Source organism: Pelodiscus sinensis, chromosome 17 (genome assembly GCF_049634645.1).
Source record: "Pelodiscus sinensis isolate JC-2024 chromosome 17, ASM4963464v1, whole genome shotgun sequence".
Lineage (NCBI taxonomy): Eukaryota > Metazoa > Chordata > Testudines > Trionychidae > Pelodiscus > Pelodiscus sinensis.
In genome coordinates, this window is record NC_134727.1 from 16,410,074 (window position 1) to 16,553,940 (window position 143,867).

Consider the following 143,867-nt stretch of genomic DNA (forward strand, 5'->3'; position numbering starts at 1 on the left):
TGTTGCATATGCTCGGTATCTGAAAATCAGGCTCAGGCTGTCACAAGCTGGGCATCAAAAATGAAAGCACTAGCATTTGGATGCCCCTGGCCTCTCTGAACATGACTGGTTTCTAATAAAACTCACTAGTCCAAGGCCCTGTCTCTGCATGCCCCAAAGCTAGGCTGCTTGTCAGAAACAGAGATTTGGGTCTCTGGGATGGCTGGGGGGGGGACACATCTGTCTGGAGCAGGGACCAGACAAGTAAACGTGCTCTTGTTGAAAAGCCCCGTGCCCTTGGCCCCATGTCTACCCTGGCCAATCAGGTTGGCCTTGTCAAGTGACTTTGAAAGCCCTTTGGTAATTTTGAGAGTCCCCTGGCCCTTTAAGGATGGAGGAGGGGGAACAGGCGAAGGAGGACTGGAGGCGGGCATGCGCCCTTTCTTTCCGCCCTTCCGCTTGGATTCCGAATAGGGTTGTGCGCATGTGCAATTGCGGAAGCTGACAGGAAGGTTGAGCTGGTGGCTGCGTGAAAAGTCGAGCTAGTCATTGACTTTGATTTAACGCCTACGCATGCGCGTTGGCTCAACGTCCTCGCCTGCCCCCTCATCTTGCACATGCGCGTTTTGTGTTCTGTAGAACATGCACAGTAGCTACCCCGCCCCGTTCCCAGAGTGCCCTGCGCGGTGAAGAAGCGGCGGCCGCAGAGTGGAGGCATTTTGTGTCCGTGTTAGCAGCAGTGCGATATACAAGATGGCGGCGGCTGCTGAGTGAAGCAATAGGGGCGGCCGGGATCCGGCGGTGCCACCTGCGCTCGGACCCTCAAAGCCTCGCGGTGCCGCCTCCGTGTCTCTGGAGCGGGCAGCGAGTGTAGTGGCGCCCGGCCGGGGAGTGGGGCAGAGCCGCGGAGGAGGACGCCCGCCGCAGGGGCCCGGCCTAAGCTGAGCGGCGGGGACCACATTCCTCCTCCGCTGCCGACTCCCCGCCTCCGCCCGGGCGGCGCAGAGGCCCCCTAACCTCCTTGTTCCAGCGCGGCACCCCCCACCCCGCTTTTCTCCCGCGCCGGGAGGGCCGCGAGCCGCCCCTCACTATGGCGAGCAGCAGCGGCTCCAAGGCCGAGTTCATCGTCGGGGGTAAATACAAGCTGGTGCGGAAGATCGGGTCGGGCTCGTTCGGGGACATCTATCTGGCCATCAACATCACCAACGGGGAGGTAAGGGCGCCACGTAGCCCCTTCAGGGAGTCCCCGCCCTGGGGCACCTACTAGTGACCCCCCTCCCTGGAGGGGAGGATGAGCCCAGAGCCCTGCAGTCGGTTTCACCAAGAGATTGGGCGATGAGCCTATCGCTGGGGTGGTTAGTCCGCTACGAGACGGAGGCGTCCCTTCTCGGGAGAGACTCCTGGAGATAGCGCATCGACTCGGGGCTCCGTTTACCTGGGGGATGGGTGGTAGACGTAGGAATCTCTCTCTCTCCTCCCCCCCCCCCCCCGAAATAAGGGACCTGACCCTTGCTATCAGTAGCGTAAGGTTCGACTTTCCCCTCTTAGTCATCTGTTCCTTTCCCCTTTGAGGGGGCATGTACTTACCCGGCTCTCAACATCATCAATGATGAGGGAAACAAAAGGACCCTCCAACTCTTTGGTTCTCTTCTTTTTCCTCTCTCCCACCTCACATTTTTTCCTAGTCATGAAGAAACAATTCATCTCGATTAGTCATGTGGATCTGAAGACTAAACTTCTCTCTAGTAGTCCTATTGCCTTTCCAAGATGGATATTTGCACATATGGCACCATTTGGATTTTATTTGCAGAGCTTGTTACTCCTCCATGTTATGGATACTGAGCTAGTGTTCAGAGCTCTAGAAAATGTTCCCACATTTCCAAAATTTACTGACACACAGCTCTGAGGGGGAATGGAGTGCTGTGTCCTAAGCCCTGTGCTTGGTGGATGCTCTGATCCCTGTTCCCTCTCACTGCAGGAAGTGGCGGTGAAGTTGGAGTCTCAGAAGGCCAGGCATCCTCAGCTGCTGTATGAGAGCAAACTGTACAAGATTCTCCAAGGGGGAGTTGGCATCCCACATATAAGGTAAGAGCCAAACAGGCTCTGGGACATGAGTATGGACTCTTACCCTTTGCATCAGTTTGTGATGGGGCAACCTGGTTAGAGAAGGGGTGAATGTTTTTACTCAGGATCGATTTGGGAGATGGAAAGTGTGCCTCTAATAGAATTGTCAGGATCTCTAACCCAGCCTTCCCAATTCCCCCCTCTTAGTCCTGTAGGTTTCAGCCCTTTGTGCAGCAATCCCAGAGGAGGGGGAATTCCCTCCGGACTTGTGATTGGGAATGTAGGTTGGATTCGGAGGGGGCGGGGAGACAGCATTGGAAATGGCTGCTCTCTTTTGTTGTGTTTTTGTTCCAACATGTCTTCCTTCTCTGCTCAGAAAATGGCGGATGGACATGACTAACCCTTCCCCCATCTTCTGTTAGGACATGGGACATGCTCTGGCATATGCAGGCTTCCTTCTAGCACAGTTGTGTGTTGGGAAGGCTCAGGTCTGCAGAGAACCTTCGGGGCAGTGAAATGGCAGCCCCTTTTTGTTGCCCACAACAGATGCGTCACTGAGTCCTCTAGAGATACAATGCCAAGATTATTTCTCCCCCTCCCATTTGCTTGTTATGCAGCTTCCTTGTTTCAGGCTGGTTGTGAAAATTTGTTCTAATATATCAGGAGAGGTTTAGTCAGAACTATTTTTAGTTTTCTTAATAGCAAAGCATACTTAAGAACTAGTAATATAATCCAATGTTGGTGAGATACATGAGTGAGCAAGAATAAAAAAAAGTGAGTTCTACTTAAATTTCAATTAACTAGCTTTACACAGACTTTTTCCAATAATTGTCATTTTTAAGCGCCTTTATTAGAAGTTTATTTTCCTTAATATCTTCAGTGTGTCAAATGTGAAGAAAATCAAAGCAAAGTTATTGGATTCAATGGCTACATAAATGGAATTTAGTACTAGAGATAGTCAGGACTGGAAAGATTTAGATTATCAGCAAATATTGATAAACATCAATTTCATAGTGTACACAAACCAGTGAAAAAAATATTTCTATCGATAATAGACACTTATAAATAGGCAAAGAAAGAAAAATGCAGCTTGACAATTTAGTTTGATTTTAAGGATATTTATATTGTACAGGCAGTCCCCGGGTTACGTACAAGATAGGGACTGTAGGTTTGTTCTTAAGTTGAATTTGTATGTAAGTCGGAACTGGTACATATTGTAGGGGAAACTCTAGCCAAACATTTCTCCAGAGCTCAGTTTTATTCTCCCACACCTCACTTCCCTCAGTCCTTTATTCTCAAGCTGAGGTGTCTGCTGAGAAAAGCTGCTCCACGTCTCCCTGGTCTGCTGGGGGGGGGGGGGGGGGCGCTAGCTTCATGTCTCCCTGGTCTGCTGGGGGGGCGAAGGGGGGGGGGCGCTAGCTTCACGTCTCCCTGGTCTGCTGGGGGGGCGAAGGGGGGGCGCTAGCTTCACGTCTCCCTGGTCTGCTGGGGGGAAGCAGCTTGTGCGGGGTTTCCTCACCCCGTTTGTAAGTAGAGATCCGATGTAAGTCGGATCCATGTAACCCGGGGACTGCCTGTATATATTTTGACATGAGTTATGGTTTTAATAACTTTGAAGCTTTAACTCAAAATCATTTGTCACTAAATTGCCAACATTTCCTGCAACTGGTAAATGTTTAAATAGATAAAATGCCCTTGAAATTTTAGCTTGCTAAATATGGAAAATGTTTAAAAATCAATATTAGCTATATTTTGTGTAAAAAAAAAAAAAAAAATAACAAAAACCTCTAAACATAGCTATACTACGTGCTTAGCACTCCTCTTTCCCTTGTTTTATTTGTGTGTGTAACACCACAGATTTTTGTAAGGACATTGTGGCTGGCCTCTATTGTTAGACGTGTTCTGTAAATCTTTTTGAATACTAATTAGTGTAATACTTTCCATGACTTAAAAAGGATATTTGATCCCATAGTTATGAGGAGTAATATTTACTGCACCTGTGCTATAACTATATAAACTTAAGGCTGTTGTCCTGTATACCTATAAGAATGGCCATACTGGGTCAGACCAAAGATCCGTCTAGCCCAGTATCCTGTCTCCTGACAGTGGCCAATATCTGATGCCCCAGAGGGAGGGAACACAGCAAGTAATCCTCATATGATCCCTCTCCTGTCACCCATTCCAGGCAGAGGCTAGGGACACCATTCCTACCTATGCAAGCTAATATCCATTGATGGACCTAACCTCTATGAATCTCTCTAGCTCTTTTATGAAACCTGTTTAAAGTGCTAATCTTCACCATATCCTCTGGCAAGGAGTTCCACAGGTTGACTGTGTGCTGAGTGAAGAGAAACTTCCTTTTGTTTATTTTAAACCTGCTGCCTATTAATTTCGTTTGACCCCTAGTTCTTATATTGTGGGAATAAGTAAGCAACTTTTCCTTATTCACTTTTTCCACACCAGTCATGATTTTATAGATCTCTATCATATCCCCTCTTAGTCTCTTCTTTTCTAAGATGAAAAGTCCCAGTCTTTTTAATCTCTCTTCATATGAGACCTGTTCCAAACCCCTAATAATTTTTGTTGACCTTTTCAGAACTTTTTCCAATGCCATTATATATTTTTTGAGATGAGGCAACCATATCTGTCTGCAGTATTCCAGATGTGGGTGTATCATGGTTTTAAATAGTGTCAATAAGATATTCTGTCTTACTCTCTCTCCCTCTTTTAATGATTTCTAACATTCTATTTGCTTTTTTGGCTGCTGCTACACATTGAGTGGATGTCTCCAGAGAACTAGCCACAATGAGTCCAAGAGCTCTCTCTTGAGTAGTGCATAAATTAGTCCCTATCGTATTGTATGTATAGTTGGGATTATTTTTCCAATGTGCATTACTTTACATTTATCACAATTAAATTTCATTTGCCATTTACCCTTTGCAAAATCAATATAGCCTTATATATGAAGCAAAAACCTCCCAATTTTTAGTGAGAAACCAGAGTTGCATGGTCTTCTGTAATTCTATAGAATATGCAATTGCAGGATCCTCATCAGTTTTAAAAATGAAAGCCTTCTGTTGAAGAAATTGAATATTTACATCTTCAGAATTGTAGAAAAATATTAGAGATTTTGTAGGAAAACGTAAATTGTTATTTAAGTGAAAAACATTCTTCTTATGCTACCAGCAAGTTAACTTAATATCCTTTTCATGTAGCAAAAGTGAATTGCAGTTCAAAGAGATCCTTAGGCTTGATCAGTAATGAACTACATGTTACTGTTTTTTTTAAGATGAGATGCTAAAAGTGAAATTATAGTCTTGGCTATAACTTACCTACTATTTGAAAATAAGATTGATATACATGAAGAAAATCTTGTTTTTAATATCTTATATTTTTTCTTTGACAATATTTTATTTATCCCATTTCACTTTGTGTGAAACTTCAGCAATTTCCTCTTCATTGTAAATGCTTTTCCCCACTCAACAATAGGGGAATGAACAACTGTTTTAAAGAACAGGAAATGATGGGTAATATCACAAAAATTGGTTTGGAAATTTGGCAGCTGACACAGATCTGAAACTGCTCAACTCACTTTTAAAAAAATTGAAGATAGTTTAGGTTGAGCAATCCCTTAGGTAATGTGAATTAAACAGTCTGGTCAATTTCACTTTCAGGTTCTCACAGCACTAGTGCTACCATGCCATGTTTTGCAAAAATGCTGCCCTTGAGAACATCTGCCCTAATTAGAAGTCTTTTCACAGCACTTCTGTTGGAGGTGATTGGGGATTCTTTAACATTAGAGAGGGTCAATAACAATCTGTACCAGGGTGGGTTTGATTTAAAAGTGTATAAAACCTACATAAAATTACATTCTTGTTGGTTGTTATAACATATGTATTCACAACTCACAGATTTAGGTTTCATTTTTAGAAGGTACACACTATACATTTTTAAGCAGTGATTTATTTTGAAAATTTTTCAGATTAGTTTTACAGCGATATCAGAAATAAATAATCATTCAGTTATTTCATTTACCAAAGGTAATTGAAGCACATAGTTCACCTCCCAATGACTTCATAAAAATCTCCAATTCAACAGGTTAATCAAACAGACTTTTAAATTGTTTTAGTTAAATAAAATGTTAGATATTTTGAATATCTTTTCGTCAACAGTAAATATATTCAACAAAACAAGCATATGAATTTAACTTAGTTAAACATTCAAGCTTTTGAAAATAAAATTTATTTTCTTAATTGTTTTAAACTAAAATAGCTAAATGAAATTAAAAAAAAAATTGACTGTCAGCCAAGTCAACATGAGACTTAATATATATTGGCTTCTATTCATTGAATTTTTTTGAAACTTTGCACTTTGAGAGAAATAAAGGATTGACTGAGTACACAAATTTGCAGAGGGACTATAGGGTTGAGGTCAGTCAGTTGGTCTGTCTGTCTAAAACATTTTTGCTGTTAACAAGCATGTTATCTCTGGAGACACACATCCACAGTTTTAGAACTTCAAAACTAAACATCTCTAGTATCATCCATAGTATCATCCAGACTAAGCACTGAGTAGACAAAAAGATTAACTTAAATCTATACGTTTGCCTCTGGAACACCATAAGAGTGGGTCCCTAATCCATGAACTATTGGAACTCTTTTACAAAACTTTTATTAAACATTACGTGAACTAGAATTTATAATCCCTATTCCATGATATCTTTGAGCTGTGATGTATCTTAATTAAAACTATTTTTACATAGGCTTTTTCCTCAAATGATATTTTATTAAAAAAAATTGGATTTTTAATTTTTTTTTAAATCATTGATTTTTATCCACTCTGATCTGTAAAGTACTTGTCCACAACCATTAAGCACAATGAAATTTGATTCAGGTTAAATACTTGTGGTGTTCTGAATGAAGATGAAATACATGATAGATAATGTGTTGTGTTTGTAACTGGAATACCCATGAAGGATATGTACATTATTCAAAGAATTCATCTGACTCTGATCTTGTTGCTGTTCATACAGTGTCCATATTGTGCTTGGTTTTCCAAGAGGTCTCATTAAACACGCGTGATCAGGTACTCTTTAAGTGCACTCCTGTCTGAAGAAAGTGACTTTCATATTTAGTTGTACACCAGGTCAGTACAATGACATGTATAATCTGAGTTGTGCTCTGCTGGATGAGATTATAAAGGAAAATTATTTTAAGTCAGGAAAGTGTAAACTGTTAAAACCTTGAAGCTGCACTGTGTTAAATCATAGAAGGCAGTATAGTCCAGTATATAAGGCAGTTGACAGGGAACTGAAAGCTGATTCTTGGCTTTGCCACTGGGCTTGTTCTGTAACCTTGGAAAAGTCACTTCATCTTTCTGTACTACTGTTTTCCCCCTCGGTAAAGCCAAGGTAATGCATTACAAAAGACTGCAACATCCAGTTGTACAAACCGGGGAAAAACCAGAGAAGAGCCACAAACTATTAAAGGTTTAGAAAGCAGAATCTATAAGAGAACATTGGAAAAAAAACATTGTTACATCTGGAGAAGAGAAGATGAATGAGGGACATCAGGCTTTGAGTATGTAGTAGGTTGGTACAAAGAGCAGGACAATAGTTCTCCTTATCCACTTAGGACAGGACAACAAATGAGTTTAAATTGCAGCAAGAGGCTTAGGTTAGACTTTGGGAAAACTTCCGTACTGTAAAAGGTAGTTATTTGCTAGAAAAAATTATATAGGGAGGGATGTGGAATCTCTATCAGTTGGATCATTTTAAGAGCAGGTTGGTGAAACACTTGTCAGGAATTGTCTAGATAATACTTGGTCCTTGGTGCGGGGGACTGAACTGTCCCTTATGGACCTTGATTTCTAGGGTTCAGTGTTGAGGCCTGTTAAAGATTAATAAAGCCTTTGTTATGCTGTTATCTATACAAGAAATACAATTGTAAGCTTGAGTTACTAAGAAAAAAACATGCAGGCCAACTTCTGAAAAACTTGTTGGACATTCTTAGACTTAGCTTACGCTAGAAAAATAAGTTCATTTAAATTAGGTCAGTTGCGGGAAGGGAAATTCACATCAGGGAGAGGCATCATTAAGCTAACCTAATTCCATGTGTAGATTAGTGTTAAGTTAATGGAAAAGTTCTGTCAATCTAGCTACCTACTGGGAGGTGGACTTCCTATGTTGATTGTAGAACCCTTCTTGTTGCTGTATCTTAAGTATAGATATAGCCTACATATCAAAGAATTGTTGTTACTATAATTTTGCAGTAGGAGGAAGTCTGTTAAAGATTAAATTCTCTTGTCCCTTAGATGCAAGCACAGAAATTTGCTTAACTACATCCATTAAAACTAAGATGACTCTACATGATCTTAAATATGTTAGATAAATTATAAAAAAAAAACCCCCAAACAAACCCAAAACACCCCTACATGCATTCATAATGCATAAAGAAGCAAAAGGGCAAAATCCAGTTTAAAATAAATTTTTGACTTCAATGTCAGAGATGAGGGAGCTGAGAGTGCATGAATCCTCGGACTTCTCGAAAAACAGGGCAGGTTAGAGACATTGCTTTCCTTATGTTTAAGATAAAAAATATTAAAACAGTCACACTTGGGCATGGACGGTTTTGCTTTATGGTGTATAAGAAATCTTGAAAGACACAGCTGCTATTCTATACTGCTACCCTGCAACTGTTTCAAATTATTAAGAATTTGAAAGTAGTTCTGAGTACAAGGAACAATATAAATGCACTCATTGGTAGTTGTTTAAGCAGTGTCGTGTGGTTTTGGTATGAACGTTTATTGTGCAACCTGAATTTCATGTTTGGTTGACAGAAGGAACTTGAATGAGGATTACATTTCTTTAACTCATTGTGTCTTAAGGCAGCTCTGATGGACTGAGTGAGAAGTCCACGCTCTTCTGGCAGTGATGGGTACCCATCTCTAGTAAGTGGGTGGCATGAGTGACCATGTTTGGTCTCAGTGGGCCACAAGATTGTCATAACCAAGACTGTCTCCCAATACAGGCAGTCCCTGGGTTACGTACAAGATAGGGACCGTAGGCTTGCTCTTAAGTTGAATTTGTATGTAAGTCGAAACTGGCGTCCAGATTCAGCCGCTGTTGAAACTGACCAGCAACGGCTGAATCGGACATGCCTGGGGCAGAGCAGCTGGGGTGCTGCTGCGTTGGTCCAGTAGCGCTGCTCCTCGGTGCTGTGGGACCAACCCGGCAGCCCCCGAGCTGCTCTACCCCAGGCGTCGGCGAGAAAAGCCTGGTGTGCCCCCCTCCCCCTTCCCCGCCCCCCCCCCCCCCCCCAGCAGACCAGGGAGACGCTTCTCCCTGGTCTGCTGGCGGGAAGCGTCCCCCGCGCCGCCAGAGGCAGCAACAGTGGGGGAGGCACCCCGCACTAGCGGGGGGGGGCCCCCCGTTCGTAACTAGGAATCTGACTTAAGTCGGACTGACGTAACCCGGGGGCTGCCTGTATGTAGTTTTGCTAACTGCTTGGAATTTGCAGGGTGTGCCAGTGAACTGTAGCAGCGCTTTAGGTGCAGAAGAAACACATGGCTTTTACAGTCAGTGTTGTGTGCAATGAGCACCTAAGTTCCCAGTGAGCTGTGTAGCTTCCTATTAAGACCCACACAAGGTTGCATGGCTGCAACAGGGAGAGAGGTCTCTCCCCAGTGCCTGGCCTGAATCTTCCAAGGGCAGTGAGGAGACACCTCTCCTGACTGGCCCCAGCAAGGAGCTGCCACAAGAGGTTAGGAAGCAGCCAGTGCAGTAGGTCTGACCGGCTCTTAGTTCGGGAGACCATTGAACTCCATGAGCTGCCTATATCCTGTGGGCAAGAGCAGTGCACTTTTGGTAGCACAGAGCCTTCCAGGAGCCAGACCTATTGGCTGCTTCTGGGACACAGGATGGGTGCTTCAGGGCAGGCAGGCACCAGGAAGCCTGCTTTAGCGTCACTGATTAGGAAACTACCCAGCTAATCCTGACATCCAACCCCTTGCCCCACCTTGAGTCCTCCCAATCCCGAGTCCCATTCTGCACCCCAAGATCCTCATTCTCAGCCCCAGCCCAAGTCTATATCCCCACACCATTTCCCGCACCCCAACCCTCAGGCCTTAGTCCCTCCCCAAACCTGGAGCCCCCTCTTGTATTCTGACTCTCTCAGCCCAAGCCAGACCCTTCTTATCGCTGTATCCCAAGTCCTCTCCCAGTCAAACCTGTTTGCCCCACTCCTGCCATGTCAATTTTATGTCCACTAATATGAAACTGGTTTGTCTCACATCTTCACATTGGTGCACATAACAAAACTGATTCCACTCAGGGCTTGGAAAAATTAAGAGGGGACACTGATCAGCACACACCGCACTTCACGGGCCTTTGCTTCACATGCATGTGACTTCATTAATACCTATAGGAAAAAACTAGGCAAATGGAAGCCAGCAGAATTTGGCATGTGCGTAGTAGTAAACAAAATGTCTTGAAGACAATGCACACAATGCCAATGGGGCGCAGGTTGCCCTCCGTTGTTCTACAGCATCATGTCAGTCCCCTTCTTATACTGGCGGTGCATTTTCAGATGCTACTTGTTTAATTGATCACATTATTTTGGGGTACTTGCATTTGTACCGGATTCCTTGGTTTGGTTGGCTGTATATTTGGCTGATGGCTTGTCCTGAACTTTATTTCTTGTATTAATTTATTGTGACTTAAAAAGTATTTAAAAATGTACCCCCTGCGTACTTTAAATAGGTGGTAGAGATTTTTTTTTTAAATAGGTTTCAGTAGAGATTTTTCTTGAGGATTAATTGTTCGTATTTGTTGCTAGTATCTGGCAATGTTTGGAATGGGTAATGTATCTTCTCCTTGGCTACAGCTGGATCATGTGTAATATATTAAATGTTGCATTTATTTACTGAGGGCAGGGCTAAGGCTGTACCTACATGAGGAAGTCATTGCTCTTGTGTATACAAAGGCCAGTAGCATGCATGTTGCTAGGTGATAAATAATAGTACTAAAAATTTTGTAAACATAGTGCTAAAAGTATTGGTTCTTAAATTTCAAGGCTACTATAAATATATGTATTGTGTATCTTAACTTTCCTTCCATCAGGCTTAATTTTAAAATCGATTGTATATTCTACAAATGTCGAGTCACATTTATGCCAATTTTCTATTCATATTCCTTTTCAATTCCTTTCTGCAAGGGGAGTGTAAGGAGAAGGTAGAAGCTTCATACTGCTTCCCACCATCTTCATGGAAAGCTAGTTCTAGAAAATAGTTATTAACATGTCACCTACAAGGTTTAGAGTACTACAAGGTTTAGAGTACTTTGCCCATGTTCTCACAGTAGGTGTCTTGGTACACCACTGAGCAGATGAGGCTGACTAAATTGACATTTGAATTGATTCATAAGTAAATCACACCATTGTTTGGAGCTATTCAAATTTAATATTTAGCATAGGTCTTTCCTAACTCAAAATGAGTAAAACCTACTCTAGCATTAAGCCTTAAGAATGCAATATTTGTAGTGATATAAAGGACCTTCTAAATTTATTCAAAATTCAATTTTTTAAAAAATAACTTATGATAAAGCACCCTTCAAACAATGTCCTGAAACATCTTAAAAGTCCCTTAAAAATGTTCAGGGGTCTCTTGGCTTTTCTGTTCATTAGTATATCTTTTAATAATGGACTATCCAAGGAAATGGTGAAGCTGAGCTACATAAAGTGCTGTCAAATGCACAAAATAAATTGAAAACATAGGTACTTTATAGTAATCCTAGGGTTTTGTTAGTAAGTTTTTAGATTTCTTTTTCAAGTGCATGTCCCTTTAAGCAGTGTTTGATACAAGTTAAATCTTTTAATTGGTGAGGATGCAATCTCATTTTCGAACTGCTTATTTGAGATCATAAGGTGGGGATTATAAAACAGGTCTGCTAGCCAGCTGCTAATGAGACCTGGAGAGGGCACAACTGTAACTTCCATTGGCAGGGCTTTAGAAAAAGTCCTGTGTGTGTACGTGTGTACACGTATGTGTACCGTTGGAATGAGGGAGGGTCCTGTCAATGGATTCGACTTAATGTTTGTAGGTATGTTGGACTTCACCGCCACTGCTTTTCCCTTCTAACTAGGGATGTAAGCAATTAGTCGATTATAGAAAGTCGACTAGTGTTTCACACCCCCATCGGAGAGAGGCAGCGTGCATGGGGGAGCAGGAACCGGTGCTGGGGAGGTGGGGAAAGCTGTATTAAAAGCCGGTTTCCCCCACACCATGTCTGTGGGGTGCAGTGAAGGCAGAGGGCAGCAGGAAAACAGTCCCGTTTGAGACAGTCCGACTGCTGCTCCTCTTGCTTTGAAATGAGGAAATGCCTGCAGTAGCTCTTGTACATTTCAGAAGGAGAGGCACAGTGGGGATAGAGAGTGCCCCTCCCCCTTATCGACTAATCGAGTAGTCAATGGAAATTCCATTGATAGAAATTTAACATTCCTACTTCTAATGACTGGTGCTGTTCTTCCTGTGGCAGAGCCCTTTGGTTGACAGGGAGGATAGCCTAGCTCTTGAATAGGGATAGCCTCAGTCTTTTCCAGATCTTCTCCTGTACTTGGCTCTGTGTTCCTCTCCTCATGGCTTTACCCAGCAGATGCACAAGAGCCGTCAGTCTTGTCAGTTTCAATACATGTGGCATCCTGTATGCAGTAATGAAATTCTTTGTCAATTTGTATCCTGTTTGGGAAAGCTGAGCAACACTGAGTAGGGGAGGTGGCAGTAGAAGTAATCTGAAGATTTGAGATGAAAGCACTCTGAGTTGCTTCTTTATCTTGGAGGATTACCTTTGCAACCAAAAAGGCAGGAAGGCTAAATTTCTATAGAAATGTATGTAGAAGCAGTTTACTAGTGTAGATGTTTTGCTTTAAGCAATTGGTAAAATAGCAAGTCAATCACTTGAAAGTGCATATATGGTAAAAGAGTTCTGGTCATGCTAGGTTGTATGCCATTTATGGAATAGAATTGCATTGCACTGCAAGTTGGACCTCACAAAACTGAGGCTCCCTGGTCCAGCAACATCCGTGGTCCTGCCAGATCATGGATATTGTCGGACAGGAAGTCCTGGCTGGGAGCCCCAGTGGGAAGAGGACTGGTGGCTCCGAGCCCAGCAGGGCTGGGGTTGGAACAAGGGCCCTGGCATTCCCCAGCAGCATAGCGGGGGAGGTGGGTTGGGGGACCTCCGTGGGTTGGACAGATTTCCTTGTTGAGGGTGCCAGACCAGAGAGGTCAAACCTGTAGTATACTTATATATTAGTTTGAAACAGTCTTTCTCTTAGCGGTACAGAAGTCACAATATATTTATAGTAACACTTTAACTTTCTCATAGAAAGTGTTTAGTTGCCACCTGCGTTCTGCTACAAAGACCTTTTACATCTGCACTTGAAAGGGAATCCTCTGAACTGTCATTCATGTTAAAATTCGACACTCTCCGGGAAGGAATGAACAAATGCTCAAACTATCTTATCCATTACCAAGATAGCTTCCCCAATTATCACCTCTAATACCATTAGCGCACAGACATCCCACTCTCCCCACCTCTAATATCATCAATTCACAGACACTTACCTTCCTTTCCCCCCCCCCCCCCCCCCCCCGCATCCCCCTCCTGTTCTGAAATGTGATTTGTCCTTTTCATATGTGTTCATTTTTTTTAATTGTATCCTTTGGTATATATGGTTGTGACTATTTTCTTCCACTATTTGATCTGAGGAAGTGGGTCTGGCCCACGAAAGCTCATCATCTAATAAACCATCTTGTTAGTCTTTAAAGTGCTACATTGTCCTGCATTTTGCTTTAGTTGCCACTTAATTTAGTTCTTGGGTGGCCTATTTTATTCCTAATGTTGCTACGATGAGTGACATTTGTTAAATACTTCACTTGACTGTACCAGTTATGCCGTGTTATTTATTTGTATTATTTATTCTTACTTGATCAGCAATTTGTATTATTTATTCTTTCTTGATCGTGGAAGAGAACATATAAGTCAATATGAAAAAGCTAACATTTGTAAATTGTGAAATACTTAGGCAGTTCAGATTCAAAGTATCTTATGGTGACAACCTCTATTTGTGCACAATATTATCTCTGCCTCTGGAAGGAGTTGAATTAGCAAGTATAAAGAAAGCAAATAAATTACGTCTTGGTGCATAGGCATACCTATTTGTTATGAAATTTTTCTTCATCTTTAATAGTTGAAAGGTGACTGCTACAATGAAACTATTTGAAACAATGATAATAATAAGGGACCACTTGCTTAGTGCCAATCAAAATAATTGTAGGCTAGAGTGGTACAGGGTACTGATAAACGTAGGAAACTAATTAAAATGTGTCTAATGTCCCGGGTAGAGGTATGAAATCCATATGCTTAAGTGTCAAATTCATCACTTAATATTTTCAAGTGGACAGTTTAGTTAGACATAGTCTGAGATAAAACATTTCTGTTTGAGTAACGTAGAGCTAAAGCTGTAATGGTAAGGTAAAACTTCAGTTGACTTAATAATTTACAACTTGCACACCTTTTCCTATATTTCCTCATGCACCTCAGATGCACAGGTGTGCTAAAGATTCCTAACATGGCTACTTCAGTTTTATTGTGTTTAGTAACAGGATGTACTCTAATGATAGCTACAAAGTATTTTTTATATTTCTTTGAGATTTTTCCTTTGAAAATGAGTCTTGTCAATGTTTATTTTAAGTTTGGTGTCCCAGTTAAGGTCAGATCTGTATGTCTGAAAACACATATTGGTATTTATCTGAAGAAATAATGACTTTTTTCCTGCTACTTGAGGTTATGTGAATGCTGTTTATACTTGCCTTGTGTACTAATTCCTGATTCAGAATAAAGTTCTTAACTTATTTTTCCACAAAACAGCAGCTATTTTAAATAGTTAGAATTACACCATGCTCTGAAATCAGGCTTGGAATCTCACTGGCTGTTGGTCTAGCATAGAAATTTAGTGGTTTAATCTATTTCTGCGCCTAACCATGAATTTCTTCCTTCTCCCTCGTTATATACTCTAGTCAGTCCTTCTTAAAGTAGACAGTACATCAACCTTGTATGAGGAAGTAATGTTTGGCTTTGATTTCTGTGTTAATAAACCTGCTATTGTGACAATCTGCTTTCTTCAACTATCGTAAATATTGTTAGTGGCCATTCTCTTTTAACGGGCATTCACTGACATCACATTTTCAACATTGAAAAGCTCTAAAATGTATATTCAATTTAAAAGTTGTTCCTGTCTAGCGGACTATATCTTGGTGAAACTAAGTACAGTAACTATGCACCTAATGCTGTGGTGTCAATGTTTTTATTTGCTTTCTTCAAGGTTAGTCATTAAAGGAAAAAAAAACTAGGCTTTGCTGAATAAACACTCGGGCCAAGTCACATGACTCACCTATTTGCCCTTATGGGCTCTGCAAACCAAATAGTTTCTCACCATAGTATTGCATGACTTAGTTCCCCAGCATAGTGACACTGATGCTGAAACACAGGAGATTACAAACAAGTTTTCCAAACCTATTGATGTTACCTTGCTTTATTACAGTAAAAATGTGCTACTACTCATACAACTAGAAGGTTTGTATATTTTTTCCAAATTGTAGACTTCCAAACTAAAAAAACAAACTTGAGGCTATTGATGCATTTTATTTTAGTGAGTTCAGCTTAACAAATAAAGAAATATTCAGCCCATTGGAAAGCATGACTGCATACTGTACAGTTGAAAATCTGCCTGCACCCTAACTGACCCCAGCTCTATTTGTGGGCATAAAATTCATAAGGTAAGGTTACGTCACAACCGAAACTGGAAACTCAGAAATTGGAAACTGAGCTGGGGACCAGACATTTGGGGGAGATGGGGAGAGTGTAATTTTGGAATTGACCGTACATGTTGATTCCAAAAATTAAAGCTTTGTAACTGTTAAATTGTATGTGATGTTAGTGTAAATACATTTACAGCAAACTGAGTTCTCAAGCCACATTTTTCTTACTTTGCCTGTCAACTTTGATTATCATTCAAAATATATTTTTATTGGTTCATGTGTACATAGTGAGTCATGTTTGACATTTACAGATTAAAAATCAGACCCTTCTAAGACTACTTACAAATCCTTAACCATGACCTGAAATTAAATATCTTGCGTTCTGAGCTAAACTGTCATTTCACAATCAAGAAACTTCAAGTGAATTCTGAACTTTTTTGCACTATAGTATGTTTGCCATTAATTTTGCAACCTCCTGAGGTATGACCAATGTCATAGTATGATAAAAAGTGAACATGTTTGTGTGTTAGTGAGCAAGGATGAGTGAACATCTGCTGTGTGGAAAACCAGAATGTGCACATAAACGAATTTTTTTTCTTGTGACCTAAAAATTTGGAGTGAGTAATCTCTGAGGAGGTTATATAACATGAATTTTTACGTGCTTTAAAAGATAGAAAATATATATAAGTCCTTCTTACTAGTGTATAACTTGAGTCTGGAAGATCGTGCATCTTAGAACATACTAACTTCTTAACTTTATTCCTCTTAAAAATTTTGCATTGCCTTTACATTTTGGATGTGTGGGAGTTTTGATGCTGCTTAATACAGGCAGCAAGTGAGGGGTGAGGTAGGAGAGGAGGAGGTGCTTCAAAGCAGCAGCACTGCATGGAGTCTGGGGCCACGTAGTGCTACCGCTTTGATACACCACAGGGAGCATGGACTGCTGGCTCTGTGCTCCTTGCATCGCTTTTGCTTTTGCAGTGTAGCAATAGCCATGAGGCTGTTGCCACACTCCAGAGGCAGAAGCACCTTTATTGCCTGATAAATTAATGGGGGTTAGGTCCATCAATACTTATCTAGTTCTCTTTTGAATCCTGGTAAAGTCCTGGTCTTCACAACATCCTTTGGCAAGGAGTTCCCCAGGTTGAATGTGGCTGTGTGAAGAAAAACTTCCTTTTGTTTTAAATCAGCAAACAAACCTTGACCTTCCAGGTTTACAGTGGCCTCAAACTTTATGTTTTGGCGAAAATTAGGAGAGTATTTATTTCTGCCAGCTGCTGTGGAGGCTAGCCTGTGAGAGAAATCCATATACAGGCAGTCCCCGGGTTACGTACAAGATAGGGACTGTAGGTTTGTTCTTAAGTTGAATCTGTATGTAAGTCGGAACTGGTGTCCAGATTCAGCCGCTGCTGAAACTGACCGCCAGTTCTGACTTACATACAGATTCAACTTAAGAACCCCAGGCGTCCCCAAGTCAGCTGCTGCTGAAACTGATCAGCGCTGATTCCAGGAAGCCCGGGGCAGAGCAACTCTGCCTCGGGCTTCCTGTAGTCAGCGCTGGTCAGTTTCAGCAGTGGCTGAATCAGGACCTGGTCCAGTAGTGCCCAGAGAGGGCGCTGCAGGACCAATCGGCAGCGCCCCAGCTGCTCTGCCCCAGGGTCCAAAAAAAAAGCCTGGTCTGCTGGGCGGGGGGGGGGGGGCACTAGCCCTCTCCCCCCCCCCCCCCCCAGCAGACCAGGGACACCAGGAGCAGAGCCGCAGTGGCAGCGTGGTGCTGCGCCTCTGAGGCTTTGCTCTGGCAAAGTCTCAGAGGCGCGGGACCCCCCCGCGGCTGCGGCTTCAGTCCTGGTGCCTGTGGTCTGCTCGGTCCCCAGCAGACCACAGGCACCGGGATTCAAGCGGTAGCAGCGGCGGGTTCCCGCGCTTCTGAGGCTTTGCTCTGGCAAAGCCTCAGAAGCGCGGGAACCCGCCCGGTGCCCCTGGTCTGCTGGAGACGGTCTCCAGCAGACCAGGGGCACCCGAGCAGCTTACGAATGGGGCTTTTTCCCCCGGAGCTCGCAGGTAGCAATCCGCTACCTCGACCTCCGGGGCGAGAGAGCCCCGTTCGTAAGTGCGGATCCGACATAAGTCGGGGACTGCCTGTATATGTAGATCTGGGGCCTGTTTGTGGCCAGAGAGCCTAATGTATTAAGAAAAAGGGCCTGCCACTCTTTCTAGTAAAAATCTAATTTTCTCATAACACAAATGGCAATGCTGATTTTAAGTCTGAGTAATATTGTCCTTTTATATGCCAGCTAATGTTCGTTAAATCAATATGGAAGTATAAAATAAACTAGACTACTTGCCAGATCTTTTTACATAAGTATGTTTTCAAAGGGCTTACATGTGAGAGCCAAGTTCTACGTTCCTTAACGTTAGTTACCAATAGTAGCATCTGTCAGACCTTGAATGGACAAGATCTAAGTTAATTTTTTTTTAATCCAGGTCTTTGTGGAAATGTTATAGGAAAATGGAGCAGTTGAGCAAAGGCAAATGATGAATGACAAAGGAGATATGAAACAACACTTTTCAAATAACTGATTAAGTGAATAAACAGGAATTATTTTGGGCATGTAACAGTTTAAGTCTACATCTATAGTACAGCCAAGATCAAAAGAGTGGAGATTGATGCATCAACGATCAATTTAGCAGGTCTAGTGAAGACCAACCAGGTCAACTGCAGATTGCTCTCCAGTTGACCCCTGCAAACTTACGTTATGTTGATGGGAGGGAGAGGGGGCGGTTCACCTGTTGATCCCACATGATGTAGACACTTCAGTAACTCAACCTAAGGTGCATTATGCACGTAGCTGGAGTTGTGTATCTTAGGTTGATTTACTGCGGTATAGTGTAGACCTACCCTAATAAATTGAAGAGGTGGTAAAATAATACAGCAGTTTCCATCATAAATGGCTCTTAAGCCATTGCACAACAAGCTTTGCTTTAGGATGTGTGATGCTAAATATTAAAAGCCTGTTAAAAACCTTTGATAAATACTGAAATCTTTTATTTTAGAATTGGGTATGAGAGGGTTTAGTTCAGGGGTGGGCAATAATTTTTTGGCGGGTGCCACTTAAAAAATTTCTGAAGTAGCACTGGGCAGTTCCGGAAGGGGCGGGCCCTTGAGTAGAAGTGGTGGGATCAGGATACTTCTGGGTTTTCCACACCCAGAACATGATTGGTCTGGGGATGGGGAAACACCTTTGCCTGCCTGCTTTTCCCCACTCCCCCACTAGGTGCCCATGCCCCTGGCTGGGAGGAGATGTCTCATGCTCACCCAGGCCAATCAGGGCCTGGGGCTGGGGGAGCATGCAAAGTTTCCTTGCTCTGCCCCCACCCTGCATGGCAATTAAAAGTGCTCCGCAGTCCTGGCAGGATGAGAGGAGGCTTTGCGTGCTCCCCTGTCCATAGGCCAATGAGGGCCTGAGGGTGGTGGAGCACACAGTCTTCTCTGGCTTTGCCAGGAGTGCATGGCACTTCTAAGTGCCACATGCTCCTCACAGGGTGGGGTCAGAGCAGAGGAAACTTTGTGTGCTCCTCCACCCCCAGGCTGAGTGGTCCTGAACTAGGGAATTTGCTGGACTAGGGAAGGTCAATTTGGTAGGGGCTCTTTTTTTCCCCAGGGAGCTCCACTACCACCAGGGCTCTGCTCTCCCCACAGTGCTGCTGCCCGGGGCTCATCTACTGCCTGGTGTCTTTGTGTTTCCCCCAGCACCCTGCTGCCACCTGGGGCTTTGCACTGCACTAAGCAGCTATGCTGCTGGTGGACTCATCAACCAGCCCTGTTGTGGTCTCTCCCCCCCGCCTCCCTGGAGTTGGATGCTCCACTGACCTGCTCTGCTGCTACAGGCAGGGGAGAGGGGCGGAAGGGGGAGGCTTTGTGCTCCTCCCCGTGGCTCTGCACTCACCTCTCCTATGGCCCCAGTGGGTGTGCTTCTGCCCTCCTGGCAGTGACAGACTCTGCTACCACTCTCCTCCCCCTGACCAGTGACTCTGTTGCCCCTGGTGCTCCATTTAAATAAAAAATGGCTGAAATTAGTACTTAGTTTCTACACTTGAAGTAAACCTAAGCACTTTGTGAAAAACATTTGGGCAGAAGTGAAATGGAGCTATTATAGTGAATCATCTGTTCATAGAATGTAGGTTGGTTGGTTGACTGGAGGGATTTAAATGCCTTTTAAAGAAGTTAGGAAACAAGTTCTATGCAAGATCTGCCCAAATGCTTGATCCCTCTAAATATACATCCCTTATTTCTTAAGCAATTAAGCAGGTTTTTAGTGCGAACTAGTCCATTAGCTCCATTGTTAGTGTGTTTATTTCCTGTGTTAAGTTTTATAATAAAAATGTAGGGCTTAGAAGGGATCTTGAAGTCATCTAATACAGCCCTCCTGTGCGGAGTCAGGACCAAGTACACCTATATCAGAGTTCTCAACTTTTGTTTTAATCCCCTGCTCCCACTCTCTCACACCTTACCATACATTTCTTACACCTAAAATTGTTTGAATGAGTGACACTGCATACTGGTGCTTTGCCCTATATCCCTTACGTTTATTAGGGATTGACCAATTGATGTTTCACCGGTTAAGCGATAATCCTCACCATTGGTTAAGTTTAACCGGTGGAGGCTTGAGCAGCTCCCCACCTGGTGCGGGTAGGGGGCTGCTCCAGCCCATTGAGGGATCCGCTGCATAGAGATGTTAAATCCCATTTAATTAACTAACTGCTCAAACCTATTATTTAACTGGCCCCTGCCTACAGCAGGCCAGGGCACCCTTGTAAGTAGGGTGCTCTGGCATCCCAGTTGGAACAGCCTTCGCCTGTGGGGTGCCTGGGCCCTCTGTGAACATGGGTTGCTCCAGATGACCATGGCAGGTGGGGAGCTGCTCCAGCCTCCACCAGTTTATCTTAATCAGTAAGTGTTGCCTGTGGTGGAGGAGAGAGCCAGCTAGGTACCCTGCCAGGTATCCCTTTAATCAGCTAACCAGTTAAACAATATGCTTAACTAGTTTACCAATTAAATGGGATTTTACATCCATAACACTTACTAAAGTTACTGAATTATTAGAAGGCTTGTCATATATCCTAAAAGTTGGACCCCATCCCCAGGTGAAGATGATCTGTTCTCCACCATCCCTGACACATTTGTCTAATTTGTATTTAAACAAATCTCATCACTGTGGGCTTTAAAAAATGTTTGGATTGCAGGATGAGATGTATTTTCAGTATGCTTCACTGCTATTTGACATCAAAAGAATGTGGACTATGAAATTCTGGGTTATATTCTAGGTTTTGAAGTATTCTCGATTGGCTTCTGACACTTCTGCCCTAACACATCCAGCTTGTCTCTGCCTCTTCTCCTCACCTCCCTCCCAGCTCCTCATCCTTCTCCATTCTAGTCAAATTGTTCCTCCTCCTCTTGCCTAGCTGCAGTCAGAGAAAATGGGAAATTCAGTTCCCAATGCATGTTGCAACAGTGGCTCCTACCAGATGTAAAGAACAATAGCCGGAAAGTCTGCTCTGCTCCTGTGCCGTTGGACTGGAGCATACCCATTGAAGAGAATCTTTGGAGAATGTAGTTCCAAAACTGTAGGTGCTGAGATTCAAAAGCTTATAACTTGGCCAAATTTTAGATACTTATAACTTCACTGAAATTTAACTTACTATGGACTTACTATGGACAGTGTTGGATAACTTTTGACTCTTTTAGATTGTATAAGTAGCAATATCTATAATGAAAACAATTCCCTTTTTGAAAAGGAAACTGAAACCTAAAAGGTAAACAGCTTCTTACAGTTGTTTTAATTATTTTATTTGTATTTGTCTTGATTTATTTTATTTGTAAAGGCCAACAATCAGTGGATTGTTTCTAGTAAGTGTTTTTGGAGGCTAATGACAATGGAAGTTAGCATATATGAAGTAGGAATGTGAAGGACTAGTCGCTCCCTGTCACCTACTCTTCAAAGGCGGAGGCGTCCTATTGATTAATCGAATAGTTGATGCAAAATGCATCAACTGTTCAATTAGTCAGTTACCCCATACTAAACATCCTTAATCTGAAGGTCAACATTCTGCACTGTTTTCTGGAAATTGGTGGCAGAAAGACCAAAATGGATCTGATATAGTTAGGGCCTAAACAAAATGAATATTATAAAAGAAACGGATCATCACCACTAATCTACATCAAAGTAAATTATCCTCACAAAACCCTCCATGTCTAGTGGTAGCCAAGGCTTGCTTATAAATACTAAACACTTTGTAAAACTGCCTAGTTAATTGGATTTTTACATAAGCAATGGGTTTGTGCCTCAACAATCTTAAATTTTTTAAGTGGGAAGACATAGTATTACTTGGCTTCCTATTAGAATTTAAATATTAACTGGTTACCTCTTTGTTAATACTGCAGATTGTTTGGTAATTTAGACATATCTGCTTCATTGCAGGTGGTATGGTCAAGAGAAGGATTACAATGTTCTAGTTATGGATCTTCTGGGACCCAGCCTTGAAGACCTCTTCAACTTCTGTTCCCGCAGGTTCACAATGAAAACAGTACTTATGTTAGCAGACCAGGTATGTAAAATTTAAATTCACATTGTAAAGATACTTAGGATGAAGCGATACTGCTCTTCCTAAATAGGTTAGATTATGTGCTGCTCAGTATTCCATAAGATCAAGTGAATGAATATTTGACCCACACAGAAACAAAAAGGAACTGTGATAGTGGCAGGTTTGTGGTAGTCAAACCTAAGATTAGTATTGCAGAGAACTAAGAATGCAACACAAATATTAGTATTCTACCCATGCTAATGTTAATCTTATACAGTTATGCTCTTATCTGTAAGTAAAATAAAGTTAAGTATTTGTAACCGTAAAAAGCATTTGTCAAAAATTTGGGTCAGTTTAAGTGAAGCATTAATAGGCTTCAGCCAAGCATATTGTTGGCAGGCTGTACACAGACTTTTCTGTCAAGCCCTGCTACTACATATCAAATTATATCTGCTACATCCTTCTTTGAACTGAATGGTTTGGGGATGACTGCTGTCCTTTAGGCACAAGCATGAATGCCAAACCTTTCTCTTAATTCAGCTCTCTGGAGCTGAGCTTTTACTGTAATGGTTAGTATCTTAGACATGGCTAGCTTTTCTTTGCTCACCTCTATATTTAGGCATAAAATGTTTTGTAATAGAATTTGGTTGACACTTAAATTAGAACCACTACGTTGCTTGGGCTGTGACAGATTTGGTGCCCTGAGTGCCAGGGGTTAGATGGCCCTAAATATAAGTGAAAATTATCTGAGATTATCCAACTGATGTTAGTAGCAGCTGTCACTTTGCCAAATGGTCATGAAATCCCAGGTGGTTAGCCAAGGAGCTTAGAACCTTTGAGTGGAGATAGGTGTCAATTGTCCTTGTTTTCAGCTGCTTTTAGTCACTGATGCTCATTTTTCAGAGGGAGAGCCCTTTTTTTGACTGCTGTGGTAACAGCATCTTTAATTGTAAAAAGGAAAGGTTATTTCCTAAATAGTTAGGTTTTGATTCCTTGAGAACATGAGGAATGCCTTTAAATGCATGACTGGTTAGGATTTAGAATTTTTTAGTACAAAAAAAAATCTAACAGTTCTGTGGCATGTTAGAGACTAACAAATGTATTGAGGACTGCTTGGGGGAGGGAGGGAGGGAAGAGGGTGGTGGTGGTGTGGGTTTTTTGTGGGTTTTTTTTTTTTTTTTTTTTTTTTGGAGGGGTGTCTTTTACAATTAGACTAACAAGGCTACACCTCAGAAACTTTAGTATAGTAAGTTTAAAGATGGCCATTGGGATACATTCCACTAACTCCTGGTCTGCACTTAAAACTTGAATTAACATAGCTGTGGCACTTGGTGTGAAATCCACACGCCCGAGCATAATAGCTATGTTAACCTAACCCTCTAGGGTAGGTGCAGAGCTAGGTTGATGAAAGCACGCTTCCTTTGGCATAGCTTCCATTGCTTGAGATGTGCCGTACAGCAATGGGGGAAAAACCCCTACCATTCCTGTAGGTTGTTTCTGCATATAGGTTATACTAGCATAGTAATGACATTGTATCTAAAACCCAGTGATCCCTGTAGCATAGACCTTGCCTAATGCTCTAGTAGTATTGCCCAACAAATGGCAATAACCAGAATGTTACATCTCAGATGCCTTTTAGCCAAACTGTTACTGTAATTAGGAACCAGCTCATTATCAGGAAAAGGTTTCTAAAACAGTCTGTTTGCTTTAGGTTTTTAAATGAGTGAACAAATCAATTATGAATATTACTTGTGCTACTTAGAGTGAAACATTTGAGACTTTTACCTGTACTTTCGGTCAGATTATCTTCAGTTTGTTGCCTCACTTGATAAATCTACTTTGTGAGTACTTCTTAAAGTGTATTTGTGTTAAGTACAGTTTGTAACTCATTCCTGAGGAAAATTAACTAAAACACTGTACTTTTTTTCTAATATTTGGATCTGTAGCTTTTTCTGATGCTAAATTCTGATTAAATGTTCTTGTATTTACAGATGATCAGTAGAATTGAATATGTGCATACAAAGAATTTTATACACAGAGACATTAAACCAGATAACTTCCTAATGGGTATCGGGCGTCACTGTAATAAGGTTAGTCTAATGCTCTTTGCATGAAAGAACAAGGAGGGTAATGCTTTTTAGAATGGTTCTGATACACACTTAGCTTTTTTCAAAATCTTTTCAGCTTGAGTTAACTGTTTGCCATTGCTGAAATGGATATGCTAAAGATACTAAATCTAGTTTCTTTGATGTCAGGGGTTGGGATTTCCTTACCTGTATTGATAAATGTAATGACATGGACCTATGGGCCTTTGACCTACCCTGCAATGAGGACTTAACGAAAGGATTGTTTTTAAACATAAAAATCTGTAGTGTAAACTAAGTGAACTATCTAAGCATGCTCTGTTCAACTATGGTATTTCATCATTCAAAGTTAGTGAATATCAGATTAGCATTTTTTCCTGAATGTAAAATAACATCTTCTCATGGCTCCAGACTGCTTTCTTGATGTAAAATACATAGGAGCTCCTGACCTACCTGTCACCAATGTGTTAAAAATTAGCAGTGATTGGTAATGGAACCTTCAGTCTTGAGGATTAAGCATACAAAAGTAACTGTCAGCCTACAGATGGTAGTATTGTTGATTTAAAATGTATTTGTAACTGAATTCAGCAAATCTGTCAAGATGGAGAACACTAAGATATAGATGATTAGTTTTGAATGCTTAAAGATTATATATGAAAACTAACCTTACTGGATCTTAAATACTTTAAGTTAAATTGGGGGACTCCTAGATGCTAATTTGAAACTTGTGAGTTGGGGGGTTAATTTAGCCAGAGGTGCATGCTGTTTTCAATGACTAGTTCTGTTGAGTGAAATGTGTCTTGGTTTTTTTGTTTGTTTTTTTTCCCCCCTCCCCCACAATTTTCAATTGTTATGTTGAGCTCGGGCAGACAGGCAGCATTGGCAATGCATTAAGCATGCTACTTAATAGAAATTTTTAACTTCAGGACAAATGTACACAATTAAGCTTTTTATTGGAAGCAAGATTCCCACTTCTGTTCTTTATATGCTATCTGAGGATGTTTACTATCTTTGAGCACTGTTAGCTATAAAATGTTTACCTTTGTTTGCCTGTATGAATGCCAACTTGAAGCCATTAACATTAGAAACAAAATTGGTTGCTAACATGAGAAACATCAAAGTTCTGTCTGAAGGGGTGCAGTGCACAATGAACATTGAGATTAAACTGTTTTTGTTGGAAAAGTTTGTAACAGTCAAATTGAAAGGTAAAGTCTTCATGTAATCCTGTTGCTGTTAAATCTTGCTCATTCCCAAGTTTCATACTTTACTCTATAGAGCTCTATTTTTCTCTGCTATAAAGCAGTCAGGTTCTTTAACTTTCTAGCAAGACCTGGCAATGTAATTAGAAGAAATTAAAATGGCTTGTTTTAATTTATTTACTGGTTTCAGTCTCTGATTTCTGACTTCCATTTTTGGCCGTTTTCCCCACTTTTACACCGTCATGCTGGGTTGGCACCTTAGCTCCTTGTTTTACTTTTATATGGAATAATGGCCTCAAATACACTACTGTGCTCATTTTATTGGATGAGTGTGTTAGTCACATCAGCTGAGTGGAAAACCATGAATTTTAGTTAATGCCACTTTGCTATTTGTGTTAAGGAACTTCACCATGAAATGGTGGTGTAAAATCCTATTGCAGGCATGAGTTATACTAACTCAAAATTAGTAAGTTAGACAGTTCTTGATGTGGACATGTAAAATTGCTAGTTTACCCAAGCAAAATTCAAAATGGACATTTTGCTTCAATTTTGGATTAGTGGCTACTGTTTTTAAAACACTTGCTTCCACATAGGATAGTGGGTTGTTCCTTTTCTTTGTAGTTAAGTGCAGCCACATATTTAATGTCCTATACACACTACTTAAGGACATGCCAGTCACAGAGAGTAGGATGCCATGGTAATCTTGTTCCAGTAGCTTCCTGTCAATTATAAACACATTATATTTTTTTAAAAAATGTAGTCATGATTTATATTTAACTGATCAATTTTTCAAATTATTCTCAATTGGATACTTGGGAGAAAGTTTGCTCCAACCTTAAAAGGTGAACTTTCAGCTCTGCTAGAAATAAGCCCTGCATGCTTATGAAAGTAAACTTTAAGGTGACTAAATGCCTTCTACCTCTTCCTTACTGAAGATTTACTTTTTCTGAATGTCTTTTGGGGAAGGGCAGTTTGTGGTACCAAAGAATGCTTTTGTAAGCAAAGCTTCAATTTCCTCTTTTTTTCTTTTTTTTTTTTCTTTTTTTGGATAGAGCCAAATGTCACCATTACTATCCCTGTTTAAGGCAGTGCCATTATGGAGTGGCTCGTATTCAAAATTTATCTTGCCACATCTTTCAAATTCTGTCTCTTAAAAAATTAACTATTTTGGAAGACTCTAGTGCTTGGTGGAAGAAGGATGGCATTTGGCTACCCTGTTCTTTCTCTAACGCCTTGGTGTTGCCTGTCTGCGCCAGCCATTGTTGCAATGTAAGCAATACTGTTTGATGCACTGCCACCCTCTATTGTTTGTTCAGTGTTTAGAATCTCCAGTGGGGAAGAGGAAAAGAAGCATGACTGTTAGTACTTCTCAGGACCCATCTTTCTCAGGATTAAACCAGGTCTGAAACTGTCTCCTATTCCAACCTCAACCCCAAATTCATGTGCTTATTTTATTTTATTTTGTTTCTGGAGAATGTAGACCTTGCAAAAGCACCTCTTATGTTGGCATTATTCAGACATACTTGGCAAACATGTGACATTTCTAAGATGTTTCCTGTGGCGTTTGTCTAAACTATAAAGTGTTTTCTGTAAACTTAAATGTGGAAAGGGTTATATGTACATGCCTGATATTCAAATGCAGAAATTACTTGTAGTTTAGAATCTGTAATGCTTCACTTTGTTGCATGTCTTGACCCCTTTAATCCAGTAGCAATGTAGCAGCAGGACTTGGCTGCATTGAGCTGTACATATGCCCACTTGCAGGGTGCATGCTGTATATCTGAACAGATTCAGATAAGGGAAAAACCTGTTGACCGTGTCCCTTAGTTTCCCTTACCATAAAGTATTTGCTTGGTATATCTATTTCAAATGGTGAAACAAAAAACAGGACTATGTAGCACTTTCAAGACTAACAAGGTGGTATATTAGGTGATGAGCTTTCATGGGCCCGACCCACTTCCTCAGATCAAATAGTGGAAGAAAATTGTCACAACTCCATATACCAATTTTCTTCCACTATTTGATCTGAGGAAGTGGGTCTGGCCCACGAAAGCTCATCACCTAATAAACCATCTTGTTAGTCTTGAAAGTGCTACATAGTCTTGTTTTTGTTTCAGCTACACCAGACGAACACGGCTACATTTCTATCACTATTTCAAATGGTGTGAGGGCTCTCAGACTTAAGACTGTGTGCTCATAAAATGGGACTATCCACCCCTGTCTTTGACAATCCCTTGTTTCCTATTGCTTTCAGATCTGAAGTGTAGGATTCCTTACAGCTAGGAAAGGAGCACATGGTTAAAAAGGAAAAGCAGGTCTTGTGCCTATTTCTAATCATGCAGTTGAAACTCTGGATTCGTCTAAACTACGCTCTATTTTCGAAAAGATGCAAATTCCCCGGGAATTTGCATATCTTCCGATCTCACTTTCAAAAGTGAAAGTAGTCTGGGCACAGTTTTTCAGGGGGAAACCCTTTTTCGAAAAAAACAAACATCTTTTCCTTAAAAAAAAATAAATAAATAAAAAATTTTTTTGAAAGGGGGTTTTCAAAAAAAAAAAAAAAACTGCATCCAGATTACTTTTACTTTCAAAAGATCTGCTTTCGAAAGTGAGATTGGAAGAAAATATGCAAATTCACAGAATTTTGAAAATAGAGTGTAGTCTAGACATAGCCTAAATGGAAATTAATCACTAAGCAACTTATCAGTTGAAGGGTAAAGGGTGTACTGTTCTGCTATATAATGTGCAGAAGCAATCATCTTCATTGCTTGTACTACAGAACAACTATCTGTGCTGCAATGACTGAGACATTAGACATCTAGTTCTGAAAACATTTTGTTCAAGGCAATCTTTATTATACTTTTGCAGCTGCCCTACTCTTATACCTTAAATTAAGGTGGTGTTGAACTTGTTTCTATGTTTCTTTTGTTTGTGGTGAGTGACATCTGATGAAAGATTCTGTCTGTGTTAAAATTGGGTCAGAACATGTTCTGAAGAGATTCCAGCCTCCTACATTGGAAGATACTACTCTATTCCACTGAATCCATAGTCGTCTAGAAGTGGGGTGGCTGAACTTCCTGTCCTTCCCTATGGAGACTAGGTTAAATCTCTGAGAAAAAGTTACAGTAGAATACAACATATTCCAGTTACTTGCTCAGTGTAAAACAACATATATGTGACTGAATTAGTCCATTTTTAAATAATTGTTGTCTTTAAGTTTTAGTTATGAGCAGGGAAAACAGCCTTTACCATCCCAATATATGCATTGAAGCAGGCCAATTAGAGTTGTAGGAAACATGGAATATCATAAAATTCGTGCCACTAAGCTTTTTTTAAAGTAGCAGCATTTTAAAATGCTGTGTGTAACACAACTCAAAGAAAGAAATACAGAATTTGCCCAAAGAACTACAGACTGCTGCTGTGTATGTTTATACCTTTGATTTTGATCCATAAATGAAGCTGTTTCTTTTCTGCACTTACACATACTTGAAGACCCCAAAGATTAGATTTGCCCATCATGTCAGTTGAGACTTTGAAGTATTAAAGTACTTTTTAAATTCCTTGTGTAGTTTAAATGTTCCAATTAGAAGAATGTATATAGCCATTGAGTGAGGTGGCTTTCCTTTGAGGCATAAAATGTTTGTTATTGCTGGAAGGGAGGCACTCTATCAAACAGCTTTTGTGATCAAAGCATCATATTGGTGGTGGGAATGTAATCACAAACCTTTCAAGTTTAAACAGTGGATGCGGGGAGTCTTTTCATGAGGGCAGGGGACTGGACTCAATGACCTCTCAAGGTCTGTTCCAGTTCTGTGAGAGGTATTATATTTCTATGTAAAGGTTAGCTATAAATTTGTATTGGCACTTAATTTTGCCTATGTTAAGAGTAGATAGTACTTGTAACATTCTAAGACATGTGTAACATACAGCATCTACTTTAGGTCTTACTACATTTAAACCAGTAGTTCTAAGAATTTGACACTTACTGTTCAGTCGCCAGTAGCTGTGTTGTATGGCTAAGCATGGAAATTTTTCTAAATACTTTGAGTCTGGCAGTGGCTTCATCTGATGGAAGATGAAATGCTAGCAACCCAATTATTGGAAGAAATTTCAGTAAGGCAAAGTTTTCTTAAGAGAAAAGGAAGAGGGAAATTTCATGCATATCTGTGCGATAAGTTTTTGCAATCATGGTCTTAAATATAAAACAAGTGTAAACTAGATGAAAATGTCTTTAGTTCTTCAGCATCAAACATTGCTCCTTATCCCTGCCACCTTAACACCTGCCTTGAGGCTGCCAAAGAGCATTCTGAATATGATGATAGTTTCTTCTTCTATAGCTTCTTCTAGAAATCAAACTGAATACACTTTATATATCTCAATCTTGTTCTTTGCTGCCAAATTCTGCTTGACATTTTGCCACAAGAAAATATGACTAGCCGAAATCCAGTTAAGCCTGTTTAATATTAAAGTTTTATAAGTATGGCAGTTTAATGGACATGGGCTTTGTAGAAATAAATCTTAATTTGTTATCTTTATTTTTACATAAAGCAGCTCTAGTCTAGTAATCAGATGGGTTTAATAAAAGCATCTTGTGCTTCTTCGGTACTTGGCTTGCTGTTTTCTTATTGGTAGCTTAAAAATATAGATGTATGTCTATAAGCAATGTGTTTTGTTGAAGTTGGCTTTTTAAAACATGCAAAATGATCTTTGATTGCTGTGACAGTTAAAGTACAAAAACGGTAGCACATCACAAAATATAAGTGATGGTTATAAGTTGCTGAGCTGCCCATTAGGTGAATGCCTAAATATGTAGTGCAAAATTGCTTCAAAATAAATGTATTTTTGTAAAGCATACCAGCCATACCTTATTCTCATTTCCCTTCATAATCACATGGCATGACATGGCTCTTGTAATGGCTTGTCTGTACTGCTCATAGTTCGAACTACCAGGGTGTGAACAGCAGTGCATATCAGTGCTGTGGTTCCTACATATGAATGCTGTTGACACCAACTTAAAAGGTCCTTGGTGTGTGTTAACATAGTCCTGTTTGAAGAGGACTATGTGAATTAAGGATGTAAAATCGCATTTAATTTGTTAACTGGTTAACCAAATAAAAGAAGCCCGGTCAGGGAGTGGCGGTGGCAGCGGCTGGAGCAGCCCCCTCCCACCACAGAGCACGACTGCTCTGCATGGCTGGAGCATCTCTGCCTTCTATGCACCTGGGTCAGGCCCACTAGGACAGAACCTGGTCTGGTCGGCTGGAGTGCTCCTTGCCCTAATGTGGATACAAAGAAAGAAACTTTTAGTTCATACCCACAGTATCCGCCCAAGGGAGTTTTGGTGCAGCACTCCAGTATGCACTGCTGTTCACACCCCTATACACAGAGTGTAGGACAGTGTAGACATAGCTTCAGTATACAGGCAGTCCCCGACTTATGAATGGGGCTTTTCTTGCCCTGGAGCTCACGGGTGGCAAGTCGCCACCCGTGTCCTCCGGGGCAAGAAAAGCTTCTTCCAGTCTCCCTGGTCTGCTGGGGGGAGGGGGTCCAGAAAAGCTGCTGGACCCCCCCCCAACAGACCAGGGACACCCGAGCAAAGCCGCCCAGGTGGCAGCTTTGCTCCTGTCCCCCTGGTCTGCTGGGGGGGTCCAGCGGCTTTGCTGGATACCCCCCCCCCCAGCAGACCTGGGATACCCGAGCAAAGCCGCCCATGCGGCGGGGGTCCCTCCGTGTGGGCGGCTTTACTCGGGTGTCCCTGGTCTGCTGGGGAGGGGGGGGGGGGGAAAGAGGGCGCAGCTAGTGCACCCCCCCCCCCCCCCCCCAGAAGACCAGGCTTTTGTTGCGGGACGCCTCGGGTAGAGCAGCTGGGATGCTGCTGGGCTGGTCCTGTGGGAACCTACCGGGCAGTGCCCCAGCTGCTCTGTCCCAGGCTCCAGATTCAGCAGCTGTTGAAACTGATCAGGCTGATCCCAGGAAGCTGGGGGCAGAGCAACTCTGCCTCCGGCTTCCTGTAGTCGGCCCCTGGTCAGTTTCAGTGGCAGCAGCTGAATCTGGAGCCAGTTCCGACTTACATACAAATTCAACTTAAGAACAAACCTATAGTTCCTATCTTGTACATAACCCGGGGACTGCCTGTAATACAGAGTAGAGCAGTAGTCAAGTATTTTAAAGTCTAAACCTTCAGTTGAATAGCATAATCTCGTCCCTTCCATCTGACAAAAGGAAAGGCTTGAAATAACTGATTATTAAAACTTGTAGAGGAAGTAAGATAATGTTACTTTGCTTCTTTTAAACAAGGGGCTCTGGTTTAATTTGTTTCAATAGGTCTCTAAGTACAAGCTGGGTGGGGTTTCCACAGACTTGCATTGGTCTGGAAGCAATAACCTATTTTCATTTCTCTTTAAGTTATTCCTTATTGACTTTGGTTTGGCCAAAAAGTACCGGGACAACAGGACAAGGCAACACATACCATACAGAGAAGACAAAAATCTCACTGGCACGGCTCGATATGCCAGTATCAATGCACATCTTGGCATTGAGCAGAGGTGAGTTCAAGGGCAGTGTGCCTGAAGACTGTGGGGCTGACCTCATTCATAAGATTAAGTCTCTAAACTACTTTCACTCAAATGTGTGAACACCCCATGGCAAATACTTACCTTTCTGCCTACTCTAGTCATAGTATAGAAGTTAGTTAAGTTCTTTATTTTCTTCCATGATTTACAGTGAGTCTTGCAGGCTAAAGAGACACTTGTTCTGGAAAAAAAAAATTCAAAGCACAATTTTTTTTCTCATTGTGCTGGTACCAGTTGTTGTCATTTTGAACATTAGCAGATCTACTTCCATAGCCCAGTTTTTTTGTTTCTGTAGTGGGGGGGAAAACCTCTTTACTAGCTTCAGAAGCCTTTTTGTGCTGACTTCTAGTGCTGATGTTTTCACTTTGTCTTCCCTAGTCATCGTTAGGTTATGTTTGCACTGGTACCTGCAGATAAGATTTGGAAAATCATGGTACCCCATGCTTTTTTCAGCTGCTGTTCTGTTATTCTGCATACTTGGTTGCAGTTATAGCTGCATTCCCCTGTTCCTGGAAGGGTAGAAGAATGGCCATCTCAAAGGCATATTTGTATTTCATTAATCAACCAAAAGTGTGAGTTTGTACCTTAAGCCAGAATGCATCAATTGCTCTGCATACCTGAGCTTCACTCATTCAGAAATCAAGTGGAGAGAGTGCTCAGTCCTCTAGCTATTCAGAAGCTTGTGTTGAGTAAACTCAGCCAAACATGAATTGATGCTATATTTCCATTCCTTACCCTTTCCTGATAGATACTTTTAAACAGAAGACACTCCAGAGCGGGGGCAGGCAATAACTTTTAGTGGGAGGTCACTCCAAGATTTTGGAAAGTGGTCAAGGCCCCACTTTTCTGTAGAGGAGGTGTGGAGTCTAGGATGGAGGGTAGGGTGCAGAAGGGCACATGGAGTAAGGGACTGGGGTGCAGGAGATGGTCTGAGAGGTAGTTTGGGTAAAGGATGGGGTTGTGACTTGGGTGATTGGGGTATAGAGTCAGGAAAGGAGTTGGGGGTGCAGGAGAGGATTCTGGCCAGGGGGAGGGGTCTGGGAGGGAGTTGTGATATAAGGCAAGTGGGGTGTAAAGGGTTTGGAAGGTGACCTGGGGAGGGAGTTGGGGAGTAGGAGGGCCCCCAAGCCCTGCAGCACCGCCAAGGCAGGCTGAGCTTCGTGCCTTCTACCACCCTAGTGCATTGAAAATGCAGCCTGCTCCCTCCACACTGCTCTCCACTGCGGGAGAAGGGTGAGGCTTACACTACCCCATCCTCCAGGCCAGGGATGGACAAAAGGTCCTCTGCGGGCCGAATCTGACCCGCCAAGTGGGTAGATCCAGCCTGTGAAGGCCCTGATGCTCTCCCACCCCCAGGCCAATTAGGGCCTGGGGGCGGGGGAGCACCCAAAGCCACCTCCTGCCCTACCAGGAGCATGTGGTGCTTTGAAATGCTGCACGCTGCTCACAGGGCTTGGGGGAGAGCAGAGGAGACTTTGCATGCTCCCCTGCCCCCAGGCCAATCAATGCCTCGGGGCGGGGGAACTGCATGAAATGTCCTTTGCCCTTCCCTGGCCCTGCGAGGAGCCCATGGCACTTCAAAGCGCCACATGCTCCTCACAGGGTGGGAGGAGGGTTCCTGTGCTTCTCCACCCCCAGGCCCTGATGGCCTCAGGGTGGGGGAGTGTGCCAGCCTTTTCCAGGGCATGGGTGCCTAGTGGTGGTGGTGTGGGGGGGGGGGAGCAAAAGGGCTCCCCCACCCCCAGACCAATCATGGTCTGGGGGTGGGTAGCCCCACCCCTTCCAGGGTGGCCCGGGGCTACTTCAAACATTTTTTTTTTAAATGACCCCGGGGCAAAAATTATTGCCCACCCCTGCTCCAGGCCAATCTCTCAGCCCCTCATATTGGCTGGTTGCTTCCAGCCAATAGGAGCTGAGGATTGTGCTGGGGGTGGGGAGATCACCCAAAGCTTTCCCCTACCTCCAGAGTAGTCACACAGAGCAGCCCTGCACTTAAAACAGCGGCTTGTGTGTGCCTGATGATCCCGGGAGGGACATCCACAGTCTGGATCCAGTGGCTTGGCAGGCCGGATCCGTGAGAGGTATATCTTTCCCACCCCTGCTCCAGAGCCTAAAGCAGTTTGGAATAGAGCTCTGTTCAGGATTTTTTATCCATATTTTCTTGCACTTTTATCCCATTCCGACTTGCAAAAACTTTAGATTGCACAGGAGATACAGGTTCTGCTGTGCTACTAAAAATTTAATATATTTTTATATATATAAACAGAATTCACACACAGCTTTTACTACTAAATGAATGAAATATTACATAAACCACGTTTAAAAAAAAAATACTTGGCTCCTGGTACAGTAGACTTCAAATCTTTCCATCCCTTGCTTTAAATTTCAATATCAAAACCTTTATTAATAAAATGATTGTAAATTACCTCAGTTTTTCAACACCTCCTTCCAGTCTTGCCCACAACAAAGTAGACTTTGCCTGCTCCTGCTATCACAGTGGGTCATGCGGATCCCAGTTCTGTTACAAGACTCTAGTATAAAGCCATAATCGGTTATATCCTGAAGTAGTCAGAATTTCTTCTGACTCTTTTTTGGTTCCCTGCATGCTGTAGTCAGAGCTTGAACATTATTAAAGCATAGCTTGTGCAGCACTTATCAGTTGTAGTAAAACTTATAATTGACTATTCAAAGTAGTGGGAGGGGCTTAGTACTAAAGTTTAGCAAGGGTCCATATGTTTCCATCTTGACCACCTTCGTCTATGGCTTTTTTGTGTGACAGTCATGAATAGCAAATTAGGAGTTCTTTCTGGGCAATTTACTAACATTTTAGACATCTGGGGCAAATAGAGAAGGTGGATGTTAGAACTTCTGATGGGAACACATACACTCAACACAGGATTTCATATACTGCATCCCAGGTAGATTTGGGTAAGTCAAGGTCTGAATGTAGAGGCAGTGATTATAAAAAGAACTGTGCTCTTTGGGGCTCTTTTAGCTGTTTGAGTTTGGCATTCTATTGGTATTTGGCGTTCTAGTATAACAGTAAACTTCCCTTACTCCACTCTCGAAGTAGTACTAACACATCTAGATTAAGCCAGTATTGAAGCCACTAAGTGATCCTTTGCTATAAATCAAGAGAAGGAGACCTGCAATTGACAGCCGAGCCTTTCATCAGTTACAGTGCTAAATTGAGACTACTGCAGGGTTTGCTCTGTAAGTGTAGTGACAGCTGTTACTGAAGTAGCATAAATACCTAGTATAATAGAAGGTGATATCATCTCATCCTCTACAAACCAGATATCCTGGAGTCCACTCTCATATGTTTGATTTTTAATGAAGCCTTTATTAGGAAATATAAGTACAAAACTGTAAATTCCAGGAATTGTACTACACAGCTGTGGCATTGAAGAATCCATTTGAAAAAATTATAAGATGTATGCTGCTTCCTCACTGCTAGTGCTCGGGGAAGAGTTTGCTCAGAGTGCTATTGCCATCACCTTCATACAATCATAAGCACTCCATGTCTATGCACAAGGTCAGTGGGGTTTGCTGGGGCTTGCTTTAAAATGGAAAAAAAAAAATTCAGCACCAGCAAATTTTGCAGTCTGGCCTAAAAAACTGCATAGTCTGACTACTGTCACGCTCATTTTTCCATTCTACCTCAGTAAGTTCTGCATGGCAGAATTGTCTGTCTTTTACATCTAGTTATGTAGCTGCTCCTCCACTATAATCTTATTAAACGTAGAATCATAGAGCTGGAAGAGACCTCAGGAGGTCCTCAAGTCCAGCCCCCTGCCCAAGGCAGGGCCAATCCCAACTAAATTAACCCAGCCAAGGCTTTGTCAAGCCGAGACTTAAACACCTCTAGGGATGGAGACTCCACTACTTTCCTAGATAACCCATTCCAGTGCTTCACTACCCTTCTGGTGAAACAGTTTTTCCTAATATCCAACCTAGACCTCTCCCACTGTAACTTGAGACCATCGCTCCTTGTTCTGCCATCCATCACTACTATGAACAGCCTTTCTCCATCTTCTTTGGAACCTCCCTTCAGGGAGTTGAAGGCTGCTCTCAAATCTCCCCTCACTCTTCTCTTCTGCACACTAAACAAACCCAAATCCCTCAGTTGCTCCTCATAGGTCATGCGCTCTAGCCCCCTCCACTGGACCCTCTCCAATGCATCCACATCCTTTCTATAGTGTGTGTGGGGGGGGGGGGGGGGGGGAACCGCACTTGAACTGGACACACTACTCCAGATGTGGCCTCAACAGAGCCCAGTAAATGGGAATAATCACTTCTCTGGATCTGCTGGCAGTGCTTATCCTAATGCACCCTAATAAGCCATTAACCCTGTTGGCTACAAGGGCAGGCACACTGACTCATATCCAGCTTCTCATCCACTGTAATCCCCAGGTCCTTTTCTGCAGAACTGCTACATAGTCATTCAGTCCCCCGCCTGTAACAATGCTTGGGATTCTTCCATCCCAAGTGCAGGACTCTATGGATGTCCTTGTTGAACCTCATCAGATTTCTTTTGGCCCAATCCTCTAATCTGTCCAGGTCACTCTGGACCCTATCCCTGCCCTCCAGCGTATCTACCTCTTCCCCTAGCTTAGTGTCATCTGTGAACTTGCTGAGGGTGCAATCCATCCCCCTCATCCAGGTGATGAGGTGTTGAACAAAGGCGATGAGGTGTTCAATAAAGGTGTTGAACAAAACCGGCCCTAGAATAGATCCTTAGGGCACTCTGCTAGAAACCGAGCGCCAACCTGACATCAAGCCATTGATCACTACCCATTGGACCCGACAGTCTAGCCAGCTTTCTATCCATCTTAGTCTATTTATCCAATCAATATTCCCTTAACTTACTGGCAAGAATATTATGAGAGACTATCAAAGGCTTTGCTAAAGTCAGGTATATCACATCTACTGACTTTCCCATATCCACAGAGCCAGTTAGCTCATCGTAGAAGCTAATCAAATTGGTCAGGCATTACTTGCCCTTTGAATCCATATTGACTATTCCTGATCACTTTCCCCTCTTCCAAGTGCTTCAAAATGGATTCCTTGAGGATCCCCTCCATGATTTTTCTGGGGATTGAAGTAAGGCTGACTGGTCTGTAGTTCTCTGCATTGTCCTTCCCTTTTTTAAAGATGGGCAGTACATTTGCCTTTTTCCAATCATCCGGGATCTCTCCGATCTCCACGAATTTTCAAAGATAATGGCCAAAGGTTCTGCAATGACATTTGCTAATTCCCTCAGTACCCTTGGATGCATTAAATCCGGGCCCATGGATTTGTGTATGTTTAGCTTTTCTAAATAGTTCCTGACTTGTTCCTTCCCCACCTAGGGCTATCCACCTCCTTCCCATACTGCGTTGCCTAGTGCATTTGTCTGGGAGCTGACCTTGTTTGTGAAGACAAGCAAAGAAAGCATTGAGTACTTCAGAGAGGGTGGGGGGCCCTTACTGAATGAGAGAAGTAACCTAGTGACAGATGATGTGGGAAAAGCTGATCACCTTTATATTGCTAACATGCCTGTAGAAACCTTTCTTGTTATCCTTCACATCCCTTGCTAGCTGCAGTTACAGTTGCACTTTTGCCTTCCTGATAACTCCCCTGCATTCTTGAGCTGTGTGTGTGTGTATGTGTGTGTACACACTCCTCTTTAGTCATCTGTGTAAGTTTCCACTCTTATAAGCTTCCTTTTTGTGTTTAAACTCACCAAGGATGTCCCTGGTAAGCCAATCTTGCTGCACATCAGGATGGTTTCTTCCTGTGCCTTTAATAAGGCTTCTTTAAAATACTCCTGGACTCCTTTCCCCTTCATGTGAGCATCTCCGGGAATCCTGCCCACCAGTTCTCTGAGGGAGTCTGTCTGCTTTTCTGAAGTCCAGGGTGTGTATTTTGCTACTCTTTTCTTCCTTTGGTCAGGATCTTGAAATCTACCATCTCATGATCACTGCTTCCCAGGTTGTCACCCACCTCTATTTCCCCTACTAGTTCCTCCCTGTTTGTGAGCAGTAGGTCAAGCTGTATGTGGCACCTGGTCTATAGCAGACACCAATCACAACATCACCCCTGTTGCTTCCACCTCTAAATTTCATCTATAGACTTTCAACAGTCTTTTCTCCCTCTAAATACTGGAGCACCAAGCAATCATACTGCTCTCTTACATACAATGCAACTCCTCCTCCTTTTCTCTCCCGCCTGTTCTTCCTGAACAGTTTATATCTTTCCATGACAGTGCTCCAGTCATGCGAGTCATCCTCTCCCCCCCTTCTGTTCCCAAGGTCTAATTTCCCCCACTTCCACTCCCAGCTTTTTCTTATCTTTTCTTCCCCTCTCCGTTACTCCCTAATGTGAGTGGAGGGAACCTGTTCCCATCTTGATTCCTGGCAGGAGATGTGTTTGAATTGAGGTTTATGGGTAGACAGAGTTGATCCAGACCAAGTTAAATAGGTATTAGCAGCATGCTGGTATATAGAAGGGCAGAAGCCTTCCCTGCCATTTTAGGGAGAATGTTGCCAAGGGAAAAAAAAAAACTAGTAGAGTGGATACTTCCTCAGTGCAGTGAGTAACACCTGTCTTTAAATACTCACAGAAGAATGATTCAGGGAAATGTTATCCTTGTACAGGCAGTCCCCGACTTACGCGGATCCGACTTATGTCGGATCCGCACTTACGAACGGGGCTTTCTCGCCCCGGAGGTCGAGGTGGCGGATTGCTACCTGCGAGCTCCAGGGCGCGAGAGCCCCGTTCGTAAGCTGCTCCGGTGCCCCTGGTCTGCTGGAGACCGTCTCCAGCAGACCAGGGGCACCGGGCGGGTTCCTGCGCTTCTGAGGCTTTGCCAGAGCAAAGCCTCAGAAGCGCGGGGAACCGCCGCTGCTGCCGCTTCAGTCCCGGTGCCTGTGGTCTGCTGGGGACCGTCCCCAGCAGACCACAGGCACCGGGACTGAAGCGGCAGCCGCGGCGGGGTCCCACGCCTCTGAGACTTTGCCAGAGCAAAGCCTCAGAGGCGCGGCACCCCGCTGCTGCTGCGGCTCTGCTCCCCGTGTCCCTGGTCTGCTGGGGGGCGGGGGCGCAGCTAGTGTGCCCCCCCCCTCCCAGCAGACCAGGCTTTTGTTTTGGACCCTGGGGCAGAGCAGATGTGGTGCTGCTGGGTTGGTCCAGTAGCACCGAGGAGCGGCGCTACTGGAGCAACCCAGCAGCACCCCAGCTGCTCTGCCCCAGGCGTCCCCAAGTCAGCTTCTGCTGAAACTGACCAGCGCTGACTACAGGAAGCCCGAGGCAGAGTTGCTCTGCCCCCGGCTTCCTGGAATCAGCTGCTGATCAGTTTCAGCAGCAGCTGACTTGGGGACGCCTGGGGTTCTTAAGTTGATTCTGTATGTAAGTCAGAACTGGCGGTCAGTTTCAGCAGCGGCTGAATCTGGACGCCAGTTCCAACTTACATACAGATTCAAGTTAAGAACAAACCTACAGTCCCTATCTTGTACGTAACCCGGGGACTGCCTGTAGTGTGTTTGGTGTGATAAGGTCTAAGGCTGTATTGGAGCATGTTTATTGTAAATAGAATGTTTTAGCAGCAAGCTCTCTTAATGCAGTCTGCAAGTGGCACTGAAACTTTTTCCTCCTCTTTGTATGGTGATTTAAGTGTGTTAAGTAATTAAATATAAGGGTCGCTACTGCTCCTTGTCTAGATGTGTTAGTAACAACATCAGAATCTACAGTAAGCCCCATGACAAAATCATGTTTCTGCCTGAGCTAATTAATGTGTACACTCCAGAAACTATACAGGCCATATAGAAAGGGGGTTTTCCAACAGTGTAGGGACTTTGTCCCCAAATGATGGTAATTAAGTTGATTGGAAACCTCCTTCTGTTGACATTGTAGGTGCATCATTGACAGGTCATCATAGCTACATCAGTCAGGGTGTGGATGTGTAAGTTTCTTGTTCCAATCCACTCTTGACATTTATTTCATAAAATAAATTAATGAAATCTGTGCTTATAAGATTTTTCACTTCAGCTTTCTGGAGTTTAAGCAGATGTTTAACCACAACTAATGTAAATAGGAGCTGCATGGGGAAGTCATTTTCCTTACTTTGAAAAACTAAATAATATTGGAGCTTTCAGACTACTGTTTGCTCTCAATTTCAGATCTCTAAAGTGGCATTGGAGAAGCATAATTTAATCCTGGCTTTTTTTTTTTAATTGAATCCTTGTGCCACTGTTAGAAATAGTCTGGACAAACATGACACTGGTTCTAGTTTAAGGATTCTTATGACAACCTTGATGCAATCTTCATCTTCTGATAACATTTGTAGTTTTTAAGTTTATGCTAATTTTTTTCCTCTACAGTCGTCGAGATGATATGGAGTCGCTAGGCTATGTATTGATGTATTTTAACAGAACCAGTCTACCGTGGCAAGGATTAAAGGTAGGCCATGCAGTCTGCAGTCTTACTGTAGACTCTAAACCCATGGTGTCCAACATGCTAGCCACACGTGGCTAGCTAGTTTATAATGGTTACTGCTTCAGAACAGGTTGGACACCACAGCTCTAAACATAAAGAGTTGGGAGTGGATGCTGTTGTCTACTAGCCTGCATAAAATTACCTTTGCAGTTCTGACCACTCTTTTCCAAGTTCAGTTTTATTGGATATGACAGGAGAAGGCCTCTGCTTTCAAATGTAGAATGTGTATTTCACTTTTTAAAAATGTATTATAAATGGCTTACATCAGCCTGGAAAAAAAGCACTCTTTCTATACCAGGACATGGTCATTTTTGGAAAGGGGAGACTAAGATATCAAAAGGTATTCGTTAACTGTGTGGGTTATGAAGGCATAACTAACTTTAAAGGAAATTTAAGTATAGTTTGTGGGTTAACTGAATTACTGTCTTAACTGAAACATACACTAAGCTTAACAAAGGTGTAAATTTTCACTACCCTAATTTGCAGCACAGGGTCATGTAAAAGCTTGGTGAATTTGTGATTTGAATAGTATAGACTTATTTCCTGTATTTTCGTTTTCTTACTCATATTTGAATTGTGCAATTCAGTCTGTGTTAGTTCCACAATCTGTAAAGTTTCAATAGGCACTCTGCTTGTGAAACATTAGAACTCTTTAGCTGCAGTCTTAAGGTAGTGACTGCTTAATAATAAAAGGCACAGGAAGCCGTTCAGGGTGGCTCAGGAATTGGAATTAATGGAAATTCTGAATGGACAAAACAGCAGCTAGAAAGACACGAGTTGTGCCATGCGATACTTAGGCTGCAATAAATGGTATTAAACTGTGTCCAGATCTTAATACCAGATTGACCTTCATTCCCTCTGCAATAAGTATGTGGGACTTGATTGCATATTTAAAAAAACCTTTTGATTCACCAGTGGCTTTCCCCATCAGTTTGGTGTGAGGTTTTTTTGCTGCTGTCCTTGTTAATCCAGAATTGCACAACATCTTTTTATATTGTGACCCACATGTTCCACAGGCTGCAACAAAGAAGCAAAAGTATGAAAAGATTAGTGAAAAGAAGATGTCAACGCCTGTTGAGGTTTTGTGTAAGGTAAGAGTACATGGAAATAACTTTACCTCATTCCTCAGACTCAAAAGACCTATTCAATGTGGTGGACACAGGATCAAAGCACTTTATAAACTACATTCTCTTCTCATTTGTATTCTCCCATTAGCCATGGCTACTTGATCAGTAAGTGCAGAAAGTAATCCAACAAGATCCCTTAAATGACAGAGCCTCAGTTTGGGTGGCTGAACAGTAGAAATCCTCACCTTTTCCAGTTCTGCTTGTTCTCACCATGTAAACATTGTCAGGTTTATCTGAGTTGTATGTCATCCACATTCTTCTCAGAAAGTATTTGAGGCACAAATAGAACACTCATATCACTGGGGAGGTCAGGACCCTGTGTTTCCTTACAATGTCTGCCATCTGTTGAATAGATGAAGCAATAGAATGGACCCTGAGGAATCCCACTTGAGGGATCTGACTGCAGAAAAGCAATTGTCCAATCCAGTTTATCTGGGATTTCAAAAGATCTGCAAACTGTCATTGTTGGGGGCTGCAGAAGTCACACCACCTGCCATCAAAGGCATAGGCATACATGTCGTCTTTTTACCCATCTCTAGGATAAGATTATTTTCCTTGATTAGATATTTTCCAGGAGTCCCATAGATCTAACTCTACAATCCTGCATATTCACAGTATAGGCAACCCCCGACTTGCAACTCGAATGGTTCCTAGGGAAGAGTTGCAAGTTGAGGGCATCGTAACTCAAACCCTCATTTATGATCAGTGTCGTGTGCTATCATAAATGCAGGCCAAGGACACAAGTCGGGGGTTTTTGGCCTCTTCCGCACTTACAAAAATGGTGGGGAGCGGGGTCGCAACTCGGGGCGGTTGCATCTCAGGGGTTTCCTATATAGTTAATGTATGAAATGTTGCGTATGCCAATTCATTGAATTCTACTTGTGTTCTCTTACAACATTGTGCTCTTACATTTGAGCATTGGTATATAATACCTATTCTTATGGATAAAATAATTTAAGCAGCACTTATGATGCAAAAATTCATATTATGCTGCGAATTCTCAAAGTAAGAGACTTTTCATGATTAAGTCGCAAAGACCATTAAGCAGCAGCTTTTATTTTTACTTGTAATACACCCAAAATAGCCTGGATGAGTAACTTAGTTTTCTGAAGAACTATAACTACTACTGTTGGGACATTAAAATACTAAGTATTAACTAGAATAAAACGGGAAAGATATAAAAAAATAAAGCATTTGATGTATTTTCAATTTGTGAGGTGCTATTTTTGTAGATATCCTTATTTTTACATAACATACATCATATTAAGTTCATGTGAATTAAGAAAGGAAAAGGGATATATTCTTGGGTGTCTAATTAGATGAGTATCCTGAGCAAAATGAGGCAAAAACAGACTTAAATTCTTCATTTTCCTAAGACCTGTGTCCATTTTTAGCTCTTCCTTGAAACATTGTCTATGGCTTCTTAATTTCTGAATCCTTTCAAATGTCTACTCATTGCAGGTCATGGGTTTGACTAATACTGTTGCTTACAGGGATTTCCTGCAGAATTTGCCATGTACCTGAACTATTGTCGTGGCCTGCGCTTTGAAGAGGCACCTGATTACATGTATCTGAGGCAATTATTCCGTATTCTTTTCAGGTAGGTCTCAATTATAGCATAGTCTGGAAATCTCATGCTGACAGCACTGATGAATAACTGCTTCTTATTTAGAGCTGAGTTTAAAAAAAAAAAAAAAAAGCTCCTGGACTGAGGGAGACATCTGTTTTCTTAAACAAATAATTTAAAATTAGAAGTAGAGTGAAACTACAGCTAAAGTGAGCTATGTGACAGAATATTAAACTTGCTGTGAAAGAAGAGAATCTTTTCTGTTTTCTCTGTTCCAACATTCTTGGATCAGTGACTTTGATTCCTCTTTATCCTCTGCTTACAAAATGGCTGAAATTGTCCTGCATTCCACCATTTCCAGCAACTCTGTGACAGAGGATATGGGATTGAATCATGAGAGGAATCAATGGGGGGCTTTTGGGTGCTGTGAGCATTTGGGCTACATATAGGTAAGAGTATAAAGGAAGAATCATTACTTCAGTAGAGGCAGAAGATTCTGGGTTTTGCAGTAGTTTTATGGATACAAATGTCTCCTTCTCTCTCACACACAGATTTGCCAAATGGCTTTCAGGCTTACTTCAGGATTTCTTTTAAATTATTATTTAGCATTTAATGCTCATCTTCAAAGTGCTTTACAAAGGCAATTACCTTTTAGTTCCATTTTCAGACTGGCTTGATAGTCACATGAAGATAGTCACGTGTTGCAGTAAGTGTTTTCTTGTCTTCTAGGACCCTGAACCACCAATATGACTACACATTCGACTGGACAATGTTAAAGCAGAAAGCAGCACAGCAAGCCGCCTCTTCCAGTGGGCAGGGGCAGCAGGCCCAAACCCCCACAGGCAAGCAAACTGACAAATCCAAGAGTAACATGAAAGGTTAGTAGCCAAGAACCAAGTGACGTTAGAGGAAAAAAATTGAACACTAAATTGGACAATGGCAGTGATTTAAGTGTTAGATCAAGGAGGTGGTTTAAAAACACACATTTGGCTGTACACTTAAAAAAACAGACGTCCTTGGAGAATTTGACTACTAACTTTAAACCAAAATGTCCTTGTTCTTCATATCATTTCTTTTGGGGATGTTGGGTCATTTTAACCACTGCATCTTTTGCTCCTGCATTAACCCCTTTTTCAAAACAAGAAACTGACTTGGTGTTGGGAATGTGATAAGTGATAAATGATAAAATCCAAAATCCTAGACCTAACACTTTCAAGGAATAGTTCTCATTAACTAGGGCCAGTGTCTGGAGACTTTGGGTTCTGCTCTGTTTCAGCTGTAATAGTGCTGTGGGTTTGTCTCTGCTTAGCATCTGTCCAGCAGTGAAAATGGAAAACTGTGAATGGTACGGTTTCATCAGTTGGCTTCCTCTAATGTTAATGTGTATTGCATTCAGCCTCACTTGGCCCAAAGTCCAGGGAAAGGACCAATAACCTTGATTGTCTTGCTTAAATTTGGGTTTAATCTTGAACTGCTGTTGTACTACATGGTTTTATCCTAGAAAATCACAATTTTCCATCTTTTTTCAAAGGGCTGAATGTTCTTTGTTTTCAGACTTCTTGGTACAAAACAAGTTTCTAGACAGTAGTTTTGAAGGGAAATATGAACTGTTCAGATGCAGTTGCTTTCTGCAACTAAACATGCTTTAGTTTGAAGACTGTTGAATTCTTCTGGAAAAGCCCAAGGAACTACTTTGAGTATATTAGCTCTTTGAGCAAGGATATTATTTCAATCTTAACATCACAATGCATGCACTGTATTGGATTACATTCCATTAATGCAGTAACAGTTAGTTACTAGTATATCAGGTTCTTGTGCCAAGCAAAAGGGAAAACTTGGATAATTCTTCCTTATAATTTAACCTGCTGAAAGTAAGGCCAGGTCTACACTGCAGGAGAAAATCAATTTATCTAACTCCAGTTACGAGAATTGCATAGCTGGAGTTCACCTGCCTTAAATCACATTTGTCTGAAGGCCCCTTTGCAAGAGGTCTCCCATCAATTTTTCTTATTCCTTGCAACCCTATGGAATACCTGGATCAACAGGGACACCATCAGTGTTTTGATTTAACAGGTCCTTACTAAACATACTGAATTGAACTCCAGAAGATCAATTTCCAGAGTGTCAATCTTTGGGTAAGCATAGACAAGGCTTCAGCAGGGTGGATAAAAATCAACAACTTTAAAAAAAATAAAATAAAAAAGAGGGTTTTTTTGATAAAATACTTTGAGGGAAAATAGTTTTGATAGCTCAAAGATATCTCTTAGTGTAATAGGGATTATACATTCTTATTCTGTAGTATGTGACAATACTATCATGAAATGTTTAAGAATTAAGAAACATTTTTGTAAATGAGTTCCAAATACTTTATGGATTAGGGACCCAATCTTATGGGGTTCCAGAGGTGTCTGTATAGATTGTTTTGGTTAATCTTTCTTAGCGGTCTGTTTAGAGGGTACTATCAGAGATGCTTAGTCTTGCAGTTCTCAAACTGGATTTGTGTCTGCAGAGATAAGGTATGTTAACTGGAAAAATGTCTTTAAATTATATATAGAAGTGAGAAATAACAGGCCTCAATCCTGTTGTCCCTCTGCAAATTTGTGAACACAGTCAATCCCTTGCCTCTCTCCAAAAGTGCAAAGTTTCAAAAAAATGAAATGAATGGAAGACTGTTGGGGGCAGAATAGATCTAGATGAGAAGTAGTCTGGAGATAAATGCAAGAGGGGAGGTCAAAACAAAAGAGAAACTGAGCAGCATATTCCAAAAGTCTTGAGGTCTTTGAGTGTAACCTTCATTGACTTGATATCTACCCTTCTCTCACTGGAAGGAAAAACCTATAATGGTGGCAGTTTGGGAATATTTTAATGAAGTTCCTCTACCTGTGGGTAAGACAGGCATGCATGCAAAATGCAAACAGTGCAACAAAGAAATGCAAGTCCTGGTTGTCTGACTGAAACAACATCATCAGAAGTGTTCCGTCTCAGGAGGAAGCTGCATTGAAAATGACGAAAGGAACGTGTCCGAACATGCAGGATCTTCAGGTTGGTAAACTTTTTTATTTTATATTTCTTTATTAAGTTCTGCCTGTTGGTCTTCCGTACTATTCTTAAATTCTCATGTTTGAGCAAAAAATAGTTAGGATCAGAGTAACATTTTGGATGCAGTTGTAATAAATAAATAGCTGAAACAGGCAGATCTTCCTTTTACAATTTCACCTTATAGTAGTGCTGAGTGTTAGTGAGTGCAATGAGTAATACTAAATGAGCAGTATGGTGGTAATAATTAAATATTTGCATTGTTTTGTTTAGGAGACTCCTCGACAGACAGGATTCTGAAGACTATCCATCTTCAAGATCACCATCATTTTCTGTAGTTTCAGAATTATCTGCCAATGATAGGGTTTCAGTCACCTCAAGTGTGTCATATAGCCACAGTATATCTTCTGTAGCAAAAAAGAAAAAACAACAACAACCATAGATATCTTTGTGATAAGAATCAGCAGATTGCAGAAAGTAGTAGTTGATGGGGGGGCGGGGGAGCGGATATCCAGTTTGTTTATGCAGTAAACTCTGCTTTCCATATTATTGAGAACCCACACTTCACTAACATAGTACAGTCATTAAGACCAGGATGCAGTCCGCCAACAGAGCAGATGTTGCAAGCAAATTGCTGGATAAAGTCTGAGAGCAATTGAGAAGAGTGCAAAAAGTCTAGAAGGTAAAATTGTTAACCTGTGTCTTGATGGGTGGAGCAGTGTTCACAATGATACTGTTATGTGCTTGTGTGACAACAGAAGAGAATGTTTTCCTTACAGAAACAATATATCAGGAAATGCACACATAGCGGAATACTTACAAGGAGTAGCAGTAAAAGCTGTAACAAACTGAAAAAATTCAAATGTCTTCTCTGCAGCTTGGTCACAAACTATGCTGCACAGCTATCCAAAATGGGAAGAAATTTAGAAGAGAGTGACGAGAGTCCCAAGCTAATAACATATGGTTGCAGTGCTCATTTGATGCACCTCCTTGCCAAAAACTTCCAGAAATAAAGACTAATATTGAAATTGCAAAATACTTCTGTTACAACCACTTTGCAGCAGCTACCCTGAAAAAAGTGGGAGGAATCAAGCTAACTCTTCCACAATATGTGTGATGAAACTTGGTGGTAGATTGTTTTGAGCACTATATCAAGAACTGGCCTAATCTGACAGTTTGTGAACAAAATCGTGAAAAAATAGATGTTACGGTCACAGCCAAAATTCTCAGCATTTGAGCTTAAGAGAATTGTTGAACATATGATGGGTACTCTGAGGCCTATTTCTGTAGCCTTGAACAAAATGCAGCGAAATAGCTGTTTTACTGCTGATGCTGTTGAAATTTGGAAGGAACTGAGAGCTTAAAAAGAGAAATATGCAACGACAGAATTAAATTACAAGCATTAAAAAAAGCAAAAAGGACAAGCACTGTCTTCATTTTCTTGCAAATATTCTCAGTACTCAGCACCAGAGTCAAGCCTTTTCTACTGAAGAAGAGTTGTGGGCATCTATCAATCATCCCTCCATAATGCCAACTATAAAACTTCAGAGCTAAGGATGAACCATTTCAAGAAAGATGTGTTTGCTGATGTGTTGAGCGATGTCACACCAGTGAACTCGTGGAAGTCACTTAAGTACTTGGAATCAGAGATTGTTGAAGTGATAATCTCACTCTTATCAGCAATAGCTTCTGATAGTGTAGAATGAACATTTTCCTTTGGACTAATTCATTGCAGATTTGAGAAATTTCTTGGACCCTGAAAAGGCAGGAAAGCTTGTTCTGCTCTTCCAGATTATGAACAAACAGGAAAATGAAGGTGAAGATGACTGAGTTAGCTACAGAAGCCAACATTTTAAGTGTCTTATGATGTCCTATCTGACAATCAATTTAATTTAAAAAAATATTTCATTTAAATATTAAACAATTTTAACACATTCCATTTTAAAAACTAAATGTTTTAACTAAATTAAATTCAAGTTTGTTTTGTTAAAATGTTTGCTGTTGAAGAAAAACATCTAGAATACCTGATGTTGTTTTAGTTAAATAAAACAATTTAAATGTGTTTGGTGGTGATCTCCTTTCTTCTAATATTGTATGGCAAGAAAATCCTAATGACTAATCTGTAGAATTGGGGGTAGTTCACCTCCCAGTGACTTCATAAATACAGGCTTTAATTACCTTTGGTAAATTATATAAACCAAACAATCATTTGTTTTTTGATACAGCTGTAAAACTAATCTGAAGAGCTCTCAAAATAAATCACTGTTTAAAAATGCACTGTGTGTATCTTCTGAAAATGAAACCTACATCTATCTGTGAGTTGTGAAGAATATGTATTAAGGTTATAACAACCAACAAGAATGCACTTTTATGTAGAAAACCATGATTAAATTGAGTCTTCCTGACTAGTGATTTAAATCATTTTGATTTTAAATCACATCCACTCTGGGCCTCAATAAGCTAACAGGTTAAGTTAATGAATGTTAATAATACAAGAAAGTGCTGTGAAAGCCACAATTTTGACTTGCAACATTCTCTTACTGGATGCCCAAGTTGCAATATTGAAGCTTGTACTTGAGGTCAGTGCTGCACTTGGCAAGCCTAGTCAATTCAATGCCTACTTAATCACTATCAAGTAGCCAAACAGGAATGGCGTAATGTACCTGGCAGCTTACCTTTTATATTGCATCAGCCATAATACCATATACTAGCAAGCCAATGTGAGCATACTGGTTTGTCACTGTACATGCTAATGCCACCTGTTGAATATCTTGACTTGTTCTTCAAAGTTTCTAGCCAGTATTGTGTATATTTATTTGTGCAGCAGGCCTTCAATGTAAGGGGTAGTCCTTACCCCAAAGATCTTACAGCGGGCTCTAAATCAGTGGTTCACAACCTATGGTCCGTGACAGTACTGCAGGGAATCTATGGAAAGTTTAAAAATAAGAATCAGGCCCACCACTCACTCTTCCCTTTTGTTTCATTTTATCTCCCCCATGGAGTGGGTGTCTGTGAAATTTTAATAGATTGAAATGGGGTCCATGTGCCTGAAAAGTTTGGGAACCACTGCTCTAAACTGACCAAACACGGGAAGGGAATCGTTCATTTATTAAACTTTTCCCAACAGAAAGAGGAGCAACGTAGACATTTACAGGGCTTGACAATTAGGGCAATCTACTCGCCTTAGCCTGGTGTGGCCGCGCAGCACAGTCTGCGTGCGCAGTGTGCCAAACCACACGGCTCGCCACTGCTTGTCAAGCCCTAGACATTTAACATCTCACTAAGCAAAGAAAAGAATTTCAGCTATTAAATCTCCAGCCCCTTCCCTGTTGGCAAAGCAAATAGCAACATTAAATGCCCATGTAAATAAACTCCCATTATTTCTCTTAACAAATGTTCCTTTTATAATGCCTAGCCAAACCTTGTGATAATCTGAGAAGTCCTGTGTTAGTGAGAGGACTTTGATATCACATCTCAGTAAAGGCCTTTTGCTTCCTGCTGCTGTGCTACCACTGCCTGCAGCTGCTGCCTGTAAATCCATTGTGTTTGCTTCAGGGAAGAGGAGCTGTCTTTCCCTTTCATGTTATCTGAAAACTGTAAAGTCCCTGGGAGGGAGAAAGTAGCATGCCCAAAAATGTGTGTGTTTGCTGGAATCTTCTGGAACAGTAGTAGATCAAAAGAGAATAGATTCACTGCTGGTTAATTGAAGAGATGCTTGGTAATATGGAGAGCATTCCAGAAGTAGAGCAACATTAACAACAGTGACATAAATTATGCAGAGTTGGGTAAGCCAGAGTCATTTGTATACATTTTTTACTAGGCATGAACATGGGGAAAAAAACTTGTTAAAGCTAGGTTTGATTCTTCTTGACAAACAGAATGAAAAAACAATCTGATGAATTTTCATGTGTCCACTTATGAGCAAAGACTATTGCAGTCAAACAGCAAGAAAGGGAAAAGTGGTCTGCATCAAAATTTGTTCTGAGTAATCCGCCTTTGTCTTTGGCATGAAGCATGCAGGGATTTTCTGTTAGGATAGTGATAAGTCTGAAAGTGAAGCTAATTCTGATAAGAATTTTGCTACTCCTTTGCTTCAGATTTGAAAGTGCTTACCCTTCATAATGAAATTGTTTTAAGAGACTTTTGGATCGAATGTGCCACATCAGAAATCGTCATATGCTAGAATTTTTCCATAAATGGCATCCTACTTACAAAATGCCAAGTGCGATGCAATTTTATAGGAAGTCTTCTGAATGCTGAAGCCGATGACATGAAAAAATTGGAATACTTATTATGCAAGCTTCTTGTGTGTCTCTAGTATTTTAGGAGAGCAGTTTTCACAATCAAATTCATGATAACTGCACGGTGTGTTTACTCACCACACAATATATAGTTGACTAACAGAAGAATGCATCAATAAGTTGAGTCCACGATTGGTTATTTTGGTTGTAACCAGCAACATGGCTAATATGAAAGTTGCTTGGGCTTTCATAAATAAGTTCCATACTTTGTGCTGTCTCCTTATTTTCTTTATGTGCTGTCTGCGATGCAGCTTTTCATTGGTGAAATCTGACAACTTCCATGTGTCAAAAGTGCAAAGCAGGTCTTGGATGCAAAACTCAAAGTTCTCTTCACTGCTTGTATCTTATGGTTGAGTCCATTTAGACTATGGAAAACAATAAATGTCTGATGCCAAGCATGAGTTGCTGATCATTATATTTTCTGAAAATACTGAACACAATCCACTTACAAAAAATAATAGCCATAACATCACAGAAAAATCAAGTAATCACTCCTGCATACAATGCTGCCTATTTTCTTGATCCACACTTCTAGGGCAAGACCTTCCTTGGAGACCTATTCAGTTCAGCTTGTGATCTTTTGCAAATTTTTAAAGGATGTACAAATGAGCAAACAATTCTTGTGAAGATGTCATATTATAAAATAAGAACCTGTAGAGCCACAAAACAATGTGGTTTGCAATTCTAGCAGTTGAATAGGAGCTTGCTTCTTAATCATGGTGGAAAGGATTGTATCCTTCTTAAGTTCTGCCACTGTAGCTAGAGTTCATGGTGTGTACCCCTGCATGTGAGGATTAAAATATTAGTTTGGAGAATCGTAGTCCATTCAGAGAGCAGAAATAGACTGAAGACTTCCAGTACTGGAAAGCTGGTGACATCTATCTTTAATATTGAAGAAAATCTCAGATTGAGTTGACTGGTATTAATTAGATGAAGAGGGAGATTCTAATGAATTTGATGGCAGATATAGATGAAAGTAGTTGAAGATGAAGAAAAAGATGATGAAAAGCAAGATTCCTGAAGTATCAGCCTGTTAACTACCTACTAAGAGTGCATTTAAAAACTATTTTCTTTCACAGATGCTATGTTTGAAACAGTACAAAAGAAAAATTCAATAGAAATCAATCTTTGTTTATATGCAGTGTGGTTGTAGCCCTCTTGATCCCAGATTATTAGACACACATAAGTGATTATACCTATTAGACCAAGTTCTGTTGGTGAGACGCTTTCAAACTTCGATTTACTTGCATAATGTTCATAGAATCATAGAGCTGGAAGACACCTCACGAGGTCATCAAGTCCAGCCCCCTGCCCAAGGCAGGACCAATTCATATGCAGAGGAGGGTGGTAATTCTTTTGTCATTCACTGTGCTTCATATTTTTCTAACTCAAATAACTTGCCTCTTGTTATTAGGAATAAGTATCTAAAGCTAGGTACACTGGAGACGTTTGACTTTTTTTTAATGTTTGACCAGGTCAGTTGACCATTCATTTTGGACTGGCCAAATGCTCAACCCTAACTGCAGTTGATGCAAATTCTTTAAAGCTTGATCTGCAAGCTTAATCTTCAGCTGCAATAGCACTGTTTTGTGATTTCCCCTTGTTACATGGGTAAATGCAATTTTAAAAAAATACAAAAATAGAATTTTTATACATTGGAAAATGTTTAAGATTTTTTTTTATAAATTAAATTCAAATTTAATACAAAATATGTTAAGGCTTAAACTTGTCTTGTAAAACACTTCAAATACATATACTGAACTCACAAGCCTCTTAAAAACTGAGTTAAAGGATGTTTTTCTATAAAACATTTTCCCTATTTCTGGCTGTTGCGATCAAGCTTTATAAATGACACAGGTCATGTACTGTATTAATAGCTTAATCCTGTGATGGATTGGACCCACGAGTGCCCCCTGGGTGCAAGAAATTGGTAAAGTCATGATGATGCAACCAGACCTCCTAACTCAAGGAGACAGCATCATGCATTTATCAGCATTATCCATGGAGCCCACCGGGGATTTTACCCCTCTTTCATAACTTAAATAGTTTATTTTTGTTAGCTCAGGTAGGGTGAAAGTGTATGGTAAATAAACAAGGGAGCAGGATCAGAAGGGTACAACACTGAAGTGAAATCAGAACACTGGGAAGAAGGGACAACATTCTTCAGAGTGTAGCCTCTAGTGTTCATTTCAACTTTAGAGAACTAGAGGGGGAACATCTGCCATGGCTGCAGGTCATATTTCAAGACATGTTTGTTCTTTTGGGTAAAAAAGTAACAGACACTAAACATAAGCAGCGTAACAGGGATGCAAGATCTGGTTGTCAAAATGAAGCATGATGCAAAATGCTTTTTAGAAGGCAGTGATTTTGAAGGTGGATGTGTGGGTTATGTTTGAACAATCTGGATTAACTGCCTAGTAAACTTGTATTTTTCCACCATTTAATTTGAGTTTTTGTGTTCAAAATATAATGTGGAAGTATATATCAATTACATTTTTACTATTACTGCTGGACTTCTGAACCATTTTTATTGTGCAATATAGTCAAACATTCTAGGAATATATGTAGTGTCACATTTTTAAAGGGGCTTTTCTTTTCAAGCTACCTGAACCTTGCTAAAAATGGGTTTTAAATAGATTTGGATAATTTCCATTTTCTTATAAAACTAGGTTTGGAATAATTATTTAAAGAGTGGTACAAGCAGCTTCAGTATGTTTCATTTGTACTGTTTTTGGGGAAGAAAGTTGGGTTGGTTTGTTTAAAGCAATGCACTGAGTATTACTCAATGAGTAACTTACACTTTGTTAGACAGTAGGGGTTTGTGAAAATATACCATCTACAGCTTCAGAGTAATCTGCTGGTTTTACTAGTTTGCTGCAACTAAATGTTCATCAGACAGTAAATTACCTGAATGAAAAGACCAGCTTCTTCATCCAGAAAAATCATGAATGTGTTGGTAATCGGGACTAGCCAGTTCCATCTAGACTCCTCTGGTGGTGAGATTGCTTGATTCATTTATGTGGTGTTGTTCCTTTTGTCTTATTCAGAGCGAACATTTCATTGACAGATGTTGCAAAGAAGATAATCTAGATGAAACAGGGACCCTGAAATGTATAATTTAGGGATATAATGTTCAGTTGATTAATCTTTTAGCCAGAATACACCTCCAGAAAAAGGGATACATTTTTCATTTAACAGCTTCGCTGAGGAGAGCAGAAGGATCCAAGCCAGTTCTGACACAAGGTGTACAATGATATTAGTGGTTGACTCTTTCAGGGATTTATTTAAAACTAACTTGATCGCATTGTTGACAGCACAGATGTATAACAGCTGAAGTAGTCAACAACATCAGACTGTAGAGAAATGTAGAACACATGCTGAATATACTGAACCCTCTTTCTGTAGCCTCAGCTAAACTTCAGTCACATTGCTCTATTGTTGATGCTGTTGAAATTTAGAAAGGAATATAAAGGAAAGTTAAATTTCTGGCAGTAAGGAAGTGATGAATCCATCATTTACTCCACCTCATTTTCTTGTCTATATTGTCAGCCCAGAATATCAGGATAGATTTCTTACGCGTTGAAGATGCCAAGTTGAGAAATGAATTGAGGGTTGAAAAAGCAATAAAGCTTGTCTTCCTCTCCCAGTCTGAGTAAATGAGATGGGGAGGGATGAGTTATACTCGTTTTAAAAGTCTCAACTGTTAGTCTGTAATCTTTTTTAAAAAAGACATCCTTTAGCACCTTAGTCTAAATAAATATATATAATCTGTGTGTGTGTGCCCATGCGCGCGCACAAAATCATGAGCCTTTGTGGGCAAAACCCACTTCCTCAGATAAGCAAGTTTGAAGGATGGCCAAGGAAATATTAAACTATGTACAAGAGACACAGGTGAAAAGGAACTTCAGGCAGGGGAAATATTCAGTCATTGTTTGAGTAATGTCCCCATTGGTGACGGGTCATCCCAGGGCTGCAGTTCATAGTTTTGCAAAGCAGGTTCCCTATTGGGCTGCACGTGTGCAAAAGGTGCTTCATGGCGTTCACACCTTATCACCTCACATGAGGACTAACCCACCCCCTTCAGTTCCTTGCTAACGTTCTCTATCACGGCTAGAGCTTCACCCTGTTGCCTTAGGTATGCTTACCTTAGTACTTAGTTCTTATAGATAGTTGTAGATAGTTTCCCCCTAGTTCTGCTTAATTCATTATTGTTGAAGAAAAAAAATGTTTCACTTCTCAAGGAAGCGTGGTGTAACCCTGGTTGCTCAGGAGGAGGCCATGAGAACTTTGTTTTTTTCCCAGTTCTCTCCTTACTCATTTTTTTTCTTTTTTCTGCTTCCTCATCTTACAAAACCAAAAACATGGACCTAGAGGCATGCCGGGCTCACTGGACTTTAAAAAGTGCGACTAAGGTAGTGACCCCATGGCAGCCTTGGATGGACATTCATTGTGTATTTGCTGCCTGGGCATAGCCCGTATCCTGCAAAAGTGTGTGCACTGCTGCAGTCTGATAGCAAGAGCAAGAAAGAGAGAGCTCCACCTCAGAATGTTTTTATTTGACAAACCCATGCAGCCTGCTGAAGACCAACATACTTCTCATCCCTAGTGGGGGTCTGCTAAGTAAAGGGCTGCCTCCCCACTGCCCCGGCATACTCTTCTTCCCTCTTCTTCTAGAGTTAGCAGGGGACATAAACCCTCGTACATCTGGTACTGACACCCTCTGCAGGTTCCACACTGCAGGAACCAACTCTGGCACCGGTCCATGCCTCTGCAGTGCTGTTGAGAACCCCTAAACAGACTTCAGCCCTGGCACTGTACCATGTCCTGGCACCGCCGAAAACGCCTCGGCTGGCACTGGTAAGCTCAGCACCGAGCCTCATGCCACCGTCTTCAGGTCCTGCAGCACCAATGATGGACCCATCACACCACTCAGCACAGGCGGCACCCAGCTAAAAGATGCCCATCCCCACCTTGCATCTGAAAAGGAGATTCAGATTCAGGACAAGGATCTTGACACACATGCCCTGGACCGATTGCCAACTGATAATTCCTCTGTCACCTGATGAGGCACTTATTCCATCTGACACGTTCCCGGCTGACCTTAAACAATTCCAAGATCTTTTTAAAAGGGCGGCAGCAAGCTAAAAGTTTTCACTTCAAGAGGTACAAGAAAAAACGCACCATCTTCTGAAAATTACAGCCCACGCTGCATAGCACAATCGCTCTGCCCATTGACGAGGCAAACTCCAGCCTCTATTCAACCCACATGTAAAAGGGCTGTCAAGAAATACTTTGTTCCTGCCAATGACATGTACTTTTTATTCATGCACCCCAGGAATTCAGATTCCTTGGTTGTGAAGGCTGCACAGCATAGAACTAAGCTGCCACAATATAGAGCTGGTACCAGTGACAAGGATCATAAGAAATTGGACTTCTGGCAGAAAAATGTACTCATCCTCCACATTACAGCTAAGAATCACTAATTATTCAGCCCTTCTAGTGAATCATGATTCTAGTATTTGAAATTGGGGGATCTTCTGGAACATCTTCCCAACTCAGACCCATCCTAAATGTGCTCATTTGAGGGCCACACTATCATCCACACAGCCCTTCAGGCCTCTTTAGACATCTTAGACACACCACTGCTAGAGCCGTAGTCATATGCAGAGCATCTTGGCTACAGGCTTCCGGGGTTCTCTGTGAGCATCAGTCTAAAGTAGAAGATCTTCTGTTTGACAGACAAATTGTTTGCTGCCAAAACTGACGAGGTGTTAACATAGCAGTAAAGATTCACGCACTACCCTTTGTACTATGGGCATGTACACCGTGGCCTGTCCCAAGTGGTACACCCCATACAGTAGAAACAGATGGGGAGTACAACAGCCCACCACAGAGCAAGTCACGACAGTGAGCACAGCGGAGACATTCCACCCAAGGAAGCTCTTCTGCTACTCAGATTACAAAACAGCAGATTTGAGACATTGGTCGAGGGTCTGCATGACCTCCCCAAGAATTCAGTGCCTTCACATTCATACCATCTTTTTACCTATCAGTTCTGCTCCTTTTTATAATATTGGGAATCCAGAACATCAAATTGCTGGGTGCTGGACATAATCTGTACTGGGTACATGATCCCTTTTACTTTCCTTCTCTTCCCTCTACCCTACCCACCTGCTTCAGGGACCCTTCCTACGAGACGCTAAGGCAGGAGATTGATCAACTCCTGCTGTTGGGAGCAGTAGAGAGGGTACCCAACCAATTCAGAGGAAGGGGGTTTTATTCAAAGTACTTTCTCACTGAGAGAAAATGGGGTTGGAGACCTGTCCTTAGTCTCTGCATATTGAACAAATTTATCCTCCACAAACAGTGCTTCAAGATGGTCACGTTAACAACAATCATTCCAGCACTGGATGAAGAGGACTGGTTCGCAGCATACTTTCCACGTTGCCATACACCATAACACAGACGCTATCTCTGTTTTGCACAAGGAGCAGATCACTACCAGTGCAAGGTCTTGCCATTTGGCTTTCCTGTGCTCCTCGAGCCTTTGCAAAGGTTCTGGCTGTAGCAGCAGCATATCTACACCGACAACACATAGTCATCTTTCCTTATCTTGACGACTGCCTCTTAAAAGGATGGTCTGATGAGGAAACCACCTCCATGATATGGAAGACCAAATAGCTATTCAGTCATGAGCAATGTCAGTCTTCAACAAGCAAAAATCTACCCTAGAACTAGTGCAGCACATAGTTTATTGGTGCTCTCTTAGGGTGTGTCTAGACTACATGGTTTTGTCGACAAAAGTGGACTTTTGTCGACAAAACTATACCTGTGCCCACACTACCGCTGAGTTCTGTCGACGCTGGTAAACCTCATTTCACGAGGCATAACGCCTTCTGTCGACAGAGTTCTGTCGACAAAGTGTTATTGCATGTAAACTGTCCTTGCGTCTACACTGCCATGTCGACAAAGCAGTCAACAGAACTGAATGTAGTGTAGACGCTCTTTGTCGACAGAAGCTTTGTCGACCGTATTTGTCGACACAACTTCTTTCGACAAAACCCTGTATTCTAGACGTACCCTTTGACTCAATTTCAGCCTGGGCCTACTTCAGCAACTCTTCATGCTTATTCAGGATTTCATAGATATTCTGTCCATGAGCCCTTCCACTACAACACTGACCTGCCTACAACTTATGGGCCACGTGGCCATGATTACCTATGTTGTCCAACACGTCCGCTTACACTTCTGGTCCCTACATTGGATGGCGTCCATCTATACTCCATGTTGCTCTAATGTTGCTCATAGATATAGCAGTGCCTTTGACCTCATTGAACAATTTCTGATATTAAGTGGCAGTGTTAAAAGGAGCTTTTCCTTCCATATTTTCCCAGATTCAAACAAATTTGCTCTGTTATTTAGTGAGATGTTTTCTAGCTTCTAACACTGGAAACATGAATTTGAGCAGGGTTTTTTGCATCTTAAATAGTTTCCCAGTAATCTGCAATTCAATCTTTGCTGGGGTTTTCTTTGATATAGAGCCCAGCTCATCATGCCATATCTGTATGGAGTCAGCAACGTCAGTCACTGTAAACTAGCTGTTTTTTCCAGAGATAAGACTCGAGTCTGTCACTTTTAGATGATCGCTTTCCTTACTAACTGGAAACTGAGCTTTTGTTACAAAACTAGCCAATTCTGTAGTCTATAGGCCACGGTGTGGCCACTGATGTAGAGCATCCTGCATTGCTTAACAGTAATACCGAACATAGGTTCAGATGACTCTAGTGCATTAAACTAAAGGAAACAAAATGCAATGATCTCCTATATCTTTTTATATCATCCTATTCATTAGAGTTTAATCAACTCTCCCAGATACTCAATGAAAAGATTAAAGATGTTTTGATTTCCTAGGCACAACTTCCAAAATGTGGTGGAATTATAAGTGCTGTATAGTAAGAGGTACTTGAACAAATTATATGGCAAAATGGCACAAATGTGGGAATGGTCTCTTAACAAGTGGGGACAGTATACATGCGAAATTGTGGTTGTCCGTCCAAGCAGCATGACATCCAAAAGTGCAGCCCCCTAATACCTGTATAACAAGTTCTGTAATTGAAGTGTGTTGGTCAGCTTAGCTGAGATCATTGCAACAGAAAGATTCATCCACACAACAGTGCATACTGCACAATATTTTTTTTAGCTTTTGATGAGGGCGCTTCAAAGACGATGGTGTAAATAGTGATCATTTGAAATGCATTTAGAATTAAATGCCTTTCACTTTACCTTCTAATAGGCTGGTAAAGCAGTCAGTTAACTAAGTACTTCTCAAATGCCTTCTCCCTCACACAGAATGCCGTAAGTTGACAAAGTCTGAGCGGTAGCCATGTTAGTCTGTAACTGGCGGAGTCCTCCCAGTGACCTTGCACTGGTGCAGAAGCTTCAGGTGCAGTGTGGTACCACTCATCCATTCAGTGCCATCTGGGGACCAGTTGTGAAATTGTGCAAATATACACATAGGGTATTATAGACAAATAGAAAACAACTCTGTGAAAGTACACCTTGTTTTCTGGTGGCAAGAACACCATCTTGTTTAATTATATGGCTGAAGGCCCATTTGAAGTATTTTGCATCTGTTTATTGTGTATGTGTACTGTTTCTATAAATTTGCAAGCATGTGGTGTTGGTCAGGAACAGTGATAAGTCAAACCATTTGTAACTTTATAAAAGGAAAGCCATGACCATATAGTTGTAAATGGAATATTTTCCCCTGTAAAGTGCCATAACTTTGTGCTTAACCCTTGCCATTCTAGAAGCTGTACCTTTCCTTTTCAAATAGCAGTAAGTTCCCTTTGTTTTGTCTTGCAGGTTTCTGAGCATGAAAAGAGGAACAAACGAAGCAGAGCAGATTGGAGCAAGACTTGTCACTCCCCAAATCTAGAAATGTTAGTTCATACGTACACTTGCCAGTGGTTGTGGGCAACCATTTACTTGGTGTAAAGAACTTAATTTCAGTATAAACTGGCTCTGGGAAGCGCTAGTGATGCTGCACTTGGAGTTGTAGCAGCCGCTGTAATTGTGAATTACTGAGATAGTGAAACATGGTGTCCAGTTTTCTATTACATTTTTTCAAGTGGAAAAGTTAACTAAATGGTTGACACAAAATGGCGGAGAAAATTGTGCATATGCCAATTTTTGTTACCTTTTTACTTTGAACTACACTGCTTATGAGATCTTATTGTTTTGGAAGAATGGCATGAACAGTCTTCTGCAACAGTTGTGATAATTGTAAATGCTCACAATTGTGCACTCTTTCTGGTTATTCCTCCCTGGATTTTGAAAGTTGTACACTTAAAACATTCTTAAAATTGTTGGCTTCTATGTGCAACATATCAAGCCAGCTGACATGGTAGTAACCAAAGATTCCAGTTTTTAAGCGTATGAAAGACTCTGCCTGCTTACCTGTGCTAGAACTAACAGCATCTAAAGTGAAGACTTAAGAGAAACTTAGCGACTACTAGATAATCTTTAGGACTCTGCATTAACTCTATAATGTTCTTGGTATAAAAGGAAAAACAGCATATTTGTCACAGAAATTTAGTTAACATCTTACAACTGAACCTGTATGTAAGTTGCTTAGATAAATGTAATCACTGTAAACATCTATATGACCTGGGATTTTGTTTTTATTTTGAAATGGGAGCTTTTTTGTTTATAAGTTCATTAAAAACTAAAAACTTTCTGTAAGGAAATGAGATTTTTTTTAAAAAAAAATTTGCCTTGTTAATTCAGTCTAAAGAAATCAACACCACTTCAGTTTTTTAAACTGACAATTTCAAAGCCCTTTGTTAAGCAAAAGAAGTCATTTCTTCCTAAATCATTTTAGATTTAGTGTTGTAATTCTTCCTCACTTTTGTTTTTAAAAACATTTTGTATTTTTTTTCCTTGAGGGGGAAGGGCAGATTTGCATTTTTTATAACCTGCTGCATTGATACCCAGCCCTCTATAACAAGAGATTGACGAATTTAAAAAAATCAAAATGGCATCTTTTGAATACCAGTATTTACTGCCCACAAGCATTGCCATTGTCTTGCATTGGCTGGACTGATTTGTGATTATTAGTTTTGAAAATTTAGAATGGAAGTGTTTAGAGGGTTTTAAACCAAGGCATTTTCTTTCAAGTTCTTGTGAAGTGGATATGATCAAATTAACTCTTATTCTTGGACAGCCTCACACTGTGCAGTGTTCACATCGGTTACTGGGCTGGGCTCTCCTCCTTCTCACTCTTACTTTAGCCCAGCTGAAAGACAGAAGTACTTTTATTGCTGGTAATTCTCTAACAGTGTAATTTATTCCTTTATAGCATGTCAGAATAAATTAAAAACATCTGAAAATGCTGCCAGATGCCTATTGTGTAAATGGTGTTTTGTATGTTAGCCTTTTTTAGTCTGTTTCCAGGCGTATAACAAAGGTTTGGGACACAAAGCATATTTTTGTTGTTGGAGAAGATCTGAATTTGAAAAACTGTTATTCCAGGCCTGCATATAGTAGACAACAGCTGCTCCAAAAAAGTGTGCAATTTAATGGGGGTAATGGCATGGTAAGATACTAAATTCATATGTGGAGAAGTCTGACTTGTGAGCTGGCAACTGTATTAATAAATACTTCAGTGTTAACATGGTTAGATATCTGTCGGGTAAGTGACAGGTTTTGATATGCTCAGGATATCAAATGTCAAGATATACTTTCCCTTCTGTCTAGTTGAATGAAAGGTTCATTTTGCCTTTTTTTTTTTTTTTTTTTTTTTTTTGTAACTTAGCCTTTGAGTAGAGGCACCATCTTGCAACCAGAAGGGTAAGGATGTATAAGATAGTTGCCCATTCACTCTCAAAATGTAACTGATTTTTTTCATGTGTTTGGTGATTTTAGCGGGAAGGTTCTAGGTGTCATTCCTTAGCCTCGATTTTTGCCAACTTGAAATTCTATAAATGTGACAAATCCCAGACTCAGTAATGGAAATTCTCCCAGTTCTAAGCACCTGCTGCTGTAGCATCTAGGCATATAATTTATTTACATCTAGACACAAACTATAGTATTCTAATCAAAGGTGTATCAAAACTGAATGGGAAGTTCCACTTCTGGAAGACACTGAAATGTAAGTTCCTCCTTGGACAGCTGTCAGAGGGTTAGTTGAGCTGAACTTTATAAGCCACAAAATTCATGGAAATAGAATTCATGCTATTTCCTTGCATAGATGTAGTTCCCCAAAATTGTAGGGAGATGTCATCACAGCCTCTTTCTGCAACTGTTTTGGGAAGATATGACACTGGTAAGGGGACAGATTCCTTTCCTATGTTATAATCTTGTTTTCACTTACAAATGAGTTAGTAATGGATTATTGACAGGATAAAAATTCGCAGCAGGTGTTTAGTACTATAAACAAAGCTCATTCCTAGCAGTTTGCCTTGAATTAATTTAGCAGAGAACTTTTGATTTGATGTGAAGCTCTTGAGATCCTTTTATACTACAAAAGTCATGGAATTGTGCTACTTTCATGTGCACAGGGAGATGGAAGCTAAATTTTGTATATGGTTCCTGTACAGTATTGAAAACATGAGTCTAGCATGGGAAATGCCATCATAGGCACATCAGAATGTCATTATTTTGGAAGGCACTTCCTGCTATTGCAGCCATTGGGCTTAAAAATGAATATCTCTTCCAAAGAGGGTGAACACTTGTGTAATACACACTGTAATCAGTACCAAAGTACTAAACTGAAGCCAAAGTACTAAACTCTATGAATCGACACAGATTCTGCTCTGCCAGATTCATTCTGTTCCCTTACTAATTAGAGGGCAAAACAAAATATTTTGCAAGCTAAAACAGACTTTCCAAGCAATTATAGCAAACCTACAGTGGTCTTATATAAGGCACCAGCCTCCTAGTGAAAGCTAGAGATCCTGACAGGTGAACATAATACAATAAAGAAAATAGATGCCATGATGTCATGCCAGCCAGTCCAAAAATTCCAATTGTCCAGAGGTTTTAAGCAATTTTGTAACTATCCAAGAACATACTGTCACTTGGATGCTTTTAAAGTGTAGGCACATGGCCAAGATGTCGTCTCCTAAGTTCCATGCACTTTTCCATTCATGTTCGAACAAGCACTCTGGGTATTAGCAGTGGAGCTTCTGGTAAGAGATTCTCAGTTTTGACTTGGGATGCAGCTTTGTTTAAAGGAACAGAGCCTGCCAAATTACCAAACACACTGAAAGCCTGTTCAATGTATAACCTTGATGTACACAGTCTTTAACCAAGTTTATTCTTTTGAGGTATCTGAGGGTTCTACTGATTTTTATTAAACTTTTGAACCTAAACTCAGTTGTTGAAGAGATGTATCCTGTACTACCATTTTCTTACATCATACCTCACTCCCTGAATTTGCATGTGGCTTTGTGGATTGTACACCTACTGAAGTTGTCATTTTGCACTGAGGAACCTTCAGTGTCTAGTTCAAAACGTCTATCTAGTGAACTTTTTGCAGGGGTTTCAACTTCTCTTTACGCTACAGTTTAGAAGATGTGGCGTTTAGCCAGCCTGCTCCCTCAGCCTTCTCTATTCCTTACTTAGTGAAGTCGTCATGGTGAATTCTTAACGGCTTGATGTCATATCAAGTTTGAGTGCAAGTTTATGAGCACTGCAGGTTTCGGTGAAGTTGGGCGCATTTAACTGCTACAAGCAGAAATGTATCCCATAATGGGGCAAGTGAGGAACTATAGGAAAGTAGATCTTTGGTTTATTCCTTGATAATGGAACAGTGAGAGCATTTGCTGCAAATCCTGTATGCAGTGAAGCCTTTTTGGGCTGTTGTTCAGAAGGTGTAAGGCTGTGGACTTGATTATTTTGATGGAAACCTTCCTAAACTACACAGATGAATCAGTTTTTTGTCCCAAGTTGTGAAGAGAGAACTCTCCCTTTAACACACAATCTGTCCCAAAGAAATTGGGTCTCTTGCAAAGAGCCTTGTAGGTCCCAAATGTACTAAGTCTTCAGCTGAGTTTGAGGTGTTACAAGTTTATGAAAGCTTTGATCTAGTTGAATCACTGATTATGTGCATTAAATAGCATACACAAAGGAACTATTCACAAGTTCAGCATGTATAATTATTACTGCCATCTATAGCCAATGCTGGTTTTAGATAGGTAGGAATAATTTGTGGAAAAAGCAAACTTAGGTGAGGTAGCTAAATTGGGATCAAGCTTTCAAATACTCTAATTACACTGCTAAATAATTAAAGTATGCCAGTGGTTCTCAACAGTGGTAAGTAAACAGGCTGAGAACCAGTGGTCTCAGTACTTTAAAACTTGCCATCAGTTATGCAGTGTTTTGCTTCCTGAGATTTCTTGGAGGTACTTGACCACATTTTCAGTAAATGTTGTGTCGTGTCTGTCCGTTCGCCCCCCGCTTCTGTGACCCAATTGCTTCTCTCCTGGGTTGCTTCTAACTCAGTTCCCATCCACAAATACAAACTTCTTGCCTGACTCTGGGGGTACATTACACACAGGCTAGTTGGTGCATGCTGCAGAGTAGACTAATGCCTGAGTACTGCTTACAATAAGGCTGGTAACCTACTTTTGCAGCATGGATGCAGGTTAAATCACTTAAGTGCTGATAGTCATCTCTTTCCACAATTCCCTGGGTGTGCCTAGAAGGATGGATGTTCTCAGTTTGCTGGGAAAGAATCACAGAATGGCACAGCTATTGCAGTTTTAAGACCTGTGGGATATCTTCCCTGCTGCATCTAGCAGATAAGTGCAGCATTAGTGTGGTCACAGTAACTTGGGTGTGGCTTTGCAATGTAACTGCTCTCACCTGAACTGGACTATTCTGGGTCCTGAGCAGCTGACTTAATTCTGCCATAAGGACAGCTAGGGAACTGATAAGAAGACACATTTACAATGCTTTAATCTGATCTACCTAGAAAAAGCAAATTTTTCTCTTTTGGATTGTTGGGTTTGTCTGAAGTGCTGTCAAATGCTCCCCTTCCCCCAGTTTGTATGACAGTTCTGCACAGCAGCAGAACAGCTCAAATGAAAATATCAGAGGGAAAGGTTGGGGCACAGGTTATTCAGCCTACTTACTGGAAGCAAGTAAGCTCAGATTTCTATGCTGAACTTTATTTTTTGGCAGTTCCTTCGGCAGGAGCATTTGCTATTTTAGAAGGACTACTTCTAAGTCTGTTGCTGTTATAGCATATGTAAAAGGGTACGCCTGCTTAATATGTACTACATGCATGTCTAGTATTTAGGACCATTACAAAGGCTAAAGCATGCATTAATAATCTTTCAGGAGAAATAGCCAGTTCCTACTTTTGTGACTCATGAATTTGGCAATGTAACAGGCAAATTAGCAGTAGTGCCTGTAGGTAGCACCTGAAATTCAGTCACATTCTGGAAATAAACCCTACCCCTGTTCCCTCAGGAGGAAATCTGTCTGCAGCTGGATTGCTATTGGCCTTAATACAACTACTTTTCACTCTTCTAGGTGCACGAAGTCAGCAGTATTCTTAATAGATGTGCTTGTACTATAGCAATGGTCTCTAACCTTTTTAATCATATCACTTTTTTAATTTAAATGCAATCCAAGATCTACCTCAAACCCAAATACTCTTGCTGCTCCTCCTTTGTGCCCCTGCTCACTCCATCCTCTCTCCCTTCTCTATCCTGCCTCACTTTCACCAGGCTGGGACAGAGGTTTGTGGTGCAAGCTCTGGTCTTTGATTAAGAGATCTGGAGTGTGAGAGGGGCTCTGAGCTGAACTTAGGACAGGCAGTTGGGGTGCAGGAGGGGTTTCTAGATACAGGCACTGGAAGGGTGTTTGGATGCAGGGTTGCTCAGGGCTAGGGCAGTGGCTTGGGGTACAGGAGGGGGTTCATGACTTGGGTGGGTTTCAGGATGTGGGCTCTAAATAGGCACTGCTTACCTCAGGTGGCTTCTGGGTGGTGGTGCAGTGGGGCAAAGGAAGACTCACCCTGTCCTGGTCCTGCACCACTCTCAAAAGCAGCCAGCAAACTGACTCCATCCCAAGCCCTGTTCTCTCTCTCGCGCCCCCCCCCCCCCCCATGATGATAGGATACAGGGTGGGAGGGGGGCACCGAGACATCAGTGCCCCTCTTCTCTCTGCCCTGCCCTGCCCTGCCTTGCACAGCAAGCAGGAGGCTCGTGGGGGTGGAGAAGGCAGCTCCAAGTCAAAGGGCAGGAGGTACGCAGCTGTAGGGGGAGGGGCAGTTGAAGTGTGGGCACTTGATAGCCTCTTGGCCAAACCAGTCAGGATCCCCTGTCAGAAGCTCCAAGATCCATCCCGATCATCTGGTTGGTGACCACTGAACTGCAGTGCCCAACATGTTCATGTTTTACCCAGGTTTATGGGGCTCAGCTGCAATGAGGGAGTCTGGCTTGTGATCCCCTTTTTGGCTAGCACTACTCTGCCAGCAAGGCCCATCAGCTGATTACATCATTTTCAATTTGCCTCGTCAATATGTAAGTGCAACCTAGTATTAATTGTATTCCAGAGAGGCTTTGGACGGGCATGGAGACTTTATCTCTGTTCCCTAGACTTGTAGTATGTAAGCTGAGACATTTGAGATCCTGGGCCAGAGCCACCTCTGAATCATAGGAGTATTTCTGCTTAAATGGGCATTTCTTCCAAATAACCAAATTGCAACAGTTTTCCTAATGAGCTACACCCAAACTGCCTCTTACAGGAAAAATGCAGCTGTCATAGCATGCCCAGCTCTTCCTTCACTCAAGAGCATGTGGTTTCTTTGCAGCAAGTTGACACTTATGGGGCTGTGCTGGAGCTAAAGTGTATTGAGTTACAGCAGCGCTTTCTTTTCGGTTAATGTTGGCAGGAGATCATGGAACTGGGTGAGGAAACTAACACATACCTAGTTAATGGCTGGCAGGGAGACCTCCAGCTCCAGCTCCACCTCCAGCTGCTGAGGCCAGAATCCCAAGGGAGAAGGCTGAGCACCGGGGATCCATTTGGAAAGAACAAGAAGACGGTGGGAGGAAGAAATACTAAACCCATGTGAACTCTTTCCAGGAAAGAACTGTATGTTGCCTAAATGTGTTTCCAGAAGGGCACAGATCCATGCAGGAACAACTTCCATCAGCTGCAGCTGACTCTATGACCATCTGTACTACTGCTGTAAGCGTGGACTAGAACAGAAGCTCATCTTGGCCCAGCTTTTATTGCTGGGATACCAGACGTTGGCAGAGATTTTAAGGGTCTCCTAGAGTTATGGTCATGGAGAAAGTGCTTCCACCTCATGGAAGCAGATGTTGATCCTTAGGGCAGCCACTGTCCAATAGCGGAGGAGAAGGGGGAGTCCCTGAAGGGTGCTGAATAGCATTCAGTAATTGGCACAGGGGAGACTGGCCGTCTACTCCAGTTACTAATCTGGGGCTGGTCTATGCTTTAACTACATCTCTCAGGTAAGTTTCAACTGACCTAATCCCTGGCATGGAGCACAGAGTTAAAAGAATTCCTCCACGTGTCTACACTGCAGTGCTATAGGGGCACAGCTGCAGCAGACAGCCTTAATTAAACAATGTTGGCAAAAATAGGAAAGCGGATGGCTATCATTCAAGATGCTTTCCTGCTTGGAGCACCCCAGAGCGAGTGACCTGTAGGAACTGGGACATGTATGGACACGTTTCTCGAGCCCTGTGTGAGAAGGGGTATGAGAGAGACACCTTGATCTGTTTACTTTTAAGGTAACTAGAAAAGTTACCAGTTTTGTTCAGAGACAAGTCAGGCATGCTCCCCATTGACAGATTGTCAACGAAGGAAAAAAATCTTGGTGGCGCAAAGAGGATCTAGCAAGGATGTTTTGCAACATTCAGTGATCCAAACAGAGAAAAGGGTGAAAAAGAGGGCCAGGAAAATGAACAGTAGGACAGAAGTCACTGAGCGCATGCTATAGCTCATGGAAGGCCAAACCGAGATGTTGATGTGTCTAAGATGCAGAGTGAACAGAACCAAAGGCCTCCCTGTCAGCACATGCAGAATTCTTTTCATAGCAACCCTGCCAGGATGCCCCCATACTCACTTTCAGTCAGGTAATGGGTTTTTTCCAGCACAATCCAATCCCTGTCCCAGCAGTTGTCACTTTGACGGTCATTAACACAATCATGAGCCTTTCCAGTACTGTTTACCACCACACATTTGCCCTGTGGCTGTGTCTAGACTAGCAAGTTTCTGTGCAAAAGCAGCCGCTTTTCCGGAAAAACTTGCCAGCTGTCTACACTGGCCACTTGAATTTCAGCAAGAACACTGACGATCTCATGTAAGAAACCAGTGCTTCTTGTGGAAATACTATGCTGCTCCTGTTTAGGCAAAAGTCCTTTTGCGCAAAAGGGCCAGTGTAGACAGCTCAGATTTGTTTTGCGCAAAAACGCCCCGATCACAAAAATGACGATCAGGGCTTTTCCACAAAAGTGCTTTTGCAGAAAAATGTCTATGCCAATCTAGACATGCTTTTCTGCAAATGTTTTTAAAGGAAAACTTTTCCGTTAAAAGCATTTACGGAAAATCATGCCAGTCTAGATGTAGCCTGTGTGTGACCATGATTGAAAGAGATCAATAAAGATAAATGTGAGGCTGGTTTCCATGAGTTTATTTTGAGTGACAGAAACCAATCACTGGCCCCTGTGGAAGCCTGTAACATCCCTGGGTTTCAAAGGAACATCTCGCTCTGGATCAGCAGTGGGATGAGACAGGGAAGCAACCCCAACAAACAAATGTCAGTGCCCCTCTTTGTCAAAGTGGTTGCCACATGTAAGACTTCAAGTAAGGGGTAAGCAGGGTCCCCTAGGATCACTGGGCATTTCTATATCTCTCCACTGTAATTCTGTGGTCTGGAAGGAAAGTCCCAGGCTATGGCTTTCTGTACAAGCTAGTGGTCCTGAAGGTGTGTACATTGTGCATCCTTCCAGACCACCCCACATTTGTGAAATGCCCACAGTGATCTACAAGCACCTGAAGCACCATGGAAAAGTACCCCTTCTGATCGATGTATGCTGTATCTTTTAAGGATAACTCATGACTTTCACATTGGGATGGCTGGTCTGCTCCTGCTCCCACCCCCACTCCGGTCAGGAGGATTGCTCTGTGATGTGGACACAGTACTAGGAGTCAGGCATGTGGGCTCTAATATCTGCTGTGCCATTGACTTGCAACGTGGCCTGAGATAATCACTTGCAATATAAACGAGGCACTTCCCTCTCTCCCAGGGATAGCAATTCATGTGTGTAAAGGGAAGTGTCTCTGCACTTTAGACCAAGTTAATTACTCTGCCAGTTGCTGAGTTCTCGCTCAGTGAACATAGAAAGGAGGTTGTCAAGATCAACAGGTCCTGAACTCTCCTTGCCTGTCCTTCAAGGTTCTCAGTCTAGGCCTTAGGACCAGGACTGTTCCAACAACATTGTTGTCCTGGTCCAGGGACAGGCAGTGTTTTGTGAGCAGCCTTTGTAAAAGCAAGGATGCTACTGGCTAGGGTTATCCCTACACAAAACCTGGGTGCGAGGCAGGGTCTGTGCACTCTCATGCCACAAGCTTGAAAATGCATTTGAACACTTTCTCCTTGAGACGAAGCAAGATTCACAGTAGAGGGGCAATAGCATTAAACTATTGCCATAGGGCTGAGAGAGCAATCTGAAGCTAGAGCAGTAGATTCTGGACCCTGTACACTGAATTGTCTTAGTTTTAGTTGGTAACCTTTTATTAAAGGCAAACAGGACTTGTGCCAGTCTTGATAATGGTTTTGCTTAAATACTCAAAGGGGGTTGATTTCCCCAGCAAATATCAGAGGGGTAGCCGTGTTAGTCTGAATCTGCAAAAGCGACGAGGAGTCCTGTGGCACCTTATAGACTAACTGAAGTGTAGGAGCATAAGCTTTCGTGGGCAAAGACCCACTTTGTCAGATGCATGTACTTTCCCCAGCAAAGTGACTCCAGAGGAGGCAGCAGATTAGGCATTTCAACTGATGACAGCATGATTTTTAAAACATTCACAGTTAGCCTAACTCTCTGCTCCCATGTGAAGCTAAAGGCAACTTGATCTGCCAGCACCCAGTGCATCTGAAAATCCCCTGCTTTACACAGGAGAATTTTTAATCATTTCAGCCCATTTTGCCCATATGTACTCCCAAGTGGTGGTGTTCATTGCACACAGGCTTGAAGTTGCTCTGTTTCTCATAGTCCCCTTATTGTGGACATCCACGCATCTGTGTTGTCTTTTCCAGTCACAGCTACCAACACACTGACTGATTACAGCCATTCTAAACAGAGGCATTTAGTCTCTGCATGTAGGATGCTTTGCTAACGCTGCAGGAAGTGAGACAATAGAGTTGTGAACTAATTGTCAGTTTTCTGAGGTGTTTTCGGAAGAGGTTGCTCAAAAGTGGTCATGAGCAGAAGAGACGTGGCAATAAGTGTACGTCTGTGGTGTGTGTGTGGCCTAATATATTGCTTGCAAAGAAAGGGAAATCACAGGATGTTTTTCACACCAATTGTTGAAAGAAATGACAATGCTGTATAACTTCCTTTCGTTAAAGCTTCTAAGCCCCGCTCTACTCTGGTGCTTGCCTCCAGTTCCTCAGCACTACTGGAGCCATGTACCCTTGTACCCAGGAATCTGACTGGATTCTCTGGGTGACATAAAAGAAGAGGCCACGCTGAAATGTAGTCAAACAGCTGCAGTGCACGGGCTACTGTCCAGTCTGCTAGTCCGATGCAATGGCGAAGAGAATCAGTGTCATGGTCTCATATGGCCACCTCCTGCTGTGGATGCTGCAATAGGCCAAGAAGCCCCCCCTCCCTTCCTCTGTAATGAGATCCAAAAGCTTCCACTTACCCTGCTTCTGCTAGCTCCCCAGGAGTGACAGTTCCCCCTGATGATTGTCTGTCTGCTCCAGGCCTGCTATTAGAATTCAAAAGCCAGGATTGAGTTTCTCTCTGTATTCTTAGCCACCTAGTGTGGGGGAGGGGAGGGAAAGGGGAGTCCTGCCATACTTGGTCCATCATTCAGACCTGTCTCCTGAGCTTGTCCTTCCTACCTCCACACTGCAGCTCCTCCCCAAGTTCCTCTGTGCAGCTGCCTACCTACATCAGCAGAATGACTGGTTTCAGGTTTAAGTCTGTGGGTCTAGTAGAACCTGTAAAATCTCTCAAGCAATGGGGCTGGGGGGAGCCACTGGGAGGGACTTGGCATCTGATCGGCATGCCCTCCTGCTGTGGTCTGTGCTAGGAGTTATGTGTTTGAAGGAGAGGCCTTACCCTTTATAAATGCCAACAGTGCTTCTGGGAGGAAAGCGTGAAGGGGAGGGGGCTTCTGTGTCACTACTGAGTCCAGTCACAGGCCCTCAACATCTGAGATGCAGAACAGCTGCAGCTGTTGTGCCAAACAATGGTGGGTGTTTGCAGCAAGCTTTGCTGATGCACAGAGGCGGGGTGACCGGTCAGGGCACAGTGCAAGAGCCTGTTTAGTTACTCACACATCAGCCAGTTGCCGTGAGGGTGCAGTGAACCCTCCTTGAGGGCAAGAACAGTCTTCTTCCATTGGTAACCAGCTTTGCCCGTACCAGGCGCAGCAGCATGGGAGCACTGGCTTGCAACTCTGGCCGAGCATAAGGCATGTCCCAAAGTGTGGGCATCTCACACGCCTGGGTGCCTGGAGCCAGGAGGGAGAGAGCACCTTGGAAATCCCCAAATATTGGGCCCATCCTACAAACCCTAGGCTTTGTCTACACTGGTGCGATCTTGCACCAGAGATATGTAAATGATGCTAATATTGCAGAGCCTCATTTGCATACCTAATGAGCCACCATTTTGCGGAAGAGGTTCTTGCCCTAGAAGGAGCTGTCTACACTGCCCCTTCTTGTGCAAGAAAAACCCTCTTGCGCAGATCGCCCAAACCCGGCTCTTCCGGGATGTAATCTACTCGCCATGGGCGAGTAGATTACATAGCTTGTCGAGCCCTGTTTATACCTGCCTCTGGAATTGCCACTGCATGCATCTGACAAAGTGGATCTCTGCCCACAAAAGCTTATGCTCCAATAAATCTGATAGTCTATAAGGTGCCCCAGGACGACTTCTTGTTTATGCAGAAGTGGGCTAGAGAGGGAGCTGAAGGTCAGGTTGGGGTGGGGGGGCTGGCAGGGCTGAGAGGAAGAAGGAAGCTGAAGCTAACATCCTTAGTTTTGCACAGACTAAATAAGCTCATGGCCCTGGAGAACTGCCTGTCCCCCCCCCCCCGCAAACCCCTGGGCCCTTTCCCTGCAGAAGGGGCAGAGCAGTGCAGCGCTCACAGGCTGAGAGAAACCCCGTGGATCTGCTCCCTCCAGCCACGTGCAGCTGGAGCAAACAGGCCCCACCCTGCTAAGACAATAATTCTCAGCAGGGCTGTGTGCATTCAGCTTTTCACTCAGGCAACCGGAGGCGACTGAGAGTGGCCCAGCTGAAGCGGATCCTTTTGACTAGAGCTGGTATTGGCCCAAACTCAGTCTAATCCCCCACCCCCTTCCTGATTTGACTGACTGAGTTCAGCTGTGATTGCTTAATTATTTACTTAGCCGCCCTGCAAACAGCCGCTCCTAATGGGCCAGGCTGCATGGAAAGGGCTGATCCAAAGTTCAGCAGTAAGTACAGAAGCTGCTGCCTGGGTTGGTGTCCCCTGCTTCTCCCAGCTAGGAAGTGGCACAATCCCTCCCCCTCCCCGGCAGAAACTGGGAACAGACTCAGAGGGAAAAGCTAGAGGGGTGGAGTTACTGCCCTGATGCTTTGCAAGCTGAGATCTGGGCTGGGTTCGTGTGCAGGGCACAATCATTGGAGCAGAGGCAGCTGGCTAGGGTGAGCCCCTCATTTCATAGAACCATAGAAGAGACCTCAGAAGGTTATCAAGTCCAGCCCCCTGCTCTAGGCAGGACCAATCCCAACTAAACCCAGCCAGGGCTTTGTCAAACTGACTTAAACACCTCATCTGGGTCTAGACTGGCAAGTTTTTCCACAGCTGCTTTTGTGGAAAAACTTGCCAGCTGTCTACACTGGCCACTTGAATTTTCACAAGAACACTGACTATCTCATGTAAGAAATCAGTGCTTCTTGTGGAAATGCTATGCTGCTCCCATTTGGGCAAAAGTCCTTTTGCGCAAAAGCTTTTGTGCAAAAGGGCCAGTGTAGAGAGCTCAAATTTGTTTTGTGCAAAAAAGCCCCGATCGTGAAAATGGCGATTGGGGCTTTTTTGCACAAAAGCGCATCTAGATTGGCATGGACGCTTTTCTGCAAAAAGTGCTTTTTTGTTGAAAGCATTTGCAGAAAATCATGCCAGTCTAGATGTAGCCCTCTAGGGATGGAGACGCCTACTTCTCTAGATAACCCATTCCAGTGCTTCACTACCCTCCTAGTGAAATAGTTTTTCCTAATATCCAACCTGGACCTCTCCCACCACAACTTGAGACCATTGCTCCATGCTCTGCCATCCATCATTACTGAGAACAGCCTCTCTCCATCCTCTTTGGAACCTCCCTTCAGGAAGGTCCTAGATAGGACCTTCCAGCATTATTACATATTTCACCTCAGTCCTGGGGAGAGCCCATTGTGTTAGGAGCTGTACATGACACAGAAAGATAGCACCTACCCTCCCATGATTCCCTCAGCCTCCCAAGCAAACCTGCCACCTCTCTATGGGCAGGGAGGAAGGGAGGTGCTGTGGCTAGTTACAGCAGAAATAGCCTCCCAGGGTGCTCCTCTAGCATGGATACAGCTGCAGAGCATGTGGTGCTCTCCTAATTTAAAAGGCAATGGAGGAGAGGGGTATGTGCTTCTCTCTGTGTCCTCTCCTCTCCCATGTAGCTGCTGTTGCACTGGCTAAGCCCTGCAGCTGGAAGTGATGGGAGAGAGCTTGACAGCTCCCATTCCTTATCTTATCATGGACTCTCTTCCCCTCCTTCTGTCACTGCAGGGCCCTTTGGTTTGCAGCCCCTGGGGCTTGGGGACCCCACTGAAATGCCACTAGGATCTGCAAGGGGCAAGCTCCCTTGTGCTCTAGCTGCAACAGCTTGCACCCAGGGAGCAAGCACTTAGCAGTAATCGTGGCAGTTGCAGGTGGGCCTGTTACTAGAGGTTAAGTCTACTTCAGTTGTTTTATTGGTGTACTAAAGCCACACCAGCTCGTGAATGGCTGGAAAGAGGAAGCAAGGAGCTAAGGAGAGGGTATTATGCTCCTCTCCCCGGTATTCTCCTCAGCAGCTGGGAGCTCAGAGCTCAAAGTGCAGGCTGCTTTGCAGTCAGAATTAAACGGCTGATCTGACCAAGGCACAGGAAAGAGGGTGACTAGCCCTGACTGCTTGCCTGCCCTCAGCTCTCTGTGACAGTGTTACCAAGCTCCAGGACCTGGTGAGCTCTGGAGTCTGCATGAGGCCCCCTTCAGCCATCCTCAGGCTCTCCCTAAATGCCTGAAAGAAGAGAACAGCCCTCCCCCAAGTCCTTCCCAGGACCTGCCAGTGTGGTCTTGGAGTGTTAGCTCCTGGAGACAGTTAATCTTCTGCCTTGCTCTGGGTTGTGCATGCCACCTGCACTCAGCACCACAAGGCTTAGGCCTGAGTGGGGGTCCATGAACAGAGCTGGGCTCTACTCTTGCCCTGCCATGAACAGGGGCTTTGCCATGGAGGGCAAGGGATGGTTGTCTTTGCTGCTGCAGCCCAGCCCCTCCAGAACACTCTCTGGTGGCCATTAGGGATGTAAACTCCTGTTTGATCAGTTAACCACTCAAAGAGATCCTGCAGGCAGGGGGGCTGCTCCAGTCTGGCTGGGCGATTGGTTAACCAGTAAGGGTGATACTTACCAGTTAACCGCTGACAGCCCTAGTTGCCATGAGCCAGGACTTGCATTTTGTCTGCCCTCTGCTCACTTCCTGGTACGCTGGCCCAGGGCCTCCTCCCAGTCACTGTGGGTGATTGCACAATAGGCTGCAATGCTGGGAGCAGTGGCCCTGCCTCTCTGCTTTCCAGCACTGCTTTGGGCCATGCCTGGGCCCAGCCCAACCCCGCCCAGCCGGTTCAAACTGCTCTGCTTGTTAGCACAGGCAGGGACGCCAGCTCCGCTTTGGGCCACAGAGGCTGCTGACGATGGAACTTTCCTGCCCTGCTTTCAGCTGACAGTCTGGGTGTGTCTGGGCCGCGGATCCCTCTCCAGGGCAGGGCTTGGCCTGGCTCTTTCTTCCTGTGCCATCCTGCCCAAGAGCGTCCCGCTCCCGTTTGTCTGCTGGCAGAGGAAGCTGCAGAGCAGGGAGGTAATTGGGACCACGCCTTGCTTGAGCCCCTCTGTTAAAAAGGAGCCGAGCTGGGTCAGCAAACCCTGCAGTGCCAGTGTGCCAGCAAGGGTGTCTGAGTGCAGCTGATACTCCTGGCTCGCAGGCCCGCCCAGGGGCAGGGATGGGGCCAGCAGTCAAGGTGGCCATTTGTCCTCTTTGATAGAGCACAAGACTGTCTTCTGTACTCTATCGATAGGGAAGAGGACACCTTTATGAACCAGAGGTGAACGTGAGCCAGTGCACCCTGGTGCCTTATTAAGCAGCAGGCAGCCAGATAGTTGAAAGGGGCTGACTGGGGGGTTCATCCCCTCCTCCTGGGGCTGCCCCAGCCCCTTGCCCCCTCCCCCCAGCACCCTTTTGGGAAAGGAAGGGGACTGCAGCCATGCATTCTGGCTTTTCCCTAACCATCCTGGAGCGAGGGGAAAGTGCTCAGCTTATGCCTTCCTCTCATTCCCAAATGCGGGGGGCGCGGCAGGAATACATCAGGCTGTGAACTTTCCCGTCGCTCCTTGAGGGTCAGAGGAAGAAGAGCAGCTGCAACCCCTCCCCCTGCCTTCCTGAAATGGCACCCTTGATCCCTGACCTCATCTTTACACCCCCAGCCCTGAGCTCCTCACTCTCAGCCCTGACTCCTGAACTGCCCACATTCCCCTACCCTGGGCCCCCTATGCACTGAATGCGACTGTCCTCTATTCGTGAGGTACCAGGATGGCCACCTAACCGCACTGTGGCGGGGCCTCGCTGCTCTTGTACTGGGGTCAGCAGCTTCTCCTGAAAAGTGACACGCGCCACACTGCCCCTCCCCTGATAGTGCTCATTTTGGGAGGGCAGGAGCATGGCCTCTGCTGTCTTTCCATGGGCAGCACAGTCCCAATGTGCCCAGCCCCAGGCTTGCCCTTCCTGCTGCACCCTGGCCCCTTGCACCTTTCCGGTGCTCCTCTACCAGTTTTGCCCTCTGTGCCCAGCTGTTCCTGAGATGCATAACACAGCAGTTATTCATGCGCACAAGGCAGGACTGGAAAACACACACATGAATCTCCTGGAGTGCTGACTCAGGCAGGCGGGGGGCGGGATGCCGTGCGTGCGTGGTGTATAATTCCCCTGCTGTTGAGTTTGTGCTGCGATGGGTGAAGGGCAAACAGCGGGAATGTGTGCCTGGCTGGGAAAGGCACTCAGCACCCCCCTGGTCTCCAGCTTCTCAGCCTTGTCTTCCCTAATTGCTCACAATGCATCTGCCTTGCCACCCCTCCAGCAGCCCCCGCCAGGCACTCTGGGCATGGCCTCTGGCCCATGGGGTGCCCAGTTTTTTATTCTGGAAACCTAGCCTGGTTCTTTGTCTGCAAATAGAGGGAGGGAGACTAAAAACCCAGCTCCTTCAAATATTTGCCTGGGAGCGAGTGTGCCGTCATATGCGTGTCTGCTGGAGGTGACTGGATCAGGGTAGGAACGCAACAGAGGCTAATTACAGCCATGGTGCCCTTCGCTCTTAGCAGCTGAAGTCAGCGGCTGTGCTGCTTCCTATTGAACACAGGCCTGTGAGGTGGGCCCATGGATGTGCTGAGAACAAGTCCCTGGAAGTCTGCTCCCTGTTCCTGAGCAGTGCTGGAGGACGGTGGAGTTCACTAGCTGCATTTGTAGTAAAATTGTCTTGGGCCAAGCCCCCCTGTGAGCTGGCAAACTGGGGCTTGAGCCAAGGTGCTGCCTCTCTCCTGAGGAGCCAGGGATATGTGTCTGCCCCTGCCCATCCCCAGATTTAGCTTCCCTTGCAATGGCCCCTGAAACGGCCACGCATGGATATAAAACCTGTCAGGACGTCTCTGAGCCAGCCCTACTCAGTCGCTGCAGGAGTATCTGCTCCAGTGCATTGACAGCAGGTGTATCACCCTCCTGGAGCAGTGTGACGCCACTGCTATGTCATCACGTCCATAGACCAGGTGCCCTGCCCCCGGCACGCAGGATGCGGACTGCTGACTCCCTTGTTGGAAGCGGAGGCAGAGACCAAGGACTGAATGGGTCAAAATGGTGTCTACAGCTCAGTGCTGTGACCCATGCGGAAGGTGTTTAGGCTCCCGGGCCTTCAGCAAATCCTGGTCTGGAAATACTGAGCACAAAGGAGGGCGCGCGCGCGCGTGTGTGGCCCTGACTCTGGTTAGAGATTTGCTTATTTGTCCTAATCAGGAGGCTTGCAAAAACATTTGTCCTGAGCAGATGGCTGTCCCCAGCTCCGGGGAGAAGAGGAGCAGACACTTGGCCCTGTGTGCCGAAGCACAGCTCTGAAGCAAGCAGGGATTGGCACATGCAGCAGGAAGTTGGTCTTGCTGCACAGGAGTTGAAACTGGAGCAGCCATGAGAACCTGGGCTAGCCCAGCGCCACCTGACCCCCAGTGGGTCAAACAATGAACCATCTGCTTCAAAACAATGCTCTTGGCTCAGGGTGAAGTTAGAGCCGCCCTATTGACATGTTACCCAGTGGGTGCTGGATGGTGCAATAGGGAGCTGAGGTTGCTTCCTTGACCATTGCACAGAGAGACTGAGCTGCGGGCAAGTGTAACTCACAGGCAAATGTGAGTTTCAGGTCCCCTTCTGGGCCGATCCATGGATGATCTAGGTCAGAGCCATTCCCCAGCTACAGCACTTTAGCCTTGTGCTTTTAGCTCAGGAAGTCCCTGGTTCAGAACTAAGATGGCAGCCAACACTGAAGTACAAGGTATGTGCTGCTCGTACAGGAGCCTGTCCCATGTGTGTGGGAGGCACCTGTTGGACTAAGCTGAGGTGAAGGTGCTACTGTAACTGGCTCAAGAGAGTGCAGACTCTGGGCCATTCATGGTGGAAGCATGGAGTAGAGGTTAATCCCCCCAGGCCTGGAACAGAGGAGATGTGGGTTCTGTGCTCAGGGCTGCCTCTAGCAGACTTCCTTGGACAAAGCACTTAACTCTGCAAGTTTCTGAAAGTGAGGACAAGGGGAGTGTGTGTGGTAGGGGGGGGTGTAGCCATGGGTGGGCTGTGGCTCATCCACTTTGTATCCAGGCCTGCCTGGAACTCCTGCTGGGAAGCAGGGATGGGGCTTCGCCTGCTCTGCTCCAGCTGGGGCGTGGGGCTACAGTGCCGGGGTTTATTCCGCTTACTCCATTCCTCCCTGGCATTTGGCTGAGGAGAGGGGTCAGGGCTTACCACCTCATGCCTCCTGTCCCGCTCTCCCATCCTTGCCCGCCCTTCCGGCTACACCACGGGCGTGTGTCCACCTCAGAGAGCTCCTAGCTGGACAGAGCCCTGGGGCTGCCTGCGGGATGGACTCAAGAAGTGTTTGCCGAGCTCAGAAATGTCTGATCTAGCATGGACCCACTTCCCTCTGGCAGCAAGAGCAGCTGATGAAGGCCTGATTCACCAGCACAAGTTGCTCTCCTATGACATGACTTCTTCCCTTGGTACCAGAGAAAAGCTTGGAGGACTCTGCGCCTGCTCTCTGTTCCTTGCCTGTGGAGCGGTGCAGCGTGTGGGAATCAGCCTCTCTTGGGCCCCAGAGGCCAAAACAGGACAAGGGGGATTAGTTTTAAGCGGATTTCTGCCACCTGTTAGGGAAGCACTGACACTAAGGGGATACTCCACGTCACTCTGCAGCCTCCCCAGCAGCTGGCATGTAAAGTCACATGGTGCCCGAGTGTGCCCGGGGTGGGGCTGGATTTAACAAGGCAGTGTCAGAGCAGACAGGGAGTGGGGGAGGGGGAGGGAGTTCCAACAAGGCCCCTCCGCCCCCCTGAACAGACCCGATGGCCTTGTTCCAGCACGGATCTCCCCTGTAATAAAAAACCTGGTACAGGCAGGTTTTGGAGAAGGGCAAAGTGAAACTGCCTTTTCTCATCAGAACCCAGTTCAGCTGTAGCGCTACCCATCCAACTCCAAACCATTCATCACACTGCGGCGGGAGCCCCCAGCCTCGACCTGCCAGCTGATGCGCTTTCCTCAAGACTCACGTCTACTGGGTACTTGTCATCAAGCCCAGAGCTGTGGGAAGTTGGAGGAGGGGCAATCGTCCTCCTGCCCTTGAAAAGAGTAGCACAGGCAGCTGATTCCCTTGCGTTCAGCCAATCGGATTGGGGTGATGAGAGAGAACATATTCCATCATTTTCCCTGCCGTCCCGAATGGGGCAATCAGATCTCTCTGTCACACATGCACACAGGTCTGATTAGGATCTGACTGTTGTGTGGCTGTGAAATAACAGTGCTAACTCCTTCTCTTTGACTGCTGACTCTATGCTGGCCTTATGATATCTGGGGCACAGCCCAAAACCTCCTTCCTGTACCCGTTTACCCTGGCTCCTGCCCCTCTCCATAAGGGCCACATGCACTGCCCTGCTGCAGGCCCCGCTCAGTGAAACTCAGAGGCTGTGTCTAGACTGGCAAGTTTTTCCGCAAAAGCTGCTTTTGTGGAAAAACTTGCCAGCTGTCTACACTGGCCGCTTGAATTTCCGCAAGAACACTGACTTCCTACTGTCTGAAATCAGCGTTCTTGCGGAAATATTATGCTGCTCCCGTTTGGGCAAAAGTCCTTTTGCGCAAAAGGGCCAGTGTAGACAGCTCAGGTTTGTTTTGCGCAAAAAAGCCCCCATCGCGAAAATGGCGATCGGGGTTTTTTTGCGCAAAAGTGCGTCTAAGATTGGCACGGACGATTTTCCGCAAAAAGTGCTTTTGCGGAAAAGCGTCCGTGCCAAACTAGACGCTCTTTTCCACAAATGCTTTTAACGGAAAACTTTTCCATTAAAAGCATTTGCGGAAAATCATGCCAGTCTAGACGTAGCCTCTCTGTTTGCTCCCCAGTCACTGCTGTGGAGCCTAAACAACTCTCTCACCTGCCTGGGGGCTGCTGGAGGAAACAGCAGTGTTATGGCAAGAGCCTTGGGACCATCCACTGGGGACAGGTGGAAAAACATGACGATTTGTTTTGATTTCCCCCCATCTACATTCTTATTGCCATGCAGAATTAATCAAGGGACTTCTGCTCCACTCAGAGTCCCTCTGGTAACTGCTCTTTGATCTTCTCACCTACAATCTGCTCGTAACCACCGGCACGTCTTGGACCCTGAGTACTGCTTGAAGCACTTCTTGCCACGAACTGCCAGCAGGGTCTTCATCTTATCCCCTGGAGTATAAACCTTCATTACATGTATCCCAGAAGTATTTTTGAAGGTAACATCATTGCTATTTGCTTACATGTTTTTTTTTTCCAATTAGGCAGAATTTTTTGCAATATCCATCCCCCCACCCCAAATCCTTTTGATCTCAATATATTTGGACAGTATGTATCATACCCCACAACAAACTGGGAACAGATCCATTAGCCAGCAAGAGTTTCTCTGTTGCTCTGATGGAGTTCACCCTCTCTCTCGTCCCTTTTTGTTCTTGATGGGTTTTATCCTTGCTACCTTTCATTACTGAGGTGGGGTTAGTGCCTGAAGCCACTGTCAGTGGCTCTTTTCTCTTGGACAATGTGGATTCCTTTGGCAACGTGCATGGAGAGAAACAGAGAAGCTTCTTCTAGAGCAGAGGTGTCCTGTTTCCTAACCAGGTGCCACAAGAAGGGGTGTTCCCTCGTGCCCAACAGCGCTGGTGCTCTTCAGGGCTTGATAGGGATGGCTCTCCCTATCTCTCATCCCATGTAATCTGCTGTAACCATCCCACAGGCTGCTACATTGGCTAGCTTCCTTTTCGGAGGGCACCCGGAGGTAAGGAATTCCTGGACCCCCCATATTTTGCACAGGAAAAGGTTTTGCAGGTATCCAGGGTCTACGTAACAGCATAAATATCAAATGGGGAGCTATAGATGCCAAACGCTGCTCCTAGGCAGCCAATGTCCCACAAAAATCTACCCTCCTGTGCTCTGTTGTCATTTCCTCTTGCCACTGCTCTGATGTCCAGAATGCAGCTTTTAATTCCCAACCAGGAGGAAGTGCTCCTCTCTCTCTCTCCTCTCTCCCCCCTTCCCCCCGGATTCAAATCCAGCTGCAAAGAACCAGCTGGCCAGCCGGAAATGCAAGTATGGCTTCATGCTGAAAGCCTGGCTGTGATTCATCTTGCAGAACTGGCAGACATCTGCTGACTCACCACCACCCTTGCCCATGAATGGCATGTTCAAAGAGCAGCCTCCGAAGTGCCAGCAGAAGGCATTTGCATTCTCGCATGATTTCCCTTTTCTTTCTGTTGTGTGGGTGTAGATAGGAGTAGACAGCAGGGCAACCCCAGCTAGCTGAGAAGAATTCACAGCAGCAGCAGCACTATAACAGCAGCAGCTTTGGGGAAATCTAGGGCACACAGACCAAAATCTGACCAATGAGGGGAGGTTCTGTGAGGTATCAGATCTATGAGGTTTTCATACGGATCTATGGGTTTGAACTGGATCTAGGATGCCCCAGGGCCCAGGCAATCCAAATGGTATGCAGTCCATCTGGCTGGGAAAGTTGGCAACGCTAGTCCCGTGCGTCATGTGTCAGTGAGTGCTAGGCTGGTGTGGGAACTTTGGGGCAAGGGAATGTAAAGCAGATCCTCCTGACCGAGGTTAGCAAAAATCCCCTGGCATTGTCTGTAGGAGCAGAAATATTAGGCTGGTAACCTAGACAGGAGGCCTCTCAGAAGCTCCTCAGCAGTTTCAGCTGGATAGAGTGTTCTTGTCCCTAGACTGTTAGGTACTGTTTGGTTCTGAACAGCTCGTGTTTTTCACCCCATTAGTGATGTTTCACACAGTCTTTCTCAACTTCCCAGAACTTCATTAATGTGTGAAATGGGCTTTATAGAAAGTTCTGTGGAGAGGCAAAGTATTAGGATGATAATGGAAGAACCACCAGGCCTTTCATAGGAGCTTACCTCTATGTTGTTAACTTCTGTAATTTCATCACAATTCTCATGCTATTCAGTGCTTTTCTTAAAGCACCAGCTTCTGGAGTCTGGGGGTCACAGGAGGCTCTCAACTTTAATTTTAAAAAATAGCAATTTTCACACCCTTGTTATTGCAAAGAAAAGCAGGAAACAGCTTGAACCCCCAAAGCCAAATTAAAGGAACCCCAAGCAGTACAGGAGGCCCCCGATTTGCGACTGCCCGAGTTCCGAGCCCCCACACTTACAACCATTTTTGTAAGTGTGGAAGGGGCCGAAAACCCCTGAAATACGTCCTCGGCCCGCATTTTCAACGGTGCATAGCACCTATCATAAATGAGGGCTTGAGGTACGATGCCCCCAACTTGCGATATTTTCCCAGGTATGGATCGCGTGGCAAGCCAGGGGCCTCCAGTATTTGTTTTTTAAAAGTCTTCTGATTTATTTAATGCTTGATGTTGGCAGGACTGTTACCATATTTCAGTTTGCTGCTTATCTTAGATACATATACAGCCCATGTCATGAGAGGGCAGGAGCTCTTCATAGTGTCTATGCATTTATCCACCCAACATCGCTGAGGTAAAGTCCAGTCAGTTGGGAAAGTTGGCAACCCTAACCCAGAGCATTGTGTATCAGTGAGCGCTGGGCTGACGGGGGAGCTTTATACAGACCATATCATGAGAGGGCCTGAGCTCTTCATAGTCTCTATGCAGTCTCCACCTCACGCCTCTGGGAGATAAAGCAGTGCTATTATCCACAGAGAAGCTCTGTGGGTTTCTAAGCCAAAGGCCAGTTCCATAACCCCAGCACATTTGTTGTAAGGGATCGCACTGCTGCAGATCTGTCTGACAGCTCCACCATATCTACAACATGACTGGTAGCTGCTTGAGTTGTTCTCCTGGGTTTTTTTGCCCCAGGCTCCGGAGCCAGGTCTCAGTAGGTCATGGCTGGCCTTTTGAGGGCAAAGGGAAATTAGAAGACGGGATGTGTAATCTTAGCATTTCACTCTATCGCTTCCTTTGGGGAGTTGTGGGCCCTTCCTTGAAGTTTGGACTAGAAGCAGCATAGCTCTAAGGCCTTCAAGTATGTCTCAGACAGACCCTGAAGCCAGGATTTGCCATCTCCCTGGAGACCATCTCTGGCTGTTGACAAATCCCAGCTGTGGCAAACAAATTGGCAGCCTAAGCTGGTCTGCACTGAAGCAATGTATCTGAGGATTTTTAGGGTGCATGAAAGTGAAGACCTAAGCACTTCTGTTAGATCTGTCCTGACCCATGCTTAGCTCCCTCCCAAGCCCCCTCCATCTTGGTGTGACTGTCAATGTCAGCTCAAACATCCCCGAGAGATGGTGTTGAAACTCCACCAAATTCAACACCTCGGTGAAAAGAGGCAAAAGCAGAGCTCCAAACCAATCTGGACTTTCCCATACAGGCAAGTTTGAATCAGGAGCTTGGGACCATCTCTACTTGTGGCCACAGCCAAATGGGAAGCTGCTTGCATTTGTCCATTCTGCTCACCTGCCATCACTTGCTGAGGATCAATGTTAATTACATCCATCCCCACTGAAGCAGGATATAACAGACTGGTGAGGTTATGGGGAGGGACAAGCTGCAGAAGCAGTTCTCTTTCCCCATCAGGGTTTGCAGTACAGGCAGTCCCCGACTTACGCGGATCCGACTTATGTCAGATCCGCAGTTACGAACGGGGCTTTTCTCGCCCCAGAGGACGCGGGCGGTGGGACCGCTCAGACGAGCCGTGGTCCCGCCGCCCGCGTCCTCCAGGGCGAGAAAAGCTGCTCCGCATCTCCCTGGTCTGCTGCAGACTAGGGAGACGCGGAGCAAAGCTGGGGAGGATGCGGCGTGTCTCAGCAGTCCGCCGCCCGCGTCTCCCTGGTCTGCTGGGGGAACCTCCCCCAGCAGACCAGGGAGACGCGGAGCAAAGCCTCGGAGGACGCGGGCAGCGGGACAGCCCAGACGCGCCGCGGTCCCGCTGCCCACGTCCTCCGCGGCTTTTCTCCGTGTCTCCCTGGTCTGCTGGGGGGGGCCCCAGAAGACCAGGGAGACACGGAGCAAAGCCGCGGAGGATGCGGACAGCGGGACCGCGTCGCGTCTCGGCGGTCCCACCGCCCGCGTCTCCCTGGTCTGCTGGGGGGAGGCGCTGCTAGTGCGCCCCCCCCCCAGCAGACCAGGCTTTTCTCGCCAATGCCTGGGGCAGAGCAGCTGGGGTGCTGCCGGGTTGGTCCCACAGCGCCGGTCCTTGGCGCTACTGGACCAACCCGGCAGCACCCCAGCTGCTCTGCCCCAGGCGTCTCCAAGTCAGCCGCTGCTGAAACTGGTCAGCGGCTGACTACAGGAAGCCCAAGGCAGAGTTGCTCTGCCCCGGGCTTCCTGGAATCAGCTGCTGATCAGTTTCAGCAGCGGCTGACTTGGGGACACCTGGGGTAGAGCTGCTGGGGTGCTGCCGGGTTGGTCCCCACAGCGCTGAGGTGCGGCACTGCGGGGACCTACCTGGCAGCGCCCCAGCTGCTCTATCCCAGATTCAGCCGCTGTTGAAACTTATCAGTGGCTGTTTCCAGGAAGCTCAGGGCAGAGCAACTCTGCCTCAGGCTTCCTGTAGTCAGCCGCTGGTCAGTTTCAGCAGCGACTGAATCTGGACGCCAGTTCCGACTTACATACAAATTCAACTTAAGAACAAACCTACAGTCCCTATCTTGTACATAATCCGGGGACTGCCTGTATAATGCCCCACTGTGTCCAACCCTTGTGATTTTACTGGGAAGCTCATTTTTTCTTGCAGCTCCAGGTCCTGGATTCATTGGATTACATGGGACTGTCATCTTAAAAAAATGTGTTTCTAGCCCTCATGGCTGGGGAGAAAAGCTGGACATATGACCCACATGCATCCTAATGGCACAGAAACCAGAAGGCAAATAAAATACCCCTCTATGTATTGGTTCTAAACCAGTCTCATGATTTCTGAGGGCCTGACTCTTGTTCTTCCCATCCTTGGGGTTGGCAGTCCAGCGAACCCTGGCATTCAAAGCCCCTTCTGTGCAGCCGGGGGGCTCTCTGTACAGATGAACACTTAAACTGGAAGCATGTCTTTGACCTTGTCTTCTTTAATAGAAACACATAGCAACGGCCTATATTTAACAACAAATCTTTCAGGGCAAGACACGCCACTCCGTGCCACACACATCTCCCCCGGGGGAGAGGCAGAGAGAACAAACAACATGTGATAGCTACGCAGTCGTGTTGCTCAATGTACTGTTGGAAGATGCTCAGATGCTACAGTGATAAGCAGAGTGTAAGAACCTATGGAGAGCAGACTAGATGGCCCTGCAGGGCTGAGACACCAAATGTTCCTCCCCCTGTTCCCGGAAAACAATCATCTGGAAATCCCCCTTGCTGGGTGATTGGGAATAAGGCTGAGGGGCTGGGTTGTCTGTGAGATGAAGTCAGTGCCTTCACCTCCTCTTTGAATACCCGTGGAGATACAGGAAATCAGCCCTGCCACTGCTCTGTGGTTTAGGAGGAGGGGGCTGGCTCCACCTGGCAACGACCATTATCTGCCTGCAGTGCAGCATCCCTGGAAGGTTCCAGGCCCAGGAGTTGTTTCATTAACTCTGTCCCGTTTCTATGATGGCTGCATCTGGGCTGCACCAGTGAGGAATGGATCCTGGAGGAGAGATGCACGTACCTTGGGAAGGAGCTGCGGCCATTAAAACAAAGGTTGAAGTAGCTGCGGGGCCAACGCTTAAGGGCGCAAGCATCAGACATGCAGCATCCCAGCCTGGCTGGAATCACAGATTCAAATCCAACCCTATTGTGACCTCTGAGCCCTTTCTCCTTCCAAGGAGGAGGGGTCCCTTGCAGATCACTGTGTTGGGGTCTTTCAGCTGACAACTTGGCCCCTAAACTCCTGTCTGCTTGACGTGGACAGGAAAGATCCCGTGGCTTGACTAGCATCCTGGGCCACCAGGAGAAGGAGGATTTTTGTGGCTAAAAAGGCAAGGGATATTTCAGTGTGTTGGTCACATAGGCACCCTCTCTGCCTCTGTTTTCCCACAGCAAAAGGGTCTGTGCTCCATCCCTTCGTCCCAGGGATACAGGGAGACTATATTAACTATGGGTTATAAAGCAGGCTGTGAGTGTAAGATGGAAGGTGCTGTGGAAGCACAAAATATCTGCAGAATGCCTGGTTTCCATCCTGCACCGGAGACAGCTGCATTTTCATGGTGCTATAATGATATAGATTGTTTGCATTGTTTGGAGCACCCCACAGAGTGAAAGCTGCTATTGAAATGGAAACATCCATGTACTTTATTCAAGAGGCAGAGACAGAAGCTTCCCTACCAGAGCTGGCTGGGGCAGAGGTTTTACTAGTAGGGCTGGGGGCTCGCTGCATATTTGTGAGGTCCCCGGCCCTGACACTTGGTTGTTCAGATCCCCTGGGTCTAGAGGACGGGGGGCAGTGTGGGACTCTCCTTATGTGTGGGTAGGCCTTGGTGACCATTTCATCCCCAAGATAGTGTGTCAGGGTCTTAGTGCTGCAGAGAGGCCTGACCTGGGACCTGCACTCCCTACAGTGGAGCTGGTCTGGAAGTTTTTGACAAAACGTTTTTTGCTGGAAATGCTGATGAGGTGAAACTGAAGCTTGTGGAAAGGGGCGCTGGGAATGTCCGGGATAAAAAAATGTGGAAAAGAAGTTTTGCAATTGTCAAAACATCCTGTGGAGATGCTTTAGAAATGAAGTTTCTTTCTCAGGCTGAAGATGACTTTCCCTTTTGAAGTGGAACAATTTATACTAAGAAAAGGTTTAAAATGGTTGAAATTGATGCAAGCCTTTTTGATTAGCCTGAACTGACATTTTCCCCCAGGTTTTTGGTTTGTGAACATTTCCAGGACTGTGATTATTTGCCCTGCTTGGGGACAGGAATAAGTTTTGAAATCTCAACAATTCTCCTGGGATGGAAAATGGAAAACTTTTCACAGCCAGGCCCCCTCCGAGGAAAAGGCATTTTCCTCAGAAAGTGCAGTGGGCCAAGGCAGATGGAGCCCACCACAGGCTCAGGGGTCCTCTGCTGCGGTGACATAGCCAGGATGGGATGTCTGGGTGGGCCCTGAATTTGGAGGGGCAGGCGATGACAGAGATACAGGGAGCAGGAGAGATCGGGAACAGGAGAGCCTTTCCTCCCACCCTCTTCATCTGGCCGTGCATGCGGTGATGGCTGCTCTGGCCAGTGGTCCTTTGGGGCCCAGGGTCGTACACCCAGCTCTGGGAAGAGATGCAGGCATGGCTCCTGGCACCCATCCCCATCCCACAGCCCCACACCAGGCCCAGCTCCCTGAGGCAGCAGACTTACCTTTTTTGAGGATCTTCTCTGCCACTGTCAGGCCACCTGCTCACTTGCCCACCTGCTTCCCAAAACCAGATTAGTCCCAGTGTCCCAGGGCCCACAAAGCCACGCACAGAGTTCCTGGCCAACTGAGGAAAAATGGGCACCCTTGTGCCACAACCTGCTTCGCCTGCCCACCTCGCACTTGTGCTGGGGCAGGGACTTACGTCTGGGTGGGTGCTGGAGTGGGGCAAATGCTGGGTCAGAGCAGAGCCAGGGCTGGGGGGTTGGCCTGCAGTCCCCTCTCCCCCACACTGTAGCCCTGCCCGTGACTATGCAGGACTGCACTATGCCATGTAGCTTGGTAGGAGCCCAGCCCCTTTCACCAGCAGGGTTCACCTTCCGGATGAAATGGCTCCAACAGGAAAGCTCAGAGTCTGGCGGGCAGTCAATGGGCCTGTATGTGGCAGGGAGGGGGGCGTGGGCAGTGTTTTGGAGCATGGCAGGCTTTGGGGGCACTCTGCTATTATAGGGTCTCTGGGCGGGGCAGTCCTGGTGATCCCGCCTGTCTCATACCTGCCCACATTCAGGCTGACAGTTTCCTAGACTCCACACTCAGCCATGCCCACCCATGGCACCAGCGTTCCGCCACCTTCCTCTGGGCATGAAACCATCCCCTGGAGGGAAGGACACGGGAAGGGAGGACGTCATTTCACCAAATTACAGCATGGCAGACATGCAGGCTGGGGCTGGGGCTGGTGCAGGGGCACATGCTGCCCACCCCTCTTTGAGGGAGGCGTTTGCTGTGGGGACAGGATGGGCACCAACCCTGCTGTTCACTTCAGCTCTCACTAGCAACGCCATTTGAGTGTCAAAAGGGCAGGAGCCAGCAGCTGACACTGGAGTTTGTTCTTCCAAGGGACTCTCCAAACTAAAGCAGCAGCTCCTAGCACTGCCCATCTCTCAGCCTTTAGGATCACAGCATGGGGGCTGGCTGGCATGTGGGTATGAATACATACCCCCCAGGTCCGAGGCTCAGCCATTCACTCACATGGTCTCACTCACCCCCACTCCTTTCTCACACACTCAGAGAACTCCCCCGCCAACACCCTTATGTGGGACACAGTGTGTAGCAAAGACCCCAAGTGAGGGACACACTGAAGTTATCCAAGCAGAAATCTGCTCCTGCTCCTGGAGTGAACAACTCTTCTTAGAACCTGCATATTCTCCCATGTGGAGCCGGGAGCAAACCATGCGATGCCGCTTGATCCCCGGGGTGGTGTGCCCATACATGCTGTTGGCGCTATACCACGGAGCAGCAAAATGGAAATTGCTTGGGGGGGGGGGTCATGTTTTCTGAAAACAGGCAAAGCTGGTTCCAGCTTGCAGCACAAGTGGGAAGTGGAGACTTCTGGGTGCAATGGAGCAGCCTCCCAATGCTCACTAGAGCAGCTTTTCTAGTCTGCACGTCCCCTTCCTGCCCTCCTGGAAATTGTCCTCCAGGCCTGGGGGGAGCCACTGGGGTCAGCAGAGCTATGGCAGCCAGGATGGGTATGAGTGTGCAGGGGGCTGTGACACTCTTTGGGCCACTGCCTGTGTTTTTTGGGGTGGGAGTGGGGTAGGGAGCCGCTCTGAGCATATGGATGGTGCTTACAGTGATGCAGCAAGCGTGTGACCAGAGATAGCAGCCTGCTCTCCCCAGGAGGAAGGCCAGCTCTGGTGAGCCACAGACCTCGGTGAGACAGAGGATGGCATGGGGCTGCACCTGCTACCTGCACCACAGAGAGGAAGAGGGACAGAACGGGGGAGGGGAAAGAGCCAGCTAAGTGGCAGGGGAAGCAGGCAGGGCTGGCGAATTCTGCCAAGAAAAGGTGTGAGCTGCTGGGGTTGTTCCCTTGCCTTGTTCTGTGCCAGCTCTGCAGAAACTCCACCTGGGCATGTCCTGCCTGTGCTGGGAAAAGCTGAGTCAGCAGTGGAGAGGTTTGATCTCACTAACCTTGGGATGGATGACGTTTGCACAGTGCCTGCCAACGGGAGGCTCCGGGCTGGTCTGTACCTGTGTGTGAGAGAGAGGAGGCATTCCTGTGAGCATGCGATGGGTGTGTGGTGCTGGGAGGCTATCAGTGTGTGTAGGGAGGAGTTTCCGGTCATGTTGCTGTGAGTGTCTGTGAGGGTGGCCGCTGGGAGTGGGAGCACTCGGAAGCCACTTGAGGGTGACTGGAGCCTCACACTGCTGGGAGCTGGGGATTGGTGTCTCTTGGGATTTGGGTCAGTGGCGTAGCCAGAAGGGCTCCCGTGGGTCCTGACTTTGGGTTGGTGGGCAATGGTGGGGCCAGTAAGCCTCCACCCGCTGGTCCCACTCCTCAGACAAAATGTGAGCCACAGGGTCAGCTCCCATGCCCAGCTTGTAGGGTGGGCTTGCATGAAAAGTGGGTGGACCATGGCCCACTCAGGCCCACTCCTGGCCACACCGCTGGTCTCCTGGGAATTGGCCACAGAAGCTGGAGGAAAAAGTATTGCCCAGCAGTTGCAACAGGCAGCTATAAGCTAGAGAGCTGCAGCAAGAGATAGGGCCAGACCCTACCCCACATCTCCTTGTGGGGACTACAGCCAGGGAGAGCCAGTCAGGGCTTGAATGAGCAGTGCAAAAATCAAGCCATTCTGCAGGGCAAGGTCTTGGCTCAAGGCATAGTAGGTCTGGGCTAAGGAGAGCGTGTTGGGGAACAGGGGATGGGGAAGCCCAAGAGGCCGCTAGCTTACTCCTGTTGAACCATCCTGAGGTCTTTCCCCATGCTTCAGTCTTCACTCAAGCAAATGGGTAAAAAGCCCTTAATGCCAGTTGATCCCAGTGCATAGTCAATATTCAGGGCTTCACAGATGGTTTCTGTTGGAAGAAGAAACTCAGGATGGAGTCAGGTGTCTGTGGTGCAATCTGTTTATTTTCAAAGAACGCACAAAATCTTGTTTCTGTGAACACGAGCAATGAAGCAGCAGGAGAAAGTTTCCCTGCACTCAGTTTCAAGTCCCTTTCTGACAGCCTAAACAGTTGGGGAGAGGGATAGCTCAGTGATTTGAGCATTGGCCTGCTAAACCACCTGTTGTGAGTTCAGCCATTGAGGGATCTGGGGCAAATCTGTCAGGAATGGAACTTGGTGCTGCTGTGAGGGCAGGGGACTGGACTTAATGATCTCTCAAGGTCCCTTCCAGTTATATGAGATGGTATATCTCCATATATTCTTTCACTCACATGTCTCCTTGGCTTTCAGCTGCATCTACTTGGCTGTGTCTAGACTGCACCCCTTTTGCGGAAAAGGGATGCAGATTAGCCACAGCGCAATTGCAAATGAAGCGGGGATTTAAATCTTCCCCGCTTCATTTGCATAAACATGGCTGCCGCTTTTTTCCAGCTCGGGGCTTTGCCGGCAAAAAGCGCCAGTCTAGACGGGGATCTTTCGGAAAATAAAGCCTTTTCCGAAAGATCCCTTATTCCTCTTAAAATCAGGAATAAGGGATCTTTCGGAAAAGGCTTTATTTTCCAAAAGATCCCCGTCTAGACTGACGCTTTTTTCCGGCAAAAAAGCGGCAGCCATGTTTATGCAAATGAAGCGGGGAAGATTTAAATCCCCGCTTCATTTGCAATTGCGCTGTGGCTAATTTGCATCCCTTTTACGGAAAAGGGGTGCAATCTAGACACAGCCCTTAGGTTCTCTGGTGTTTCTGTTGCCTCTCTCCTGATTCCCTCCCCCAGATGCAATCACATGAGTCCTCCACCCTGGTGGGGACTATGGTTTTTATCAGACCTGCAGGAAACCTCTTGGACTGCATGTTCCATCCACTGTCCAGGCTTGTATGTGTTCTGGTCCTTGGCTGGGGCTGTTCCCCTTTGCTTCAGCTATCACAGAGCAATGGAGCATTTAACATCCTCTCTATCAGGCTGAATGGGAGGCAGCTTCCACACCCACCCTTAACCCCAGGGCCTAATCTCAGGCTCCAATTCATCCCTTGGCCTGAGATGAGCCTAGCACAAGAGGTGTGTTCTGCACCATCTTTCTGCCTCCCTTGTGTTACAGCTGCAGCTATGGCCTTGGAGCTGGCTAGAGGAGCCTTTGGGGATGCTCCAACGCATGTCTAGCAGCCCACAGTCTCTGTGGACCCCAGCACTAGCTAAGGTCCAGTCTACACTTAAATGTTAGATTGACCCAGCTCTGTTGCTCAGGGGTGTGAGCAATTACGCTCACCTACTGCTGGTATAGACACGGATGGGTCAATGGAAGAATCTCAGAAAGGTGGACCACCCACAGCAACAGGAAAACCCTTTCTGTCCATGCGAGAAGCCATATTGCCAACACACCCTATGGCAAGTGGAGTGATGCCCTGCCCAGAGCCCTTTACCTAAGGCTATTCCCCGTCATGCGCTCTAAGGTTGTGTCTAGACTACATCCCTTTTCTCGAAAAAGGGATGTAAATCAGACACTTTGAAATTGCAAATGAAGAAAAACGGCAATTTACAAGGGGATCTTTTAAAAATAAAACCTTTTTTCGAAAAATCCGGTCAACCTTATTTTTTGACGAGCACAGGATCTTTTGAAAAAGGGTTTTATTTTTGAAAGATCCCCGTCTAAACTCCGTTTTTCTGTCAAAAAGCCCCATTTCGAAAAAAAGCATGGCCGCCATTATGCAAATGAAGGGTGGGAAATTTAAATCCCAGCTTCATTTGCAATTTCGAGAAAAGGGATGTTGTCTAGACACAGACTAAGCAGCAGACTCTTGGGCCTCTGGAGCCATTCCCCAGAGATTCCTAGGACAGACTTTCTGCCATGTGATGCCACTGTGGCCTGTGTAACATGACCGTGCTCTGTCGCTCTCAAACACTCCCCCCATGCTCATCCCCAACAGCCTCCCCTGCCTCAAGTCTCTGACTACCCAATCCCTCACTCTGCTGATTTCCAGGGGAGCCAGCCTCCCTGCGTGGGCCCTGCGATCCAAAGCTATTCTTAGCCTGCCTTCCACTTGTATCCCCTGACAGATGTAACAGGAACCAACCCTCTCCGGCTCTGCTTCCCTTCAGCTGCCTCCCAGGTCACAGGAACTATCAGATCTGCTCAGGCCCCTTTGGCCAGGAAGGGCCACCGAATGGGGACTCTCATGCTGTGGGGCAGGTAGGTGCTGGGAGCACCATGAGGCCCAGGGGCACTGGGCTGAGGTGGGTGGGAGCACCAACGAGCCCTCATGCACTATGTGTCCTGGGGGTGTGAGCTTGGAGGAGCCCACTGCCATGGGGCAGGGAGCACTGAGGGCTGCTTCTTTAGTGACAGACTGGGGTCACCCAATAGCCCGCGTGCCTTCTCCATGCTCTGAGGCCTAACTTGTTGTGTGCCTCCTATGCCTAGGGTGAAGAGCTGCCAGGCTGGGATGGGAGCAGCAGGCGGTGTTCATGGAGTGGGCAGGTTCCCCTCCCAGTGAGGCCAACAGCTGGCCGGGATTGACTGGCTGCAGGGGCGGCCCGTGAGCCTAGGCAAACTAGGCGGTCACCTAGGGCGCCGCTGGCCCGGGCGCCCGATGATGACATCATGGGGCGCTTGGGCACCCCGTGATGATGTCATGGACATTGATGGCCGTGCAGGCAGGGGCGCCAATCACGTCTTCCGCCTGGGGCGCCAGCTGCAGCAGCCGGTCTCAGGCCGCTCCTGACTGGCTGGTGACGGCTGATACAGTTTTCAGGGCACACCCCATCTCTGCCGAGCCCCCACAGCTCCAGAGCAGAACATAGTCCCCCGGTGGTCACCCTCCAGCCACCTCCAAGGGGGAGGGCAGCGAGAGAGGCAATGACCACCACCTAGGTGGAGCGAATGAGCTACAGATCAAAGGCTGTGTCCAGGAAGGTGCTGGCCGGCTGGGCCCCAGGAATCGGCGCAGCTGGCAGCCAGGCTCCCTAGTGCTGAGAATCACGCTGAGAAAGCGTTTCCTGGCCATGAATCACCTGGAGCCAATCCCAGGGCACCGCCCATCCTCAGTGAGTCAGGGATCAGTCTGGTAGGTGTGAGGAGACTAGGGAGCCCAGTGCAGTCTTGCTGCTGCCCTCTGCAGGGGGAGACCGGACAGCACGAGTCAGTAGCCTCTTGCAGCACCCACCACCAGCTGGGGTGGGGGTTGGCGTGGGGATGGCTGGCAGGGCTACTTGTCCCAGACAGCCTTGGGACCCCTTCCCCTATGTTAACACAGAACATCTCTGCTTTCCAGCATGGGTCCCAGCTGGAGAATAGCCATAGCAAGCTGGTAGCCGGGCCCAGCCTGGCCAAAGAACTCAGGCAGCTAGGGGTGCCCCCAAAGTCCCACTCCCTTGACCTCTCTCTGGGGCAGTGCTGGGCTGAGCTTCAAGGGCTGGAGCAGAAACCAAGGGCCTATGCACTGTGGGTAAGAAACACCAGAGGTCAAACAGAGACCTCAAGGGGATTTTTAGTACCGTAACTGTGAGCTAGTTCCAATGCCATCAATGGCACACTTGTCTAGCTATTTACCCACCGCTGCTCAGCGCTGCTGGGCTTAGTCCGGCCCAGTCCAGAGGTAAAGAGGCAGCTGAGAAGGCCAGTGCCATGTGGGATACCCCAGGGATCAGGTGCCTGTGTCTGTTGCCGGATGCTGGCAGGGAGGCTGGCCTGGCTCTGCTCTGTGGGAGCTGGCAGCACTGGCAGGGGTCCCTCTTTAACTGTCTTAGGTACAGCTTGAGGGGGGTGTATGTGTGCTCTCTAAGCTCTGAACTGTTCACATGTGGGACTGGCCCAGGGAAATGCCTCCCAGGTCCCCAAGCTATGCTGTGGTGCCTCAGTGCTGAGCCATGCAGGCTGAGCTGGGCAGAGGAGCCTGTTTCACCCATAGCGGTGGGGGCGGGGGCGGGGTCTGGTGACATAGCCATTTCTTGCAGCACCGCTGCGTCAGTGGGATGTGTCACCCCAGCCTGCTCAGAGAACAGCTCGAGGCTGGCAGCTCCACTGCAGCGACTCCACACCCCCGCCCCCGCACAGTGCCATATAGCTTAGGGGCAGAGACCTGCTGTGTGTTATCCAATACAGTGCGGAGTCCCCCTCTCCAGCTGCCAGGCCATGGGGGAGGGGTAGGTCAAGCACCAAGGCGAGTATGAGGACTGGGCCCAGCCAGGGGAGCAGCATAGAGCCTTGAAGGTGTATGTAGAGAGCTAGGGACTGGGGGAGGCAACCACAACCAGCAATGGGGTGATTATTGCCTGCAGGGGAGGGGCTGCAGGGAGGGGACAAGTGGGGCACCCCATGTAGCAATTAAAATTTTGGCCAGGGCATAGTGGGAAGCAGGGCACCGCTTGTGTGTTACCACAGGTCACCTAGCAGTAGGAGATCAGGCCCCTTGGGCAGTGCTCCTTGGAGTGCGCAGGTAAGTGTCTAGTGGGCTTGGCAGACTGGAGCATGGACCTGTCTGGCATAGCTCAGGTTGGCCTGTCCGCACAGCCAGTGAGAATTGCTGCTGCTGCTGCTGCTGCATGAGCCCTCCCTTGGCAGGTCCCAGCTGGCAGCAGTGGGACTCCGCTGAGTGCTCCTCCTGGTCCCTTTCTCCATCGAGTCTCTCTCTCTCCCTTCCCTTCCCAGAGCAAATTCTGCTTTTCACACAGGGTCTTGCCTTCACCTGGGCTCCCCACTGGCCAGATTGCCCCAGGGACAAGAGAGCCTGGGACCTCCTGGGATCTGACATTCAGGTCTCAGGGGCTCCTCGTGGCTGGCTGACTGGAGGTGGGGGTGGGTCAGAGTGTTGTTGGCAGCGCCTCCCAGAGCTGCAAAGCCAGTGGCCGTGCTGTCATTCAGTGGCTTACTCTGGCAGCACCTTGGGGCTTTTCCTCTGCCACCTGGCCAGAACGGCACCTCCTTGCAGGGAGACCATAGCTCAGGGGTGGGCAATCATTTTTGACTGGGGGGCCACTTAAAAAAATGGTCGCACGTTGCCCGGGAAGGGGTAGGGATTCACGCAGGAGGGGCAGCAGGATGGCAGGGAGAGCGTGCTAAGTCTCTTGCTCCCTGCCCTTAGGAGCATGGTGCTTAGAGTCAACTGCCAGGGTTGACTCTCAGCACTGTGCGCTCCCTGGTCCCTAGGCCCCAATTGGCCTGGGGGCAGGGAAGTGGCAGAGCCTCTGCGGGCTGGATCAACCCACTTGGTGGGCCAAATCCGGCCCATGGAGATCCTTTTGCCCACCACTGCTTTAGGTGCTGGGAAACTGGGTCCAGGCACGAGCACAGGCAGGGGACCCACAGGCGGAACCCAGCTTGTTCAGCTGGAATGCCCCATTAGAAAGCGCTCTGTGTGTTTGTTCCACATGTGCCAGCATATTTGCATGCAATGTGGCCCTTCAGCCCTGATTTGCAGCTCCACCCCCACTCCACAGCTCTTCCCAATCTGAGCCCCTGCAAAACTCTGCTAATCTCCTCAGCTTGATCCCCACCCGTCTGCTATTTCCATGGGGATGCTCCACCCTGCTACTGCCCCTTCTGCACAGCAGGTGGCCTTGCTTGGCTGAGAGCCTGGCCTATGGCACCCCCTGCTGGTCATGTGCCTGCCTTTACACAGCTCTCTCTAGGTGCCAGGCTCTGGGTTCTCTGCAGAACACTGATGAGCCACCGTGCAGAGAGCAACCGCGGGTGCCGGCCAATCCCTGTCATTTTCTGAGGAGGGCAGGACTGAACTCACGTTACCCTCCCTCTCTTTGGCCTCACAGCCCAACTGCACAGCCTGTGTAGCAATCGCAATCTCACAAGGACCTGATGTGGCTTTTGAGTGCAGTAGCCCAGACTCTGCAGAGCTAGATGTGAGCAAGGGGCATCCCACTGGGAAGTTGGGAATTAAACTAGCCTGGAGGGTTATAGCCTGGAGTCTGCCACTGTGGCAGGGCTCATCCTGGCAGCGGTTTGAAGAGGCCTGGGCTATCGGAGTCAGCCCAGGGCAGGCAGCTTGGTGGGCAGAGTGCAGCAGAGGGATGTGGAACATGTGATTGGGCACCCCACAATCTTGCTCTTCCTGCTGCACACCACAGCAGTTCCTGACCCCTGCACCGCTGTGGTGAGTTTCTCTGAGCATCCAGCATTGTGCATAGTAGAGTCACATTATTGCAGGGTGCCTTATTGCCTATACATTGCCAGCATGAGCCAGAAGGTGGCGCTCATGGCACAGGCTGCACCACTCTGCTACAGCCAGGGGGATTGCCCGGGGCTGTTGCCAGCAGGCTGCATTGCTTAAGGTGGGGGATGTTGTGGTAGCGAAAGCTGGCCATGGAGGGCTTGTGAGAGGATGCCCAGAGCACTCTTGGCCTAGGCTCTGGAGCAGAAAGCGGGAGCATACCAGGGTAGGTGGTACTCCAGGGACGTGTGCTTGGGGTGGTGGCATCTGGCATGAGACACTCAAGCTACCAGTGAAGACTCCTGGGAGAAGAGGGTTTGCCGTCCAGCCACCCTACTGCAGTGGTGGGATGGCTTATGGGGAACGCTATAATCTGGGGCCTGCCCCGTAAGTGAGCTGTGGAAGCAGTCATTAATAGGCAACCAGCAAGCTCGTTACGTCAAGGCTGGTGATTCCACAGCATGTGGAATTACACAGGTGCGCACCCCCCGGGACATCAGGGCTTTCCCCACGTAGGAAGCTGAGCAAGCTGGTGTGGGGGTGGTAGGCACATGGAGAGGAGTCACTGGGAATGAGGGATTTGGGCTCAGGTCTATCCTGACCTCTGCACAGCCTTCAGGAAGGAAGATTCCCCCGTCGAGACTTCGGGGGCTCCAGTGAATGGTTCTTTAGCTTGTCTATTGGGGTAGCACTTGGAGACAAACAAGGCCAGGGCCCTGTTGCGCTAGGTGGTAAGCAGACCTAGAGCACCACACCAAAGAGCTTGCTCTGTAAACTGCTTGTTGCCTGGAGGAGGGGGGCACAAGCTGCAGAGGGTGGAGCTCTGTGCTCTTGGTTGCTCCATGCTGCCGTTTGCATTTGCTGATGGTGGGGCATGACTTTCCCTCTCCCCTGCCTCCAAAAACCCCAGCCACAGACAAGTGAGGTGATGAGCCCACATCTTTATTTACACAGCAGCAGCCAAGTAACACCCCCAGAACACCAGGGAGGCCTTTACTCACATGAAACACCCCACAATCCGAATGGCAGCACACCTGGGAGCAGGGCTATCGGGAGATACTAAGGGGAGAGGTGACTCCCGCTCTGAGCTAATACAGGAAGACGCTCTGCTCCTGCAGGATCCCAGTACATGGCAGTGAATGGCCTTGCTGGTGGACCCCTAGGTTGCTTTGCACTGTGGTGAGTTGTGGTCCAGGGGTGCAGTAGCACTTGGATGGGCTTGGGTCTTATAGCTTGGTCTGTAGGAGCTGGGGAGAGTTAAACAAGGGCTACCCCCTACCCTCTCCACAACCAGCATGGCCATGGAAGTGTTGGTGGGCTCCATCTTCCCTCCCTCTTGGCCTGGAATTGCCAGAAGTGAATCCCCGACTGGGCTTCATACCTTGTGCTCCGGCGCCCCTGACTTCTGGAGGTCTCTGCAGTGCCACGGGGCAGGTCTTCTCCAGCTGCTGAGCCATGGCCTCAAGAACAGTATTTCCAGGAATCCCCCTCAGAGTGCCTAAGGGATTCCTGGGAAAACTGGACCCTGAGGACACGGCGGGGGGAGAGCCGCGTGGTCTCTGCCATTCCCAGTACTTGGAACATCCGCTAGCCATCCACAGCTTCGATGTTCCTCCGAGGCAGTGCTGCTCACAGAGGGGTCTGCTGCACAGGCATCTAAACCCAGCTTGTGTCCCTCCTGCAGGGAGGCCCTGAAGTGACCCCATGCTCAGGCCCCCTCCCATTCATTCCTTTAGCCCCCCACTCCTGAGGAACATGCACTTAACTCGATGTCCCTGGGATACTTTGCAGGTGGGTACTGCACAAGCCCACAGGCACTAACCACACAGCTCCGGACTATTTGCAGGTACCTCCTGCAACCCCTGCATGACTCTGACCTACAGGTAGGGGTCAGTGCTCCGTACCATTGGATCCTTGAATGGCCAGCCCACAGGGGGTCCAGTGCCATGGACTCCCTCTCCCCAACGTCTCCTGCCTTGCCTGAACAGATCCGAGCCCTTGTAATGGGTGATGCTCTTTCCCCAAAGCTCCTCTTTGCTCCAGCCTACTTGCCGAGCATTAGGGAATATCCCAACGTGCAGCAGGATTGGATGAGCCACACTGTCCATTAAAGGGGAGGGAACTCACATGGCTGGTGCACGCACACGCACTGTGCAACAGATCCACCTAGGTGCATGCGTACATCCACACACAGCTCTCTGAACCCCTGCCTAGGGTTCAGCAGGGAGACTGGGGCAGAGATCTGGCAATGAAGGCAACTGCAGGGCAATTAAAGGCCTCCTTGATAACAGTTTCCTGGAAATCCCTCCTCACTACCCCCTCCCCTGGTAATCAGAAGACCACCCTGTGTCCAGGTTGGTGCTAGAGACTTTTCCTTTGCTATCTCTGCTCTGAGCTTCAGGTGGCCCAGGGTTTTGTCTTCCCAGCTCTCACCCCATCCCTTTCCTTGGGTCTGAACCCAAGTGCTGTCTTCCTGCTGGCCTGTGCTCCCATGCAGCCCGCCTGAGATGTGTGTCCCTCAGCTGTGCAGCTCCTCCCTTCCCGAGCTACAGTGCTTCATCTCAGACTCACAACTGACCAGAGATGCAGCACTGCACCTTGGGCTGGGAGACATTGATGGAGCTATGTGGGTAGCCATCCAGCCGCAGCCTCCTTGTACAGATCGCCTCATGGCAAGCTGGGGACATGGGATGGCAGGGCTGCCAACTCTTCACTGCTGAGAAAGAGAGAGAGGGAGGGAGGGAGGGGGGAGAGAGAGAGTGTTTCCCACCGGGGTTTAGAGCTGGTTGAAGGTGCAGCAGCAGCTGTGGGCCAGCAGAAGGAGCTGCACAGCCATGGGCAGGTAAAGGGCTGTGTGACTTGTGCAGTGGGGCAGAGGCAGCCAATGAACACATGCTCTGCTAGGATGGGGTGGGCAGGGATGCTGGCTGCCTGGCAGAGCATGTTCTGGAGCTAAGCCCTAGAGCCAAAGGCCCCTGCTGTCAGTACAGCCCATGGAGATCCAGGAGAAAGGGCACTCGCTAGCTTCTGTTTGAAAAGCAAAGAAGAGACAAAGGCCACAGAGCCATGAGGCCCAGGTACCGGGGTGCTGAGTGCAGTGTCAGACAATCCCCCAGGAAACGGGAGCAGGAAGCAAGGAGAGAAAATAAACAGGCCTGGCTGAGGTCCCCAGGCCTCTTCCTTCCTGTATATGGCAGGAAGGCTTTTGGCTCTTTGAAGCAGAGCTGGCATGTAAGGCTCTCATGGACCTCCTGCACTAAACATGGCTGCAGATGGCTGGCTGGCCCTGGGAGTCCAGCAGGGAAGGGTCCAGAGAGCACAGGGCTGTGGTTTCTTCTGGACAGAAGCCCATTAATCAGACCCTCTGCTGTGGACAAAGAGCAGGACAGGCCCTGGGGCTGTTTAGGCAACTGGAAGTGTCTCCATGTGTTTATGGGGAGAGCTGAGCATAAACTGTTTGCATTGCCTTTCCCAACTTGTGCGTGCAGCTGGAGCTGCCTGGGTTAGAGCCCAAGGGCCCACCCACCTGCCAGCCAGACCATCCCTGCGGCTGGCGGCCACTGGGCCAAGCAGGAAAGCAGATGGAAGTGGGTTTCTGGGCTCCAGGATGTGAAATAGATGCGGGGAGAGGTCAAAGGGTATTGCAGGAGCTGCAGCCCAGGCAGAGGGAGAGTGAGGGATGACGAGGACCCAGGGAAAGTGCTAATGGGGGAATACTGATGTCTCACACTGGTCTGTATTGGAGCCCTGGGCTGCTGGGTCCTTCCAGCCAGAACTCGCAGACAGATGGCTGCAAAGTCAGCAGGAGGGAAAATACCTCTGGCAGGGATAGGGCCAGGGTATTGGGGCTCCAATACCATCCATGCCAACAAATTCAACCCCGTCTTGCACATCCCCATCCCTGGACATGTGCCAGCTAGGCAAGACTCAGGCACCAGGGAGTTCATGGGAGCTAAACCAGCCTCTCTCATCTTCACTCTTCAGCATAAGTCTGAATGAAACTCAGCACATCTGATCGTGACAGAGGCTGCCCAGCTGCCCAATACCTGCTTGAAGGTTTTGGAGCCAATGTGGGTCCCATCTGTTGCCCCAGGAACCAAGACTCTTGACTAGCATGGAGGAAGGGCCTGCCCCACGAGCAGAGGTATTGTAGGGAGGATCCCCCTGGGCCTGCATACAGAGATCAGAACCCTAGATGGTACAGCAGAGAGCATGGGGAGAGGGGGAAGGAGAGGAGGTGGGAGGAGAGCGCAAAAGGAAGGTGGAGGAGGGTGAGAGAGCAGATCCAGAAATGTCTTTTGCAGACAAGCACTAACATCCTGTGCAATCCCGAGCAAGCAGGAACGAAAAGCAGTAAACAGACCATCTATCATAACAACGTTCTCATGCTGAGATCCAGCAACTTCCGTCAGCAGGCAGCCAGGAACAGACGCTCACAACAACCTGACAAGAAGCAGATGGCAGCTCCCTAGACTGGAGTTCCTTCCATCCGGTGCACTGGCAGCGCCTCCTCTCTCCTCTGCCCTATACACAACACGTGGATCTTGGCATGGAGTCCGTAGGAGAGGAGCTGTGTCCATGGATCTGAGCAAAGTGCAAGCCAGGGCTGCAGCTGTGTCAGTTCAACAGCTAACTCCAGTGGGTGGAGCAAGCCCAGGATTGGACAATGGTACCCAGTGTCCTGGTCCTTTTCCAGCATCTGCCCCCCTGCTACCAACCAATCCCATGTTTCAAGGTTCACTGAAGGAAAGAACACAGCAAAATTAAAGGCAAGCTTGTGCAGAATCGGAAAACAACCAGGAAAGTGGGTCTCCCATCCATCTTCAGCTATTAGCAGGCAGCCCGCCTAGAACAGCCAGTAGACCAGGTATCAGACACACAGGTGGGGACGAGCCTTTCCAGCTGCTCCACAGACATTACAACCGTTCTAGACATCACAGAGGTTTTCACACTAATGGGGGAAACCCTCTTAACACAACACCTTCACTCTGTCCTGACCAGCTTGCTCATACTGCAAGCTGCAAGCGTTGCCGCTGGCTTTTTCTGAAGTCACAAGGGTTAGCCAGAAGCAGAGCAGACTAGCTTACCTACATCCGCCTTTTCAGGTTTCAGCAGTTGGACCCAGCCACCTGGAAATACAGCCCTGAAAGATCAAGGGGTTAGAAACATTTCCAGCCACAGCGTTTATTGCCAGGCCCAGAACTGGCTGGCAAGGAAACAGCAAGCTCTGTCCGTCTTTGGAAATCAGCTGCCATGAGTTAGAGAGACAAGAGGCGCTAACTGCCATTGTCGGTCCCATTCCTGAGAGATGGCGCAGTGCATGGATGGAAAATGAGACAGACTCCTAGGGGAACATAGAGGATGATTACAAGGCAGCCAACTTTCAAATTGCTCACCCACCAGCTCCTTCTTCCTGGCCTGCACAGAGACCATGCTGATGCAGAGGAATCCTAGGGCTGCGTCTACACTGGCATGATTTTGCGCAAATACTTTTAACGGAAAAGTTTTTCTGTTAGAAGTATTTGCACAAGAGAGCGTCTACATTGTCAAGTGCTTTTGCGCAAAAGCATCTGTGCCAATGTAGATGCTCTCTTGCGCAAGAAAGCTCCAATGGCCATTTTAGCCATTGGGCTTTCTTGCGCAAGAAATTAACGTTGCCTGTCTACATTGGCCTCTTGCGCAAGAGGGCTTATCCCTGAGTGGGAGTGTCAGAGTATTTGCGCAAGAAGCACTGATTTTGTACAGTACAACGTCAGTGTTCTTGCGCAAATACTCGCGGCCAGTGTAGACAGGCGGCAAGATTTTGCGCAAAAGAAGTCGCTTGTGCACAAAATCTTGCCAATGTAGACACAGCCTAGGAGTCTCCCTCCCCCAGGCAAGTCCATCATACATGTCTTCAGGGCCTAGTCACACATCTAACCTTTGCTTTCTGCTGTGATATGAACCTGGCCTGCAGGGAAGGATGCACCCTACCTAATCCCTACCTGCAGAGAAAGGCATGTTTTTACCCAGACCATGAAGCGAGGGAACGTACCCACCAGTGACAATGCAGCCAAACAATGTATGTCAAATAGTAGATGGGGCAGATGCCAGCTCAGAGTAAGAAGGTCTAAGTCAGGTTTGGGGAGGATGGAGTTTTAGGCAATGAGCTATCAAGATAGCAACAGAAAAAACACACAAACAAGGACCTCAAGCTGAATCCACTCAGCTGTATTCTGGGAGAAAGAGGCCATCCTTCCCCTTATATAGTGAATCAATAGCTGTGCCCACTTACCTGAGTAGGAGAGTACATTCTGCACTACATTGCCATTAACCGACCCTTATACACACTGGCTACGTCTACACTGGCACCCTTTTCTGGAAATGCTTAAAACGGATCAGTTTTCCGTTGTAAGTATTTCCGGAAAAAGGGCGTCTACATTGGTAGGATGCTTTTCTGGAAAAGCCAATGTAGACGCGCTTTTCTGCAAAAAAGCCCCGATCGTCATTTTCGCGATCAGGGCTTTTTTGCGGAAAAGACTACTGTGCTGTCTACACTGGCCCTTTTCCGGAACAGTTTTTCCAGAAAAGGACTTTTGCCCGAACAGGAGCAGCATAGTTTTTCCGGAAAAACAATGACGATTTTAAATTAGATCGTCATTGCTTTTCGGAAAAGCAAGCGGCCAGTGTAGACAGCTGGCAAGTTATTCCGGAAAAGCGGCTGCTTTTCCGGAATAAGTGGCCAGTGTAGACACAGTCACTATGTACATGGGCTCCATGGAACTAGTAGAGCCTAAAAACACTGCACCAAAAAGTGGCTTGGGGGACAATACCACTCCAGCTACCTGTGTGTATTCACTAGAATCATCCTACACCATATCCCCAGTTCTTACCTGTGCATAACACTGCCACACCTCTCCCATGGACATGCAACGTCAGGGACAAGAGAGGGCTGGACTGGAACAAGAGCTGATAAGAGCCCAGATCTGATAAGCCTTTCTCAGCCTTGGAGATGTTCTGGTTCAGCCCTTTCTCGGTGTTGACTTGAGCTGCAAGGTCAGTCCCTGTGGGACTCTGGTTTAGAGCCAGCTCTCATATGGACTTCTTTATCTGCCTGTAAATACCCCCTCTGGACCACTGAGGGACAGGTTCGTGTGTGTGTGTGTCATAAGGAAGTGAGTGTGGTTAGGAGTGCTGGTATGTGCTTTGACAGATGCTGGTGCTTAGTGACTATCAATCCATCAGCTGACACTTTCAGGCCATCTTGGCCTGCTGCCAATTGCCTGGATTTCTGAGTCTGTTCCCCAGCAGGTCACTTGACAGCCCCTTCAGGCAGTCTTCAGTCCTGACCTCTCCAAAGCTACTAGCTGTGTGCTGCTTCCTCTTTTCAGCCAATGTCCTCTGAGTCCCATGCCTGTAAGAAACCAAGAGAGAATGGAGAACAACAGGCAGTCAGGAAAGGCCCTGTCACAAGGAGCTTGCCAACCAGGACATCAATGCAAATACAGTTGAAAGTCACAAGTGTCTTGAGTTTGTTGGTTCTCAGCATCATGGCCTTTTGGGACATTGCAGCACTATGGCCTGAAGGGGCTGCAGGCCAAACTGGCGTGGATGCAGGGACAGTGGGGTGTCCAGCACGCTTGTGAACCCAGCAGTGACCCCTGCGTGGCACTTTGCAGTGACACTCGCACAGTGCTGAGTGCACATTTGTGTGTGCAACACCAACGCGTACTGGCAGATATGAATGTGTATGAGCCCGTGGCCAGTGAGGCCCCTGTGACTGGGCCCAGGGTAGCCAGTATCAGTGCCTGGCTCCTATGTGTGCTTAAGGCTGACTATCCCAGTGCTGACTAGCCAGGCATGCTCAGTGCCACCCTTCCCCAGGTGCTGTGGGCAGGTCCCAACAGTGGCACAGGCAGAGCTGGCAGGCACTAAGAACTCTGATGAGGCTTTCATGCCCAGAAGTCACCCTGGGTATTACACTGGACACATCTTGGTTGATCCCAGCCCCCACCCCTCCTCCCTGTGAGCATTACAGACACTGATGGCCCTTGGCAAGTATAAGGGACCTGAAATGCAGGAGGCTGCTCCGAGGAGCACCCAGAAAGGCTGGCTTGCAAGCCAAGAGATGCTTTCTGCACTCCTCCCTGACGAGATGCAGTGGTCACAGATGGGAGCCAGCCATTCCGGTCAGAGAACCTCGGCACAAGGGACCACACACGCACACGCTGTAAACACCCGTGCACAATGTATGCACTGACACACATGCACAGAATTTAACCTCTTCAGTTTGACAGGGAAGATGAGAGAATCAGCCAGCATAAAGGGCCCAGCACAGGGGAACAAACTTAAAAGATGGAGAGGTGAGAAAGGGTCTGGCTAACCAGAAGGGTAGTCGTGTCCCTCTCCTCTTCCCTTGCCCTCACTGGTTGCTCAGCCCCTTCCCCACTCTCCTCTCCTTGCTTTTGGTCTAAAGATCATAAGTTTCACACGCTCTCAGCTTCCCCCTCTCTTGGGAACGGGGAATTGAAGCTGCTGGCCCCTAGACTGGAGGTCTGGTTGTGATCTCTAGATGTGCAGTGAGCCCAGCTGGGTCCCAGAGCTCCTTGGAGGATGGGTTGCTTAATGTTCTCCTGTGCTTTCCCACTGGAGCAGTTCAGGGGACACAACTGTGCTCGGAGACCTCATAATTAGAGTTGCCAGGTGTTCACCCAGACAGTCCGGTATTTTCACCGCCTGTCCGGTAAAAAAATTCAGAGAATACTGGGCACCTGAGATGTCTGATATCTTCTGATTTTTTCCCGGCTAGGGGGCGAAAATGCCGGGCACCTGGCAACCCTACAAACACTCAGCACTTGGCCTCCCCCCACCCTTGAAACCCCAACACTCCCAGCTCCCTGACCCCAGCCCCCATGCTTACCTGGTTCCCCAAGACTGCTGGCACAAAATGGCTGCTGGCCAAAAGACCCAGGGGAAGCAATGCTTCCCCTAGGTCTTAGTGTTCAATCGCTCCCCAGTTCCTATCCCTGCACTCACTTTTAAAGGCATGCTGTTTTATTTTAATTTTTTTTTTTTTGGCTTAATAAGTCCTTGGAGTCCGTTTTTTTTTGGCTCAACAACTTTGGTCTCCCTCCCCCTTTTTTCCCTTTAACAGAATTTTTTCCCAGTATTTTTTTTGGGGGGTAGGGGGGTGTTTGGTATTTTTGTTTCAACCATCTGGCAACCCTACTCATAGTCAGAGACCTGCTTCATTCTCAAAGCTGAGTGTAAAGTGCCTGGGACTCCTCACAGGTGAAGGCTGGCCTTCCAGGGAAATACTTTAATACTGGGCTACCCCCTAAAACAGTACTATTAGGATAGTACTCCAGAGCAACCCTCCAACGAGCTGCCCAGTTCCCGCCCTGCTCGCGGCCCGAGCCATCATCCTGCACCATGTGTTGGTGGGAAACACCAAAGCAGAGAGTTCTCTTCATCCTGACTGCAGGGGTCCGTGAACTCAGCTGCTGTCCCCAGGGAGGTGACAGGCAACTGAAGAAATGCCATGAAGCACTGTTGGATTCTCAGGGCTACGCATCCTACAGATCTTGGAAGAGAAACATCTGCTGGGAAGCAGTCGTCCCTCCAGTGCCAGAGGAACATCCGCCATGCTTAGATCTTCCCAGTCCCTGAGGAGGGGCACAAAGCAAAGCAGACAATTGGCTTGCCAGTTTGCCCTCCTCTCACATATTTAGTTTTCTCCCTAATTTCTTTCTGCAGGGAACCACAACTTCCCAGGGAACTAGGGTGCAGAGAGGTTCCTGCTTCTCAGTGAATTTCCCAGCTAGATCTGACTTAGGAAAGTAGAGTTTAGATACTCTACAGCAGGGGTTCTTAACCAGTGAGGTGCACCTCCCCAGGGGAGAAAGGGGATACAGAGGAGGTGTGAGGTGCCTCCCAGAAAATTTATCACAATTGCCTTCTCACTGGATAAAATTCTAAGGTTTAGATTTCTTCATAATTAGTATTATGAATTAACTTCTAGAGATCAGCACACTATAATAGCAGTGTGAATCAATCAGGCCTATGTGACGACACACTACAATAACAGTACATGAGCACTGCCAACTTTCATCTTCAAATATTACGTAAATTTGTTAGGAAAAGGTTCAAAGTAAAAAGCTCATATTATTCAGTTAGGCATTGTAACGGGGTTCACTCACCCCACAGCGCCACCAGCCATCGGACTTGGGAATTAGCTTGGACGGCTGCGCCCAGCTGGTTCGCCAGGTCCCAGGATTCAGGCGGGCCTCGGGGTTCGAGCTGGGCCTTCAGCTCAGGCTGGTCCTCCGAATCGCCAGGCACCCGTAGAGCCTGGGGTTCCTCTAGGTCAGAGGGTAGCCCTGCTGGCCAGCTTGGCCAGGTCTCAGCAGCCCAGGCAGGGAAGCCTTCGCTGGCCTGAGGGAAGGCGGCTGTGGGAGGCCCAGGCCTAGTCTCAGTCTCATCAGCCAGGAGCTCTGGGCAGGCCTCTGTCTCCCTCAAAGGCTGGGCCCCGACTGAGCTCCCTGGCAGAGTTCTTATAGACCTAGCCACACCCCTTAGCTTCCTATCAAGTGAGGGGGCGGGGCTAGGCTGTGCACAAAATGGCTCGGGGGGGGGGGGGGGGTTGAACATGAAGTTCACTTTCAGGGGAGGTGTGAAGGTAAAAAGGTTAAGAACCTCTGCTCTACAGAGTCAGTAGAGCATCTAAACCTGTGTCCTCCTGGACCACTTGACCACACAGTCGCTCTCTAGTGGAGGGGGTTGGCTTCAATGGTGCCATAGCTATACCAGCAGAGCCCCAAATTGTAGACACAGTCTACAGCGATCAAAGGATTTTTCCCTTGCAGCAGGAACACCATATCCAGAAATATTGTGATGGAAGCAGTCTTCCAGCAACCTAGTTGCATCTACACCAGGGTTGGGATTGGTATAGCTATGATGCTCTATGGCATGGATTTTTCACTCCCCTAAACTTCATAGCTGTGTTGATCTAAGTTTTAAGTGAATCCAGGTCTCAGCAGGGTGATGCATGCTCTGTCCTGGGATCATCCTTAACATCAATGGAGAGCAGGGATGAATTTGTCCCAGTTTTTCTCACCTTCTGGACAAACTGAATGTTTCTTCCTGCATTAGCTATAGACACAGATCCAGATGAGGGAAAGCTCCAAGCCCAATGGGTCACCGTGTCATTCTGTACTGTGTGCATCCTCCCAAGAATGGAGTCCTGCTATAAACAGATCGCCAGGCTGGCTGGATTCCCAAGGTAGCCCTCTCTGGCTGATCACAGTGGGGGCTAAAGAACACTGTTTTTAATGATACAGCTGTGGCATGACAGACAAAGTCTGGAGTTTTTGCCAGACGCAATGATGCAGGACGGGCTGAGCAATACAGAAGGAGGCTGTGAGACCAGTATTCCCTGTTTTGTTACCCTCTTTGTGTGCTCTGAAGTCTGTCTTTTATAAACTCTTGTAATGAGCTGAAACCCTCCTGGAGGGATCAGATTCTAATGGGACTCTGCTGCTGCAATGGAGTCACTGCAGGGGTCACACCAGGAATAGCAGGGAACGCTAGACAGAGAACAGGCATAGAAGAATAATGAGCATTTCACCCACATCCATGCCCCCTCCCCTGGAGGCTGGAAAGTAGTACAAATGGGAAACCTGGGGCAGCAAACTTGCCTCAACCCCAGAATGAGAATCGCTTGGAAATCTTTGTTCAAAACTATTTTTCAACTTAAAAAAATGGATTTTGAAAAGGCCCGTTTCTACAGGCAATGTCTGTTGTGTATAACACTTTTTGTAACTGAAATCTCCAAACATTTTTTTCAGTTTCCAGCAAACAACCCCCCCAAATGTTGGTGGTTTCTTCTTCTTTTTAAAGGAAGCCCAGACAATTTTGACACAAAATAAGATTTTCTCATTGCCACTGATGTTTTTCTCAGTCACAAAACATTTCCCGCTGTGGTTCTGCCCAGCATCAGGTCAATGGCAGAGCTATGATTAGACCTTGGGCCTTCCTGTCTCCCCACTCTGGGACACAATGCAGGAAGGGAGTTATTGCTTTCTCTAGTGCCTTTCCTCCATCCGTTTTCCCAGCACCAATGCATGGGGAACTTGATCCAAAGTCCTTTGAAAAGCTTCACTGGCCTTCAACGCTGTGGCCCTGTCTGGAGAATTATAGTCTCTGGTAACTGTGCGTTGCAATTGGGTTCCTTTGCATATTCCCATCTGTAGAATTTGCATATTCCTGGATGAACTTGCCTGAGCCATCCTGTTTCCTATTGTGGGGTCCCTTCTCAAGGTCTCCTCCCACCCCAGTATCAGTGGGGGTGTTTGCCGGCTACAAAACATTGGCTGATATTTCAGATCTGACCTCCCTTCTTTGCCACTCAGTGCCCCTTAGACATGCAATGCTCATTGGACAACATGCCACACAGACATGGGGAGCTAGGAACAGAATCTCACCCTCTTTCCAGGCACTTTGGTTGCTGTAACCGCAAGGCACTGCCTCCAGAGTCAACCTCATCCTCTGATAGATGGAGCAGGTATGAGACAGCTGGAGCAGGAGCCGTCCCTGATGTGATCATAGCTCTTACAGGCAGGTCTCAAAGCAAGGTTTTAGCTCAACTCAGACAAACATGCCTCCCTCTTGACCAAGCACTGCACCTCCCCTTACACTCACTGCTTGGATACAGCCCAACCCTGACAGCTCCCCTACTGCAGTGTAACTTCATACAGGGACTTTCAGCTGCAGGGAGCCCCGACCCCTCCTCATGGAAACCCTTTGGAGGCCTGGGGAGGCGCAAGGAGCCATAGAAGAGCATTTTCCCAAAACCTGCCTCATTAGCGTGAGGCCTGGTTTTAAATCACGGGTTTATGAGAAAAAGGAGAGCGGGAGAGAGATTCCAATCTGATCCAGGCTTGCAGGCTGATTAACCCCAGTTCAGGCTCTAATGCTCACTATAAATAGTGCTGCCTTTCCTTTCCCATCCTCCCTCCAGGGGATGAGAAATGCCTGGCCTTTTATGGTCAACAAGTCAGATTCCTGGGGCTGTGTTGGGGACAAGCCAAGGGGGCCCAGGGGACGTAGTCCTGGGCCTTTCATGTTGCTGCTCCTGCTCTGTGGGTTTTTCTGGGATCAGTTATAATGCTAGGAACAGAGAGCAGGTTTTAATGGCTTAGAGGAAGGGGTGAGTGCAGACGGGAGATGATGCTAACGCATCTGGAAGCAGCATCTGGGAAATGCCTCTCGTTCCAACCTCTGGGCTCATGGTACCCATTCCCACTGCTGGTCTGAGCCAGCAGCACCAGGGACGGACATTTTGGTGCCTGTGCTTGGGAACCAGGCTCCTCGCGAGAATGACAAGCAAAGGCATGTGCCCTTTGAGAGCTTCCAAACTGCTCTCTGCCAAAGTGAACAAGGCCACGGAAAAGCCCACATATGTGCATGGATGTGATCCTGTGTATGTAAGTGTATGATTTGATGATTGCAGTCAGTTGTGTGTGTGTGTGTATGTGTGTGTGTGTGCGTGCATACATTCTGGATATGATGGGAGGTAAGCCCCTTGGACAGGAATTGTCTCTTCTTTGGATCTGTCTCACACCCAGCACAATGGGCGTTTGGAAGTCCCTGGATGAGAATCTTTGGGGGCAGGAGAAAGAGTTACTGTTAAGGATGGGTTTGTATGGGAAGGGCTTGGGGCTGTGTCCACGTGTCCATGCATTTGTTAGGGTAAAAGATTGTCCCCTGCCCCCACAATGGTGCCCCCACTTTGTAACAGGGGGTTTGGGTTTAGTATTATGGTTGGGGCATATTGCAAAGGGGGCTTGTGGTTCTTACTGCCCTGCCTTCTGACCGCTTCCTGCCCCCAAAGATTATGGGCCAACTGGCTTCTGAAATGGCAGGGGCGTTGTCATGGAGACAGTCCCCACTCACTCCACTGCAGCTGGTGAGCCAAGGCCAGGCTGCAAGGGGGCCAGCCATAGTCCAGGCCAGGAAGCCAGTGCTGGTATATCTGGGATTACTGCCCCTTCGAGAGCTCGTTTTTAAAGTTAGCAAAAAGTTCTCATAACACAGAACACAAAGTGCAGACCAGCTCCACATACAGGAAGAGTCCAAACTGTGTGTGCCATCCCCCCGCCACCCATAGGTGCTGCTCCTTCCCAACATGTGCACTGTCAGGGCATTTCTTCCCTGCTTCACCGTGATGCAGCTGGAGCGAAGGGACAGAGCACCCTGGTGGGAGGGGAAGAAAGGAAGAAAGCACTGGGGGGATGGTCACTGCGGGAGGAGCAGTACTATTGGTGGCGGAGGGAAGGGTACCTGGGAGCACCCGCAGTTTGTGGGGATGGGCGCAGAGGGGTGGGGGTGGGGAGGAAGGTTCAATCCATTATTCTGGGGTGTAAGTTTCCATAGAGACCCTCAGTCAGTCCCTAGCGGTGCCGACTATCTCTCATTCTGTCAGAACCCAGCACAGGATTTCTCTACCCACTTGGCTCAGCCTGGGGGCTCTTTAATTAAGTCTACAGATAGGAGCAGGCCAGGAGGGGATGGGGCCCAACTGCCATGGACTGTTCAGCATTTGGGGACTCCTGAGGAAGGGCAGGGATGGCAGCAAATGGTCCTGAGACCCCAGGCCATTTCCACAGCACAGCATCAAAGCCTGGCCCTGCTCTCCCCCGTCACCACCACCCACCGCTCAGGCCCATCCCTTACCCTTCTCTGGGCCAGGCACTGGGGAAAGGACACTCTGAGGAAATTATGTCTGGAAAGAAAAACTGGAGTCTTGAGTGTCTGTCAAAAGCCTTGAGATGACCCCCAGGCTTCCCACTTCCGCAGGGCTCCTGGGGCGTGTGAGCGAGGGGCTCTGGGAGCAACTCCTGCTCTGTTTGCACATCACATTCCTAGCAAAGAGGAAACGTGGTTTGCAGGGTGAATTCCCAGGGGAGACAGTCACGTCAATGGGCCTTCCAGAGCCAGTTCTCTCTTAGTAGCTAGAGACGTGATGGGAGTGGGGAAAGGCACAGAAACATGAAGGGAAAATAGCTGGGGTCTTATACAAAAGGTAGCCTGGATAAAAATCCATGGCTGTCAAATGCTGGATGCATATGGAGGGCTGAGGCCACCAGTGCCTCCTACTGGTGGGAAGGGAAACAGATTGTAGAAGGAGCCAGAATTAAACTCGGTAACAGAAGAAACCTGGCTAACATTTTAGCTGCTACTCTTGGGCTTAGTTGGAAAGAGACAATTCTGCTGGTCCCCCTGCTACAAACACTTCCCGGCCTCCTCTTTTGCCTGCCCAGGCGTGTGCCATGAAGTCACAGCACACTTCCACCTGGCCAGAGGAGCTGGCTGGTCATGACTTCAACTAATTCATCAGGACTTTGGACTTTGGTAATGCAAAGCCTAGACCAAATGCAGATAAAATGCCCACTGATTTGGGAGTTATTTATAGATTCCAAGGCCAAAAGAGACTTTTGTGGTCATCTAGCACAGTGGTTCTCAAACTTCATGACACCATGACCCCCCTTCTAACAACAAAAAGTTATTACATGACCCCACAAGGGGCGGGGGGAGCTTGAGCCCACCTGAGTCCTGATGTCCAAAGGTGGAGGCAACAAATCTAACACCAGTCCTGGTGACCGCATTAAAACAGGATTGTGACCCACTTTGAGAACTGCAGATAGTCTGACCTTCCGTACAACAAAGGGCAGAGAACGTCCCCAAAATAATCCGTAGACTAAATCTGTTGGACAAATACCAAATCTTGATTTAAAAATTGCCAGTGATGAACAATCCAACATGACCCTTGGTCAAGCATTCCAGTGGTTACTTACCTCACTGTTCAAACAGTGCATGAGTAGCTAGTCTGAATCTGTCTCGCTTCACCTTCCAGTCATTGGCTCTTTAATATCTTTTACTGCTAGATTGAAGTGCCCATTATCAACTATTTGTTCCCCCATGTATATACTTAACTTCTGAATCAGATCTTTGCTATGCTAAATAGTTGGAGCTTCTTGAGTCTAGCACCACAAGACATATTTTCTAATCCTTTAATCATTCTCAGGGCTCTTCTCTGAAACCTCCCCTACTGATCAGCATTCTGGAATTGTAGCCACCACAACTGGCCCAATGTTTCAGCAGTGCCAAATGCAGAGGTGAAAGAACCTCGCTCCTCTGACTCAAGATTGTTATGCGTTGAAGGCTCTCATTAGCCGCACTGCAAGTACATGTCCAACTGCTTATTTACCTTGAACCCCAGATCCTGTTCAGTCACCATTTCACAGGATAGAGTTCCCCACATCCTGTAAGCATTGACTACATTTTTATTGCTAGAGTTATACATTTACATTTTGATGTATTAAAATGCACCTGATTTGATTGCATCCAGTTTACCAGAGTGCTCTGTATTGGTGACCTGTTTCTTTATTATTTCCTGCACCCTCAGTTTTATGCCATCTGCAAACTTTATCTGTGCCAATTTGATGTTTTCTACCAGGTCACTGATAAAAACATTAAATAGCACAAGGCCAGGAACAAACCTGGTCTGCAAACCCCACTAGTACCACACCCATTCAATGATGATGCCCTGTTTACAGTTACATTTTGAGACCCATCAGTTGTTCAGCTTTCAATCCATTGAATGTGTGCCATAATTTTATATTGTTCTAATTTTTTATCAAAATGGCATCTGGTATGAGGCCAAATGTCTTATAAAAGTCTAAAAACCAACTGATTTTCATCAATCACATTGGTAATCTCATCACACAAGGTATCACATTAGTTGGACTCAATCTATTTTTCCCATATACCCATGTTGATTGGCATTAATTATATTACCCTCCTTTAATTCTTTATTAATTGCATCCTGTATCAGCTGCTGCTCATTATTGCCTGGGATCGATGTCAGATGGACAGGGCTCCCTGGCTTATCCTGTTTACCCTTTGTCTGAGCAAGGACTCTGAGACATGGCAGTGAACAGCCTTATGGGGTAGGGGTAGGGGGCAAAATATAGCCCTTAATGTTTCTTTTATGTTGGGGCGGGGACTCATGCAACTGCCCCTTTAAGAATTCCAATCATGGTGAGTCTGGATGGTAGTGTTTATTAAGCAGCTGTTCACTTTTTATTGTCCTATGCCCAAGCTAGTGAGGGGAGGGGAAGATGTACTGGAAATTGTGTGGGTCCCTTTAACAAATCTTTTCCCTTAACGGGCAACATTTTGAACTGCTGAGGCTACGTCTATGCTACACAGCTGTCCACACAGCCATGTTGCTAGAAGTCGGGTAGTGTAGCCGCTTTTGTCGGCTCTTTTGCCAACAAAATACTTCCACCCTCAGCCAGTGGCGTTCACGTTGTCAGCAGGAGAGCACCGCTGTTCACACTGGCATTTGTTATGGCTCAGGCCTGCTGACTGACAAAAGTGTAGACAGAGCCTCATCAGGGCTTTGCTGCTTGGTAGCACTCTCAGCTTCGCGGTCCTGTTCTGACGATGCTGCTGAGCAGAGAAGGGTAGGCCGCTGATGATACAAGAACTATACAACTAAATTAAAACTGCTGCTACTTAGAGCTGGGCCCTAGCAGAGGTGGGATATGAGTCACTGGGACAGACACTCAGATATCAGACCCTGGGGCCCTGAATGTCTCAGATTGAGTCCCTGCCAACAGCCCCCAAAAGGGGAGTCTACGCTTGAGGACTAAATCCATTTCCAGGGACCTGCCTTCCCCCCACTTCCCTAACAAATTAAAATATGACCCTAGACTCCACCAGCTCTCCCATCTCCCTGTGCGGAGTCTCTGCGTGTAGGAAGTCTCCAGCCGCGTGCTGCAGGTCTTTAGGGAGGTTCATTAATTTATCTGGCAGAATAATTTGGTGGGAGGAATTAGTTCTGAGCAGGAGTGGGCTCCTCTCTGCATTGCTCTCCAGGGCAATGAGTGAGTTTGGAGGCCAGATCAGCTCTTTAAGAAAAGCCACTTGATCCCGTATATAGGGACCTCTTGGAAGCTGGTGCTTAGACTCAGAGATTGATATTATTGCCCCCATGAGAGAGGTACCTCCCAGGCGCTGCCCATCATCACCCCCCGATTGTTCTTCTGCTTTATTCCTTCTTCCAACTTCAAGGCCTGGGCTGTTGACCACTCTTCTTCCAGTCCAGGACCGTGTCTCCTCCACATAGCTGCTCAGTAGGGTGAGGCATCACATCAGAACATGGGGCACCATGTAGGGACACAGCCCCAACTCAAGTCTTTTTAACCAACTCGTGGCTAAAAATGACTCTTTCTGTCAGTGTCTGCTTTAGATAGCCTGGCCTGATTTGTGTTACATCATTCCTTTTGCACGAAGGCTTTGCTCTGCTCTCCGACTGCTGGATCGCTATAAAAGGATCTCTTCAGCAAGGGAGGAACTGACAGGTCCCACGATTCCCAGGAGCTCTGCCTGGGTCCTGTTGCTATGGATGGAGATGAGCACAAGTGCTTTTTTCCCTGAAAGACTGGGATCTGACTGGCTCTCTAGAGGGCAGTGACAATGACAAAGGCCTGCTGCGTGTATCCCATAAACAGAGACAAAGGCTTTTGCTTCCTTCAATTACTTGGTTAGGGGCTACTTATAACTCAAGGAGGTGCAATATTTTCCGCGGGGTAGGATTTTCAGATTGATGGGGGTCACTATAAAACCGGTGACCTAAGGGTTAATGTTAATTTGGGCCTGTCTAAGGAGTAAAAGGAGCCTGTTCTTAGCAGATCACGTGCACCGGAAGCAGAATATGCCTCCTACACAAGGCCGTTTGCTAAAGCTTCCCACATGAGACGCTTGCACATGGGAGAAGAAGGTGTTCTGACAATTGAGGGTGGCCAACTGTGCTTGGCTCAGAGGAGCTCAGAAAAGAAAGAGGCACAGAAAGGTTTAAGAGAGAAAAAAGAAATGAGCATATGGAAGAAGGAAAGTTGAATTCATGAGTGAGGGCGCGAGAAGACGCAAAGAGCTGCAACCAGACATACAGGTCAAACAAGTCAGCATGTATCTACAGGAAAATGCATGGTGAAAGGGACCAAGGAAAACTCCTCATGGAATCTGCTGAGAACTGGGAACACAGTGGCTACGTCTAGACTGGCATGATTTTCCGAAAATGCTTTTAACGGAAAACTTTTCCGTTAAAAGCATTTTCGGAAAAGCGCGTCTAGATTGGCAGGATGCTTTTCCGCAAAAGCACTTTTTGCGGAAAAGCGTCCGTGGCCAATCTAGATGCGGTTTTCCGCAAAAAAGCCCCGATCGCCATTTTCGCGATCGGGGCTTTTTTGCGGAAAACAGTACTGTGCTGTCTACACTGGCCCTTTCGCGCAAAAGTCTTTCGGAAAAAGACTTTTGCCCAGACGGGAGCAGCATAGTATTTCCGGTAAAGCACTGACAATCTTACATGAGATCGTCAGCGCTTTTCCGGAAATTCAAGCGGCCAGTGTAGCCAGCCAAGCAGATGATTTTGCAGAAAAACTTGCCAGTCTAGACACAGCCAGTATGTTAGTGAGAGTCAGGATTACTCTGTGGTTAGGCAGAAAGATCTCTCTGCACTTTGGGCAGCTGTGTCCATCGGTGTCTGACAGTTCCATTGACCACCCATAAAGGAGGAGCAGCTCACCCCAGCAACCGAGCATCAGACCAAACTGTGCCTTGAGCTAAGATTTACAATGTGCCCACACTTCCTGCTGGGGGAGTGATTTCCAGGGTAACTACTTGCATTGCTGCGGCTACATGTCTGTCTTTAGTGCACAAGCTAAATCAGAGCTGGCTTGGAAGTTAGAAGTCACGTCCCCAGATTGCAGGGCAGACATATCCTTAACCTAGCCAGCCAAGCATATGCTCACTCACAGCTTTAAGCGCAGGTTCTAGCTGCAGTAAACATCAGTGCCCTTGAACCTGGAGACCCCCTTATGTGCATGCTGAATTTGTGTGAGGTACCCCACTGAATGACTTCTGTTTACCTAGAGCCAGAAACTCCCGTTCACCAGCACATGACCACAGCAGATACCATGTAGAACAAAGAGAAGGTCCATCACAAGGCATCCTTCCCTCCCTTGCATTGTGATGGGGGAATTCATTTGGGATTAGACATTCCATCTTAGAAAATACCTCACTGCTTGGATGACATGTTCCATCAGATGGGAAAGAACCCTGCTTCCCTGCACCCTAGGGCAACTTAAGAGTCAAATCCTGAGAGGTGCTAAGCACCTGCATCACCCTCTGACTTGGGCCAGGACTGCTAGTCAAGGTCAATGGTAGGCGTTGATTGGTTGGGGAAGGGGCAATGGTTTATACTAGACAGGCAGCGTCCCAGGAGACTCATTCCTAAGGAGTAGAGAGGGTGACTGCAGGGCCTGTCTGGGTGGAAACTCACTGGGGTCCTTATAATTGAAATGACAACTTCAGCCTATCCTTTTGCTGTTGCTTTGTACAGGGCATTGGCCTGGGCTCCCCTCTGTTTGGCGCATCTACTGTTCTTTTGGTGTCTCTGTGTGTGTTTTTGGCCAGGGTCTCTAATGATGAAACGGCCCCAGTGGCTCAAAGCTGAGATTTCTGGCCTCTTGCCTCATCCTTTCCTATCTGACTTCTATCACTAGCAAGGGCAGCTTTCTCCTTCTCATACATGCAGGTTAAATCCCTGGGCTGTGTTAGCTGAGGGCATGTGCAGCCCCTAACACACACTACTGCCAGCACACACACACACTCAGACACACACACATATGCATGCATAATCACACAATCACCCTGTAACTCACATACACACACATTCTAATCAACACATGCCCAGGCTAGCACATATGCAAAACTTCTCACACACTCTGTAAGATGCATTGCATACCACGCTAGCATGAACACACTCATAAACAGGCATGCTCTAAAGGACACACTTGTACACACAATCTTACACATCAACAACAGATGCATGTCTGCCAACACTCACCCTGAATCACTCTCACTAAACACACACTATTAATTGTTGTGATTAGCCCAAATCATACGATAGATAATACAATACAACACCTAATACCCTTATCTCTTGTAAAATCTGGCCCAGCTGAGCGGGACAGAAGGATGAGGGAGAAACGGAGATGGTGCTTTTTCTCTGGAGCAGGTGGGAAGGGGAGAGGTTCCCAGCTTCACAGCCTTGGAGCCCAAAACCTATTTTGCAAGCAGTGGTTAAAAAATACAAAGCTTCATCATCCCCAGAAAACACTCCTGACAAACAGCGAAGTAAATGTTGCGCTGTCCAGGAGCAATTCAGAGCTACAGCTTGTCTAGACACAGCCTTCCTCTGAATGCCTGCTGATAACTTCTTGGGAAAGCTTTGGCAGAGCTGCATTGTGCATGAATGCGTGCTGGAAACGAACTCTTCACCTAGCAGTGGATTAAAGCCTCCTCTCTACATAGGAAGTTCTCTAAGGCTTGCGACTGGGTAAATGGACAGTACAGCTACTGTGCAGCTGCAGCTGATCACTGCCAGAGCAAAGCAGGTCCCTGAATGCTACTAATGCAGTGAATTAGTGGGGGACAAGTTGCTGTGATATTGACACCTTTCTTTCTGTTCCCATGTCTCATACATGACACTTCTTGCCAGCTTCCCCCCACAGGGCCCTGCCTCTAGAAGGGGTCAGAATAAGGTGCAAGGTGATGGTTTCCCCATCGTCTCCTCGATCAGTCTATGGACAGGGACCATAGTCCAAGACCACCTCCAGCATTAACACACTGTACTTGTCATATAGCCCCACTCTGTGTCTCAGTTTCCCCATCAATAGAGTCCTGCAAATCAGCGGCGATCCACTTTATATGCACGGGGATCTGCATCCGCTGATGTCAATGCAGAGCTCCACAAGTCATTTTTACAGATACAGATACAAATACAGATACAGACATAGATGTGGATACAAATTTTTTATCTGTGCAGGGCTCTACTCGTCGTATACTGGGGATAATGACTCTGTTGGGGGCATGGTGAGTGAAGTACAGCTGTTAGTGAGAAGTATAGGTGGTCGCAATCTTTTTTGACAGAACAGTTTTTCATAGGAAAAAAGCAGTTTTATCAAAATTAAAATGTGTCAATTTTGATGAAATGTTTGATGGGCAATAGTTTAAATTAATAATTTCAGCTTTCTTATTTAATTTTGATATGGTAAAAACATTTCCTTCTGACTTTATCATTTTAATTCATTTTGGTTTGGCTTTTATATTAAATCCTAGCAGATTTTTCAGTGTTGCTTGGGTTCATTACTCAATTAAGTTTTTTTTAAACTTAATTTAAGTTTTTAAAATAAAACATATGTACCTTTTTTTTAAACTACAGTGGTTACATAACAAATACATGTATGTATTTTCAGTTTTCTGTTTAGTTTACTATACATTTAAGAGAGTGTCTATCTGTTTGATTAATAAAATGTATGGAAATGAAAAAGTTAAAAGGAAGCATTTTCCCTAACTGAAATGACACAATTGCATTGAATCAAAATGATTCCATATGATCAAAGCCAAATGAGTCAATAGTCCCATATTGAAATTCTTCAGAATTTTCATTTTCTGAGAAGTTTCGAAATGCTAGCTTTGGATTCCAGTTCCAGTTTGGAACATTCCTCCCCCGCCTCCTGAAATGGCATTTCCCAAGGAGCGGCCAGCTGCAGTAGGAAGTGCTTGAGTGTACAGTGTGGAGGAGGCGATACCTTGCTGACCTTTCTCTCCTGTTATTGATTTGATCACATGGGCCAATTTCTGGCTTGCGATAGTGAAATCCCCATGTCCCAGTGTTTTCACATTGGCACGTCGGAGGAGAGCGATACTGGAGGCTCTGTTGCCACAGCCAGCTGGGATCTGCCCCTGCAGCCTGAACATGGCATTCATTTTTCCCAACCTGTGAGTGATCAGCCCAGGGGCTGAACTGGGTCCCTCACTCTGCCCCTAAGTTGCGCAGCTGTCAGTAGGGGAAAGCAACTGGGTATCTCTGGGAGGGAGGAACCTCTTGGATGCCACAGACCTCTTAGTGAGGAGCCCTGCTATGACCAGAGATCCGAACAAGCCTGGTGTTACTCCAGTGACTGGGGAAGGTCTGGGCTTGGGAGAGGATCTGTTCCTTGTGCGCTGGATGGCAGGGAAAGGTTGATGATCAGTCGGAGATGTAACATGGCTGTGCCAGCCGTGACCGTATGGAAATGTCAGTCCTGACAGGGCCACCTTCTGCACCTCTGGGCTGCCGTTGGGCAGTGGCCACTCTGCAGCAACCTCTGCGCACAGCCAATGCAGAAGTGCTTGCTGGGTCTTTGACTAGACACCAGAGCAAAGTCACCTTTTGGGTACAAGGAAAGGACACTTGCCTAGCAAACCCCTGGCAGCCTGCTGAAATTGCCCCCATTCTCCTCACAGTGCCTTACCGAGCTCACCCACCAACTCCTGAAGGCAAAGGGACAGGCCCAGCTGCAAAAAGGGGGGTGGCGAGAGGCAGATCTGACGCCCCGACACACAGCTCCGCTGAAGCCAGTGCAATCACTCTGGATTTACACAGGAGCTGTATTGCTTGGATTAGTTGGGGCAGGGGTCAGACAAAGGCAGCTGGACTCCAACCCACACCCACATACAGTGCATTGCTTTCAGGCAGCTGCCTGCCCATTACATTCTCTTTATAGGGGTTCACTTCTGCCTAATCCTGGGGTGCTAAGCCACAAGGCCCATTTTCTGCCACATGGTCTGGACACGCTGTAGAGAGAGCAGCAACCTTTCAGCAAGGCCTCTCGGTGGGGAGCGGTGGAAATCCTGACCTTGGGAGGAAGCTGGTGCTGGAGGAAAATCCAGGTGAGCCAGCAACAGCAGGTCAGGCAGGCTTTGGGGTTCCATCAGCCTGTGAGCCAGGATCCTGTCAGTCACTGAGGCACACAGCATCTGGGCACACGTGAGCAAGGAGAGGTGCAGGGCCCCCTACACATCTTCAGAACAGTTCCCCCCTTTCTCCAGAGCACTTGCTTTGCTGGCTTCATGTCTCAGTGGAAAATGGCAGCAGTGTCTCTGGCCAGATCAGCTGTAACCCAATACAGCTCACACGGTCTATCGGCTTCTTCCCCTTGGGGAAGGCAGGGAGCCAGCCTGTGAGGGTGTCAATTTACTTAGTTTTCCTCCCTGAAATATACGTGGAGCAAAAAGCAGCCCGGTACATCTCACAGTGCTTTGGGGTGAAATATCAGCCCTGCCCGCTGACAGCTGCCTCCTGGGACGGGGCCAGCAGCCCTGGGGGAGAACACCACTCCTCACACCCGGAGGGAGCTGGCTGGGCTGGCCACTCAGCTTTGGAACTGAAGCTCGAGGCAGCAAGTTCATGCACTGCCAGTTGCAACAGCACTGGGGGCTGCCTGGAAACCTTCCCCCCAGACTCCTGGGCTGCAGATGCTCAGACACACAATTCAAGTGATTTCCCCTACTCGCCAGAATCTCTCTGTTGTAATCATTGGCCCTCACATCCCCCTGAGCTCTGTTATCACAGACCACCTCCTGCTCACAGCACCGCTGACCCCAGAGCTACAGCCCCATTCGCAGAGCAGAGGGGACGCAATGCAGGACCCAGGCACTGGGGAGAGGGGCTGTCCCGCTCTCCTCTGGCTCGCAACCTCTGCTTCTGTGTTCCACTAGACAACCCCTCCTGCAAAGCTGGGTGCTACAAGCAATCCCCTCGCTCCCAGCTCACACACTGTGAGACTTTGGGTGTGATCTGAGAGGAGAGATAAGCCACCCCGCCCAATATTTACTAGAAGGGGGACCCTGGGAGACCCATTCTTGTTTTCTCCCCCTTCCATTCCCCTTTCTCCTGCCCATCTGCCTTGCACACTCCTTCCTATTCAGCCTGGAGAAACTAAGTTATTGCACAAGTGGAGACTGACATTTCAGCACAGAATACAGCAAAGAGTAGCATAGCCAGGCGGTAAGGTACATTTACAAAGGGAAGCCTCTGCCTGGTACGGATCGGTGTTCCCATTAGCCGAGAATTTGAGCATGGGGCCATTCTAGCTATGGCTCTCCTGTCGCTAGTGCACTCTCTCCCCAGAGCTCTTCAGACATGATAGACATACAAAGGAATGCAGCTGTGCCAAAGTGAATCTCCCGCATGCACACAGACTCTCAGCCCTGCTTCTCGGTCTCAGCATGTACGTACCTGTGTTGCACAGGGATCCGAAGGGTTCACTCACACCCGCTGTGCACTAGGCCCCGGCCAAGGAAGAAGGGGGGCTGCATCTCCGCTCTTCAAAATATAACCTGCTACTGAGACCCAGTGCTCCCAGCCTCAGATTTTTAAGCAGCTGGCATGGGGGTCTTCAGCGGAATCTCCTTCCATGCTGCTCAGGATCTGGAAAACCTTTTTCTTTTACCTTATATGAGCTGAAAAAGGAGGCCAGGCTGCAGACGGCCACATCTGTCAGGGGCGTCAAGAGGAGCCATTGGCTGCTGCCCGATCACATGGGTCTGCTGCCTTGACCTGCGACAGTTCAGCTGAGTGCTGGTTTTACCCCCTAAGGAAGGAGCGTTTGACAATTTTCATATTTCTTCTAAATTTGGAGATTTCAGACAATGCTGGGAGGCTTGGCTCAGGATGCCAGAAGCCCATGTGGAAGTCATTAAGTCTGAGAGGGAGAGCGAGAGAGAGAGAGAGAAGGAGGGAGGTGGAGGAAGAGGGGGAGGAGAGGGAGAGAGGCCTGTGGCTGTTGCCAGTTATGCCTGGGAATGTAAGTGAACTCACTCAGAGAAAGTTGTTTGTAATAACTGACTTCCTCTCCGGCCTCCTGCCCCATATGGGAAAGCAGAGGAGCCCTGAGAACTGTGTGTGGAAGGAATAACTCCTACCTCAGCAGCAGGACCCCCGCTGCTCCGTTGGGGAGAACTAAGGGAAAATACTAACTCGCCTTCAAATGCAGCCGCTGTCCATTCCTGGCGGCTGGCTGCAGCCCGGATTGTCGGGCCATGAAGGGAATGGAGATTCTCCCTGGCCAGGCTTAGGCTGTCTTGTGATTCCCATTACTTTGAAAAGCTCCACCTGGCCAAGCTTGAAAGAGGCATGTAGGCATGTGAGCGTCTGAGCATATGAACAGCAGAGCCCAACCTGTCCCGGGTGAGTGCGCATACCAAGGGGCCCTACCAGTCTGCCTGAAGCCAAGCGGTTCTCTGGAGAAATAGCAACTTCTGCCCAGCAAGGCCCCCCATGACAATTCTTGGTCTGTCACCCATCAGGGAGGAGTGGGGTCTTGGGTGCAAGACCAGCAGCAATGGGCTGGATGCACCACTCTGCCACTTAAGCGCTGTCCGCATCAACAGCCACGAAGGCAAAGTGTTCTTCACGAGGGCCCAGGGTTATGGGTCAGACCAAGAGACCTGACTCTGGGCTTGCAATCCTGGATCTCCAAGGTAAGGGCAACCAACACTCCAAAGCTGTCTTGAAGGGTGCAGGGTGGAATGGGGATTCTCTGCTTTTGGTTATCTTCCCTTCAATCATATCTGCCCAGGCCCACAGATACAGTCTTATGTGTCGGGGTCTTTGAGCCTCTAATTCCCCAAGCCATGTTTGCACAGAGCACCCCAGAGCGTGCACAGGCAAATGCAAGCCAAAGTATGGCTTGTGCCGCGCCCAGAGAATGATTTAATTAGCAACCGCTTGGCAACTCCTGAAAAACAGTCAGGTCAGAGACACCCACTTCTCTGATTCCTGCATTTCTGCCCCCCAGGATCTCAGTCACTAGAGACGTTTGCAGGACTCTACGGTCACTGTCCCTGGCAGGTAAGGGAGGGCATTTCATCTGCTTTGGATGCAGTCCCCTACCCCCACCTAAATTCCTTAAAGCTATAATTCCGCCAGCAGCATCACAGTCATCCCCGCAGCAATTAACTGTGCTGAAGGCTCATCTAAATCCAAATGAGGAATAAGCCAGTAGAGCAGCATGAGGACTCCAAATAGTAAACTGGCCTTCCAACAGAGTGCAGGGCATATGCAATGCAAGGCCAGCTTAATGAGCCCCTTTCATACACAGGGACACTGAGACACAGGCACTGGAAATGCCTTAGCCTGGAACCAGGAATAGACCCCAAATCATGTGACTCCCATTCTAACCACCATGATGTCCTTCCTAAGGGCTCAAAGATCTCACTTGCAGGTAAAGTCCTTGGTGAGAGATGATAGTAATAAATGAGGAGCTGGGGAGCACCAGAAGCTATCCAACGGCAGACCATCCAGGGTTAGAGTCCAGCTAGGGATACCCCCTGCATTTCCTCTTGCTGCCCTGTGCTGTGTGGCTATTGCCTCAGGCTGCTGCTCCCATGAGGCACTGCGCTATTTCTCCTAGTGGAATCTGAGGCACTAGAAATGGGTTACGGCTGGTGTTTCACTTTCCTTGGCAGTTTGGGCTTAATGGACGATACTCCTCTGAGTGAGGCCGCAGGCTGTAAACAAGTGCCTGCTGGTGCGGGGAAGGAGAACATGAAGAAACAACGGAGGGGGTTGGGCACCTTCTCCAGTTCCCTAATGCAAGGAGCAGAGGGAGAGGCAGACCCTGGAAAAAAGGCTGAATTTCCCTCCAATCCTACAGCAAAATACAGAGCTTCTCACCACTAGCATGCCAGCATTCAAACTCCATCTTAGAGTACCAGACCTGATGTGCCATTTCACTCCAGAATCATAACCAGCTCCTGGAACTGATCCCAATGCTACCCCCTCTTCCCCCCCCGTCTTGGGACATTCACGGAAAGAGGTGCCCGTCCTGACACTGGTTTCAGGGTGTGATTCAATCCATATACACTGCACACAGCATCACAAAGTGTGATGTTTCAGTGCAATGGGCAGTCGCTCATTCCCACGTCCACCATGAATGGCAAATTTGTGAGTACTGGGAGCTGCAGCTCCTGGCCCTTCCATGGTGAGCTCCCTGCAGCTCCTGAACTCACTGTGGGGGCTGGGAGCCATGGGGAACTCACCGTGGCTGTTGGGAGCTATAGGGAACTCTTCACAGCTCTGGGCAGCCACGGGGAACTCACCACAGCTCCTGGGAGCCACAGGGAACTCACTGTGGGGGCCAGGAGCTACCGTGAGTTCCCTGCAGCTCCTAGCCTCCTGAACCCCCTCCTACAGGGACAGGAGACCTGTGAATATGCAAAACCATGCATAGCGATTCCACGAATTACAAGGGTCTCCTGTACTGAATATATTAGGGTGAGATTCAAGCAAAATAGGCATATAGACAATGTGTGTCTAAGCGACGCAAGATGGGAAGAAGATGGACAGCCCTTGGTGGGTAAAGAACAGGTTAGGAACTATTTAGAAAAACTAAACGTACACAAATCCATGGGTCCAGACTTAATGCACCCAAGGGTACTGAAGGAGTTGGCAAATGTCATTGAGGAGCCTTTGGCCATTATCTTTGAAAAGTCGTGGAGATCGGGCGAAATCCCGGATGATTGGAAAAAGGCAAATGTAGTGCCCATCTTCAAAAAAGGGAAGAAGGACGATCCAGGGAACTATAGGCCGGTCAGTCTTACCTCGGTTCCTGGAAAAATCATGGAAGGGATCATAAAGGAGTCCATTTTGAGACACTTGAATGAGAGGAAAGTGATCAGGAATAGTCAGCATGGATTCACAAAGGGCAAGTCGTGCTTGACCAATCTGATTAGCTTCTATGATGAGGTAACTGGCTCAGTGGACATGGGAAAGTCAGTGGATGTTATATACCTTGACTTTAGCAAGGCTTTTGATACGGTCTCCCACAATATTCTTGCCAGCAAGTTAAGGGAATGCGGATTGGATAAATGGACGGTAAGATGGATAGAAAGATGGCTAGAAGGCCGGGCCCAGCGGGTAGTGATCAACGGTTCGATGTCAGGATGGAGGTCGGTTTCTAGTGGAGTGCCCCAAGGTTCGGTTCTAGGACCGGTTTTGTTCAATATCTTTATTAATGACCTGGATGAGGGGATAGATTGCACCCTCAGCAAGTTTGCAGATGACACTAAGCTAGGGGGAGAGGTAGATACGCTTAAGGGCAGAGATAGGGTCCAGAGTGACTTGGACAAATTGGAGGATTGGGCCACTAGAAATCTCATGAGATTCAACAAAGACAAGTGTAGAGTCCTGCACTTGGGACGGAAGAATCCCAAGCATAGTTACAGGCTGGGGACCAACCAGTTAAGTAGTAGTTCTGCAGAAAAGGACCTGGGGGTTACAGTGGATGAGAAGCTAGATATGAGTCAACAGTGTGCCCTTGTAGCCAAGAAAGCTAATGGCATATTAGGATGCATTAAGAGGAGCATTGCCAGCAGATCCAGAGATGTCATTATTCCCCTTTATTCGGCTTTGGTGAGGCCACATCTGGAGTACTGTGTCCAGTTCTGGGCCCCCCACTACAAAAAGGATGCGGACGCATTGGAGAGGGTCCAGCGGAGGGCAACCAAAATGATTAGGGGTCTGGAGCATATGACCTACGAGGAGAGGCTGAGGGACTTGGGTCTGTTTAGTCTGCAGAAGCGAAGAGTGAGGGGGGACTTGATAGCAGCCTTCAACTTCCTGAAGGGAGGTTCCAAAGAGGATGGAGAGAGGCTGTTCTCAGTAGTGACAGATGGCAGAACAAGGAGCAATGGTCTCAAGTTGTGGTGGGAGAGGTCCAGATTGGATATTAGGAAAAACTATTTTACTAGGAGGGTAGTGAAGCATTGGAATGGGTTACCTAGGGAAGTAGTGGAGTCTCCATCCCTAGAGGTGTTTAAGTCTCGGCTTGACAAAGCCCTGGCCGGGTTGATTTAGATGGGATTGGTCCTGCCTAGAGCGGAGGGCTGGACTTGACGACCTTCTGAGGTATCTTCCAGTTCTGATTCTATGATAAGGGGATGGTTGGATGAAATAACATGATCTTGGTAACTAATTGACCATTCATTTCCAGTTGGAAATAGGTCAATGGAGGGATGATAGGAGTTGCTATAGGGAACTTTCTGGGTGTCTGGCTGGTGAGTCTTGCCCACATGCTCAGGGTTTAGCTGATCGCCATATTTGGGGTCAGGAAGGAATTTTCCTCCAGGGTAGATTGGCAGAGGCCCTGGAGGTTTTTCGCCTTCCTCTGTAGCATTGGGCACAGATCACAGCTGAAGGACTCTGCATGTTGGGGCCTTCAAAGTATTGGAAGGCTTCAATATCTGAGACATAGGTGAGAGGATTATTCTAAGAGGGGTGGGCGAGATTCTGTGGCCTGCACGGTGCAGGGGGTCAGACTAGATGATCATAATGGTCCCTTCTGACCTTAAAGTCTATGAGTCTATGAGTCTATGAGTTATCACAACTGCATGTGAAAATCAGGTAACCGGGCATGCAAATGACCTGACAACATTAAGCAATTGGGTACTAAGTTATTTAAAAGTCTGACCTGTGATATCTATTAAGCAAGCCAAGTTGGATGGTTTTCTCTCCGGCCAATATTTCATTTTCTGTGTGAAAAATACTGATCAGAACACACAGGAAAGAATGTATTTAAAAAAAAAATCTATAACTCAAACCCAATCGAACCGATTTTGCTCGACTGGCCTGGAAATTAGACGATGGGACTGAGATGAGCCATGGAAAAGGTCCGTGGAAAAAAAGATTATGAAAAAGGAGTTTGGGGGAATTAAGCCTTTCGTTAGAGCATGCATTATCAGCTGAGCTCCCTATACTACACACTACAGAGGTAACACGGTTTGCAGCTCTGGACCCTCCTCTCAGTGAAAACAGGCCTCTACCCATTCAGAGTAAGAAGCAGCTCCGCTGTCTGAGGGTACGTCTAGACTGCAAGTTTCTTTCAAAACCTCATTGCAGGAACAATACCAGCTAATTCGAGTTAGGGCTTTAAATCGGACTCCCATTTCACTGCCGTGTGTAGACACGGGCAGTTACTCTGGGCTAGTGAATTTCTAAAATGGTGACCAGCTGGGAACATGCTTAAATCCCGGGCTTGATTTGCAACTTCGGTATGCTTCATTTGCCTCCCTACTTCGAAGTAGGGGGCAAGCGTAGATATACCCTTAGGGATTATGGTTAGGGTTTAGGGTTAGAGTTTAGCAGTAAGGTTAGTGTTACGGTTCGAGTTACGGTTAGGGTTAGGGTATGGTTTAGGGTCAGGGTTGGATTAGAGTTAGGGTTACAGTTAGGGTTGAAAATTATTTTAGAGTTAGGGTTAGGGTTAAAGGATTAGCAATAGGCTGTGTCTATATTGGCACCCTTTTCCGGAAAAGGGATGCTAATGAGACCAGTCAGATTTGCAAATGCCGCGGGGGATTTAAATATCCCCTGCGGCATTTGCATGAACATGGCTGCCGCTTTTTTCCGGCACAGGGCTTTGCCAGAGAAAAGCGCCAGTCTAGATGGGATCTTTCAGAAAATAAAGCCTTTTCCGGAAGATCCCTTATTCCTGATTTTAAGAGGTTTATGGTTAGTGTTAGAGTTTAGGGTTAAATTTAGGGTTAGGGTTAGGTTATTGTTGGGTTAGGGTTACAGTTTCTGGGTTAGCATTATGGTTAGGGTTAGAGTAAGGGTTAGCGCTTAGGGTTAGTGACTATGGTTACCCTAACCCTGATCCTAAACCCTAACACTAACACAAACCCTAACCCTAACCCTAAACATCAATCTTAACACTTACACTTTCACTACCCTAACTCCATACCCTGATTCTAAACCCTAAATCCAAACCCTAATTCTAACTCAATCCAAAATATAACCCAAACCCTAAACCCTAACTTTAACCATAAACCTAAACCTTAACCCGTAACCCTAACCCTAAATACTAACTCTAAGTCTAACTCTAACCCTAATTCTAGCCCCAACAATCAAACCCTAACCCTAACCCCCAAAACTCAAACCACAACCATAACCTTATCTACTAAACCCTAACCCTGAACCCTAAACCTAAACCCTAACCGAAACACTGACTCTAACCCTAACTCTAAACCCTAATCTTACCCCTAAGCCTAACCCAAATCCTAAATCTAACCCTAAACCCTAACCATAACCATAATCCTAAATCCCAACCCTAAATGTAACCTTAACCCAAAATTCTTACACTAATCCCTAAACCCTAACTCCGTCCCTGACCCCAACCCTAAACCCTAACCCTAACCCTAAACACTAACACTAACTTCTAACCCATAGGCATGCACAGCACATTTTATTAGGGTGTGCACCCAAAGAATTTTTTAAAAATGTACTCTTTGACCCCCATTAGCCACGCCTCTGGGGGTAATACTTTTGGGGCAATATGGACACATGACCAGAAATAAAAGGTGTCATGTGACCCCTTCCCCAAGGTCTTTTCCCACCATCCTCTTACCAATAGGGATTAGTTTGGCCCTCACCAATCTCCCTCCCCCATGCAACTATCCTGCAATTCCTTTAACCCAATGTGTGTGACATTAACTCGGGGGGTGGAGAGGCTGGGGGAAGTGTCCCCTCTCAGAGTTTCCTCCCATGAGCACAATAAATTTTGTATTGTGCACCAGTACTGAGTTTGTCGCTTGTTTGGATGTGCCACTGTGGCACCCAATATATTAATAAGTATCTTATAAACCTCTACCCTTTCCCTCTGCTGCCATATCTCCTCCCCTTGCTCCATCAGCTCCCCTGGTGCCTGCTGCCTCCCCGCTCCCCAACACCTCACCCACCTCTGCTGTCCGGACTCCTGCCCTTCTCACTGCCCTCAGTCCTCCTGCAACCTGCCCCCTCTCCACCAGCCCTTCTCTCCCCTGTGCCCACTCCTCCAGTAGCCCCACTCTGATCATGTGAGCTACCCCTCTTCATCCCCTCTCCTAACACCTCCCACTACACACCTGCCCTGCCTCTCTCCACTGGTGCTGGTCCCTCCCCTGCAGGTGTCTGCCCTTCTGCTTCACCCCCAGAATCCCCTGGCACCTGTACCTTCCCTTACCCTGTACCCTCCTAGTGCCTCCCCCTTCCCTCACTGCCCCTGCGCCCTTTGGCCCTCTTTTTCCCTGATGCCCACTCACTCACCACCCTCTGCCCCCATTCCCCTCATGGCTCTGTGCCCTCACACATGACTTGCTCCATCCCAGCCTTCCTCATGCCCACCCCTTCTTTCAAACCTTCTCCCAGAACCTCCCCTTCTCCTCTCTAGCCCCCCCAAAGCTCTTCCCCTCTCCTCTCCTAGCATCATCCTGTCCCCCCTCTCACTGACACTTCCCATCCTGCCCTTTTCCTCATTGTCTCCACTTGGCCCCCTGGCATTTCTCTCTCTCCTCCACTCTGTCCCTTGGTGCATTCTCCTTTCTTCTCTTGACCTGCCCCCCTCCCCTCAGCACAAGTCCCTTCCTCTCTGACCCTTTCCCCCTATTTTTACTTCCTCCTCCAGCAGCCGCCAGCTGGTCTGTAACAGAGTTCTAGGGTCACCCTGACTGTTGCCCTGACTGTCACCCTTCTGGTGCTCCCCCTACTCTGTCTTTTAGGTTTCTCAGCCCCCTTCTGGGCCACAAACCCCCACCCCGCAGTCTCTGGTTCCCAAAGTTCCGGCAGTCTCCCCATCACTTGGTGCCTGCACCGGGTCTGACTCATAGAGTTGCCAGGTGTCCGTTTTTCTACTGCACAGTCTGGTTTTTGGGCCCTCTGTCTGGTAAAAAAAATCCAGAAAATAACGGACACATGCAATGTCTGGTATTTCCTGGTTTTCCGGCTGAGTGCCAGACTGAAGCCTGGCGGTGGCGGGGGGAATAACTTGAAGGTGGGGCGCAATCGGCACTGGGAGCCTCTAGTGCCCCCCCTGAGCGCGGCCCCCCCCCCCGAGCCCAGCAGTGCTGCCCCGACCCAACCCCCGCCCCACCCCCACCCCCCAGCTGTGCTGCTTCCGAGCCCAGCCAACCCCCGGCCTAGCCGCGCTGCTCCCATCCCCTGTCTGGGGGTGGGCACACCCCCTGCCTTCCCGCCCTAGGTTTAAACTTACCTCACTTGCTGGGGAGGCGGTGTGACGATTCTGCTCCCTGCCACCTGTTTTCGTGTTGTCCTAAGACCCGCCAGTTTTAGCCACGCATGCTTGGCAAACCCTGCACAGCGTCTATTCCTCAGCTCACCAGGGCGGCCCTTTGAAACATTAGGGTGTGCCTGGGCACACCTGGCACACTCCATGCGCACGCCTATGCTCTAACCCTAATCCTAATTCAATCCTAAACATAAACCAAACCCTAAACCCTAATCCAACCATAAAAATAACATTAACCCTAACTGTAATGCTAACCCTGAAACCCTGACCCTAACCCCAACCCTACCCTAACCCAAAGCCTAACCCTAACCCAATCCTAACCCAAACCACAACACTAACCATAACCCTAAACCCAGACCCTAACCCTAACCATAACTCTTACCCTAAACCCTAACACTAAATGTAACTGTTTCTCTAACCCTAATCCTAACACTATCCCTAACCCATCCCTAACCCTAACCCTTCAAAGCACCGTGTGCTTCTGGCAGGTAGGGTGGAGGCTTCCCGCGCTCCCCCGCCCTCAACCCCTAATTGGCGTAGGGGCAGGAGAGTGAGGGAAATCTCCCACATCAGGGGCATGAGCACATTGGAGGAATGTGGGCTGGTGGCAAAGGCACTCCCTCACCCCCAGACCAATCATTTTCTGGGGGTGGGGAACTCAGAAATATTTTGGCCATGCTCCTTCCACACAATGCCCCACCCCTTCCACTAGATGCCCCGCCCTTTCTTGTGCAGCCTGGGGCCACTTCAAAAATGTCTGAAGTGGTTCCCAGCAAAAAATTTATTGCCTACCCCTGGTTTAGGGTTAGGGTCATGGTGAGGGGTTAGCGTTAGGGCTAAGGTTAGGGTTTTGGCCCTGCATTTTCAAGCGGGCTGGGGCTGCAACAGGCAGGGAGCCCAGCCTGCTGGCCAGGAGACACTTGAGTGAACTCCTCCCAGCCAGTGCCTGCCTCTGGAACCCCGACTCCATCCCCCAAATCACCATCCAAACCATCTGCCCCCTCTGCCCCAGGTGACAATTCCCTCCCAGATTCTGTACCCCTGCTACACTGCTCCTCCAGGCCAGAATACTCTCTTGTACCCACACTCCCTCCCTGTCCCTATACCCCAATCCCCAACACAGGTCACAATCCCCTACTCCACCCAAACTCCCTCTCAGATCCCACACCATCTCCTGTACCCCAGTCCCCTTACCCCGCACACCCTTCTACACCGAACCTCCAACCTGCACCCCACAACCCCTCCACAGACAAAATGCAGCCCTTGACCACTTACCAAAATCTTGGCGTGCCCCCCCCACCAAAAATTATTGCCCATTCCTGCTTTAGGGGCTACGAGTTAGGGTTAGAGTTATGGTTGGATTAGGGTTAGCATTAGTGTTATGGTTAGAGTTTAGGGTTAGGTGTTAGGGTTTAGGGTTAGGGTGAGGTTCGGGGCCAGGGTCTGGATTATGGTTTAGGGTTAATTTTTAGGGTCAGGGTTAGGGTTAGAGATAGGGTTAGGGATAAGGATAGGAATAGGGTTAGGGATTAGGGTTAGGAGTTTGCGTTTAGGGTTATGGTTAGGGTTAGTGTTGTTTAGGGTTAGGGTTTAGGTTTAGGGTTAGCCAGCTCTGTCCATCAGCCTCAGATTAGTTCACTGCTTTAGCCATCCGTGTGCTAGGTTTTGGGTTCTCAGAACCACCAAGGAGGTTATGAACAAGTGGCAGGGGGCTACAATATTCCTTTCCTGCCCATATTGCTAAATGACAGGAGCCCCAAGTAGGCGCTGGATAGATGGAACAAAGTACCAGTATGGAAAAAGATGGGAAACATGATCCAAGAGTAATGGTCCCAGTGCCTCAGTAACACGACTGAAAGCTCTTTGGGGCTCTTCCAAAGGCACTTGGGTACCAGACAGACAAATGGATAGACAGACAGCGAGCGAGAGAGACAGAGAGATAGATGCCTGTTGTACTAATTTTTATGATTTTTATACTCTTCACCTCTGCTTCTTTAATCCTGACTGTTGGTGAACTGCTTTGAGCCATTCCGACCCTCTCCCCCCGGAGCTTTCTGAGTGTATCTGCTGTGCAGAAAGCTCCTCCAGCTTGTGGGTAGTTTTCCTTCTCCTCTGGCTCCTTCTTTGCTCCTGTGCCCTCCCCCCCCCCGCCCCCCACACACACACTTGCACATAGCCCCCACCCATCTCTTTCACTGACGGGCTGGCTCCAACTGAAATGCAAATAAACTCTGCCATTAAACAAATGCTATAATTAGAAACCAGGTTTCCTAAATGAAGTGAAAAATGTAACGTTACCCTCTGTTTGTTCGCTGGATGCTCTAGTCTTGTTCCATGACCCAGAAGGGTCATGCCCTGTGGTTTCTAAGAAGCCTTAATAAGGTAATGTTTAGGAGGTTACTATCTTTACAACTCTTGTCTTATTACGACTTGGTAAGAAAAACATTTGGGGCAAAGCACACTTCCAAGGAGAAGGTTTGTGGATTTTTTTACTGCTCCACTGAGGTGCTGTGGAAGGACGCTTCTTTACAGAGGGTTCAGTTTCAGATGATCCTTGGCTGCTCTATTACTCTACTCCTTAACCTTTGTCCCCCGACCTCCCTGGAGGGCCACGAAAGCCTGGGTGGTCTCATTTGGCTCTAGGCTTCAAGGCCAGCACTGAGCTGATTGAAAATAGATTTCTGTACAATTTCCTCCTTCCCTATCCCGAGGACGAGGAAGGGATCCAGCAGGAAGTGGGGCCCAGCTGACATGGAGAAATATGCCTATGGAGATCTGTAGGGGTGTGTGTGTGTGTGTGGCTCTATAACAATCCCTTATTTTCCCTGTATTTTATGCAGCCCTCAGTTGAGAGCAGTGTCTCAGCTCTCAGGCAATGTCTACACTATGCTACTATGCAAGTGGGATGTGCCCATAGCCCCCAAACCATCTGGTGAAAACATCAGTCTCATCCTCATGGGATTGTGTTATGCCTCCCACCCCACAATCCCAGTAGGAAGGCTGCCTGCACTAACCTCACTGGGAATGCTGCATCTGGGCCAACGTGCACATCAGGTCCTGCTACCAGACAGGGATCCCCCTGATTCGCTAAAGGGGAGCTAGTAGAGGAGACTGTAGGTCTCAGGGGTTTGGTCAGCCATTAGGGAAGGTTTCACCACTAGGTCACCAGAAGTAGGAGTGATGGGAAGTCCTTACAATCCAGTGAGAAATGGGTTGGCAAGTCTTGATCCAGTCTCTGGTGGGGAAAGGGCTCATCTCACAGAACCAGCTATACCAGTAGCATCCTGGCTACAGTCAGAACATGGGCTGAAGGGCCATGAAGGCCAAGCCATGTGCTCACCTCTAGAGCATGACTGCTTCCTGGTGGAGGTGTGTAGCCAAGAAAGAATGGGGAAAGCTGGCCTTGATGCACCTCTTCTGTGGCTCAGCAGAAGAGTCCAGCACCCTGCCCCAGGACTACAGTCACTAATGATGTAACATAAAAGAGAAGGATCCTGGCCCTTAGCATACGCCGGTGAGTTAGCAGACACAAGGAAGAGGGCAGGCCTTTGTTCAAGGCACCCAAGCAAGCTCCTCTTGGAGAGGATGAACAGGCATAGGACAAGGTGCGTGTGTGCACTGAACTTGGCTGTACTTCAGATAAAGAGCACAGACTATGATAACAAAACTCCCGCTCCAGCAACTCCAAGTTAATGTGCAAACACACTACATTTATGGCCTCTGTATCTGCCACATGACATCAGCTAGGGACTGATGCTAAATATGAGTCAATAGTGTGATGCTGTTGCAAAAAAAGCAAACATGATTCAGAGATGCATTAACAGGAATGTTGTGAGCAAGACACGAGAAGTCATTCTTCCACTCTATTCTGCACTGATTAGGCCTCAGTTGGAGTATTGTGACCAGTTCTGGGCATCACATTTCAAGAAAGCTGTGGAGAAAGTGGAGAAAAGCAACAAAAATGATGAAAGGTCTAGAGAACATGACCTATGAAGGAAGACTGAAAGAACTGGGTGTATTTAGTTTGGAAAGGAGAAGACTAAGAGGGGACATGATAGCAGTTTTCAGGTATCTAAAAGGGTGTCACAAGGAGGAGGGAGAAAAATTGTTCTCCTTAGCCTCTGAGGATAGGACAAGAAGCAATGGGCTTAAACTGCAGCAAGGGAAGTTTAGGTTGAATATTAGGAAAAACTTCCTAACTGTCAGGGTGGTTTAACACTGGAATAAGTTGCCTAGGAGGTTGTGGAATCTCCATCTCTGGAGATATTTAAGAACAGGTTAGACAGACAACTATCAGGGATGGTCTAGACTGGACTGGGTCCTTCCATGAGGACAGGGGACTGGATTTGATGACCTCTCGAGGGTCCTTCCAGATCTATTGTTCTATGATTCTATGAGGGTATGTCTACACTACAATGTTAGTTCGAACTAACGGACGTTTAGTTCGAACTAACATTCATAGCCGCTACACTAGCGCTCCGCTAGTTCGAATTTGAATCGAACTAGCGGAGCGCTTAGTTCGAACTAGGAAAACCTCATTTTACGAGGATTAAGCCTAGTCCGAACTTACTAGTTCGAATTAAGGGGTGTGTAGCCCCTTAATTCGAACTAGTGGGAGGCTAGCCCTCCCCAGGTTTCCCTGGTGGCCACTCTGGCCAACACCAGGGAAACTCTATGCCCCCCTCCCGGCCCCGGACCCCTTAAAGGGGCACGGGCTGGCTACGGTGCCCGTGCCAGGTGCAAGCCTGCCAGCACCCAGCCAGCAGACCCTGCACCTGGCACGGCTCGAGACACCCACTCGATGCCCCCCAGCCCTCCCCCTCTTCCCGGGACCAGGCTGGCAGCTCCCGGGAGCTTGCCCGGGACCACAAGAGGCGGGCACCCGCCTGGTCTAGTGCGGACATCGTGGACGAAGTCCACGACCTCCGCACTAGGCACAGGAAAGCGGCCGTCTAGGGTAAGAGAGCTGCCAGCCTGGCCACCCAGGAGCAGGTGTGCATGAAAATCAAGGTGGTCCACTGAGACCCCCGGCCCTGAGCCCTGAGCTTACAATGGCCGTCCTGGGTCAGACCAAAGGTCCATCTAGCCCAGTAGACTGTTTGCCGACAGCGGCCAACCCTAGGGACCCTGGAGGGGATGGACCGAAGACAGTGACCAAGCCATTTGTCTCGTGCCATCCCTCTCCAGCCTTCCACAAACCTTGGGCAGGGACACCACTCCTACCCCCTGGCTAATAGCACTCCATGGACCCAACCTCCATGACTTGATCTCACTTCCCTTTCAACTCTGTTCTAGTTGTAGCCTTCACAGCCTCCTGCAGCAAGGAGTTCCGCAGGTTAACTATTTGCTTTGTCAAGAACAACAACTTTCTCTTACTAGTTTCAAGCCTGCTACCCATTCCTTTCCTTTGGTGACCTCTAGTCCTTCTTTAGGGGAACTAATGAAGAACTTTTCTGTGTGCACCCTCTCCACCCAACCCCTGCTTTTAGAGACCTCTATCCTGTCCCCGCTCCATCTCCTCCGCTGAACAGTCCCAGTCTCTGTAGCCTCTCTTCATCTGGGACCTGTTCCCAACCCCTGATCATGTTAGTTGCTCTCCCCTCTCCCAGCCTTTCTCTTCCCCTCTCCCACTTCCTTTTCCCAGTCTCCCCCAGTTTTGTTCAATAAAGACAGAGTCAATGTTGGAAGAAACGTTATCTTTATTTTGTACATCAATAAGAAGGGGGGCTAGGGAAGGGTAAGTGGAAGGAGGTGAGGGAGGAATGGGGTACGAGCCCCCGATGGGGAGGACTGGGCTGGCTCTGCGGGCTTCTGGGGGTGGAAGCTCTCCTGCAGCCCCCCGATTGCCCCCTCTCCCCAGATGGCAGCCTGCGGCAAGTGCAGCCAGGCTGATGGCCAAGTGCTGTGATGTGCCCAGTGTGGGTACTCCGGGCAATCCAAGCCAGGACTGGTTTTCAAGCGGGGCACCCCTTAGAACTGTCTGTCCGGGGTGGGGGTCGGGACCCTTTAAGCACAGCCCTCGGCTAGCCTAAGACAGCATCTCCACGCTCTAAGTCCTCCTCTGATGCCCTGCCAACACTGCTTCCGGCCATCCTTAAGCCCTGTTCAGAGTCCACTTAATGTGGACGCGCTAGTTCGAATTAGCAAAACGCTAATTCGAACTAGTTTTTAGTTCTAGACGCGTTAGTTCGAATTAGCTTAGTTCGAATTAACTAATTCGAACTAAGTTAGTTCGAACTAGCGCTGTAGTGTAGACATACCCTAACTGTTCTGAGAGAGACGTGGGTTTCTCAGCCCATACATAATTAAATGTAACCAAAGGCAGAAGCTGGCATCCTTGTTCCTCAATTGCATGTGCTCTCTAGATTAAATGTGGGAAGGGCGGGGTGATTAATGTGCATATTGGGGTCAGCGTTGCTCAGCAGGGTCACCCCGAAACAGGACTGCACATGGTGGGGGGAGGGGGAAGCCTTTCACCTGGATGTCTGCTCTTCAAATCCAGTCCAGGCTGGTAAGGCACCAGAAGTTGTCACCAGCGGGTGGCTGTGCTTTGGGTGTGTGGCATTTCATAATTTCAGGCGGTTCCCCAGATGACAGTTGTCACCCTTGTGGCTGCCTCAGTGGAAGGCTGGGACCTGAGGTAACCTCTGGGGTGAAAGAGGCTTTCAGCCTCCAGGACCCCATCCGTCCATAGCCTTTTTGCTGATGGGTATAACTACGCTGCCACAGTAGCTTTCATCACGTCCTCTCCTTTCCCCTAGGAACTGAGACCCAGGCAGCAGCATCATTTGAACTAACTTTGAACCAGTGACTTGAGCTGTGACTGCTTCTTTATGTGATTAGCCGTCCCTTATGCCACCAGGCCTTGTCCTGCCGTGCCAGCAGGAGGCAAACATCTAGGCTGTGTCTAGACTACATGCCTCTGTCGTCAGAGGCATGTAGATTAGACACATAGGCAAAGGCAAATGAAGCCGCGATTTAAATGATCGCGGCTTCATTTAAATTTACATGGCTGCCGCACTGAGCCGACAAACAGCTGATCAGCTGTTTGTCCGCTCAGCGTGCTAGTCTGGACGCTGCCCCTGTCGACATCAAAGCCCTTTGTTGGCAGCCCCGTTATTCCTCGTAGGATGAGGTTTACCGGGGCTGCCGACAAAGGGCTTTGATGTCGGCAGGGGAGTGTCCAGACTAGCGCGCTGAGCGGAAAAAACAGCTTATCAGCTGTTTGTCAGCTCAGCGCGGCAGCCATGTAAATTTATGAAGCTGCGATCATTTAAATTGCGGCTTCGTTTGCCTTTGCCAAAACAACAAATCTACATGGCTCCGTCGACGGAGCCATGTAGTTTAGACGTACCCTTACTGCGGCACAGGAAAGCACTAGACCAAGCTACCTGAGCAGACAAGGGGACAGCTAGCCAGCTAGAGAGTTGGAAAGGATTGTGGTAGGAGATTGCTTAGTGTCCCACACCTCTCAATCAGTGCTGTAGCCTTGGTCTTTTCTGCCCTAGGAAATTACTTACTTGGGCTTCTCCCCACAAGCAAAACAAAATCTCCACAAGAAAGCCCCTCAGACTCCAAAGTGATGCCTTTTATCACCAGTTCTGAAGATCCTATGTCCTGGAAGAGATTCCAGCTCCTTCAGAGCTCCTTCCAGCCTGGCTCTGCCCAGTGGGAGATCAGACTGTATAGATCAGCTGGCACCAGGTGCCAAAATGGCACTGAAAGCATATAACACTCTTGGGACATGGCTGGCTGTCAGCATGGCTGGCTGAGGGCACGCTGCGTGCAGAGGGGGAAATACCCCAGCACAGAATAAACTGAGCCAATTGTAATGGCTGCTTCTTGAAGCTGCTAAACCCCTACAGGAATGTCAAAACCGCCCAGGCGTGGTCTTAGAGGGCAGCTGTAAAATAGTGCCATCTAATGGTTGGACCTGGTTGGGCAACGTGGGAACAGATCAACTCAGGGCCATTAGTGGTGAAGTGCTTGCCCAGGGGTTGTGTGATTTGTTTGGCAGGAGAGCGCTTAACGAGGAGTTTAACAAACTACCTCAAAAATCCCCATGGTTCAAGTTAACGGTTTGAAGTGAGAACCGGGGACTGGCTCCGATGTAAATGTTAGGGTGTCTGTGGCCCATAAAACCTTCCAGCAGCTGAAGTCATGGCTGGTATTGCTCAGTGCACTGCTCCTTCCTCTCGGCAGACACAGGACCAATTAGGGAATGGTGTGGAGGCTTAATTTAGAAAGGCATGCTGGCTGGCGGCACAGCCAATGCTGCTGGCAGATGGTAGAGACATGGGCAGCAGCAAAGCCTAGATGGGAGAACAACAGAAGGGGATGTAGAAAGAAGTGGGTAAAGGTATCTGCCCACCTGTAGCGTCCTCCCCGTCTCTGTGGTGACAGAACTGGAGCAGCAGCCAGTTGTGGGTGCAGTAAGGCAGAGTGATTGAAGCACACGATGGAAGGGAAGTGTAGAAAGGCCAGGGGTGCGAGTGACCAAGAGTCATTCCCATTTGGTTCTGTCTGTAGCCCCCATGAATGAGTGACAGGAGGTTCATTCATCCCTTGATGACAGGTACCAACAGCCAATTACTCTGCTCAGCTGGTGCTAATGGGCCTCCATTTGGCAGTCTCAGCAAAGACCCATGATACTAAATGAGCCCTAAACTGAACTTTACGCTCCTCCATATTGCTGGTCTCATAGCAGGAGGGTGGGAAACGTGTACTCCTGCTGTGCCTCTTCTGGAGCTGCAGAGATGCATTATCAGCAGGTCTTCTGTGCTTATGTAGGTGCATCTTGTCCAGTGATCACGAGATAGGGAGGTTTGAGGTGCACCTGCTGGCCAGAAACATCCAAATCTGCAGAGCATTAATACAGATTAGCAGCTGTGCATTCCCCGGCAGGGCATATGTATGTGTGGCTGCTATGGACATGCATGTATGTTTGTGTGTGGTCATAACACATGGCTGTATAGTGCAGAGGCATCCTGCACACAGCCAGGGCTGCCATGCTGCAGTGCCTAAGGATGCATGGATGAATTGTGAGGAGTCTGTAGCTGCAGAGCTACCATGTGCCTTGTGCTGTTTGGCTGGTTTTCCTTTCGCTGACTCTGCTTCGGTCTCGCTGGGAAGCCGGGGGAGGGGCGGCGACACCATTAGCCCGGCCTGGCTCAGTTTCTTTCCCAAGGCACTTTGCCTCCTTCTGCTCTAGGACATTTCTGTAAAGGGAAAATGGCTGGGCAGCCGAAGACTACACCTGCCTTCTTCAGTCCCCTCAGCCCCAGGCCTGAGGTGGGATGGAAGCAGTGTACCGGGGCCTCTGCGTGGGTCTCTTGTGAAGATCAAAAGCAAGACAGAGCACTCAGGGCCCTGCTGCCCTTCTGCATTTCCACAGCTGCAGCTGATTAGTGCTGAGACTCCGGTAACCCGTTACTCCTGGAACATCAAGCCTGGGCTTTGAAAGGAAACAGAAACAAGAAGTGGAAGCCAGCAGCCATCCCTGCATCCATACAGAGACCTGAGAGTGTGGCAGGGACTCCGAGTGCATAGCGCCAGGCAGCCCGGGGGATGCTGATTCAAGGGGGTCTAACAAAATCCCAGGCACCTCAGCTGGGAAGGTTCCCATGGGCCTGGCTCATCCTCTGCAGAGATGTGCTGCTGGCATCCAGCTCGGAGCTGCAGTCCTGCCACAGTAAGAGCCAGGTGGGCAGCTGTGGGGAGCTGCTCCTGCAATGGACCCTCCACCTGCCCAGGATGAAGAGCCCGAGCAGGCCCAGGGCAGCTCCACAGGTCAGACCTCTGGCCAGGCCACTGTGGAATCCAGCTAGAGAGCCATGGGGAGGTATGGTGGACCCTCTACTTGCCCACAGCGTGTGGGTGGGTGGGCTGAGAGCAGCTCCTGGCTGTGTCCCCTCCCCCCCCAGCTCTCTGCCTAGCTGAAGGCAGGTAGAAGGTCTGCAATGCTGGCGGGCTCCTCACAGCTGTTTATGCTGCTTTTCCCGACCAGGCTCCAGTGCAAGGGGAGGTACCTACGAGCCTCAACCCAGGGTAGGGCCCTGCAAATCAAGGGATCCCCGCATTCATGGACACAGACAGTCACCAATAATTGCTGTGGGTCATGAAGCAGATGCAGATACACATGTCTGTATCTGCGCAGGGCTCTACCCTCTAGGATTGGCCTTCCAATGAACTTTCCAGGCCTCAATCGCAGCCACATGAACTATCAACTCGTTTTGGCCCTGCAGGGCCCACCCTATGTGTAACAGTCTGATGAGGCCTGGATGTCGGCTAGTGAGGGATTTCCATAGATGACATGTGGGTCGCACCAATTGCAGGCACCCAGCCCTAGGAATGGGAGGGGATGAAACCCAGGAGCCTAATCCCAAGTGAACAGCCTTTCCTTGGCAGCGGCTCATAGCTGGGGGAGGGAGGGCTATGGAAGGAGGAAGGAAACTGCTAGGATGATCTAGAAATAAGCAGTCCAAGCAGGTTTTTTCCACCAGGTGCTCAGTATCAAAACACAGCAAGAGGAGGAAACAAAGAGACAGAACAAAGCATGTGCAGTGGGAAACCTGCGCGTCTGGAACTCGTAACCGGCGACGTGCTGTAAACGCTGCCCTGGTGATAAATGCACTGGAGCTGCGGCGGCAGGATGTGCTGGAACCCTGGCGCCATTGCAGACATGCTGTTTATTGACAACAGAGATCGTTTTTCTTCCTTAGGTTCTGAGAGCCTCCTCCCACCAGGGCCCGTGTGACTGCATTGCCAGGCGTGTGCCTGTGCCGGATTTATGCACAAGCCAAGGAAGCTCCAGCGTAGGGCCTCAGATTATGAAGGGCCTCTAAATACAAAAATATTACTACAGGTAGGACCTCCCTGGTCTGGCACCCGCGGGACTTAAGTAGTTCTGAGTTTGCCAAACCAGAGGAGATCAAGGCTCCCCTCTCAGCTGTCAGCCCTGCTTCCACACTGGTCCCTCCACTCCCAGCCCTGTCGGGACTGCACTCCTGTCTGGGGACGGGGGTTTGCTCCCCACCAGGCTGGGGGTGCCAGGCCCTGCTGTCTCCAGTTTGGCCAGGGCTGCACTCCCTGCTGTGCTGTGCTGGCCCTGGACAGGGCTGCACTCCCTACTTGGCTCACTTGGCCAGAGCTACGCTCCCATGTGCTGAGCCCACTGCCTGCAGCCCTCGCCGGGGGTGCATTACCAGCCCCAGCCGGAGGCTCTGCTTTCTACCACACCACTTCACTGCTGCTGGGGCTGGCCAGCCAGGGCTCTCTAATCCAGCATGTTGCTAGGCCAGAGAGTCCCAGATTTTAGAGGTGCAACCTGTAGTTTTTAGTTGCATCCTCACCTATGTACTGGTATAGATGCAAATATACAACTTAATTATTTATATTGTCATTGTCCTTTCTGTTAGACTATTCACATTTTTGGCAATATTCTGGGGCCTCTTAAACTTGACATGGCTTAGTGCTTTAGCGTGTCTTAATCCATCTCTGGTCGTGCCAGGAAGTTTGAAGCAGAACAGAAATGGTGCATTTCGACACCCCATAGGAATAGGAAGACTTGGCTGTTATCTAGTGTAGTGTGTCCAAGGATCTCAAGGCAATTTGCAAACATTCGTAAGTGTTAGGTCAAACTTCACAGTTTGCCTGTGAAAGACACTGAAGATCCTGACAGGCAGAAGCAAAACTATCCCAATTGTACAAAAGCAAATTAGACCCCCGGGAGATTTAGTAATTAGGCCAAAATCATACAGCAAGGCTACTTCTAGACTGGCATGATTTTCCGGAAATGCTTTTAACGGAAAAGTTTTCCGTTAAAAGCTTTTCAGAAAAGAGCGTCTTGATTGGCACGGACGCTTTTCCGCAAAAGCACTTTTTGCGGAAAAGCGTCCGTGGCCAATCTAGACGCGCTTTTGCGCAAAACAAATCTCAGCTGTCTACACTGGCCCTTTTGAGCAAACGTTTTGTGCAAAAGGGACTTTTGCCCAAATGGGAGCAGCATAGTGTTTCCGCAAAAAGCACTGATTTCTTACAGTAGGAAGTCAGTGCTTTTGCGGAAATTCAAGCAGCCAGTGTAGACAGCTGGCAAGTTTTTCCGGAAAAGTGGCTGATTTTCCAGAAAAACTGGCCAGTCTAGACACAGCCCAAGTTAGTAGCAGAGCTAGGACTGGGACCCGGAAGTTCTGGCTCCTAATCCCCCTGCACTAGTTGCTAGGCCACCCTAAAAATGACATTCCATATCAGTGCCTATAGTATGTTTAAAGCTCTGCTACTCAAAGTTTGTGGATTAACTAAACAGCAACAACATCAAGGCCAAAGATAAAGTGATACTAAAATCCAATGGAAATTGCATGGGAAAAGCCTTCCGGTTGTGGGTGGGAATCATTGGGGAATGCAGCTGTAGGCAGCGGGACTTGAACCCCTACCCTCTTCCATTAACTAATGCCCAAGGGAGGGCACAAAGAGGGCACTGACCTCAACCTAGTGCCAGTAACAAATTCCTGGCTCCCTCGCCAGACAGGACACATCTCTGTGTTTATGTAACTAAAGGAGTCTGCAGAATTAAGTGCTTTGCCTTTTTTCCCTTTTTTGAGAATGGGGCGTTTAATTCCCACAAAACAATGTTCTTGTCGAACAAGCTTAAAATAAGCTCTTTTGGCCAGAGCTGCTCGCGCGTGCTCGCATGGCAAGCAGCAGTTTGTGCAAATAAGGACTTGAGCAAAGAGCCCCCAGGCTACACAGGCTAGGCCAGCTACTACCTGCTGTGGGAGGATGGTCAGGCAATGACTGGTACAGCTGAAAAGTCTCTGAAAGGCCCCAGGTCCTCCTCCTCCCCAGCTGGCTGCGCTTTTCATGGACTGGGATTTGTGCTGTATGTGGATTTGATGGACAGAAAATGTTATTCCTGGTCCAGAGGTGAGAGCCTCTCAGCTCCTGCCATTCAGATCCCTTATCCTTGCGAGAGCAGAGCTAGGCACCTCGTCTGTTAACCCTCTTCCTGTTCCCTTCTTATGCTCTGTGAGATGTGCACCTTCTGCTGGTTTAGTCCTTTAACCTGCAACTACAAGTTCAAAGTCCAAGGGAGACTGACTGAGCCTTCAGTTTGCCAGACCAGAGGAGATAATTGCAGTTTACTGTCTGAGAGGCTAAGAAAACCCTCAAGGTCCTGTCTCCTTGCTGTGGGTATGAAAGATCCCAGAACAGGTCTCCCAAGAGTTGGAAAGGAGTACATGCCCTGATTGCCTGGCGACCTCTGCTGCACTGGCTGGTCCCCCCTACCCAAAGAATGAGTGTTTCTGAGCATTGGGTGCCTAGCACATTGGGCTCCTTTGGCACGAATGGCCATTCTTGGGAGGTGGCTGG

At 47.0% G+C, this 143,867-nt stretch overlaps 1 protein-coding gene and 1 long non-coding RNA gene across 5 annotated transcripts; both read left to right on the plus strand.

Moving 5' to 3' along the window:
- Positions 1-639: 639 nt before the first annotated feature.
- CSNK1A1 (casein kinase 1 alpha 1) lies at positions 640-61,197 on the plus strand. 4 transcript variants are annotated; one of them, XM_006138103.4, is made up of 11 exons: positions 640-1,192; positions 1,958-2,064; positions 22,338-22,464; positions 24,432-24,530; positions 27,040-27,123; positions 32,129-32,268; positions 40,656-40,734; positions 41,787-41,861; positions 43,391-43,497; positions 44,194-44,342; positions 59,667-61,197. In XM_006138103.4, exons 1-11 carry the CDS (start codon positions 1,070-1,072, stop codon positions 59,672-59,674), a joined length of 1,098 nt encoding a protein of 365 aa, XP_006138165.1. In that variant the 5' UTR covers positions 640-1,069; the 3' UTR covers positions 59,675-61,197. The 4 variants fall into 4 exon arrangements, with proteins under 4 accessions (XP_006138165.1, XP_006138167.1, XP_006138166.1 ...); XM_006138105.4 differs by having other exon boundaries at positions 44,194-44,306; XM_006138104.4 differs by lacking the exon at positions 59,667-61,197 and having other exon boundaries at positions 44,194-44,347.
- On the plus strand, positions 44,349-57,994 carry LOC106733003 (uncharacterized). The gene is made up of 2 exons (XR_001369247.2): positions 44,349-46,506; positions 46,774-57,994. It is a non-coding gene; the product is annotated as an uncharacterized LOC106733003 (long non-coding RNA).
- Positions 61,198-143,867: the final 82,670 nt, after the last annotated feature.

Coding starts and splice junctions, on each gene's coding strand:
- CSNK1A1 (XM_006138103.4), top strand. CDS start 1,070: ATGGCGAGCAGCAGCGGCTCCAAGGCCGAGTTCATCGTCGGGGGTAAA. Junction 1,193..1,957: donor TCAACATCACCAACGGGGAG/GTAAGGGCGCCA, acceptor CTCTCACTGCAG/GAAGTGGCGGTGAAGTTGGA. Junction 32,269..40,655: donor CATCTTGGCATTGAGCAGAG/GTGAGTTCAAGG, acceptor TTTCCTCTACAG/TCGTCGAGATGATATGGAGT.